Source organism: Apodemus sylvaticus, chromosome 1, assembly GCF_947179515.1.
Source record: "Apodemus sylvaticus chromosome 1, mApoSyl1.1, whole genome shotgun sequence".
NCBI classification, from domain to species: domain Eukaryota; kingdom Metazoa; phylum Chordata; class Mammalia; order Rodentia; family Muridae; genus Apodemus; species Apodemus sylvaticus.
In genome coordinates, this window is record NC_067472.1 from 93,912,141 (window position 1) to 94,056,319 (window position 144,179).

General features: G+C 40.3%; 1 protein-coding gene and 1 non-coding gene across 3 annotated transcripts; both read right to left on the reverse strand.

Moving 5' to 3' along the window:
• Positions 1-2,000: 2,000 nt before the first annotated feature.
• On the reverse strand, positions 2,001-88,709 carry Usp47 (ubiquitin specific peptidase 47). 2 transcript variants are annotated; one of them, XM_052201111.1, is made up of 29 exons: positions 88,612-88,709; positions 56,610-56,813; positions 54,947-55,060; positions 53,226-53,364; positions 50,849-50,945; positions 46,020-46,165; positions 44,766-44,845; positions 43,461-43,610; positions 37,014-37,109; positions 36,774-36,926; positions 33,418-33,585; positions 31,138-31,197; positions 28,855-28,986; positions 28,255-28,331; positions 27,451-27,506; positions 25,103-25,215; positions 24,100-24,204; positions 23,237-23,444; positions 21,396-21,511; positions 19,660-19,779; positions 17,629-18,406; positions 11,124-11,299; positions 10,714-10,794; positions 9,133-9,248; positions 8,740-8,858; positions 6,284-6,414; positions 4,700-4,747; positions 4,479-4,609; positions 2,001-3,424 (listed from the first exon to the last, which is right to left on the reverse strand). In XM_052201111.1, exons 1-29 carry the CDS (start codon positions 88,648-88,650, stop codon positions 3,250-3,252), a joined length of 4,128 nt encoding a protein of 1,375 aa, XP_052057071.1. In that variant the 5' UTR covers positions 88,651-88,709; the 3' UTR covers positions 2,001-3,249. The 2 variants fall into 2 exon arrangements, with proteins under 2 accessions (XP_052057071.1, XP_052057082.1); XM_052201122.1 differs by lacking the exon at positions 31,138-31,197.
• On the reverse strand, positions 71,084-71,190 carry LOC127676450 (U6 spliceosomal RNA). The gene has a single exon (XR_007975928.1). It is a non-coding gene; the product is annotated as a U6 spliceosomal RNA (small nuclear RNA).
• Positions 88,710-144,179: the final 55,470 nt, after the last annotated feature.

Below are 144,179 nucleotides of genomic sequence, written 5' to 3' on the forward strand. Positions count from 1 at the left end.
ACCAACCAACCAAACAAAAAACACCATTCTATTTCCAAAAACTGGCACAAGCAGGCTCTCTGAGCAGTGTAAGATTTTTCAGTATTCTAGTGTGCTTACAGTATGGAAAAGTTTGCAGCACTCAAAAGCAGAAAGAGGTACTATCTTCCAGTAATTTGGGGGTGGGGCACACCAGTTAATTCTCAGTTCCAACCTGTTCCAATCAACTTCTCTGGGGTGGTTGGGTTAGTAGCAGCAGTGGCGGGGGCAGTGCACCTCTCTCAGCTCTCCTCTGCCTTCCTGCCTTGGCCAGGCTGATCCCTGCATTCTCTATGATCACAGACAGCAATGAAGAGTTTATCCAATGGTTGTGGTAGCTTCCAAAAGCCAACTTGTGAAAAGCACAGCTCTAGAAATGGTGACTCCCTCTACATTGGCTGCTCTGAAGGAGCACATTCAGGTGAGGAGCCTAGGAGCCTCTTTTGATCTACAAATGGGACACAGACCACCTACTAGCTTCCTAAAAAATGGCAAGCATACCATTTTGCATTTGATTCCAGGATTCATGGCATTTTAAAAAGACTTAGTGACCAAAGTACTATTTTGTTTTAAAAAAACATATAGAACTGTTTGGACGGAATAAGGATCCACATTACTGGACAGACTATAATTTACAAGCAATAGGTTGAGGAATTGTGAAGTCTTTGTTGCTGAGCAGAGGTGGAATCCAGAGGGAGAATGACAATACCCAACTACCAAGGAAATCCTACAACCCAGCAGGAAGAATCTTACTGCATTCTGAAGTATAGATTTAGCCACTATACTGCTGTGCTGCTGGGCTCAAGTGGCTCAGACCATCAGGCTACCTACTTCCAATCATAGGTGTGCCACTATACGCCACAGCAAGGTTGGCAACCGGTGGCTCTTCTGTCTACTCTCTAGCAAGGGCCTGGGATCATTCATCTTCCTAAAGTATATCACACTTTTCATTACAAGGCATTAACACCCCATGTAGGCTCCTTCACATTGCCACAATTACTATCCCTTACATATATTCCCTTGGTCTGAGAAGTGGGCCTTTAGCAAGCAAGCCTCTGTAGGCCCACTAAATAGGACATAGCTGTGAAATCAGAGCTGTTGATCCTTGACTAAAATGCCCTTCACCTTAGCCAGGGCCTCACAAATACAGCCACATGGTCCTAAAAGTCTGCACCTGGCTGACACAAATTCATCTGACCCGAAAAAAAGCCCTTCAAAACTGTGATCCCTAGAGAAGGGTCACAACTCAACATATGTGGCCCGCCTGAGGCTCAGGAGACAGGTTACCACAGGCTTCAGACTCCACTAGCTCGAGGGGCTGACCCGCAGTAGCCTCCTACTTCTGACGTCACTGTGAGAAGGCCCTTGCTCCTTGCTTTTACCCACTGCCACGTACTGAGAAGTGAGCTCTTAGACTTCCTTTCCTACGAAGCATTTCCTCTGCTCTTTATTGTGCAATCTGCCTGCAGTGACTCACCCAACAGTAGCAGACCCAGAACAGAAGGCACAAGAAGGGGCAGACAAATGGGAAAAAGTCTGTCAGTCACAGAGGGAACTATGCTATACTAGTGTCAAGGCAACCAAGCCCACTCTGCTGGCAAGCTGGCTGCTTCTGCTTGCCAGGAAGCCAGTCTTGGGGAGCAGATTGACGCCCAGGTCCCAAGTAAGAAGGCCTGGACCAGATCCAAGAGACTTTCAAGACAGAAATGATAATTATACTCAAACCGGAGTCAACACTTGCTAATATTCTCATTAAGTATTTCTTAAGAGAAAAAAAAAGGGTAAAAATCTGATTTTGAAACAGTCAGGAAATTAAATACATCTTTTGATCTGAGAACTTCACTGTAAATATATTCTTATTCACCACAGAATAAGATACTTATTCCATACAGGTAACAAAGCACTATATTTAAAGACGAAAAATTCATTCTGTACCCAGTTCCATTGTTGTGCCCCGAGGTTAATGACTAAGATAACACAGCAACATGAACAAATGTTTTATTGGCATGTTCATTGTTGTAAACAGCATCTTGCATGAAAAAGTTTTACCAAAACCTTTTATTGACTTTTATAAATTAGATATTATTTCAAAGTTTAAGTAGAATTGTATTCTTTGAAATTGTACTTAGCAGAGCAGAAGAAGCCTGCTGACTCTAGCACACTCTGCAATGAATCATGTGGCACCAAGTCTACACCAAGGCCCCCGAGAAACTTTATTCCATATGATGGGCAGATGGTTCCCAAAGTTAAAACTACAGAACTACAAATCGACTCTTAAAAATTAAAACGGGACTTTACAAGCATTCTAGAAGACTCAAACTTGAAGCAATTCTTTGAAAATAAATGTACAGAGAAAAGATCTTGAAGATACTGAACAGAGACCCCTCATTAACAAGCAAACACATCCTATGAAGTCTTACCGAGGAGTACACAGACAGACTGCTAAGCTTTAGTGCACACAAATGTACATGACGAACGAGAGGCCAAGAACCTTGGCAGACAGCGGAGCCGCAGCTGGGAGAACTCAACAGGACCGCTGTATACATGCCGAGGGAAGGAGGGAGACATTCTCTACATCCATAGCTTACAGCTCGTTCTAATCACAAACCTGTAGCAGCTGAGCACACCTACTGGGCATGGCCCGAGGAAACAGATGCTGGGCAGTCTCCCTAAGGTTCTTAATACTTCGCAAAAAGTCAAACAAAATAACACACCTTCCTAATTCCTCTGAGGGCTACGCTGGTTCTAAGAACTCCTTCAGCTCCTCTTTGCTGCTTTTTAAAAGTCAACACAGTTGCATTTGCTTCAGAACTGTCAATGAGGTAATGTGTGTATCAATGAAATAAACAGAAGATTCATTCATTCATGGCCTTTGCACAGCTTTTATTATTAAGCTATGAGCATCCTGTTTGAGGCTAGTTTTACTAGCGGCTATGTGCACATTTGTCCGCAATCAATGAATCTACTTGTCCCCCTCCCTTCATAGTAGCAGGCTTTGCTTGTTTCTCTTTGCACATCCTTGGCTTTACAGTACATCTGACCATAGTGCACAACATGATTCCAAGTCAAGACAGTGGCCCACTGGGCACTGAGCTTCTGATTGGTGAAGGGCGGTCCAATCAGTGCTGGTGTCATGGGGTTACCCAAACCATGTCCGGCCAAAATGGCACTACCCAGCAGTAGTGAACCATCTACTTAAACGAGCCCTCAGGGGAAAGGCTACACTGGCAGTCAGTCTTGAGCCACATCTTTATTTGGTGCCCCATCCAGGTAGATCTTGAGTGCTTTCTCTTTGCGAGGGGAGTATGTCACACGATGTCCCGTCTTCTGTAGTCGGCTGCTTTCCTTTTTCATCAATTCATTTCTTTGCTCATCTGTCAGTTCCATCACTTCTTCTGTTTTATCCCTTTTTGTAAAACACAAATGCATTAGTCCAGCTGGCCACTTACCCTGTTCACGTATATCTCATACTATGGTGCTCTTCCTCTTGCTCTGACACACTAGGATGCACTAGGTTGCTAATGGGAACCACGTGTGCACAGAACTCATTTCTTAAAATGGCACAGAATCAACTCCTGTGAGTATTAAAAGTATCCAATCAGCATTACTGACATCTACTTACAACAGATAAGAGCTCCAGGAAATAGCCTGGATTCTCAGCAGAGCCAGCACTGTTACCATTTTACAGATACAAGCCAGGAAAACAACAAGCTAGATCTGACCTCCAGGTTCCACAGACTATTTTCCTTTGTATGTGTGCTGTCCAACACAGTAGCTAGAGAGCATCTGCTGTATGTCTTGTCCACATGGAGCCATCCTGGGAGTGTGCTACACAGTATCTCTTAGACATCTACAAGTGAAGGAAGATAAGCTACCCCATAATCATGTCAGTGGCATGCTATCGTAATATTTTGTATGCACTGGATTAAAAGAATTTCTTGCAATTACAATTCATTTCATTGGTTTCTTTTTCATATTTATTTGTTATGTGTTATTGTGAATGGGTATACATGTGCCATGGCACGCATGTGAAGGTCAGAGGACAATTTGGGGGAGCTGTTTTTCTCTTTCCACTAAGGGAACTCGAGGGTGGCAAGTGCCTTTACCTGCTAGGTCATCTTGTCTGTCTTCACTCACTTCTGAATTTTTTTTTTTTTTTTTTTTTTAGGGGATGGTTTAAGATAGGGTCTCATATAGCCCTGGTGAGTCTCAAATTTATTTAGCTCCTGCTTCTGAACCCTGATCCTCTTGCCTCTACTTCCCTGTTGCTGGGGTCACAGGGTGTGTAGCAGCATATGGTGCTCTTTTTCCTAATTTAACTAAGGTACTCCAAGCTTCAAGCTGTGATGTGCAGCATTCACTGTATTTCTATTGCTCAGTGCTGCTGTGTCAAAGGCACTGTAAAGATACAATACCACAAACACAGCAGCACTAGCAACAACAAAATCGTTGTACTTTACCTATAAAATATGACGGCACCGTCATCACAGATATAAAGAGGCCAAACATTCAGGGTAGAGACTTTAGGATTCCAGTCCAAATCTTGATGAATATCAAGGACAGAAATATCGCAGGGGAAGGTTCCCCTACCCTGAGGAGAGAAGGAAGGACTCCGTGAGTCACACCTTGAAGCACAGCTGTGGCACACCAGCACTGGGATGCAAACATGCTGAGGCCTTACCTTGGCAAATTCAATGTCTTCCAAAGGAATCCCACTGATTTCACTTAGCTAGGAAAAAAAAGTCACATGTAAGCTCTTTACAAATAATTTTCTCAAGAAGGTTATTTTCCTTTTATCCTGAAACAAAATTAGCAGGATTTAAAACTAATATATTTGATATCCAAAAATTAGAAGCAGACAGTGAAATCTAATTCTCTGCCCACCTTGTAAACCCATGCCCCTAGAACATGCTAGCATACTTCTTCCAGACCCAACTCTGTATTTATCACATTCATTTATTTCTAAAAACACAAAGTTCTACTCTATCTCTATACTCACTGCACATAGCCAATGTGGAAATACAGAATCCAGAGTAACCTCATGGATCCACTGAGGTGTATGCAGTTCTGTTCCTCTGAGAAGCTGACAATACCTAGACAACACCTGTCACTCTGAAAACTTACCAGAGAAATACAGTCTTGCCCATCACCCCCAAAGCTCAACAAGTCAATTTTCTAAGTTTTTGATTTTCTAAATCCTCACCACGTGAAGAGCTCACAAGGAGGCTATTTTTTGCCTTTGTTTTCTTCTACAAATTGCCTGCTTACATCCTTTGCCCACCTTAAGATTATGCTGCTTATGCTCTCTTTGTTAAGACAGTGGCTGCTTTTAAACAAGGGGCACTGGCAAGTGTGGCACATGCCTTTGATCTCAATGCTGAGACACAGGCCAGAGATTTCTGAGTTCAAGGCCAGCCTGGTCTACAGAGTAAGACCTCATCTCAACCAAACCAATCCCCTACCACAGGGGCATCATGATCCACACAAGTTTCAAATACTTTCTTGTCTTTCTTGTCTTCCAGCTATATTTGTAAGCTCATGATTATTACTTGGGGTCACATGGTACATTTAAGTTTTCATGGGGTGTATCTTTTTTCTGGTTTTTAGCATCATGTTCATAAGTATTTTTCTCCAAACATTTAAGAAGCACATGTATCATTTTCCTTTATTTCATATATAAATATATTTAGAATTATTTGGGGGAATTAAACCCAGGGCCTTGCACATGCCAGGCAACTGCAACTGTTACTTCTTAAGTGTGGGAACTTCAGGCATGCACTATGGGAATTAAAGGCTTTTAAAAATGCCCACTGAAGTAGTGCCACTAATGGAGAAGGCCTTTCCTCCTCCCCTAGACACCTTAATTACTGTAAAATGCAAACCACCTCTTAATTCTCTCTTCTACCCTCTTTAAGAGCCAACCATGCCCAAGTCTGTGTAGCTTCTGTGATCAGATGCCACAAGGCATGTTCAGAGTAGTCTGGCCCAGGACCTCTAACAATTCTCTTTCTTTTGTTTATTTAGTCATACAGCAGTTTAATAGCTTCTATCTAATCTTAAATACTTAGGACAAAGTTGACAAAATAATGAAAAGTGAAAGTTCTCCTCTAGACAAATGAAACAAAGTAATCTCAAAACATAAGAAGCTCTAAGTGACCGTAGTGGTACAAAGTATGAAAGAGACCAAGGAAGACTCATGTTGTCAGTGGCTGGTACTTACTTCCTATATAACACAGAAAGACAGGTGTATCATAAATGAACTTACCTTCTCTCGAAGCTCATCAACGCTATTGCTCTCCAAAACAAGCTCCTGGAAGGGATCCAGCTTCATCTCTGAAGGCCTCCACCGTCTGGTCAAAATGGCGAGCTGTGACATGGACTTCATCTTCTCCACACCTAAGAACACCCAGGGTTATACCCAGCAGTTTATTTCCTCTAAGGGGTTATACTCTTTTATTTTCCTGTAGTTCCTAACTAGACAAAAAGGATTTAAAAATTGTGTGTGTGTGTGTGTGTGTGTGTGTGTGTGTAGGTGCTCATGGAGGCCAGAAGGTACTGGATTTAATTGAGGATAAAGTTGCAAAAGGCTGTTGAGTTGCCTGATGTGGATGCTGGGAATCAAACACATGTCCTCTGAAAGAGCAGCAAGAGCTTTTAACCACTGAGCTTCAGTCCCTTTAAAAAAATTGTGTATTTATTTTATGTGAATGGGTGTTTTGCCTCCATGTATATCTGTGTACCACATGCATGTTTGGTGTCCTTGGAGATGAGAAGAGAACACTGGCTGGAACTATGGACGGCTCCATAACTGGCGTTCTGGATGGTTAGAGGTACTATGTGAGTGCTCGGAACAGAATGTGGGTCCTCTGCAAGAGCAGCCAGTGCACTTAGCTGCTGAGCCACGCCTGCAGTCCCTGCTCTTTCTTTTAAAGCAGGTGCACACACAACCCTCCAGTCTAAGAAGACAACTCTCCCTAGCTATCATCTGCCCATCAGCGCCCCTAACCGACTGCTTTTCCTTTAGGTCACTCTCTCCTTTAGGTCTTCAAGCTGCTCTCAGTGCCAGTAGCACCGACTCCAATCTAAACTGCTATCAAGCCATCTTCATCTTATTTTCTTTATTGACCCAAACTAATATCAATTCATTTTTCATTGAATCTAAAACCCAGAGGCTCTTCAAAATCTGTCATTCACTTCTCTGGTAGACATACAAGCAATTTCTACTGTGGCTAGTCTCTTAGCAACTAGCAACTTACAAGTCATACACCTGCAGGCCCATTCCTCAGATTCAGCATGTGGGGGACAGTCTCTAGCTATTCATGTTTATAGCACCAGACACTAGCAGCATCTAGTAAATTATAGCTGAAATAAATGCTGCTGGGATTTAATCACATGACTCCTTTCTTACCCATTTATTTTGATGCTAAAATGTATACAGACATGACATAAGGCAGGTATCTACTACGTGATGCTACCTCCTGTGACACTGGCTTATTTCTGTGACCTTCTTGATCCTATCTCCTGTGACCTTCTTGATCCTATCTCAGTCTTCTCAGACAGGGCTGTTACTCTCTCAGACCCGACATCCAAAGAACACCTGCATGCAGCATTTACCTGGTGCCCTGATAGTTCTTTGCTTCACCAGTTAACTTATAAAGTGGAAGTTTACATTAAATTTAAGCTATTTTAGATAAGAAACATTCAGTAAGAAGGAATATTGAATTCTCTAAGAATTATCGTGATCATATTTTCTAGATTGCAGACATGGACAGAGCTAACTGTTTGCTTCAATGTGACCTCCCAGAAGCCAACTCTCCATCCACCACTCATGAAGAGTGTGCAGTTTGGTCCCAGTGCTGAAAGCCAAAGTGGGCTTGTGTTATACACATGTGCTGCTTCAGGTCATTGTCATGGGCCTAGCTGTTTGCTCTAAAAGTCATGGAGTCCAAGTTTCAAATAACTCAGAATGTAATCATATTAGAGTTATGGAATTAAATTAAAATAAGGTCATTAGGGTGGACTTCAATTCAAGATGACTAGTGTACTCTACAAAGGGGACAAGTTAGGGTACAAACAAGCCCACAGGGAGACCACAATGTGGAGATAAAAACAAAGTTGGGGTGTGATATCTAGCTACAAGCCAAAGGTAGCTCACCAAGCAGAAGATACACCTCTTCCATAAGATCAAGAAGAAAGGAAACAGATCCACTCTCTCCTTGACCTCTAACTCAGTATAGACTGAGCTTCTGCCGTTAAACTCTCCTGCTTGCCGTAGGAGAGTGGCAAGCGTCAGCGGCCCAGTCACTAACACAGCTGCTCTCAACATCTTTGACATACTTTCAATAACATCTTCTCAAGGTAAATATGGAACAGTTGTAAAGAAAAAAACAAGAATGTGTCTCAGAAAACACCAAGAGAATTTCCTGAAAAATGAAAAACATCTTACTTTTAAGTTACAATTTTTATGTAAGAGAAAATGAGAGAAAAGAATAAATATTAGAAGGGAAAAGACAGGAAATATCTTCTAAAGGGACAAGGAAAGAAAGAAGAGTCTGAGGGACAGGGCAAGAATCCTGTCAGTCCACAGAGCCAGAGCCTGAGGTGACCAGGATAGCACTACGGCACTGTACAAGGCACTTGTCACAACTTAGCTTGGGATCAGGCTTCCATTAGCTCCATGGTCTTTCTAATTGCTATTTCTCCATAAAACAATGATAATACCATCAAGAACTTCCAGAAAAACTTCCCAGTTGCTGGAAATATTAATATCTTCTTCATAAATATGATAATCCAAAAAGACAGTGCCAGGATTCTTCCATGTTTTCTTCCTTAGACGAAACCTAAAGATACAATAATACACTGAAAACTGCTGTAATTTGGAGTATTTAAAATAGTTACATTAATTGACACCCAAAACCAACTGTGTTCAAGGTACAAAAATAATGGTTAGTCATTAGGTTTAGGGAGTGATGCAGAAGCCCAGCCTCCAGCACATCACATTCTGTATTCTTAGGGGAGGGAGAAGTCCAGTATGGCTGCTTAAGCTCCCAACCCTTGGCTTGCAGTGGGGAAGGCTTAGCGGCAGGAGAGCAGTGGGCACTGAGCCTCACTTACCTGTCGATGCTGAGGTCTAAGCCACACTGCTCCCTGAGTTGAGGAATCAGCTCCTCTTTCGACTGCCGCACGGTCATGCCTTTAGCAAATACAGCGTCTAGCAGAAACTTGCATGGCTAGGAATGTAAACACATGATTAGAGCTTATGCCTCAGTGAAGCAAGGGTTAGGAAGTGCTATTATTTGTGCTGGGTAGTGTGACAGGAAGAGCCTGAGTTTGAGGATTTGTCTCTTTGTTCCCAGTATTATTCCACAACTTATTATTCCATAAGTTCAGTGGATGTGAGCAGCCTTGCTTAATGGCCTATACCTCAGTTTTCTCATCTATAAACTGGGGACAATAGCTTCCTTTCAGAGTTATCATGATGATTAACTAGGATAATGCATTCATATTTGTAATATAACTATGTTTATTTCGAAAGAGGCACAGTTCTGTAGATTACAATAAAAGAATATGCACTCAATCTCCAACATATAATAAAGGGCAGAAGAGGCATGTGAGTGAAAATAGGTGATTGTTATAACACTGTTCAATTAATAGAGGTATTGTACAAAAGGCTCACAGCTTTCATATCTGTTCAGCATTCTATATGGTATGTATAAGCATCTCAGAAATATTTCTCATCCTTTGGGCAATCAAGCCCCACTCTTATCATGAGCTAACTGAACTATTCTGATCACTTCCTAAAGCAGCCTGCTCTGAGCGCCTTTATCCATCATTTGAACTGTGTGAACTGGAGCAGGATACTTAACTTCTCTGTGCTGGTTCTTCATATACAGACTGGAAATACTAAACAGGACTTACACCAGAGATAACTGATGGGGTTTAACTGAGTCTTTACAGGAAGTGATATCACAGAACACACTACAGCGATGCCTCAAAACCCATGATGACCTTGGATGCAGAAGGCACTTACAGTCAGTAGTAGGACAGCTGCTACTGCCTTGTAGTACAGTGCCATTCTTCCCAGAAAGCAACCATGCATTTCCTTTTCAATGCAGCAAAACCCTGCTTACTCCAGCAGTGTGACAACACACCACAGGGCTAACTCATGGTTACCTGTTTTGTAAATATGACCTTACTGGGTATCCTGGCTGGTTTTGTATCAACTTCATACAAGCTAGAGATGGAACCTCAGTTAAGGAAATGCCTCCATGAGATCTAGCTGTAAAGCATTTCCTCAATTAGTAATCAGTGAAGGAGGACTCAGCCCACTGTGGGTGATGCTACCCCTGGGCTGGTGCTCCTGGGTTCTACAAGCAGACTGAGCAAGCTGTGGGGAGAAAGCCAGTAAGTAGTATCCCTCCATGGCCTCCGTATCAGCTCTAGCCTCCAGGTTCCTGCCCTGTTTAAGTTCCTGTCCTGATTTCCTTTGATAATTAACAGCAATGTGGAAGTATAAGTCAAAGAAACCCTTTCCTTCCCAACTTGTTCTCTGGTCAAGGTGTTTCGTCGCTGTAGTAGAAATCCTAACTAAGGCACTGGGATGCAGGTTACTTTTGTACCATCCTAGCAGAAGTGAGTATTGCAGAAGAGATGAATGACTAGAAGCCATCTCTACCCTTAGGTGTTGGCACTCACCTCTTGCTCATTGACTAAGAGCTGGCACACTTTAACTCTGTACTCTCCCTTCTTCAGTGCTCTCCCCAGCCGGATTGTGATCTACAAATCAAGAATAGTCTTTGAGATGAACTGTCTCAGCAAAGCGACCTAGGCTCACTCTGTTGTTAGCTTCTGTTTTCCCCATCCTCTATCTCATGGGCTCCTGGAGAACTGGTGCACCTTCACCCCTGACTCCACAGCACTACAACTGATACATAGTTTGCACTTAACCACGCTTGTTGGATGAACAAGCAAAAGACAATGTAAACACCCAGTAGCTTCCAGCCTCCCATCCTGGGGGGCTTCCTACTTCTACAATGAAAGGACTACAAGGTGCTCTCAAACCCATTCTTAAATGGACTAATTCTACAAGGGTTATTGCAATCAACCTTATTGTCATCTGAAAACGATGAAAGGGTCTCATTCAACCGGACGGTCTCAAACTCTTGATTGCTGGTGTACACTCGAAAAACCTTGAAGTGAGAGGAGAGGACTCCAACAAAGGGCTCTAAATGTTGTTTGAAAGCTGCCAGGGTGATTCTCTTATCAACATGCACCATCAACCCTAAGTATAAAAACCAAACAAAACAGGAACAAAAATGTGAAAGCAGCCCTGAGGGTTAAGTAAAACAGACCATATTGCTTATACTATCAACAAGAAAAAGTCTCTCTTCTTTGGGCTAGATTTTTAGGTAATAAACAACACTGGTAAAACAGCAAAACAAAATATAAACAACCCAGGTGCACACTGAGGATTTGATAGGTGTAATCTACTAAACTTCGAGTAGTGGTTTTCAACCTTCCCAAAGCTGCCACCCTTTGTTACAGTTCCTCATGCTGTGGTGACCCCCAACTATGAAATTATTTCAATGCTACTTCATAACTGTAATTTTGCATGCTGTTATAGATCAGAAAATATAGATCTATATTTTCTAATGGTCTTGGACAACTCCTGCAGGGTCATTTTCTGTATTTCTTCCTGATGCCTACCTTCTGACTACCCCACAGGTTGAGAACTACTGCTCTAGGGTGACTCTTAAAACACAAACGTTTCCACTTCACACAGCACTAGTTCTGGTCCTCTGCTCACTAGCCACAAGAAGCAGGGAGCCACCGGCTTCCATCCCCATCTTGCATTGGGAAAATGGAGACAAAAGCACAGCAGCACAGTGCTGTGGGAATTCAATGAGGTCACACATTTAGGAAGCTTTTTAGCACAGATCTATAGTCAGATCTATAGCAGCTGTTTCAAAATCTGTTAGCAATAGTGTCTGGAATAATTCTGGGATTTCTACTTGGAAAAACCTTTGGACTAGCAAACTGAAATGCATATTTATAATGTGGCTGGACTGTATGTAAATGATGCATTGTCCTCACCTTTCCCAGGCTTAAACTGAAACTTTCTTGGCATTGTGTTAGGATTATCTCTTGCAAACTTTTTTTGGAGACAGGTCTTGGTAGCCCTGGCTGACCTGGGATTCAAGAGCTCTGCTTCAATGTTAAGATTAAAGGTGTGTGCCACCGTGTCTGTCCAGTAAGTTATTTTCTGTATTTCTTCCTGATGCCTACCTCCTTCAGCCCTCTGTGCCTTGTAAGAATGCAGCTACCTATACTGGTCTTCAGTCTGGCACATGTGGTTGCAGGCCTAACTTCTCTGTCTTCTTCTCTCGTAATAAGATAACAAGCCCAAGAGCAGCCTTGCTGACAGGCTGTTCTTCAATAGCACTACGGCTCCCTTGTTAGGCTGGCTTTCAACTTTACAGGAGGCCATAAATACTATGGTTTACACTGTCAGGCCAGCTGAACTGGCTGAATGAAACAATGAGTGTTTTCTCAAGTGAATTAATCTTCATTGACTACTTTCTTGGTCATAACCAGGTATCAGTGAATGTAAGGAGTATAAATCAGGAGAAAATATGGACAGTGACGAGCTTGGCTTTACTATGCAACATCTGAGGCAGTTTTTAAAATGTTTAATTGCCTAGAATTCTAACTTCTAAGTGTTAAGGGATGTCTTCAATTGTTAATCATATGGGAAACAAATTTATATTTGATTAACTCTTCATCTTATCAATTTATATTTGATTAACTCTTCATATATATGATTAACTCTTCATCAAGACACTGAAGATTCTGAAGGAATTGTGTAATGGAAAGTGGCTGGAAATCAAAAGCTGAAGCTTGTAAGCAAGGCTCCACTGAGCCTCAGTCCTCCCATAGGCTCCTAGGAGCCAACAAAGACTTGAATACCATTTGGTTCCTTTCCTAGCTCCCAGGAGACTCCACTGTTGGTTACTGATCCAATCTAGTCTGGAGCTAAGCAGGGTGGTCTGACGGCCGTTTCAATGACCTCCTGGTTCCGTTGTGTAGCTGGAGACTAGAGCTCTCTGTACTTACAGTTTCAGCAAAGACTTGCTGTCATGGTTGAGACTGTTTTAGAGATGACTACCACACACCTTTCTTTCCACTTATAAAAACCACAGAAAGGAAGCTTACAAGAGAAAAAGACAAGCCAGTCTCCTTATAACACAACTTCAAGTATTTTTAGGATACCTAAATTATAGGAAAATATTCAAAGCACATAAACTAAATCCATTATTTGACTTCCTTGTTTATACCTAAGCTCTATAGACTACAACGAAGTCACACCAGGACAAGGTTACACCAGGACGTTGGTTTTGTTTTGTTTTGTTTTATTTTTGTTTTTGTTTTTTTTAGGTTTTTTTTCCAAGACAGGGTTTCTCTGTGTAGCCCTGGCTGTCCAGGAGCTCACTTTGTAGACCAGGCTGGTCTCAAACTCAGAAATCCACCTGCCTCTGCCTCCCAAGTGCTGGCATTAAAGGCATGCGCCACCACTGCCCGGCTTGTATTGTTTTTTAAGAGGTAATGCAGTTCAATCATTCCCTAGGTCAGGACATTCTTAGGATATGAAATTCTTGGTCCACTAGAACTGACTCACTGTGAGCAGGCCAAACTGACAATGGTAACTAGATGGTGGTTAGTAGAATCCTAGAAGCACAACTTACTAGGAATATGACTCCAGACAATCGAACCTATTTAAACTAGGTATTTCACCATAAGAAACAGGGTTTACACAGCTGCTGAGAGGACGATAAGACCTCACTCATGTAAGCTAATGTGCCTTTTGAGGGGGCTCCTGGATAGAGACTTAAGCACTAGTACAACACCCCCTCTGTCACCATTTTGTTCAGTAGTCTACACTTTTACACTTGAGCTAGTTTCCTTCCTTCCTTCCTTTCTTTTAAAAAAAGAACTACTTATTTTATGTATATGAGTACATTGTGGCTGTCTTCAGACACACCAGAAGAGGGCGTCAGATCCTATCACAGATGGTTGTGAGTCACCATGTGGTTGCTGGGAATTGAACTCAGGGCCTCTGGAAGAGCAGTCAGTGCTCTTAACTACTGAGCCATCTCTTGAGCCCTACACTTGAGTTTCTATAAGACAAATAATATGGTGTCAAAGGAGTCTGGTGTTAGTTAGGACTCGTTATTTAAAAAATGTATCTATGCACTTCTATTACTGAGTATTTTCATTTAAAAAAAACAAGAGTTTTCATTTTTAGACTGTCTTTTCTTTCTTTTTAGAAAACACTTTTCCATTTACTGACTTCTCTCTGTATGTATAAAGGGACTTAGAGTGTATGTGGAGGTCAGAGGGCAACTTGTAGGAGTTGGTTCTTTCCTTCTACCATTGGGCCCTGGGGATCAAAAGCAGGTCATCAAGGCTAAGCAGGAAATCATGTTTTCCTGATGAGCTATCTCACTAGAGCAAATCTCCTCTTTGTTTGTTTGTTTGTTTGTTTGTTTGTGTGTGTGTGTGTATGTACACATGTGTTCAAGTCTGCATGCACATGTGTTCTGCCTGCTTGTAGAGGCCAGAGAACACTCAGATGCTGCTCCTTTGGAGCCTGTTCTCTTGCTTTTGAGATAGAACTTCTCATTGGTCTGGAGCTAGCTAAGTAATGTCTGTCTGCTCCAAGAGCCCTAGGGATCTGCCTACTTCTACCTCCCCAGAGCTGGGACTACAAGTGCAAGTATATGCCACTATACCTGTTTGTTTGTTCTTACAGTGTTTGAGAAATAAACTCAGGTCTTCATGTTTGCAAGGCAAGCACTTTACTTTACAGGGTGTCTCTCCTCATTTCTACTTCTAATAGCTATATAGGGCTTGACATCTAGGGGTTCTTTTCCAAAGGTAAAGGAACCATGCACATTCAATTAGAAGCCTTACAGGGAATGGATAGTTGGCTCAACAGCTAAGAGGCTTGCTGCTCTTGCAGAGGATCAGTTCCCATATAGGGCAGCTTATAACCACCTATTAATTCCAGTTTCAGGTGATCCGATTTCCACTTCTGGACTCCTCAGATATCCTGACACATATACATACCTACCCCCATTCCCACAATGTAAGTAAAAAAAAAAAAAAAAAAAAAAAAACTTTAAACAAAGGAAGCCTTATACGTTGTGTCAGTCCTTCTGCTCACTGTACATGTGCTAGACATGTATGCTCCTATGACAGACCTCCATCCTCTGTGAGCTTCAGCCCTCTAATCTGTCAAATGGAGGACACCAAGATTTGCTTATTTAATTTGGAGACACTTGGAGATATAAGATTTTGAAAACTAAAATCATAAGGGGAGTATTAATATATGCTTTGTTTGTGTTTTTTCACAGAGTCTCACTATGTAGCTAAGGATGGCTTATGACTCCTAAAGATCTTCCTGCCTCTGGCCCATCAGTGCTGGGATAGGAGGCCCATGTCACCAAGCTAGGCTAATACATGATTTGTTAAAGAGTAATGCTAATAAGCATTTCACTTTTAGCTACTTCCTTTTCATACTTTGGGAAAGAAGTGTATCCTCATTCTAGCTTTCTCGTTAACTGTCTGGGTGGCTCTAGCCAGTGGCTTTGTAAAAGCTCTTCCTAAAGTTCCTTTTTACATCTCACACAGTTCTACAATGTGGGTATATCTGTTGTTACTGCCTATCTCAAATGCTTACACTGACAAATCTCTCTCTCTTTTTTGGTTTTTCAAGATAGGGTTTCTCTGTGTAACACCCTGGCTGCCCTGAACTTGTTCTGTAGACCAGGCTGGCCTTCAGCTCACAGAGATCCTACCTGCTTCTGTCTCCTGAGTGCTAGGACTAAAGGCTTGTGCCACAATGTCCCAGCTATGAATCTTTTCTTTTTCTTTTTTGAGATCTGTAACATTCAGAACTCTAGTTTGTCTCTTGCCTACTACCAAATTAACAAAATTAAATTAGCAAAGTAAAAGGATTGGAATATGCTGAATGGTAAAGCATTGAGTTCATTCCTAACAGGAAAACAAAAACCAAAACCAAAAGACCCAGGTAACAAGTGAACCCTTACCCTCGAACCTCCCTTCTTTTGCACTGCATATGGATATTTAAAGGGTGTAGGAAAGCTTGCTTTGGGACACAGAAAAGAGATATACATTTTTTTCCCCCTGAAAACTGAGTAATACATTTTTTGAAGCTATTCAAACAACACAGCCTACTGCCACTGCTCTTGGTTACCCTTTAGACCCTACTGCTAAATATACCACATATTTGAGTTATAGGACATGGAGCAATCAAGCTGGCAATGATCTGGAAGTTTCTTCTCTTTTGGCTAACTTTCAAAATGCTGGAAGGTTCTGTGCAAGCTACTGGGGAGAAAAATAATCAGTTGTCTTTCCCAGCTGGTGAACCTGGTGAGCTACAATAAGGACAGGCCTGGCAAGCATTGCCCAGGTGCAGCATATATTAATGGGAATAACTACTTTCTGATTAGACTGCTCCACATAACAGAACTCATGTTTGGGACCATTCATTAACTGGTGCAAAATCCGGTTGCTGACTAAGTCACAGGCCCTAAAGGGTCTATCACTCTACTAAATGGACATAAACTTCCCCCTACATACTTATAACTTTATACTCATAGAGTAATAACATCTCTCAACCTTCATCAGAGAAGATTCTTTTTGCAATAGATGGTAATTAAAAGAGAACCACAGCTGGTTACTGTACAAGAATGAAGGACTATGGAGAGTACTCAGCTTTAAATGGGACAGCTACATTATATACTCTCTCCAAGGCTCAGGAACACTGCAGAAAGGGGGGGGGGGAGCTATTAAAATTCTAAGAGCCAGAGGCAGCAGGTGTCTGTAGTAAAATATAAAACAGTATTTGCCAGATGTGACAAGGCCATTGCACACATGAACTTATAGTGGTTGTGATTGGATGCACAAGATCTGTACAGGATCAAGACAGCCAAAATCCCAGCACAGATGGGCAGAGTTCACAGTCCTAACTCTAGCTGAAGAGCTACTGGTAACTGATATCTGCTAGAGAAAGAAGAATCAAGTTTTCTTATGAGATGTAGCTCCTGAGTGGCTACTCATGCTCCAGCAGATGGCCCTATACCCATGCACGTATAGACAGCACTAAGTGAACTCAATGGGTTTAAACATAGCACATGAAGTTGGTAGGGAAAAGTGGTGGTGAGGATAGGAAATGATTTAGAGGAGAGGGAATAGGGGGTGGATTTGATCAAGACACAATAATATACATACATAAACTTCTCAAACAAAAATAAAATCTTTAAAGTATTTGGCTTCTTAAGTAGTGAGAGTGTATGTTACTTGTAAGTATTCCTTGGCATTCTTAACATAGACTTCCCTAACATTGGATACTCTTCTACCTAACTTAATGCAATTACTGCCTAAAGTACTGGACTGCAAATGAAAGAAAACTCAATTATCTTATAGTCCATGTAAAGTGGTCTTAGAGCTAAGCACTGAATTGCTAATCAACGCTGAAGTGAGAAACACACTGAACTGTTTCAAAGAGCCTTGCTCTCAAGTACATACATTTGTGTCCTTCCCCAGAGCCTTCATCTGCAGTGTAGGGGTCAGCTCTGAAGTACATGTACTGCATTTCCCCCCTGCTCTTGCCACTCTCGTCATATTCACTGTCAGTCCCAGAGTCTTCTTCAGCTGTGTCCCATGTCTCCTTTTTCCCTTCGTTTGCCTTAGTTCTTCTACTACTTGTGATACTGTGAGAGTCAAGTCCATTGGCCAGAGGAATCTGAGCGCTGTCTGCATTGCACAAAGTGTCGCTGCTGTGGCTGGAGCTAAGGATATCACTGTCTACTGAACTTGTACTCCGGTCATTATTCACATCTGAGTCTGAGCGTTCTTCAGACTGAAAGTTTTCTGGGTCAGAAGTCTGAATGTGCTGTTCAAGTTCTCGATTATCCACAGAGGTGGAAGAGCCCCTCTCATTGAGAGGGGATTCAATATTTTCAAGTTCACTTGTCTCAGTGCTTTTGCTGCTGTCTCCATTGTCCCCATCCTGCTGCTGCTGCAGTGATAAGCATTTGAGTTTTTCAGTGCTCTCTTCTAGAATAGCATCCACAGACTTTAAATTCCCTGTAGGTCCTTTGACCCTTTCACAATCATCGTCCACATTACCAGAATCACCTCCAGCTTTCTGGTATGCTGTCCTTTTGGAATAAGATCCTGGAGATTGTTCAGGCAGCAAAACAAATAACCGGATTGTATTTGCATGTCGATCCAGGAGTTTCCACAAGTGGGAGTCTGTGAAGGCTGCCTGGTGATCCACTGTCTCAGAACTTTCAACAAACACCTAAACAGTAAATTAGAGTTACACTCCGTACTATGTTAGTAGCATTCTTATTTTTCATAAGCACATCTTACCAATAAAAGGCAGTATACAGCATGTTATAAAATCTGTGACATTATGCATAAATTTGACCAGGCATGGTAATACATACCCAATCTCAGTAATTGGAGAATAGAGGCAGGATAACTGTCGTAGGCTAGCCTGAACTATGTAATGAGTCCAAGGCCAGCTAAGGACAAATACAAGAGACTGTCTCCAACAAACAAAGCAAAACAAAAATTAATCTAAGATTTGGCAATAATTAACAGTATGTTGTGTTTTGCATAAAAAGCTATTACTATTTAATAAATGTTACAAATTCAAGCTATTAGTTAACCATTTCAGGAAAAAAGTGGGGGAAAGGATCATTCTGGCACTCTTTACCCCAAACTATCATTATTATGGTTTAAACGTTTTATTGTGCACATGAGTGTGTATATGTGTATGGGTGTGTGGCACACATGCAGAGTTCAGAAGAAACTTGAGGGAGTCAATTCTCCTCTCTGCCATATCTGTCCATGGGCTCAAATTTAGGTTGTCATGCTTGGCCACAAGTGTCTCTTTTCTGATGAGTGCTCTTGTCAGTCCATAGATTGCATTTTAATAACACACACACACACACACACACAAACACACACACACACAAGGAAAATACAGAATTAATAAAAAGATATTAAGAAGACTGCATGTGTTAAGTACAGATGCACCAAAATGAAGGACTGGAAAGCGTGCTAACAGAAGACAGTCAGCAGGGAGAGTCTGGATGGAGCACAGCATGAAGCAAACATGGCACATAGAGTGGGTAAAGGGGACAAGGGTGGGAGAGTCTCCTAAGTACATCTTTAATGAGGTGTGAAGGACTGTCTTAGCAGGGAACTCAAAGATGGAAATTAGGGAGACAGTTACTGAGGAGACAGGCTCAATCACAAAGGCTCAGAAAGACGGTCAAACCAGAGTTCGACAGCTAAAGGAAGGTAGGGAAACAGGAAAAAGTGCTCCTGGGCAGAGGTCAAAGGAGCAGCAGAGAGGCTGAGTCAGGCAGAGAAAGGCCGACTGAATGACACAGGAGGAAATTTGGGAAGGCTGTGTGGACTCAAAGGCTACTCTCAGACAGGCAGATGGGGACAGTACTGGCTGCAGCCAGGCTTACAATAAATCCTCAGCTTTTCTCCATTTGTTACCAGCATAGGAGACACGATGAAAAGATAAAGACAGACCTTGTTACTTCTGAAGAAGCCCTCAGCCTTCAGGGTCTTGCTGGGCATGCTGAGAAGGCGCAGGTCATTGTAGCAGCGCTCCAGCACTATCCTCATGGGGTCTGCAGGTAAGTGCGTGGCCTGCAATGAGAGTGTCAGTAGAGAGTGCGTCCCAGAAGAATTCTACCTGGATTTAGATACTTCAGGAGAGAAGACATGCTGAGGAGAGCAGGACCCTAGGTGCTAATCCTAATATCTACCCTGAGCCATCAGAAGAACTGTCAGAGGAAAATAATTTTAAGTGGAGATTTAACAATTTTTGGTTACTCAAAGTTAAAATTCTTAGTCATCTCCATATTATTTATGATAGAAACTAGAACAAAGTTTCAGGTGATTGTATGGCTCTATACATTTAAAATAAGTGCCACATGCACTTATTTTAAATGTATAGAGCCATACAATCACCTGGTATGCGTGTACACAAGTTAGCAATTATGATTTTTCTTTTGATGTTGTAACTGCCAACAGTGATGGAAATCTTTTAGCGGTTATTGCTTAAACACAGTAACAGCCACCAACCCCAACAGACCTCACAAGATCTCTTACAACCAGAACACTTACTAATGGTCACAATAACCCTGGTCCACAGGAATTAAAATCCCTAGATATTGGGTTATAAGATAAGGCAGAGGGCTGACAATAGTACTTCAAACTTTTTAAACTTGCAGTCACTGGGTACTAAGGAAGGCTGACAAACTCTACGTGTGTGTGTGTGTGTGTGTGTAAGTGTGCATGTGTTGTGTGTGTGTGTGTTTAAGGTACTTAGCAGGGGACCCTTGAAAGAGAACAGTCACTTGTCTCACATGGTTCAGTCTATTGTCCAAAGAACTCCGAATGCTTTCACCATCTCATTCCAACTCAAACATTCAGAATCAGCCTATGTTCTGAGCCACTATTTAATCCAACACTTTCTTCTTGTCATGTCTGCTTCCCCCACCTCACTGTTACAGTTAACATGTCACTAAGCTAGAGTGCACACATACCACAAAATAAATAAATGCAATTAAAAACAAACATTTTTGGACTGGTGGTGTATACCTTTAATCCCAGCACCCAGGAGGTAGAGGCAGGTAGGTATTTATGAGTTCAAGACTAGCCTGGTCTACATGAGTTTGAGGCCAGCTAGCAGTATACAGTAAGATCCTGCCTACAAAGTAAACTAATAAACACGAACAACTCACTGTACTTCTGTCTTCCTTTGAGACGTAGCAACTGCAGCCTGGCACTCGCTATGTGCTTCTTGGCCATTTGCCTTCTCTGAGTGATTTAAGCAGCTTCCTCAGAGCCACCCCAAACTCAGCCTCCATGCACCTTCAACACCAGTTTAGTGTCTGGACTTACCATTCTGTAGCACAGATTTGATATACCACTAAACCCAATGGGTCTATTTACTGCTACACTAATGAGAGCCCCATCAGTGTTCAAAGCCCTTGTGTGAAACAAACTGAATTCACAACCCTAGTGTATGCTTCACTGAAACCCAGTTCAAACTATTGTCTGGGTTAATGGTACTGTTCCACGCCCCAAAGCTGCTCACTCTGTTTCTTCTACTTGAAGTGTCCCTTCTACTTCAGTTGTGTTCTGCCTATAAATATTGCCCCTTTAAGGGAAAACTTACAACTTGCAACTACCACAGAGATCTATCTGTACATGCAGCAAGAACTCAAAAATATCCATGGTCTAATTTTACCGCTTACCTTTGAGATCAGCTGTTTGAACTCTGTAACTGTCTGATTTAAATACGCACGCACTGTTACAGGAGCAGCGACAGTCTCTGCCTTCAGATCGACAACATGAACTTTCACCATCACTTCTATCACATTGAAAAACATAAAAATGTAGCTGGAGGTTAATTTTTAAAAACTGTACTTTAAGTGAGTAGTTCATTCTAAATGTGTTTCTAATAGATGGCAAAGAAAGTATGCTCTCATTATTCAATATAGTAGGTTTATATTATATCCATCTAATTTCATTAAAAAGCATTATTTTTGAACTCTGTACTCTTTGTTATATTACACATATTCAAAAATACAATTCAGGTGTTTGTTGGTCTTCTGCTTAGGAGCAAATGTAAAATATATATGCAAAAATTTCCAAATAGAAACTAAACCACAGCACTGAAAGCATACATGGAAGTAGAGGCTGCAAAATAAATGCTAATGGGGAAGACAGGCCCAACTGCTTGCAACCAACCCAGTGAGCCATTCAGGACTTTATTGCTGTCCTTAAAAAACATACTTCAGCCGGGCTGTGGTGGCACACGCCTGTAATCCCAGCACTCTGGGAGGCAGAGGCAGGCGGATTTCTGAGTTCAAGGCCAGCCTGGTCTACAGAGTGAGTTCCAAAACAGCCAGAGCTACACAGAGAAACCATACCTGTCTGGGGGGGGGGGGGGGGAGGAACCAAATCCAAACAAACAAACAAACAAAAAACCATACTTCAAATCCCATGGAGAATTCTTTGCCCAACCTAGTGTAATATATGTTTTTCTTTCATTTTTAGATCATATTTATAACTAAATTTTAGTCACTTGCAGAAAGAAACAGCTGCCAAGCATTCCATTTAGCAGTTATTTTGTTTTACTGTTACTTCTCAATTTTCCCCTTATGCTGCTCACTTAAATGACAAATAGTCTAAAATCTTGATGAATAATGAATAATAGAGATGACTCCTTAAATATTAATATACATCATCATATTTAAAGTCTGTTTAAAACCTTTTTAATATTTATTTATTTATTTGCATTGAGGTGTTATATCTCACACACACACACACACACACACACACACACACGAGAGAGAGAACACTTGTGAGAGTTGGTTCTCTCGTTCTATGAGTCATCTTGATGGCCTTGTCATGTTTTAGAAATTGGTTTTATTACTGATTCATGTAATTCTTTAGTTACTGTATCTTTGTAATACCCCGTTCGGAAAAATCTGTTAAAGGGACTCTATACAAAGTGCAGAGTCTGGCTAATGCAAGCACCACCAAGGGTTCAGAAATGAGAGATAGGCAGGTTTCTTCAGAGATGAGTATACTTAATATACTTTGGACAGCAGAGCTGTACAAAGCAAGGAAGTATATGGCTTCCATAAGGAATAGGAGAGAGAAGGGGGAAAGAGGAGGAGAGGAAAGATGGTGGCAGAGATACTCTTGGGAGCTCAACTGATCACCAAGGCATTTTACATAATCCAACAGGCACTCCACATTAAAGAAGGGAACCTACTGAAGACTGTGAGGTGTTTTCTTGTTGCTATGGTTCATTATTTAAATTTTGTGTATAGGTCTTAAAAACGTTGTTCATGTGAACTTAGGATGTGCCCATCTCAGCCTCTCCCCGCTCTTGGAATCACAGCACGTGCCAACAAGCCCAGCAAAGCTGGACTGGACTTCAAGTTCATTGCTGACTACTTCTCAACCTGTCAAAACTATGCACACTTTAAGAACATATTAAACATTTAAATATTTGCTTTTAGGAACAAAATATTTGATCACAATAATTTAAAGTCCATTATAACTTGAGTATAAAATTGCTTACCTCCAGGTTTGTAAGACTGAAAAATTTGATCAGGCTTTCTGGTCTCCAACAGCAGATCAAACATGTATGTGGACTTGACTCCTCCTAGAAGCAGCCCCATTGGTGTATCTTCTTCTCCCTCATACGAGCGCTCCAGGTAATCATGAAACTCATCATATTTTACCAGGCGACAGCAATCCAGGGGAATCACATCTTCTAAATCCATCAGCTAACAAAACACAATCCCCCACAAAATAAAAACAGATTTTTTTTGGAAAAAGAACCACTTGTAACCCAGGCTGGCCCTGAATTCACTATACAAATGAAAATGACCTTGAATACTTGATCTTTTTGTCTCCACCTTTTAAATGCTAAGATGACAGGGTATGAGCAGCCATGCCTGGCTTAGATATATTTAATTACCACTTTTCATTATTCCTAAAATCACATAAACTATACAATGACACGTTGTGTCCTTATCATGTTTACAGTTGCAGGATTATCTCAATTTACTAATGATTTACACTATGATTACATTTATTCTAAAAAAATAATTGCAAATCATTATAAAAAAATTTCCTAATGGATTATAAATTCCATGAAATCCAGACCATGTCTTCCTTCTGTTATCTCTAATGGCTCATACAGAAGGCATTCAACAGATACCTGCTAAGTAAACAGAAAGCACAAATAAATGTGTTTCTAATCCTAATTTCAGGATTCAGAAGGTTGACTAGTTTTCAAAATCAACTGAGTATAGTCCAAAGAAGAGTTGGAGGATGGAGGAAGGTTAACAGTTAACAGTTGAGGTCCTTTAATCATCTATTTCAACTATAAAGCTTTGGTGCAATCAAAATTAAAGTCCAACCATTCATTAAACATACCTTATAAGCCATTTCTACTGCTTCCTTTAATGTCTTATCCTTATGAACCTCCAATTTGTTTTCCATCATTACTTGTTTCACAGGATGTAAACAGAATAATTTTATCTACAAAACAGAAAATATCACCATCAATTCACTAGGTCAAGTGTCACAGCTGAATCCTTTGGCAGATAGCACTTTTCTTCATTGTCAAAACAATGTAATTAAAAACCAAAAAAACATAGTTGGAAGTATTCTTACTGTCTGTATTTGTAACTAATTGACAATGATTAAGTAGTATGTCTTTAAAAAATTCAAAACATTACTATCAACAACCATATAATTGTATGTAAGCAATTTTTTTGATTTATAATCTTTTTTTCTTTTCTAATTTGGAAAACAATGATTAATATGCTTCTACTCAAAATTTTTATAATATCTGTAAGAATTTCACAAGGTTATCTCTCTAAGAGAAATTATCTCCAAGAATATTAAGTTTTGAATATACTTAAAAAACATTTAATGTGTATAGGTGCTTCGCTTGTGTCCATGTCTGTCTGCACCACGTGTGTGCCTGGTGCCCTTGAAGGCCGGAAAGGATGTTGGACTCCTTGAAACTGGAGTTACAGGTGGTTGTGAGCTGTCATGTGGGTTCTGGGAATTGAACCCAGGTCCTCTAGAGGAGCAGCCAGTGCTTTTTACTTCTGAGCATGTCCCCAGTCCTGTGTAAGGTTTACGAGAGAACAGTGAGGGCAAAAGGATGGTAGCTGAAATGTGCCTCCATTTCTATGTTTCCCAGTCCTTCCCTCCCCAGGACATGGGAACGCCTGCCTCACACAGCTGCAGAAACACTGACCGCCATGTTACACATCACCAGGCTTCAGTATCAAGTCATGCTTCTCCTTGTGGTAAAGCCACACTACCTAGTTGATGACCACCGAACTGACTGAGTTACCACGAGAACAACAGCAGTCAGAAGAGCCAACCTGAGCAGCACTTGCCACTCACAAACATGGACGCAAACCTTGCATGTGTTGCGTTCAATTTCTCGTTGCCTCTTTTCCTGTTCTTCCAATTCTCTCTCCTTCTGCACCAGGTTCTTAATGTGTTCTGGGTACTCGTCTACTTCTAGGAATTCTAGGAACATAAACAGTGTTATTCAGAGCAGTCTCCTGTGCACTTCTTGTTCTACTGTGCTTCCTCTCAATGTGGAGCAGAGATATTCTTCCAGGCAACAGTGAAGAGGTATTGATAGTGAGACCATATTCAGATCTAGTAAATGGCTCAAATCCTAGAACCCAACAAGATGCCAAAATTTTAAAAAAGCCTTGGAAACTTTAAGCCATTTTTTTTTTTTTATTTCAAATTGTGCTATCACCATGGAACTCTGTGGGCTTGGGCAACTTTACTTCAGACCTCAGCTCCTTAAGCTTATTAAAACACCTGGCCTAAAAGTTGTTGCCTAGAATGTAATCCAAATGAGTAAATGTTACTCCTGAAATTGTCACTACACTCTGATAGCATTACTACCTTCCCTCCTTCCTCAATGCAGCCCTTCAGCTGCCTTCTAACCAAAGAAGGCAGAGGCACAGAACTGGTGACTCCACAGTTTCATGTGACTTAAAAGCATATTCAAAACAATATGAAATCAGGACACTAGAATAAGGCCAATGACTATTTGATTTTTAAGGAGAATAATGACTACCAGTATCATCCATCAATAGAACTGGTAAAGAGTAAAAATGCAATGTTTCCAGAACTCAGCTCTAGTTTTACAACAACAACAACAACAACAACAACACACTTCCCTTTTTCCCTCACTGCTGTATGAACACCTTCCTGTAATCAACTAGTTAAAAAGCCTTCCCAATCTGGTGACACAGTGCCCCCTGGTGTTTACAAGAGAACAAGAGTGGACTAGTTAACCAAGAGGAGCTGAAAGTCCACAGGATACATGGATTACAACCCTGGCTTTGCCTCTAAGCCAAACTACTTCAGGTCTTGAAATATAAACTGGCGAGTACACAATCCAACTTTTGTTCATGAAAATGAGAACAAAAAATATATTTGTTATGAAACAGATATATAAGTACATCTGCTACTAAAAATAAATACACTGAGATCAAAGTTAGTGATTACTTTTTTGAATTATAAAAATATGGGATAACTCAACATCTACGTATGTGTCTAGATACAAACATACACACATCCTAGTATGTCTGCAACACTGTGAATCAGTAAGAATTAGCAAGGAACCTCCCTCCCCCCCAGATAAAAAACTTAAAGTAATAACAATCAAAAAATAAAAAAAGGACAAATACTTTACATTAAGAATTATTTTTGGGAGGTCAGTGGGCAGCTCTGAAGCTTCTGGGCATTGAAATCAGGTCATGGGACTTGGCAACAGCATCTCATACCAGTTGAGCCATCTTGATGCCCACCCTGGGTTTCTTTTTTTTTTTTAATATATATTTTTATTTTCTATATTCTTTGTTTACAATCTAAAAGCTTTCCTCTTTCCCAGTTCCCCCCCTCCCCATATGTCCCATAAGTCCTCTTCTCTCCCACCCTGGGTTTCTTAATAAAATATAACAAAATATTTTTTTACTAGAAAAATTTATTTGATCTTTAAATAAAGAGAGCTACTTAACTCTATTAAATAAACAATTTCTGCAGTATTTCAGGCCATCTGGAGGCCTCACAAACTATGTAGATACTAAAAGAACCCCAAAGCTCGAAACTAAAACAAGCATACTGGCTATGCTGCAAGACCCTAAAGTGTGCTTCCATTCATGTATTACAACCCTATAAGGTGTCATCATTTCTAGTCTACAAATCTGCAAAGACTCAGAAAAGTCAAGTGATTTGCTCTAGAACACACAGCTGGTGAACTGTGATGTGGCACAGGGTATAAGTTTCCTTAAAGTAATACCTAATCTTAATGAAGAGAAAGTTTTCCAACCACCTCTGTCTGTGTGTAGATGTGTGTGTGTGTGACTGCATGCCTGCCTGTGTGGAGTACTGGTTATTAGAACTCTGGGACTTTAACTAAGAACTCTATCATTGAGCTATGGCCTCAGGTTCATTAAAATTACTATTTTGAGACAAGGTCCTGTTAAATTATCAGCAGGCCTCAGGATTGTAACCCTCCTGCCTTCTAAGTAACTAAGGTTACAAGCACATATCAATATGCCTAGATCTACAGATTTTTGTACAATGTTTTTATTATCACTTAGTATTACTTCATGAAAGTATTTTTAATTTATTCTCCCAGACATAACAACATTCTTAGGGGTTAACTTTTCTATCACCTAAAAGCAGTTATGTTTTCAAGACCTGAAAAGGAAATAACTTTATCATGGGCTAACATACTTGCATTTCTTGTTGGATCCTTCAGTCTGTATATCAGCATATATGCATTTGTTGAGCTAGGAGAAACATCACAAAAATTATCAGGTCCTTTAAAGTAGTCAGTAGTTTCCATTTATAATCATCAAATCTTTATTTGAAATATAATCATACCACCATTCACAGATACATTAACTTTAAAACATTCCAGAAAGAAAGGAAAATCCCCTTTTGTCATTTCTGGCACTTGTATGAATAGGTTTAAGCATCCCTTTTGGTAACATGATGAAGTTATAAAAAGAAGGTTGGGTGCCACAATGCCTACTAGAGCTAAGGCAGGGCTGGCTGGGCAAACTGTTTTGCTGGAAAGAAGCAAGGAAAAAAAATACCCTTAGTCTTGCTGATTGGTGGTGGCACACACCTTTAATCCCAGCATCCAGGAGGCAGAGGCAGGCAGATCTACATGAGTTCAAGGCCAGGCTGGTCTACAAAGAGAGTTCCAGGATAGCCATGGCTACAGAGAAATCTCAAAAAACAAAACAAAACAAAACAAGCAAAACAAAAAAAACAAAAACAAAAAAAAACCCCAAACCATACCAGACCACACTGCACCACACCTTACACCAAAGCAAACCCTCATTCTCTATAGGCCAGGTGGTCTGTGCTGCAACTCAAGCTGTTACAGTGGGAGAGTGTCAGCCCAAACTTAGGAACAGGTGCCCACAGCTTGTGGTCTGTTGACCCTTGGGTAAGGCGTTCTTAATAAGACCCACAGAGAAGCTAAACTTACTCCAGTGAGTCAACACTGAAGTTCATGCTATAGCTTACCTTGCAAAAGCACTGGAGTAATAGCCTCTGCTTCCTGAAGACCCTCCATGTGTCTTCTTAATGTCTTCTTGTGTTATCTAAAAAGTTGTAATGTTACTTTTTTTGTAAAAACCAGTAACACAATTACACTAATGTCATTATGTTAATACATAACCTAATAGTTCCCCCTGGCCCTAAGACAGGTTCTTAATCTGTAGCCTGAGCTGGGCTTAAACAATCCTCTGTCTCAACCTTCCCAGTACTAGAAACTGTGGGGGTGAACCACTAAGCCCAACTCTAATCCAACCTTTTAGTCTCTGAGTTAGATGTGTCATGATTATTTCCAAGAAGGACCATACTGGTAAGTTTATCAGTGGCTGCTTTGGTGAGTCAGGCTCAAGACTCCTAGCCCCACATTAATCACAAGGAGTACATAAGGAAGGGGAAAGGGCTAGTCTACTTTGGAAACATGTAACAAGCTCCAACAAAGAAGAACAAGGACACTACCAACAATGAAAGGCTGGTCAATGGGACTTGAGACACACCACCACAGGTATCTAGGCTCTGAATACTACCCCGCCCCTCACCACTGAGTTAACTTCTCCACTTCCGGAGCCTTACCCTGCTCACATGTTGGTCATTGAAACTGTACCACTGATCGTCACTGAAAGACTTTATGCAAGCATAATAGTGTCCTCCAGCAGCACTCCCCGAATGCACCATCACTGAGAAGAGCTCATACATCAGGGAGTTCTAAAGAGAAGAAAAAGATTGGAAGAGAAGGCTATAATAAACCCTTATTTGAAACTCTATTTCCTGTGGATGCAGAGTAATGTAACATGACAGCTATCCTTTGTAAGCTAACTTGCCCCTTGGGTAACATTAAAATGATACGTCACCAAAAACCTTATTAGTATGTGACACTTTCATCCTTTCTATTTGTATTATGATATCTTGTGATCTTTGGAACTATATCGGTCTATAAACATGCGCTTGATTATTTATGAAAAATAATAGTTGCAATTTTGTTAAGTACATACTAAATAGAAGGTTGTTTTAATATGCATAGTCAAGATCAAGAAATTATCAGCCAGGCAGTGGTGGTGCACACTGCCTTTCATTCCTGCACTTGGGAGGCAGAGGCAGGAGTTTGAGGTCAGCTTGGTCTACAGAGTGAGTTCCAGGATAGCCAAGGTTAAATAGAGAAACCCTGTCGCAGAAAAACAAAAACAAGAAAAAAATTACCAACACATTTCTTTTTTTCCCCCATTAAATAAAATTCTATTTCTGACACTAATTTGAAGTATTTTCTAATGTATTCATGCAGTATTTTTGATAAGTAACATATTAATTTGGCATCTATTATTTATATTAATAATCAATTCAAGCAAGGCATGGTGGCTTATAGTTTAATTATGGCACCTGGGAGGCAGAAATTGACAACTCTGTGAGTTTAAGGCCAGTCTAGTTCACACACAGTAAATTTTAGGATAGACAAGGCTCCATGCAAGAGACATTGTCTCAACATACCCACTCACACCCACAACTCTCCCTCAAAGGCAGAACTGTTGCTATTTTGGTAATAAATCTTTATGGCTGCTGTGCTCTGAACATTCCTGATGCTGTCCATAATACACTAACAACTTTTTCTCGTTTTCTTTACTCTTTTGTTGGTAGCAGAGACTGAACTCATAGATGCTCAGCAAGTGTCCTAGTGTGTGGCTATATGCCTGCTCTTCTTTGCTATTTTTCATTTTGAGATAGGGTCTAAGTTACCCAGGTAGCTTTGAATCCATTATGTTGCCTAGGAGAGGCCTCAAACTTTTGACTCTTCTAGGCTTGCCTTCCAAGTGCTAGAATTATTAAGACATGTGCCTCCACACTAGCCTGAATTACTTTTTCTTTTACAAGTTTTGGCACTTCACACCCTCTAAAACAATTAGTAGTACTAGAGACACCAGCAACCAGTATTTTAATCTCTAAAATCAATAGGGAACAATCATACACAGTAGCTCAGGTCTGTAATCTTAGCACTCAAGAGGCTACACCAGGACAACAATTGAGACTTCAAGGTTAGTCTGGACTATAGACACTTTCAAAAACCACAAACAAACAAATAAACAAATTATATATAATAGAGAGGAAGATATAACAGCATAGAAGGCTTATATCGAACTCAAAAGAGAGGCTGGAGAGACTGATCTGAGGTGAGGTTACAGAGCACTCGAGGCTCTTGCAGAGGATCCAAGTTTAGTTTTCAGCACCCACACTAAAGCTCACAACCATCCTCTTCTGGGGTTCATAGCTATCAGGCATGCACAAGGTACACATACATACATACACACACACACACACACACACACACACACACACACACACACACACACAGGCACTATTAGGAGGTGTGGCCTTGTTGGAGTAGGTATGACCTTGCTGAAGAAAGTGTGCCACTGGGAGTGGTCTTGGAGGTTGCAAATGCTCAAGCTAGTCCTAGTTTGATAGTCTCTTACTGCAGATCCAGATATAGATAGAACTCTCAGCTCCTTTTCCAGCACTATGCCTGCCTGCACGCTGCCATGCTTCCCAGCATGATGATAATGGACTAAACTTCTGAAACTGTGAGCCAGCCCCAAAGAAATGTTTTCCTCTCTAAGAGTTGCCATGATCATAGTGTCTTTTCACAGCAAGGGAAACTCTAATTAAGACATACATATATTTCTTAAAAACTCTACAACCACTTCCAAACACAAGAATGTTCAGTGGTTCAGGTGATACAAGCAGCAGTAACCAGGTGCTGAGAAGGGAGGCTCTTCTAACTTGCTACCCCATGCTAGAGTGGGTTTTTTTGGTGACAGAGCGACCTAAGAGGCATCATGCTCCATTAAAGAAGTGCAATAAACTCACTGGTTCACCAAGCTGGAATTGGATGGAATCCTTTCTCTGGTCTGTCTCCGCCATCTCTACCTGGAGTGAATAAAAATAAGAGTTCCCAGGGCTGGAGATGGCTCATTGAAAGAGCGAGGGCTGCTTTTCCAGAGGACCTAGATTCAGTTCCCAGCACTCACATAGCAGCTCACAACTGTCTTTAACTCTAGATATCCTCTTCAGTCTTTGAGGGTACCAGGTATATACATGTTGTACAGACATACGAGAAAAATACCCACATACATCAAATAAAATAATTTTTAAAAGAAATATAGTCTCTAAGAAAGATTATGGCACAGAAGGTTGTTAAAAAGACCATTTGTCATAAAGTAGATTCTGCATTTTTTTTTAAATGTTTCTGAGAGGGTTTTGCAACCCTTTCTGGACTGGAACAAGTTATATTAGACCAGGCTAGCCTCAAACTTGCAGCCAGTTCTCTGACTTTTATCCTACATCTGGGATCACACGTGTACACTACTGTATAGGCCTGTTAGATCTCATTCACTTTTTTTTGAAGAAGCTCTTTCTTCATTTTGCAGCACTAGGGAACAAATCAGGGATGCTAGATAAATAAACTTACTTCCTTTATTCTTTACTTAGAAAATTCCAGAAACTTCCAAAATATCAGCACATCTCAGTTTGTCTTAACTTTAAACTTGACTATAATTATTACATAATGAAACTTCTAGAACAAATTCTGAAAACTTGAGCAGTTCAAATTTTATTGCCAAAAAATAAGATTAATCAAAGTAATGACAGGCAGGTTTCAAAATTTACCTACAATCTAGAATTTGTGCTAAGAACATTATTTATTATTTTTTGAAGCTGGGCTTACTCAGTAGCAACTGCTGGTTGGAACTTGTTATTCAAAGAGATACTACTGTCTCTGCCACCAAAGTGCTGGGATTCCAGGCATTTATCAACTGGTTACTAATGATACATTTTTAGGTTTTACTGTAATTAGCAACTCTGCCCCTCAATTATGTTTCTGAAAAATTTTGAGGTTGCAAGTTCTAGAAAAGTATGGTGGTATATTTGTAGACATAAATCACTTTAAAATTAGAATTAAAGTCTCACATTACCAGTAAAAGGCAACTCTGCCTGGACGGGGAAGCAGGGGGTCTCAGGTACAACAGTTTACTAACAGGTGCACTGAAGCGTTTTCCTGGGATAGGGACAAGGCAAGTATACCTACCGCCTGATCCTTCCTATTCAGTACTGAAATGGACATCTTACCTAGGACACCAAGACAGGATGAAGAAAAGGCATCCATATTAGAATGAAGAAACTATGCTGTCTTTCTTAGCAGATAACACGATTATCTACACATAACAATAGGCAAGGTGGTCTACCCTGGGCTCATGACAACTTAATGGTCTCATAATGAGTTGTAATATCTGCTGCATTATTCACTGCACAGCAATCCCCACTCAGCTCTTTTCCCTGAGTGGGGGCGGTAACTTTAAAAAGTCAAGGATGGTGAAGATGGCGGCAAGAAGAGTAGCCCTGATCTTACAATAGATTCACGCTATAATCTTCATTCTTAAATACTGCCCCAAATCTTTATAGTTAATGACTCTGTGACTTGAGCAAAGTTAATGATTTATTACTTATGCTATGCTCAAGATTTTTTAATAAAGCAGGTTACATGACTGTAAAAGAATGGCTTGATTTAAAAAAAAAAAAACCACCTTAAATCACTGATATGGTGTAAGAAAATCCCACCCTAGACATCCAGTTCTTTGGTTTCATAATTTAAAAAAGAGCATCATTTTCTAGAATGTCTAATGCGTGTTATAGAAAGGAAAGGAAAGCCAACCAAGGATTTGGCTTTCCTTAACTCAAGGCCAGCTGGGATATTAAGGGTTTTGGAAGTGCACCACTGTTATAATTCTTAAAATGCAACACATCAAGGCCAACACTCTTACTTTCCTCTATGAGCAAACTCAGTGAAGACGAAGGATTTGGAGACTTGCTCAATCCTAAGGGCAGAGGTAGCACCCATTCTAACATGGTACAATTTCAACACAGTACAGTTTCTTAGGAAGTAGTAAGTAGTGTTTCCCAAAATAGAGTTATGATTATACCCACACAAAAACATTTAAAAGTCTTCATTATCAAAAAGGAAGCCCAAAATAATACACAAGTTTGAAAATGCCTATATTCCACACTTTAGTTAAAGCGTGCAGGAACTAGGATCTGCTCTGGTGGCCTACATGCTTAGCATGCTCAGTACCCAGTAAACACCATAGAAGGTACCTTTTCCAGGCCAGGTTTTGAAATCTTCTCACTCCCACTACTGTTCTCCAGACATATCCCTTCATCAACAGCATCATCCGTGGAGAAATCATTGCTCATCTGGTCGCTGTGACAACTGCCTTCATTTTCTGCTCCACTATCAGTGCAACTTTCAGTTTGAGGAGATTTCTAATAAGACAAAGTTATCTTAACATCTTAAGCCAAATAAAGGAAAAGATATTCCTATGCTTTTTTTTTATCATGTTTAAATAGTGTAACATGCTCTAATTAAGAGATGTATTTATTTCATTTTAAGTAAATTTGTTTTCTTTTAAACTCAGATCTTAAGTTAAACAACTAAAAACATTACAATCTACAACTATTTCTACTGTTCATAAAATTTTAATACTGCAAATACTATTTCTCAGTTATATTAAACCCCATTTATGATTACTGCTACAAAGTAACAATAGAAAATTAATATTTCCCTCAGCAACATTTGAGACAGCAACTACCCTAAGCTCCAAACAGAATCATTTATTCCCAATCTCAACAAAACATTCTCTTGATTACTGTGTTAAGTGTTACAGAAGAAGAGCTAAGCCATCCACTGGTCCCTGAGGACTTGAGTCTGTGGTACTCAGGGCAGGGATATCACGGCTTTCAACTTATAGCCGCTGAGACTTAAGCTGAAGAACTTAATTTGTTAGAAACTCCAAATAACCCTTTCTTCTCTTTTCCTTAATAATTTATTCACATACCTACAGTGTTTTTATTAACATAAATCTAGATTTCTTCAAGATGAAAGCCTTTGATGTACATAAGTAATTTCATAAAACCGCCAAGTAATATACAACAAGCAGAGCTTTTGTTGGTGGTAATAACATTTTTCTAAGTATATCATCTAGTTCCCAGTGCAGTCTTCTTCCTTTGAGGATATTTGATTCAAGACAAAATGAAGGTGAACAATCACCTCCAGAACTGTAAGATGGGCATGGCAGGAGACATCTGTAATCCCAGCATTTGGGATGCAGAGGCATAAGGACTGCTGATTTCAGGCCAGCCATAAATGTATAACAAGACTCTTTTTCAAAGAAGCAAACACAAAAACCAAACAGATTTTTTTAAAAAAAAGTTCCCAAATTCAGAGCAAACAAGCAAAATCTGCATTTCTTTCCCCTGGGATAGGTTTCCTTTCACAACAAATATGTCAAAATATACAAAACACCAATCAGATCTTCATCTACATTTAAGTAAGAATTTGATGAAGAATATCTCCTTTCAAGTTTAACAGAGGTTGGGAAGATTTCCTAACTTTAATTAAGCACAATCCAGTCTTGTTATTCCCTCTCCTTACAGGTGTGTACATCCAGTCTGATCTGTAACTTTATCAGTTCTTTACAAATGCTCACTGGCTGTAGTTGCCATTCAGTGAACATTCACTGCAGTTATAGCAGCTTCTCACAATAGCTAGACAGGAAAATGAGATCCAGAGTTTAGAGATTTACTAGGATGTACCAAATATAAAGGCATATTATCTCCAGTGCTTCCTAGCACTAACTAGTGACAGGTAGGGAACGGCTGGAGGGCGAGTGAAGCAGTTAAAGACTGTCAGCACAAAAACTGGAATCCTCTCCACCAACACTGGCACACAGAGGAGCTGCAGAAAACATTGTTTTCTTATCAAACTCACTGTTTTCATCACATTCACACAAAAACTATGTTGGCTAGTTTTATGTCAATTTAACACATTAGTTATCAGAGAAAATTGAGAAAATGCCTCCATAAGATCAAGCTGTAGGCAAGCCTGTAGGAGAGTCTGGTCCACTGTGGGCGGTGCCATCCCTGGGCTGGTGGTTCTAGGTTCTATAAGAAAGCAGGCTGAGCAAGCCATGATGAGCAAGTCAGTAAGGAGCATTCCTCTCTGCCTCTGTATCAACTCCTGCCTTCGGGTTTCTGCCCTGATTTTCTTCAATAATGAAAAGTTTGTCAAAGCTTAAGCCAAATAAACCCTTTTCTCCCAAACTTGCTTTTGGTGTTTTATCACAACCGTAACCCTAACTAAGACAAATACTAAATGAAACTTGATGACCATGTACACTTATATTTGAGCCCCTGGAAGAAAGGAGATTTTATAATTAGTATTCAGTTTCAATTAGGAAAACAACACACAAAACTCTTACAGCATCAAGGATTTATCACCCTGTAACAATTACCCTTTGTGATGGAAAATAGTTCTCACAATGCAATCAGGAGAGCATCCAAGAAAAGCAGGATAATATATATCTATATCTATATCTACACACACACACACACACACACACACACACACACGAGAGCATCCAACAAAAGAAGCAGGATAATATATATCTTAATATATATCTATACACACACACACACACACACACACACACACACACACACACACACACACGAGAGCATCCAACAAAAGAAGTAGGATAATATATATCTATATCTACACACACACACACACACACACACACACACACACACACACACACCCTTGGAGGTCAAAAAATAGAAACCGATAATCCTTTCCTGCATTCATCAAAATCCCATATTCAAACTATTTAAAGTTCCAAGTTAAAATAAAATAAAATCAAAGAGCAATAGATGAAAGCTTTTGTGTATTTGTTTTTGTAACTTGGTTAATCTAAGAGCTAGCAAACCTTATGTGGTGTAACCAAGTACCTTAATTCTTGAAAAGAGTATTAGCAAAAATAGAAGACAGTAAGGTCTTTCTACTTTGTTCATTCACTCATACATTTACACCATAATCATTAAAGATCAGAAATCCAGCTATAATATAGTTTCAATAATAAAAGAAACTGAAATAAGATTGTTATGCAAATTCAAGAGAGAATCCCAAAGGTGAAACCCTTTTGTTGCTTAAAGAGCTTATGCTATTCCAACCAAACAAAAATACTTGAAATGTACAGTGTCAGGAAAAGCATTTTAGCCACAGCAATAATCTTCTCATGTGATAGGCCAATGGAAAATGAGGAAGGAGAAAGCTTTCATCAGGAGCACACTTCAAATATATGTTTAACTCATCTCACACAACTCTTCTGTTGTGAAGATGGGCTGAAGAGACGGCTCAGTGGTAAGAAAACTGGCTGCTTTCTCAGAGGACAGGGATTGATTCCTAGCCCTGACATAGTGGCTCACAACTGTCTCTAATTCTAATTTCAAAGGATCCAACACCCTCTTCTAGCCTGAGGGCATCATGCACACATGTAACAACACACAGACATACATTCAGGCAAAACACTCATATACTTACAGCAATTTTAAAAAATTAAAATAAAAATATAAAGTGTATAGTGCAAAGCATAACAAGAAAATGTAATATTTACCTCATCTTCAATATCAATAAATGTGCTCATATCCAGCTCCTCTGGAAATGACATTCGATCATTCAGTTTAATTCTATGCATGGTTGTATAATCAAAATCAAACCTTTTCAACTGTAAGGTCAGCAGATAGGGAAAATGCAAAAACCGAAGGCCCTAAAAAGAAGCATGTGTGGTTAGGGGGACAAATGGACAAAATTCTGAATATCACCTCAGACATAGTAATATTTACAAGTCTCTTACCTTACGAGCATCACACTTCTTCTTACAACGTTCACAAAAATATTGATTTGGGCCATCCAAAATCTCTGGTTGAATAAATGCATGCAATGCTTCTTCCTAGTTAGAAAAAAAAGTAACTGTATTACAATTACTTAAAACACTGAATGTTAAAACTGTAACTGAAATCACCAAAACTGCTGTGAATAAAATGATCAGAAGAAAATTAACAGCAAAATATTATTAAAAAGTTATAATGAAATTGTTATAATAAAATTAGTTTATTTTATTCTTCATAAAAGTTGCTTTGGTCAGTATTTTATATTCCAACCACTTCTACTTTATTTATTTATTTATTTTTTTATTTAAAGTTTTTCAAGGCAGGATTTTAAGTATCCCAGGCTGTCCTGGAACTCACAGACAGCTGCCTGCCTCTGCCTCCCAAGTGCTAGCTGGGATTAGAGGCGTGTGCCACCATCACCCCACTTCTACCTAACTTCTTACTGACTTTTACACTGTGGTGTTAGAATGAATGACATAGAAAGGAAAAGCCCTGATCTTTAGAAAGTAGGTAGGTCTTGAGCTATGAAAAGGGACAAAATAGCTGGGTGTGGTGGCACATGCCTTTAATCCCAGCATTTAGGAGGCAGAGGCAGGTGGATTTCTGAGTTCGAGGCCAGCCCAGTCTACAGAGTGAGTTCCAGGACAGCCAGGGCTACACAGAGAAACCCTGTCTCGAAAAACTGAAACAAACAAACAAACAAAGAAAAAAAAGAAAAAAAAGAAAAAGAAAAAAAAAGAAAAGGGACAAAATGTTACCAACACCATGCTGTCATTAGCACACAGAACAGAAAAGGACTTCTTGTAAGCTACAGTTTTATATGTTAAGCTTTTAACAAATTATGCTTCTAAATTAGCTCCAAACTGTGACTTTATCATTCCAGGGTGATTCCCTCTCTCACATAGTATGAACAATTTAACTGCTCATATAGTTGTGGACTGTACTTTTTAGAAGTCAAAGTAGAACAAGGAGATTCTTACATTCTTAGGTTAGCAAATACAAAGCCAGGATCATTACAATTTTATAGCACACAATCTAGGCACAAGTGCAACCAGAAACACAGTACAGCCCCATCTTCTCACCACTGGCCTCTCCATATTCTCCTCTCATGCTCATTGTTGGCTATTCGTATTCTCCACAGATCCATTTTTCTTCACCATTTAACATTTGCTTTGTTTAGAATAGGGAAACCAGTATTTCTAGGCTTTACAAATAATAAGAACTGGAACAATGAATTGAGCACTATCTCCTGCATCTCCGATGCTGTGAGCAATTGCCAGTGACACACAGCAGCCAAGCCACGTGTCTCCTTACAGATTGATATATTCAAGCATCTCTGTGAGACTCTTTGCTCTGAGTTAGGGAAAGCATTAAAGATATCTTTTTCTAAGCCATTCATTCATCTTTTTTTCATTTTCATTTCTAAGATAATTATAAATTTGCACACACTTGCAAGAACTGGTATTACCCAAAGATACTCTGTATACATTGCCCTGTTTCCTAAGAATGATATTTTGCAAACTACAGAACATCATAATGGTGATGGGGACACTAACATGATCCTCCTCCTTCATTCAAACATTCTCAAATCACTGTTTGCCCCAGTCTGTGTATTAAATTAGTTTGGTGTATTTATTATCTATATTGGGTCCTTTATCCCAAGGACAGCAAAGGCATTAAATAGTTTCTCTATAAAGAAAGGAACTGACCAAATTCAGTAACTCTAGTAATGATCAACAGTGGTACAGTTCTAAAATGTAGTCATAAAAAATATTTATATGACTAAGTTTATGCAAATGAAATCAGACAATATGTCAACTTTTGTGACTGGCTTTCTTCCATGCAGGTTCATTTCCTGCATTCATTTGAATTACTACTCATTGGTATCTACAGCTTATACATATTAGAATTTGTTCAATCATTTACTTGTTAAGGCAATTCTCATCTTACTTACTTTTGAATATTAAAAATAAAAATGCAACCAATATTAATGCACAAGTTTTTATAGGAATATGAATTTACTTCTTTTGGATAAATGGCCCATAATACAATTACTGGGACTTGTATCAATTTCATAAAGATAATCTGTAATGTTTACATTTATACAAGAATGTAATCCAGTTTCTCTGCATTGTCAGCAGTTTTAAATTCTATAACTATTTTGTGTGTGTGAATGTATGTGTTTGTGTATGTGTATGGGCATCTATCTGTATACCGAAGTTAAAAGTCAATGTTACAAGTCTTCCTCAATCATTCTTCACCTTATTTTTAGAAACAGGGTCTCTTACTGACCATGAGCCCATCCAGGTTGGCCAGCTAGGAAACCTTAGGAATCTTGCTAGTAAACACAAGGTAACCTCCGTTTTCTCCATCTCCCCAGCACTTTAAGTACTGACATGTGTCTCTATGCTCAACTTCTATGTGAGCTCTGGAATCAAAAATCAGATTCTCATACTCGAATGGCTAACACTTTCCTAGCTCAGCTACTGTAATGATTTGTACTGTTAACTGTTCCAGTGGCAAGAAGGAAGATTGGCACTGTAAAATCTACATTTCCTTAATAGATAGTTGACTAAGAATATCTTTTCTGATTCTGGCATATGAATGCCCACTCTGATGAAATGCTGGTAATATCTTTAGCCAATTTTTTAAATGAACTGTGAGCTTAAAAAATAAAACAAAATTAATGGCTTGAAGTTATATATTTTAAATATTCCTTTGTGAGATATATGATATACAAATATTTATTTCAGGAGTAAATACTTTTAATTTTGTGAGTTATATTTTTGACATTAAATGTTATAGTTCCTATGATGTCTGGATTTATGATTTTGTTGTTAACTAAAGCTTTACATATTTTATATTTAAGTATGTCCTTTCTGAATTACTATTTGAGGGTGTGAGATGAGAGTCAAGGTTGACTGGCATGAGATAGATGCTAATGGCAGCCAGTCAGCACCATTACTTGAATATTCCATTCTACTTTCCCTGAATTATTTCTCTGCCCATTGAACACTCATTGGGCATACTTGTATGAATCTATTTTTGGATTTTCTGTTCCTTCATCCCTTTGCTAATACCAAAGCATCCTGATGATTACAGGAATATGAAAAGGTCTTTTATTGCTAAGTAGCACTCAATCTAATTTAGGTAGATCTGCTCCTTCCATTTGTTTTGTTTGTTTGTTTGTTTGTTTTTAAAGCATTCTGGCTATTCCAGTGCATTTAAATATGTGCTATAAAAGTCTTGGTGGCCTTCAATAAGAACTGCATTACAGCCATGAAACTTTAGAAGAACTAGTGTCTTTACTATGCTGAATTTCCAATCAATGTGTTTATCCACTTAAACACCTTCCCCAGTTTTCTGCTTTCCAGTACAGAAGTCCAACACATTTGGTACTTTGTTATTGCTGCTGCTGTTTTTTCATTTGCATTTGTGCTTTTTCAGGACCGAAAGCAGTCCTATATTTTAAATTTCATTTTCACCTATTCATTGCTAGTACACAGAAATACAATGACTTGAATGTTTTTCTTATGGCTTAAAGTCTTATTACCTTGTTATCTATCTGCTTGCTTGAGGTCTGCCTTAGGATTTTCTATACGATCATGTATATTAGAACCAGGAGCAGGTCAGCTTCGTCCCTGCTACTCCTGCTTAACGGAGTTAGCCAGAACTCACAGTGTACAAACTGCTGAGAGCAAATGTCATTGCTTAAGACAATCTGGACATCAATGCTCTACAAAACAAACAGGGAAGAAGGCTTCTTTCTTTTTAAGAAAAGGCTATTTTGAATTCATATTTTGTTCTTAAAATGTTTAGTACAAGTGCCCTGTGAAACAATTCAGACTTGAAAAGTTCCTTTTCTAAAACTTTTCAGTTGTGGAGTTAAACTGCTCACTGTTTACAGGGTTAACCTAATTTGCACTTGGAGAGCTGTAGTTTGTGTCAAATAACTAGTGAGGGACACCTTTTTCATTCCCAATGCTTGGAATTTTTTGTCATCTCTTTTTCTGTCTTGCTATAAGTATTTTAAAACCTACTGTTTTTAAAGAACAAAATGCTTTACTGATTACCTCTACACTCCTGTTTATTTTTTTCATTGTTTTCTGCTGTTTTATATAATTGTTTTTACCAGGCGTCTTCTGCTTTCCTTTTTCCAAGTTAGGTGAATCCTTAAGATTACTGATTTGAAACTTGCTTTTAAAATGAACTATTCAGTGTTTTAAGTTTTCTTTTCAAAATTGGGTCACCTGTGCCCTCAAATTTGATGTTATAATTTTATTTTTCATTCAGTTACAACAGTTCTTAAAATTCCTATTGAGATTTTCCACTTGATCCATAACCATGCTTATTGTTTATTTCTGAATATCCCCTCTAATGAAATGTTGGTGCTGATGAAGTCTTTTGCTAATTTTCTTCTTTTTCCTTTTCTTTTTTTGAGGCAGGGTTTTACAGTGTAGTCCTGGCTGTCCCTGAACTCACAGAAGTGTCTCTGCCTCTGCCTCCCAAGTAATGTAATTAAAGGTGTATACCACCATTGCCTGGCCTTTTGCTAATTTTCTTAGTGGATTGTGAAATTAAAAAAACAAATCTCCACACTTTAAATTTTTTTTTATATGTTTTAGATGTTCCTTTGTCTCCTTTGTCCTATGTAAATGTTCTTTTAGCCTTTAGTCGCTTCATTTCTTTCATATAGAATTCCAAGTATTTGGTTATTTTCCTATTTTTTCTGCTAGTGGTATCTATGCCAACTTCACCGTGGTTGGAAATCACATAATGTGATTAAAAAATTTAAGAGTACTTTTACAGCCCAAGCTTTGGCCTATCTGGACTACATTTTATGGGCATTTAAATGTCTACTTTGCAGGTGGATGGAACATTTGAGTCAATTAGATTTCTATCAAATGATGGTGGTGTTGAATTCTTCTATAACTTCTTTGCTATTCTGCACAGTTGTTTTACCTATCAATTGGCAAAGGAATAGGGTACTGAAATCTCCAACTATGACTAGAAAAAAATTAATTAATATGTGTTTTTAAAGAAGCTATTTCTTCATACACTTTGCAGCTGTTGGTGCATGTTTGTTTAATATTGTTGTCTTGATGGTATGGAAATGTTCTAAAAGTGGCTGCCTAATATACACAGTCACTTCTGATTTCTTCTGATGAATATTTACATGAAACACCACTTTCCACCATCTCACATAGGCATGCACATAATTCCTTCGAGACAACATATTATTGGATTGTGTTTTTAAAAATCTACTGTTTCTAAGTTGATATATGTAACTGAGATGGTCATATTATTTTCAGATTTTTGTATGTTTTGTGGTTATCATTCCTGTTTACTTTCTTGTACCTTCCAAGGGTAAAAAAAAAATCTACTGCCGTACCCAGAGTATGCTTGAGTCCTTTTCCTTTTTGATCATTGCCCTGGTTATCAGGTTTATCAATACTATCCTTCTATCACTTCTAAATATCCATCCGCTCTATGTTTTTATGCCCTATTCCATGTATAGATCAACTGGCTTAGATGTTTCTTCTACCTGTACAAAAAAAAAATCATACTAGACAGCATTATAATTTTGGCTCAAACGTAATTTAGAAGACTTGGCAAGGAAGGAAAACCTACTACATTTGTCCTAGACCATACGCTATTAAAGATCTTCCAATCTGTGTTCCTCAGAATCTCCATTTCCCTTAAAATATTAGCAAGCGTGCCACAGAGAAAGAAATACAAATAAAATACCTGTAACAAATTTCTCTGCTACAGAAATTTCTGGAACATTTACAGTATGTCTTCTATCTCCCTCCACTCCAAAAAATTACAGGTGCACAATTCCCTGTGTTCCAAGAGGATCTAGTGAGTCTTGTGAAAATGAGTGCCTACAAGCTACAGTGCATAAAACTGCTTGAACACTGGCTACTACGAATACAATGAGGATGAGATACGTATTATCAGCTGTAACAATTAAAAGATAATTCCATAATGAATGAGAAAAGACCTTTCTTTAATTGTGAGCAATCTTAGCATTGATTGTTAAGTCTACAATCATGCTAAAAATTTTACGAGGTAATTAAAAATGCTAACATTAAAAAGATGATTATAGATGTCAAATTTGGGTAACTGTTCACTTCATGTTTTAACCTTAATATTGTTTATTTAAACATGAAACTAATTACTATATCACACATTTTAGATTAAAGGAAAAATACTAAAATTTTAAATAGAACTTCACATACTTGTCTGAAAAACTCCAGGTTAACCTGACTAACATATCCTTGATTCTGTGGTTTAGCAAAAGAACACATAATCATCAATGTTATATGTACAAGTGTATACATAATATGTAAGTATAGATTAGTGTGTGTGTTATCACACTAATCAGTCAGTTGGAAGAAGGTACATACCACACTAGCAAACGCTTGGCTGGACCCATAAGGCCGGATAACCAGTGGAATATCAAGATACGTGTCAATTCTCCAGCCTTCATAACCGCATTCCAGACACCTCACATAGTCTTTCAGCTTGCCTTGGTACAGCTCATTTATAAGATCAGCCTAAAAACAACATCCACATTTTAAAAAATGTTTCTTGTTACAATTTTAAATTGTGTCAATATATAATCCTTGGTATTAGAAGAGACACAAAATGATTTTGATTTTTTCCTACTAGAGTTTTAGAAAGCCAATATAATCAATATCTAAAATTTTAGGGAACAAAATTGACAACTGAAAAAATAATCACCTGAAAAAGAAGTTAATAAAATTAGATTATCACTAATTTAAGACAAAATGTATATAACTAAGTATTTCAATACTCTCAAATCAATAAAACTCTCAAGTAGTAAAATAGATTGTGATGACATCAATTAACAATCACTATGTTTTTTTCCTTAGACTGGATGCTAATCCACACTAATCAGGCAGGTTGTTACCGAGCTAAGGAGCTGTCTGTGTTCTGAATGCCTTACACAAACACCACTAGTCTTAGAGTTTATTCTGATTTATAAAATTCCACTGCTAACTTGGGCAAACAAAAATTTAAATTTTAATAATAAACATAAAACAATGTAAAGAATATAAGATACAAAAATTCAAACAATACCTTAGAATCAATCTCTCTCAAAACACTCTCATCTAAAAGAATGCATCTCTCACCTACTTCTCACAGCCAACCAGGGCTCTCTGACTCAAAGTAGGCAGGTGATTCCCTACATAATGACCCTTCAAATGAATGTCTTGGGGCCCAGCCCGTTATTGGTGGTGCCATCCCTGGGCTGGTGGTCATGCGTTCTATAAGAGAGAAGGCTGAGCAAGCCAGGGGAGCAAGGCAGTACTCCTCCATGGCCTCTGTATCAGCTCCTGCCTCCAGGTTCCTGCCCTGTTTGAGTTACTGTCCTGACTTCCTTCAATGATAGACTATGATGTGGAAGTGTAAATCAAATAAACCCTTTGGTCCCCAAGGTGCTTTTGGTCATGGTGTTTCATCTCAGCAACAGAAACCATAACTAGGACAATGAAGAAATCAAGGTATGGGGTGGTTTGATGAAGATGCTTCAGACTTAGACAACAGATGAGAGTCTAGTAACTTAATTTCCAACTATAGCAGATTGATGCCCAAGTCTTAAAACATTCCAACAAAATAAAAGTCATTTTAAGATAGTCTCTGTCTCCTTAACACATTGTCCCTTCACCTTGAGAGAGAGAATTTACCTGTTCTGTTTGCTTCCATTTCTGTTCCAAAGCATCAAACATAACACGGCACAGTTCTTGTACATCATGCTGTTGCCAAGCTATTTAATATAAAATTTAATTAAAAATAGTGTCAGACAGTATACATTATGTTAGTGTTTCAGCATAAATACAAACTTGGACAAGCTTTAAGAAGTTTTGACAACATAGGAAGATATATTGCAGCCATAAAAGGGCAGTCACAGAAAAATAATCAAACCAGTTTTATATAAGTAGCATTAGCTTTGTGGTACTGCAATACTTGTTAATTTTTATTGTAAAGAAATGTGTTAGGCCAGGTAGTGGTGGTACACGCCTTTAATCCCAGCACTTGGGAGGCAGAGGCAGGTGGATTTCTGAATTCGAGGCCAGCCTGGTCTCCAGGAGAGCCAGGATTACACAGAGAAACCCTGACTCAAAAAAACAAAACAAAACAAAAAAACCCCAACCAAACAGAAACAAAACAAAACAAAAAAAGAAATGTGTCAGACACCCCAGAGAAATATAAGAACATTTCTCTCTGCATCAGACAGAAAACCACAACTAACCAAAATGTAGAGCTATGAAGTCCAGTTCTAATGGATATATCTACAATATGTTTGTAATGACAATTAATGAGAAAAGAAGCCATAATTTCTTGTTTTGTTTTTCAAGACAGAGTCTGTGTGTCCCTGGCTCTCCTGCAACTCACTCTGTAGACCAGGCTGGTCTCAAAATCATAGAGATATACCTCCCTCTGCCTTCCTAGTACTGGGATTAAAGGTGTGTGCTACCACTACACAGCTAAGAAAAGAGGCCACGAGTTTTAAAGAGTGCAAGGAGAAGAATATAAGAGGGTTTGGAGGGAGGAAAGAAGACAGAGAAATGATGTAATTACACTATAATCGCAAAAAACAATAAAAAATATATTTTTTAAAGTTACAAAGTTAAAAAATTGCTCCATTTTAATGAAGTTTTTTTTCCAGTATCTTTATTATATCAAAAATATATTTGGAAAAAAAACTAAAAAATTTTAAACTCATTAAAAATAGAACATCAAATTTAATTATAGGAGAATCTTAATTGTTAAAATTTAACTCCCAGATATAAGTAATTAAAAATAAATTACTTTAACATCCAAACAAAACCCACAATATTTCAGGTAACAATAATTAAGTTATTGATATGTTGCATAGGTGTGACACTGTAGCCCAGAAGTATCTGAACTCTAGAGGTCATTATTAAAAGAATTATTACCCTCACTGCTATCCCATCCAAAGCTCCTTGTAACATCTGTGGTCTCAATTGCTCTCTTTTTGCTGGTTTGTAACAAAACAAAAAGCCTTTGAAGCTGGTATGGGATGCTCGTCACAGGATCTTCTTCAGATTCTTCAAATTCCCACCTAGAAGGATGAGCTCATGTTAATTATATCAAATGATTTCATTCTTTAAAACATATTTAATATCAAAATCATCACATAAAATCTTAATTCTAGGCAATACACAGAACGTGGATATGAACTAAAACTAAGAATGTCTAATCAATCTTTCTCTAATTTACAAATCCAAAACTAAACAAAAGGCACAAGGCAGCTCCAGTCTTGAGAATAAAAGACAAAAAGCTCTGAATCTGATGAAAACTTTGTCCTAATAAGTAATTCACAAAAAATGTAGAATATCCACTGACAAAACATTAAAACCCAAACTCGAAAAAACAAGACAAATTAACACCAGATTTCAATATATACATTTTCAGAGAATTACAAAGGAAAACAGAAGAAATTAATAACAGATTAAATCAAGTAAGAATTATACTGATCAATTATAATGCATAAGTCTTGTGTGGATCTGATTTATACAAAAGTTCAAAAAGTTATGTGGTCATCACAGGAACTCAAAACACTGAGCTGTTCTATTACAGATGAAATGAAGCTATGCTTGCCAAGTCACTGGGATAGAGCTGGTGGTTCTCAATCTTTCTAATGGTGCATCCGTTTAAGACAGTTCCTCATGTTGTGGTGACCTCCAACCATAAAGTTATTTTCATTGCTACTTCATAACTTTAATTTCACTATTATGAATCGTAATGTAACTACCTGATATGTAGGAAATCTGATATGTGACCCCTGTAAAAGGGTTTTGTTCAATCCTGCAACCCCAAGGGGTTGTGACCTACAAGTTAAGAACCACTGATAAAGAAAGATGAGATTACCAATTGGTACCATTCAAAGCTGGGTAATGAGTACACATAGACTTGTGGTACTATTTCCTCATTTTTAAATGTTTAAAATGTTTAACTATAGAACATTTTTTAAAAACTATTAATGGGATTATAGAGATGGATCAGTGGTTAAGAGCATTGGCTATTATTCTAGAGGACCAGGGTTCAATTCCCAGAATCCATATGGTAGCTCCTAACTGTGTATAACTTCTGTTTCAGTGAATCTGACTTCCTCATACAGACATACATGCTGGCCAAACTCCAATGCACATAAAATTTAAAAAGCTATTAAGTAAATAAAGTAATCCCAGAAGAATTTTATTCTCACAAATTTTTAAGTAATCATCTAGGCCTAGCTACAGGGACTCCCAGATAAAAAACAGGATCATATGGCAGAGAAAAGACTGGATAACACCAGTTGGCTACTATACTATGGAGTTTTTTAGAGACAGGGTTTCTCTGTGTAGCCCTGGCTGTCCTGGAACTCACTTTGTAGACCAGGCTGACCTCGAACTCAGAAATCTACTTGCCTCTGCCTCTTAAGGTGATTCTATATTTAAAGAAATAAAATGCAAACTCCCAAACATTAAGGATACTATTAATGGTGCCCTGTTTAAAACCGGCAATGCTAACTAAGATCACTACTCTATTTCTTTTTTAGTTTCAAAAGAGGCTTGACTTTCCAGTTTACAAATGGTTTTGATTTGACTCCATCCCTCTGTTAAGTGTTCAATTTTTCTTATATAAGGACTGAGAGGTTGCACCTGTGTAGCCCTGCTCCCCTTTTACCCATGGGCAAACTCTTCAGCCTCTAATTCACTTTTCTTAAATATCCCATTTCAAGATCACATGTGCTTCAACCTTCCTCTCTACTCTGTCACTAGTTCTCCTGTTAGTTATCCTTATGGAAGGATTTTAGAATTGACATCATAGAATCTCAAAATTTCATGACAACCTTAAAAGGTTATAAATTTTGCTGGGACTTGCGATTTCACAGGTTACCTAGTCAGACACTTTGTTGACACATTCAATTCTTCCCATCCTTTGACTACTAAAAAGATTGCCAGAGTGTCATCTGAAGTTTTCACTCAGAAATACCAGTACTGACCTCCTGCATCCCAGTTCGGATTAATCACAGGCCCTCCAAAGGATTTCTTTCAAATCACTCTTTGAACCTGCAGTACATAAGCTTTCCCAATAATTCCCAGAATGTATCAAGCCTTCAAGTCAACAATGAAGAGTCTATGTGGGCCACGCACAAAGAATGAATGTGCAATTACATCTTTCTTTGTAGTGCTGCTCTTGTGTAGTCCAGTGCGGGGCCCTAGGTCTATCTATACTCAGATATCAGTGCTCTCAGGTTTGGTTCTGCTGTCACCTGCTGTAAACTTCCATCTATAGCCTCAATGTCAAAAGTCGTCCTCATTCAAGCTGTGCTTTAGTCCTCATCCCTACTCATAGTGGATTGATTTCACTGGTCCCCAGATGCTTCTGTACTTAAAGTTCTTGGGTTCCCATGAAGGCTGCTCTGATGGCTGTTTCCCTTCCTCACTGTCTAAAACTGTGACTCCGCTCAACATTTCCTCCAGAAGTTATTACTCTTTCTACTTTGCTTTATTACCTCCCTTGGCATACGTAGTGGCTATTCCTGGTTGTCAACTTGACTATATCTGGAATGAACTACAACCAAGAATTGGAAGGCTCACCTATGACCCTAATCTGGAGGCTCAGAGATAAAATTTCTGACCTGGATCTTGGCATGGAGATCTTGAAGCATAGTGGCTATGAATTCCAGAAGATTAAGACAAGGAGATCTGAGTTCAAGATCATCTGGGATTAAAGGTGCGGTGGTACAGGCCTTTAATCTGAGCTACACCCTCTGCTGGAGACCTATATAAGGACATTGGAAGAAGGAAGACTCACTCTTCCTTGCCTGCTTGCCTTGTGGGACTGAGCAACTGCTAGATCCTTGGATTTCCATCCACAGCTGCTACTGACCATTGTTGGGGAGTTGGACTATAGACTGTAAATCATCGACAAATTCCTTAACTATATAGAGACTGCCCATACGTTCTGTGACTCTAGAGAACCCAGACTAATACAGTATACTGGGCTTGTAAAATGAATGTATTTATACAGACTCTCTATGGAAGCTCTTAAGGGGAAACTCAAGTCTTACACTGTGAACTCTGTGTCTGATAGAACTCATGGTAATGCAGTCAGTGTTCAAGGAATGCTTGCTACCCAATAGCCCGTTCTACAGAGCTGCAAACTCACAGGCTACCTTCAGAGTTTCAGAACACACAGTTAAACAAGCACCTAGGATGCCAGGCAGATTTGTGGCAGCAGGAAATCATCTTAGAGCACTTACATCTTCCCAGCAGGTCCTAGCCTATCCCAGCCATTTCACTCATCTAGGGGCCTCTACAACCCATCTGAATCACTGCCAACAGCTATAGCACAGGAACAACAAACAGCGACTGCATCCTGGCACTTAATAGTGTGGCCTCAGCAATATTTGTGTATTTAGTAACTGATTTTACCAAATGGTGGTAACAACAACAGGCAATTCACAGCTATTCTGAGACGTGGTGAGCATACAAAGGTGCTCCCAACAGTCCTAACACAGTATTTAGAGAGCACTAATTACTATTCACTCTGACATCTAAAAGTTTCCTTATAATGTCCTTTTTCTTGTCAACCTGGCCCAAGCACACTTACTTCATGACCTATTTCAAGCCCTATCTGTCTCACTAAGCCATTCATTTCTATGTGTGTCACTAATCTCTCTCCTCTTTCAGCTCTCATGGCACTTAGCTGACCCTAAATGTTAAATGTGAAATAAATTATTTCACAACACACAGGTGGCTATTATAGACAGATTGTAAATTTTTGAGAACAAAGATCTTACTTTTTCTTCCTTTCTATCTTCCCAAGAACCTAGGGATTTTTTAATAATATTATTATTGCTAGGCAACAAATGATAATGATTAAAAGTGTCTGCTTCTAGAAGCAAATTCAGAGAACAAGCTTACAGGTGAATACATGGGTGAGAGCACGAGCAATACAACCAGTACCGTTACAACTTTAAAGAGAATTCAAATGCATACTTAGATCATTTCAAAGGAAGAGAAGAAGGAAAAAGGATCAGTTTACTTAGACTTTAAAAGTCTTATTTGCTGTGCATAGTGGCGCACGCCTTTAATCCCAGCATTTGGGCAGGTGGATTTCTGAGTTAGAGGCCAGCCTGGTCTATGGCGTACCAGGACAGCCAGGGCTACACAGAAAAACTCTGGAAAACGAAACAAAACAAAACAAAAAACTCCCTAACTTACAGATACTTTAAGTATACTAAGCCAAAGTACATTAACTGTATTATAAGAAAATATTAATAAAAATGGCTGAATTTTACTAGACATGGCCTTCTTCCATAAAGCATTTAAAGTATCTGATCTAGTCTTAGAAATATACATATGCATTTCAAACAAACAAGCTTTGTTTAATTAGAGTTTATGAGTTCAAAAAACAACAGTGAATTCTTACATTTAGAGGGGGAAGAAAATCAATGTATATGTTCTAGATTCCCTCAAAATCAGACACCCCCTTTCCCTATAAAAGGAGTAAAACTATAAATGGAGACATTCACTAATTTGATCCTTTCCTATCTGGTTATTTCTGATTCTCCCTCCCTATTGCTTTTATATGTCAGTTTTTCAGAAGATTCTTGTTCATATATAATATACAAGAAGTCAGCTTATAAAGTAAAAAATACCCCAAATATTACAAGTAAATCTATGAAGGTAAATTTAATTTATTATTTAAAAACTGTACTTTTAAGCATAGAACATTTTTTTCAAATACTCACTTATATAATGCATTCCTAAATTCAGGAGTCATAAAAAGTGTTTGCAAAAGGCTATTCAAATAGCATGTCATCGCCTGGTTTACTAATCCCACATAACCTTTAAAAAGAAAATACAAATATAGATAGATCAGTACTTGGGCTAAAACACTACAAAAAAATAAATAAATAACAGAGGGCAAGACTGCTTAGTTGGAAATTATTTCTGTTTTTTTTTTCAATGCCACTTAAGAAAGTTCTTTTCTGCAGCATGTATTAGGTAAACTTTGTTTCTCAACAAAAGTCAAGATTCTCTGTTACCAAGATACAAATAGATATTATATGGTATTTAGCAAGATATTAACAATAACACATGTACTACACTAGGTTTTATTAGAGTGTAAATAATCTTATTCCCTAAGTCTAAACAATAATTATGATGGAAGTGTATAAGCATTTTCACTTTAAACATCATATATAACACAGGAAGACCCAACTAGCCTAACTGCCCCTCCCTCATCATCAACCTTGTGAATCAATTGTATTTGATTTGCAGTACTAACTCAGAGAGCACACTCAGGTCCCCATGCTTATGTATTTTTTAAAAAGCATTAACCATTTTCTTAAAAGCATATTTTATGAGGAAAGATAAAAATAAGCAAAATAACTGAAAGTGGTTACTACATGGAGTACTGTCAGTGCCTTTTAATTTTATAATGTGACAAATGGCATGTTTTATTTGCACAAAAATAACACTTCTAAAAACTATTGTCTTAATTTCAATGAATTCACAAGATAGGGAGTTGGACCTAATACCCAGCATTCTATAAATGTCTCATATAAAGGACTTAGCTGTCAGAAAGAATATCAAACTCTTGATTTGTTAAAGCTGGAACTTTTTGAAAGTATCTCAATAATCTCAAAACAATCTTCACAGTACTTATTTAAAACAAGATGAAAAGGTTTGTCCTGACTCAGAGCAGTTCCACTAGCATTCTGGGAAGTAAACCTTAAAATCTATATTTTAAGCAATAATTTTTACATGACTTTTGAAGAAATAAATCCTTGTGACTTTACAAGCAATTTTACTACGTACTATATTTTGAAATAATTCTGTATTCTCTTTTTTCCTGAGTGGTATGCAGCCAAAATCCACTAACAGAAGTTATAAACCAAAGACCATACATAGTCCCTTTTGCTATCTCCAGAGCAAATAAACTCCAGTGATTAGCTATGAGAAAAGTCATTCTAACTACAAAATATAATAAATATAATACTATAGGTCATATTAAAACAAAGTCTAGATGTACATCTATGGCTTTACTGTTATCTGAGATAAGTGTTTAATGCAATATTCAAAATCTTTCTTGAAATTTTAAAATGAAAGATTCTAAAACCATGCTTAGCATCAACTAGCTGTACAAAAGACTTCTCTGTCCATGTTTCTATTTCTTTCAACATGGAGAAACACGACCTTATGAAAAGGTTTGTTGTAAGATGAAGACATGGATCTAGATTATATTCATAAGGTAATTAACAAATCATATATATAAGTGAAACCTTCATATAAGCTAGCCTAGTAAGAAATAAATTTTAATCTGGAGCTGGAGAGAGGGCTCAGCAGTTAAGATCACTGGCTGTTCTTCCAGAGGACTCATGTGGAAACTCACAACTGTCTGTAACTCCAGTCCCACGGGATCAGACAACCTCTTCTGCCCCAAGTGGGTAATGTACACACATGGTGTACATACATTATCAGACACCTATACACATTAAAGAGAGAATAAAAAAACTTTAAAATAATCTAGGCCTAATCATATTCAGAAAAATAAACCTAACAGGTTTCAAAAAATGACTTGTTTCTTTTTATTTTATTTGTACCTGAGTCTTGTGTACATATGTATACATACCACATGTGTGCCTGTGGAGGTCAGATGAGGGCATCAGATCTCCTGGATGGAGCCACAGATGATTGTGAGCCCCCACATGGGTGAAAACCTAATTTATTTCAAATATAACAATTAAACTAAAAAACATAATAGGCCCAATAAAGTAAGTGTGGTCTGTCTGCTTCACGGAAGCATATTCCCTCATAGTCCAGCTTAATCTAAAAAAAGAGAAAATAAGATTTCATTTCCAGGGAAGCTGACTTCAGAACTATCAGAATGTACTCTTGAGGGAAAGTAACCAAAATATCTTTCCTTCAGAACACAATATCCATTATTTGCAGTTGAGATAGCAAGTGGATGAGGGAAGAAACAGTACACAGTCTAGCGTGCCAGCTCTGCTGCTGCTGGCCAGTCACCCTGCTCTGGATCTCAGTTCCTACTGATGAAATTCAACTAAGCCTGAACTTGCTGAGATTATGACTGTATGGAAAACAACAATACATAGGTCTTACCAGTTTCTGACTTGTTCAAAATTGATGAATAGGAGTAGCTCTGGCTGACATAATCACTGGTAGAGGCCACAGAACCTTCTCTTGGAAGTGGACCTATGAACCTGTCATGCACGCTGTCATCCACGTTACTGGAGTCCTCCTAAAAAGCAGCATAACCAGTGTTTACTGACTAGCAACACTGAGAAAAAGTTGAAACATGCTGACTGCTTCTAACAGGCACCCAAGGAAAGTGTGTCGTGGGTTTCCTGCAGGCAGCTCTGAGAGATGCCTCACTCAGAGACTAGACAATACTCCTGGCCAAAGAACTCCAAAGAACTTAATTTTGTAGATTTTAAATTTTATGTCAAAGCTCTCCTTCAAATGTTTTAGATGTACCACTATGAAGTCTTCAGTGAGCACTTCATAGTCACTTTTATAGCTTAGGCCTAGAAGCTGAGGGACATTCAGGAGCTACTGGATGAAATGGAGAGCTGCTCAGTCTCTAATGAGAAACTTCCTGTTAATGTGTAATACAATGACAAGGGTTAAAGGGCACAAACCAGCTAAGCACAGAAGATGAGGCAAGGACAGTGAGTAAGCAACTGAAGCTGCACTCTAACCCTGAGAGCCTGGGGCTCCACTGTAATAGCGAACTCCAATTTTCGAGTCACCCCAAACCAATCAACACCCTGTGATGCCACAAAACAAAAGGTGTGCTTCAGGGTGCCCAAGAGTGCTGCTTTAGCACGGACACACTGCTTATTACCACCTCCGGCTCAAAGGGACAGCTCTATTCGCAGCACATTTCTAACCGAAGGCCATTAAATAGAGTAACTTGTCCTAAGAAAATTGTAGTGGAGAGAAAGGCTCTGAAAAAAATCTACATTCTCTGGCCTTAGTTTTTCAGTCTGTAACACCTATGCAAATCGGACCAGGATTTTAAATTTTTTTCATATCTACATCGGCTGGAATTTATAACCATCAAATAAGATGTACTTACCATAGTAGGTTTTTTGTTTTGTGATTTTATTTTTTAATTTTATGTGTATGAGTGTTTGCGGGCATATATATGTCTGTGCACTATATGCATGTAGTACCTGAAAAGGTATTGAATCTTCTGGGACTGGAATCACAGTTGTGGGCTGCTATGTGGGTGCTAGATAGGAACTGAAGCTGCATCCTTTACGAGAGCAGTCAGTGCTCTTAATCTCTGAGCCATCTCTCTAGCCCCCACCGTAGTTTAAAAAGAAATAGTATCTTGAATGTACAGTGCTTTTACTTCTATTTGCACACCTTGTCGAAAGTCAAAATTCTGGAAAAATGACCTTCCAATTGGGAGTCAGTGCCCTCAAGAGTGGGCCTGTTCAAATAAGTGAATTGTGGTAAGTTCTAAATCAGTGGAAACACCTCACTGATATATTAGTCAACCAAAAAGATGGGGGTGGGGTATGCCTACAGAGTGTGAATGGAAATAGTTTCCCAAAAGAACTAATGAGTTTTATACTGAGCCAGAAGAAAGGCCATGGAACTACAAGTCTATGGTATTCTAACCTGAGCATCCCCATCCTTTGCATGGCAGTAGTTCCAGTGAGAAACTACTAAACCTAACAATGGTGCTGTGGAGACCTGAGGCACCCACGGCATCACACATAACTATCATTACCACACAATTGTGCGTCTCTTCTTCCTTTGGAAAACTGCATTCCTAGTGCACAAAAATTAAGTCTTTCTAAATAGCTTACCAACAACATCTGAGGCTGTTCACCATCTCTATCTGTCAAATGCAGAAAGTTCTTCTTCCCTGGCTCAAAATTAGCATCAAGAAGAGACTTGTCACTGGTGTGATCCAGTGGTGCCTATAGGTACAAAATAATGTTAAGAGTATATATAAAAAAAGTGATAATAAAACACCAATACATACATATTTACATGCAAATATTCCAGTAATGATTTGGCTATATTTCTTTTCAGCTAGGTTTGAATGAATCCTCTTTCCTGAGTTGGACTGCTAAGCTCAATTGACAGTGTATGCTGGGTGCATCCCAGAGACTCTCATTCCCCAGCCTCTAAAACCCTACACAAAGAGAAGGCTAAGGGATTAATGTTAAGCATAATGTGTACCAAAAATCAACACAGCTTGTATATAGAGATTTCTTTTTCTAAAATGTATGCAATACAATAGGTTTTCAAAAAATTAAAAAAAGTTTATATAACTAAAGACTATAAAATGTTTGAAACATGAGTCTTAAGAATTCCAAGATAAGCAGTGTACTGAGTCTCTAAACCAAAGCAGCCATGGTAGCTCTCAGTCCTACAAACCCTAATTATGTGTCTACTGAATAATTCTTCAATCTCCAAGAATGTCAAAAGTTTTTTGGCAATAGCACAGGAAAACAGAGTACCAAGGACATACCAGAAATTCTGAGAAATTAAAAATAAGATAGAAAACAGTTATGATTTATGAAAAAAGAATCTAGAAAAACTCTAGAGCTCAAAGTACCTACAGTTCATAAGCCTATAGGAGACTTACGGAGAAAAGGTGGTAGGAAACACTAGGCAAAGGTCAAGAGCTGAGGCCAGGGGCTCAGGTGAACAAATGAGAAAAGGCGTTCGGGTCAGTCCGGCCCCTCATTTTCCTCCTTGGACTAAGCAGTGGACAACTGAACTTATTCTCTCTCTGGATACTACAGCCACCAAGGTAGAAAACAGAGCCATGCACCCAGATGCTGGTCATCTCTCCACCCCAGGTAGATGTGTTAACATCAGCATGCCCTGTCCCTCCAACATGAAAATGGAAACTGAATCTTGCACATTTAATCAGCCTCGATGGTGATCAGTCTTGACTACAAAGACTTCCGAGTAAAACAAGAATCACTAAGCCTTTGGGGAGATGCTTCAGTACAGAAATGAGACAACACAAAAAATGAAGCAGAGACATCACAAAGGAAGCAAGCAGTTACTACAACAGAAACTGAGACATAAAACAAACTCACACCTGTGAGACTATACATCAGAAATACCTTTGAGCTAAAGAGTTAAAATGTACAGTTACACAAATAAAAGGAAATAAAAGTGGTTTTATTTATAATTTTTATTAAAATTTCTAGTAAACATGGAAATTTTTCTTTAGTTGGTATGTATGATAGTCACCTTTTAATAATTACAAAACTGATGACCTGATATTATGCAAATTTTAGGACAACAACTGCTGACTCCATAACAAAGGGAAGAGGGACCGGTCACTGTGTCTACACTTAGCCACTATGGTTTTGATAATCGTATGAAGGGAATTGTATGTTCAAGCTTTCATTCTCTCACCACTAACAACAGCAGTAATCACGGCTATGACATTATTATTATTATTATTATTAGCTTAAGCAAATGCTTTTAAGTCTGAGGGCTTACCGTATCAGCAGTATTGACTCCATTTCCCCATGTCAAATCAAAGGTTCCATTTATGTAGCCTACTTTGTTGGCCACATCTTCAAAGAGCTTTCTGACTGGGGTAGATGCTGGTAAATTTAATGTGATGCGTTCACTCACTGTCTTTGAGTTAGTAGTGTCTTGTATTATACATAAGACTCTAGGTTCTTCAGCAGCATTTTCTATCTGAAATTTTTTAAAAAATGTTATTTTCAATTATTTTTAAAAGAAACACAAGTATAATTAACCATAAAATTTTATAATCAGTGTAAGGAACCCATAAGACAGTATTTTCTCTGTACTGTTTTACTCAGTTTGAAGTACATCCCAATAGATCATGTTAAACATAAGCACCATGATTGCTTTGGGGGAAGCAGCCGTTCCTGTGGGTATCTGCTTTTACCTTTTTTCGGGTTATAAAACAATAGAGCCAAGAAGCCATGAAAACTTTTAAGTTAAAAATTACAAAATTGGGGGCTGAAGCAATGACTCAGAGGTTAAGGGAGCCTGTTGCTTTTCTAAAGGACCTGAATTTAGTTCTCAATACTCATGCTGAGCAGTTCATAACCACGTCTAACTTAGCTCCAGGAGATCCAATGCCCTCTTCTGGCCTCCACAGGCACCAGACATACATGATGGCAATACACTTAACATATACAAAATTTTCAATTAACAAGTTTGACCTTTAAAAATATATCATTACCAAGTCTTTTCAGTTATCAACCTGTTAACTGGATTATAAATTTTCCTTTCTTTTTATCAATAAATGTCAAGACAAAAATTTTTTAAAAATATCTTTCTCAAAAAAAAAATGTCCTATACCCTCTCTTAAACTCTTGAAAATACTGATTTTCTTTTCCATTTCCCAAGGTATTAGCAGTTATATCAACTGTATCTGAACACACCAGATGCTTGAGTAGAAGAATTTCCTTCTTCCTCATCTAATGGCAACCTCAACACGAGCCACTTATCCCTACCTAGTTTCTGAAACCAGAGTCAAGGTAAGCGTCTTCCAGTTCCAGCTCTCTTCTTTACCTGCCCTGCCACTAGCACCACACAGTCTTTAGTCTACCTGGGTATCCCTTGTTGCTATGTTCTCCTGCTACAATCAGAGTATATTCTATCAAAATTATGGCAACATCGTCCCTTCCTGAGAAGTTTAAATCTTTCAATTTCAGATTCCTACAGAACAGTCTTTCGAATCCTAGCTCTGGAGATGCATCTTGTGCTTTCCCTGGGATCTCTGGCATCCTCATGAAAGGCTCTTCAGAAACACACTCTTTACGTCCCAGTGTTTTAGCCAAGCATCTTGTCTTCTCCTCTTCTCTTCTTGTCCCATCCTCTCTTCTCCCTTTCTCACCTCTCCTCACTGTGTGGTACTGCAGACTGAATTTAGAGTCTCTGTATGTTAGCCAATACTCTAGATCTTAGTTATAGCCTCACTTTCAAGAATTCCTTGTCTTTCACAGGATCAACTTCAACATTTTATGGTCTTATTATCCAATTTAAAATTAGTATCAGTGACTAATACTGAAAACAGGATAGCCACAATGTTTCTGTCAGGTGAAATAAAGTAAAATCACTGTAATTTGTTTCTGCAATGTCAATTTTGGACTTGTAAGGGATTGTGTAAATTAAGGTTAATCCTACTAGGCTGGAATAGAAATACATCTCTATAAAACAGACTGGCTAGCACTTCATTTCAGACAAATAATTTTAATTACTAACAGTGACAAAAATGAAAATAAAAAATACCCTCTATATAAAAACTGACCACAACAAAAGGGTATTATTAATATACCCATGAAAAAGAGGAAAAGCCTTTAACTGTGTATTTAAGGTAGACATTAACACAGAGAATGGATTATATTAGACACTTGAAACCAAAATTAATAAACATAAACCAGACCTTTAAGAAATATCTGGTCTGTAGTAAAAGAGTGAACTCAAAATAATTTCAACTTCTGAACTTTTTTTTTTTTTTTTTGGTTTGGTTTATGGTTTTGTGTTCATTTTGAGACAGAATCTGTTAACATCCTAGGTCAGGCTGGTCTTGAACTTTCTTGCCTCCACCTTGCAAGTGCTGGTATTAAAGACATGATCTACTAAGCCCAGCAAGCATCTGCTTTTATAATTCCAATCCACATTAGAAGAATATGGACATAGAAAATGCTGTAGCACAGTATACTAACAGTAGTATGCTGGCAACAGCACAGGACTATGCATCCCCAGCTCCCAACTCCCTTAGCATGTGTGAGAGTAAAGTATAAAAACTCTTAGATGCTTCTCCTTCTCCTTGAATGCACAGAGACATTATTGTAATAGACCTCTTGTGAAGAGTAACTGTAAACTTTATATAAACATAAAATTTAATTTTATCTGTTCCTTTTACTTCTTTTAATGGCAATAATGATTTTTTTCTATATATAACTATGCTGCCCTTTACAAAACAGTAAAGGCTGAGCATAGTGGTGCTTTACTTTAATCCTAGGAATCAACAGGCAGACATGGGCAGGTTTGAGTTTAAGGCCAGCCTGGTCTACAAAGAATGTTCCATTCCAGCCAGAGCTGGACCTTGTCACTAAATAAAATAAGTATATAAATAAATGGAAGAACATAAAGGAAGACAGAAAAATGATTTATAATTCTATATCTTAAAAGAAACCTAGTAACATTTTGTTGAACATCTTTCCAGTATTTTTCCTATGCACATACATAGGCTTCTCAGATACAGACACTGAATCAGAGCAGACAAGCTATTTTACAACTCTTCATTTATAAATACATCATCTAATTCTTTTTCTATCAGGCTTTAATTTATCATTTTAAGCTGGAAAATATTATTTGTGTATGAAATAATAATATTTTATCATTCTCTATTACTGATTCCTATATCAGAATTTTTGGGGGTGAGGAGGGTAGTGCTGAGGACAAAGTCAGAGCATTGGCTACTGAACTACTGAACCCTAGCCCACAAACTTTTAAAAACAATTATGTGATAAAGTTTTGTACCCATTCTGTTTTCTAAAATTTCCATGCCTACCATATTTTACTCTTGAATTTAATTCTAGTATAATTTGAACAAATACAATGTTCTTTAAAGGTATAGACTAGCCCTTTATAAACTTACTTTATTTTATACCCAATTATCTGGTTTTTCGTTACTTCACCTGTAATTAAATTTAACATGTGGCTATCAATCATACATCTCACCTAACTTTAAAATCCCTATAATTTTTTTTTCTTTTCTTCACTTCAAATTTGGAAACTGGTTAAAATAAAATTTCACCATTGGAAGGTATCATAAATAAGCCATTGTAATTTCATAATTGTAATTGCTTTTCAAGAGCAATATCTACAGTATCAACTTAATAATTTTCTAAAACATTAAATTTAGAAATACATCTCAAAGACTTGAGACAAATGGGGTAGACCTATTCTTTGAGGCTCCACTGCAGAATGGTGGTACTTATGTCCAAAGAAAAAGATAGCATCTTCAGGTGAATTACAAATTGCTAAAATTCTTTGCTAGTCTTTTTCCTGTTCCCCACTTCTCATGAATTTGAGTTGGCTATGTGGCTATGTTTAGGTCACCAGATTGTGTGACAGTGTGCTACTTAGAGTTGGGCCTTAAGAAACCACCAGACTCCGCTATGCATCTGAACCTTCCCTTCTATAAATCAGCCCACATATAAGAGGTCCAATTACACCAGCATTAGCTCACTATGTGGAAGCACTGAGGTGAATGTGTGACACATGAGAATACAGCACTCTTGGACTTTCCAATCAAAGCCAAGCACCAGCTAAATGGAGCCAAGATGTGACGCCTCATGGAACAAAGCTCAACAGCGGAGTCTCTGCTCAACAGTGGAGTCTTCAACCCACACAGTCCTGAGTAAATAAATTAATTGCTCTTTTAAGCCACTAAATGTTATGATAGGCTGCTATCAACAGTAGGTAACACAAACATGGCAAGATACAGTCAGGCAAATGCAAACTATTACAGAAAGATGTGATGATGGTGGAGTGTAGTGGGGTGGGAGTGGGAACACACCTAAGCACAGATCATGCTTTCGGGTAGAGAGCAAATGTTTAGTCCAAAGAGTTCTAAGAACTAAGATGAGAGAAAGTTACAAAGTTTTAAAAGCCTACAAAAGGTTCCATTTAGGAAGACAAAGGCACTTAGGTAGTGGGAGAGCAAGGTTTCCCTACATAGAAAAGCTAGCCAAGAACAAGGACAATCAAATCTATTTTACACACACACACACACACACACACACACAGGTCATCCTAAGCACTACATGTGGAAGCTGGCTGCTTGTGTCTAAACTTGCTACACAAGAATTGATTTCCCAGCACAATGGAAAGAAACTCTCAAAAAATAAAAATAAATAATAGAACCTTGATTCTAAAAGTAACCACATTAGGAAAATCACAGAGTACAGTGTTTTCTTGGAAGTACTGACAGGGATCCTAAGTACATCCCAAATGGACACCGTTCTCAAGTCATCTTTTTTAAAAAAAAAAACATTCTTAACAGTCAAATGGCAGGGCGGTGGTGGCACACACCTTTAATCCCAGCACTTGGGAGGCAGGGGCAGGCGGATTTCTGAGTTCGAGGCCAGCCTGGTCTACAGAGTGAGTTCCAGGACAGCCAGGGCTACACAGAAAAACCCTGTCTCGAAAAAACAACAAAAAACAAAAACAAAACAAAAACAGTCAAACGTTGAGGTTACTGCTGTCAACATTGTGATTTTTGTAATGATGATGACAACAACACTGTCCCCAAGCTTAGCTAGGGCTTTCAATACTGTAATTCTAGCAACTCAAGTGGCTGATGCAGGAAGACTCCAAGTTCAAGACCTGTCAGGCAACTTAGTGAGGCTGATTCAGAAAAAAAAAGCTAAAAAGAGACTAGACACAGGCTTAGTGCTGGGCTTGCCAGGCAGGTGGGAGCTGAGAAGCTCTATACTTATCCTCAACACCTCAAAAGCAACGACACAAAACCCTGACAACAAAACAGTTCTTAAGATGTTTTGTATTTAAAAATACAAAGATATATAGTTGATGGCTATGTTCAATGCCATTAGACATAGAAAATAACAAAACTCAAAGCTATCAACATTTAATTTTTTTCTGAGAGAAAAAGTTAAAGAATTCAACCACTGTGAAGGGTCTTCTTTATTCCACACTCACCTGTCAGTCTGTTTTCTCTCCAGACTTTTTTTCCTTCAATGATGTTAGAACTAAGCGAATAAGGTTACAAACTTCTGTACATGCAGAGTCCATTTCTCTATTTCTGGGTAAAAGCTGCCATAAGGTAAGATAACCAGTCTTGGGGCTTTGCTGTAGCTAGTCACTGTTCTAGTGACTATGTAGCTAGTCATAAATACTACACTGCTACAGATTATAATCGAGTATAAATATTTTTCCTAACTGAAATTTATATAATTCTTGGCTTTGTCTAGAGTATTCAATTTAAGTAACAATTCTTGGTCTGCTGACTGATGAAGATCCTGATTTATATAAAAAATTATTTTAACATTTTCTTTATACTCCGTCCAAACCCCTAACATACTCAAGTTATCTGTTTTCTAAGTGGTCATTTACACTTGGGACACACGGAAACACAACTTGAGGGGAAAAGCAGATGTGAAGGAATGAAGGAAGAGAGAGGTATGAACTAATGGTTAGAGTGTGTGCACAGGGAAGCTTGGGCTTATTAGAATCACAGGGGACCAAGAAGCTAACACTTGTATCTAATTCTTTAATACGATTTCTAGATATAGGGCCTGTGAGATGGCTCAGTGTGTAAAGACATTTGCTGTCAAGCTGAAAACTTGAACTTAATTCCTGGGGCCTACATGATGATAGAAGCAGAGAATGGAGTTCCCTAAAAGGCTGTCCTTTGACCTTCACATGCAGTAGCAAGCACCCCTCTGCCCCCATAAATAAATGACTAAATAAATCATATCAAAAGTTTCTAAGCAGTAACTTTATAAGTAATTTATTTAATCCCTAGTACTATTAATAGTGCAGAAAATAAATGTATCTGTAACACTACACAAATACCACATCCAAATACTACATCCAAATGCAAAAGTAAGGGCTCGACCATTTTCTTTCCGTCCTTCCTCCTTATTCACTTGTTAAATACAAAGGACTGTACCCATGTAAAATTCATATAAGATGACTTGTATACTACTAAAACTGCTTAGGAGTAAAATAGCCAGACAAGCAGAAAACTTAAGACATGCTTTGCTACTGAACAAAACACAAGCATGCTGTTACTTGCTTTGCTGACTATCGCACTAAAGCAGTGATACCAGCAAGCTACCTGTAAAAATTTCTTCTTCATTTCATCAAAGATATTTTGTCTGCATCTCCAAAACACATCCTATAGCATATAAAAACAAAATGAATTATTTCCGTAAAATAAAGGCACAAGTGAAATAAAAGCAAAATACATTGTTATAAGATACATACAATCACAGTATCATAGACCATCTAGAATTTCATTCATAATTTATATTGTAATTTTAATCCTGGGTATCAATCTTGTATATATACTGAAAATCTATGGTACAGTGATCAGATGAACTGGCATATTTTAACAAAAGGCACCTTTACGATAAGCTTATTATAAGTACTATTTTCAACAACCATAACAGCAGACACATTTGTATGCAAGAAGAAATGTTATCATGAATTATCAAGAAGCCATTTTCTGAAACCCTGAGTCTACAATGCCCATGCTTCATCTACACACATTTATCTCTTGCCTCCTCCTTTGTTTAATACAGAGAACATATTGAATTAAAGGTCATTTTGCCTTTAGAATAAAAATATAATTCTAGTAGCAGTAATCATTTTTCAAACAGTGACTTTAGGGCAGAAGGATCAGAAGTTCATGGTATCCTCAGCTACATAAAGAGCAGCTTGGACTACAAGCTTTTTTTTTTAAAGGCAATTCTAAAATAATAATCATTAGCAAATCCAATATATAATTTATCAAAACCTTTTCTATTCTCCCTTGACTCAGTTCCTAACATACATGAACATGATCATTCTCTTTGGCACAATTTGAATCGTGCTTCTTATCTTTCAATACCCACTTTCCTGTGCCACAGAAGTTAGTTTGAAAACTTCAGTTTGGTTTGGAATATTGACTCTTATCTTTCACAAAATAATACTGACCTACAAGCAGCTGTTAAAGGTACATTAGTGACCTAGAATATAACAGTGAACAAAGCTCTTAGCCATTGTAGCAGTCATTCATCATACAGTGGAGGGGCCACTAACAAGCCTGCGCAGTCTAGTACCCACCACTCTGTCTTAGCATTCTGTCCATGGTACCCAGACTGCTTTCCCTTAACAGCCTTACCTCTTTGGCCCAAGTTTCACTGTGGCAGTTTCAAAACATGTGCACCAATTCTTTGGCATAACTCTTAACTAACACTGGAATCTAATGCCACACTCTTTACATATATGGATGGTCCTCAGTGATTTCTATGCTACACAACATAACTGCCAAGCCTGGGTTAGAAAGGACTTTAGATTCCTGGCTCACTCAGATACGAGCCTTTATAGTACAGCTTGTAGGTTGGAAGGAAGCTAAATAGCCAAATGAAAAGGCCACATATAGACATGCTACTCCTAGCCTCAGTGAGATCCCATATGACAAGCAGCACTGACATCAGTCTGAGGACTCCTTCAGATACTTCCAGCCCTAATCTTGCCTGGTTGATGCCACTCAGCAGAAAAATAAGTTACTGCTGCTGCCTGTCTTGCCTGGGCTGTTATTCTGTGAGGAAGAAGTAATGGGGACTAGTAGTTACATAGCTGAAGATAATCAGAACAGCTCATCTCTCCCCCTCATAAAATTGTAATCTTCCTGCCACTCATCTCCTCTCAAGTGTCTCCAAAGTTCCTGTAGCTACCTGATCAACAATGAATAAATACTTCCCCTTTTGTCATCTCTAAAAATCTTCTACTTTGAGGTAAGACGAAATACACAGGACTCCCCCCCTACTCCCAACCAATTTAACTAGAAAACTAGATGTTCCATTAAAATTGGTATTCATTGTTTAATCTTGGTTAGAAAGTTCGTTATGAGGAATGAAATACAAAATAAAAAAAATAATTATAAACAAACGTAGCACATGGCATCAAGTTCAAAGTCAGTTTAAACTACACAATGAGTTCTAGGGCAGCCTGGACTTATATAAGACCACCCTGTCTCAAAAAATGTTTTATATTTTAAATGAGCTTAACAGATGGAAAACCAAAATATAAAGACTCTCTAGAATCAGATATATCTGGGAATTTGGCTAGATAAAAGATAAATTTTTCAGCCAATACGGCTGTGTCTTTAATCGCAGTACCCAGGGAAGCTGAGGCAGGTTGATCTTTATGAGTTCTAAGCCAATTTGATCTACATAGAGTTTCAGGCCAAACAGGGCTACATAATAAGCTACTGTCTTAAAAAAATAAAATTAAATTCACTTTTTTGGGGACTGGTTCAAGGATAAGTAGCCATGTAAAGAGGGGGATAATACATAAAAATTTAGAGCATATCTTAAGTTCTATATGAAAACAAGGCCATTTCAGGTATATTAAAGACCTAAATAGCAATGCCAAAGTTCTAAATCCTTAAGCAATCTTATGGAGCATCTTTAAATTTTTAAGCTTGGGAAAAAAAACATAAAAATGAAGAGGAAAAGATAGTTAATAGTAATTAAAATTGAGGACATGTAGAGTTAACAGAAAGGGCAAAAAGATAAGAGTTGGGAAAGTCAACTAAAAAGTCTGCTACCTGAGCCACATCAACAAGAACCCAGCCGAGGACTGGACAGCTTACAGAAAAATGCTGAAAATGTGTAAAATTATTGATCAGCAAAAATGACACTTGAAAAATTAATTTTCTCATTCTTGGTGTGAATGTAAACTGATACCACTTTCAGGAAAGTTTGACATTACATTTCCTATAAAACAAACAAAAAAATGCTTATCCTACAACCTACCACTTTCATCATTAAAAATATCCATATGTCACCCTGTAGTCTGTCTATGGATCTATCCATTCACCTGGCCACCTACTGATCATCTCCTATAGAAGCTTTCAGTTATAGCAGACACAAAGAAATGTGCAATTCCCATTGCTTAAAGTAGCACAAAAACTATAAACATCCCAAATGCAATCCAATGGATAAATCAAGAGTAGGCACCCTTAAAATATGAACGAGCTATGCATTTTTGGTACTACTATAGCCCTTTGGGCTTTTCTAAGCCTGCCCCAACTCCTAAATCAGGACATGGAATGCTTAATGACATTAGTTTAGACTTGCTCCTCAACTAGCTCTTAACTTACATTAATCCGTTTATACTGTTCTATGTCTGCCATGTGGCTGGTTAACTCTCAGTTTCATATGTCCGACTTCTTACCTCGCCTGAGTCTTTCCCAGAGTTTCTCTCTCTTTCTGGAATTTCTGTCTATTTCTCTCTTCCCCTACTATAGGCCATTCAGCTCTTTATTGACAGGTGATATTTTTACACAATGCTTAAGAGTTTATCCCTGTTTACTGTATATGTATTTATTTTTGTATTTAAATCTTAAGAAAACTTGGCAAATTTAACTGACATATATAAAGTAAAAAAATTAAAATACTATCCTCTCATTATTCCTCTCAGTCATATGATAAAAATTGTTACCCCAAGATAAGGGAACAAAAGCAATTTGCCTTGGCATCAGAACCCATAAAAATTATCTAGGAAAATGTGTAGGAATATGTATTTCTAGTGCGAACAAACAGAAAGAACAATATGCCTACAGGAAATATACGTTATGTAATATTAACAAACATAAGAATATAAGCAATTTGGAGATGGTATGTCAGAAAATGCAGGAAGGAACCAAGGACACCCTAACAGAGGTTTCTGATAACCCCCGCACCTCCACCCTCCATTCCCCCATCCCACCCCACCCCCATTTCTAAGATTCACAGATGTATTTTAATCCATTACAAGAAAATGCTCAGAAGGAAGAGAAGCCTCTTAAAGATAAACTGCATTTATTTAGATAGTGGCTAAATACTGTAAGTTTTCAAGTCACACACAATACTTTAATCTTTAAAATATCTTATACTTTTAAATCAGACCAGTAAAATTTTACATAAAAAAAGGGTGGAAGGAAAGGAGGCAGGCATCCTGTGTGAGTGTAAAGACTAAAGAGCTCTGAGAACAGCTCTGGAAAAGGGCAGTCTCACTAAACTGGAAACTTACTGACTGCATCACCACAGCCAATCACCAAAGAACAAAAGGGACCCCCACACCACCATTAACTGCCAACTATTAACTTGGCTATAACAAAGAGTTCACCAGTCCCTAATCAGGGAAATGTCCTTCAGGAGGCCAGCATGGGCAGAATGGAGTACCCTCTTCACTTCTGTATCAACAGAAGCCACGTGGGAAGAAGCAAGTACACTTGTCTTCCAGTCTAGGAAAGAGCTGGCAAGGGAAGGGGAACCTGAACTTAATCACCACCCAACAGTAGAAACAAGGCACTTGACCAACAGCTGAAAGTTATAACAAAGTTTTCCAAAAATGTACTGTCCTATAGTTGGTCAAACTGCCTACAGATTCTCTGGACTCAGCCCAGGTCATGGTGGTGTGTTTTAATGCACCAAGAAGATTGGATCATCAGGAAATCCAAGACCCGCTGTGATGCCACACTCTGGGAAACGCTAAGAAAACTGGAATCAACTAGCACTCCAAGTACAATTGTTCCTGTGAAAGAACCAGGATGAAGGGATGGGCCACTATGGTTCCCACACAAAAACAGCTCCAGGCAGGGCCTGAACCTGAAACTCCACTTGTGCTGTCACAGTCAAATCTGCTATCAGAAGACTGAAGGAATTGACAGGCTGGTAGAAGCACACTATCCTGTGAGATACATAAATAGGTTGGTTTACCTAACAGCCACAAACATACCATAAAACAACAAATCCATCTACAGGACTGGAAATTCTAATTCTAGGTATAGCAACAACAAAAACTGAAGAGCTAACCAATTTGTACATTCACGTTCACAACTGGATAGTAACAACAACTCAAAAGTGGAAGAAGCCCAAGTACTCAGCACTGAGATGGCCTAATGGGAAGGGGCTCGCTGCCAAGCCTAACAATGACTGAGTCTGACCCCTGGAATCCACCTGGGACAGGGAGAGCATAAGCTGTCCTCTGACCTCCACATGCATACTTTGGCATTTTGATGCCCAAACATACATATAAAGAAACAAATCTTTTAAAAGATGTTAAAATGTAACAGTCTGTTTATTAGGGAATCTTTGGGATATAAAATACAGATTTCACTCTTAGAAATGCTTCCTGTATCAGCCGGGTGGTGGTGGCACACGCCTGTAATCCCAGCACTCTGGGAGGCAGAGGCAGGCAGATTTCTGAGTTCGAGGCCAGCCTGGTCTACAGAGTGAGTTCCAGGACAGCCAGGGCTACACAGAGAAACCCTGTCTCGGGGGGGGGGGGGGGGGGGGGGGGCGGGGAAGGAAGAAAAGAAAAGAAAAGAAATGCTTCCTGCATATATTTATTTAGTCAGAAGCAACAAAATGTTTCTAACAACAGATATGTCCAGTGTTTATGGTTTTGGTTTCTAGGTACCATTTTCCACAACATAGGTTCCTTAAAGACTTGGTAGAAATTTCTGAGAAAGTAGAAAAAAACCTAAGTACTTAAAGAAGTACTCAAAATATATCAAGAGAACATAAGAGCACTATGAAAGGTTGTTCTCATTGGTCAGTTCTGGATAATTCAAACTCAAGCAAATGATTCACTCAGTTTAACATTTGTTTATGATACAGAATGGGAAACTAACAAGTAGGAACATATTCTGAAATTTTAAGCAAACATGTGCCACACCAAAATTATATTCAGGTATTGATACTCAGTAATAAGTATATTGAGCAACAATCATTGGACTAGTTAGTATTCCTTGAAAAACCTTTAGAAAAAATTATTTTCAACAGCCAAGTGTGGTGACTCACACCTTTAACTGCAGCACTTAGAAGGTAGAGGCAGGAGGATCTTTGAGTTTGAGGCTGGCCTGGTCTAGAGTTCTAGGACAGCCAGGGTTATGGAGAGAAACCTTGTCTCAAAAGAAAAAAAAAAGTATTGAAAGCTTTAAAAACCAATTTTGAAAAAAAAGTAGTTTAATAAAGGTTTTTACTATTTTTATGATAATTATTCTCCTGCTTTAATTTACTTTCTTCATATATGGAATATTCTTTCTTTTTATTTATTTTTTTTTTTTGCTTTTGTATATTTAGCATCTTTCTTTCTTCTTTTTTCTTGTTTTTTATTTATTTTTTTTATTTACATTGCAAATGATTTCCCCTTTTCTGAGTCCCCACTACCCGCAAGTCCCATAAGCCCTCTTCTGTCCCCCTATTCTTCCATCCACCCCTTCCCACTTCCCTGTTCTGGAATTCCCCTATACTCTTGCACTGAGTCTTTCCAGAACCAGGGGCCACTCCTCCATTCTTTTTGGACATCATTTAATTTGTGGATTATGTCCTGGGTATTCAAAGTTTCTAGGCTAATATCCACTTATCAGTGAGTGCATACCATGACTGATCTTTTGAGACTGGGTTACCTCACTTAGTATGATGTTCTCCAGCTCCATCCATTTGTCTAAGAATTTCATGAATTCATTGTTTCTAATGGCTGAATAGTACTCCATTGTGTAAATATACCACATTTTTTGTATCCATTTCTCCGTTGAAGGACACCTAGGTTCTTTCCAGCTTCTGGCTACTACAAATAGGGCTGCTATGAACATAGTGGAGCATGTGTCCTTATTGCAGGCTGAAGAATCCTCCGGATATATGCCCAGTAGTGGTATAACAGGGTCCTCAGGAAGTGACATGTCCAGTTTTCTGAGGAACTGCCAGACTGATTTCCATAGTGGTTGCACCATCTTGCAATCCCACCAGCAGTGGAGGAGTGTTCCTCTTTCTCCACATCCTCGCCAACACCTGCTGTCTCCTGAGTTTTTGACTAACTTAGCCATTCTGACTGGTGTGAGGTGAAATCTCAGGGTTGTTTTGATTTGCATTTCCCTAATGATTAATGATGTTGAACATTTCTTAAGGTGTTTCTCAGCTCTCCGAAGTTTTTCATGTGAAAATTCTTTGTTTAGCTCCGTACCCCACTTTTTAATGGGGTTATTTGGTTCTCTGGGTTCTACTTTCTTGAGTTCTTTGTATATATTAGATATTAGCCCTCTGTTGGATTTAGGGCTGGTGAAGATCCTTTCCCAGTCTGTTGGTTGACGTTTTGTCCTTTTGATGGTGTCCTTTGCCTTACAGAAACTTTGTAGTTTTATGAGGTCCCATTTGTCAATTCTTGATCTTAGAGAATAAGCTATTGGTGTTCTATTCAGGAACTTTTCCCCTGTGCCCATGTCCTCCAGGGTCTTCCCCAGTTTCTTTTCGATTAGTTTCAGTGTGTCAGGTTTTATGTGGAGGTCCTTGAGCCATTTGGAGTTGAGCTTGGTACAAGGAGATAAGAATGGATCAATTCTTCTGCATGCTGACCTCCAATTGAACCAGCACCATTTGTTGAAAAGATTATCTTTTTTCCACTGGATGCTTTCAGCTCCTTTGTCGAAGACCAAGTGACCATAGGTGTGTTGGTTCATTTCTGGGTCTTCAATCCTATTCCATTGATCCGCTTGCCTGATACTGTACCAATACCATGCAGTTTTTATCACTATTGCTCTGTAGTAGAGTTTAAAGTCTGGGATATTGAATCCCCCTGAAGTTCTTTTACTGTTGAGAATAGTTTTAGCTATCCTGGGTTTTTTGTTATTCCAGATGAATTTGAGAATTGCTCTTTCTAGCTCTATGAAGAACTGGGTTGGGATTTTTATGGGAATAGCACTGAATCTGTAGATTGCCTTTGGCAAGATGGCCATTTTAACTACATTAATCCTGCCAATCCACGAGCATGGAAGGTTTTTCCATTTTCTGAGATCTTCTTCGATTTCCTTCTTCAGAGATCTGAAGTTCTTGTCATATAGGTCTTTCACTTGTTTGGTTAGAGTCACCCCAAGATACTTTATGCTGTTTGTAGCTATTGTGAAGGGGGTCATTTCCCTAATTTCTTTCTCGGTCTGCTTATCCTTTGAATATATAAAGGCTACTGATTTGCTTGCGTTGATTTTGTAGCCAGCCACTTTGCTGAAGTTGTTTATCAGCTGTAGGAGTTCTTTAGTAGAGTTTTTAGGGTCACTTAAGTATACGATCATATCATCTGCAAATAGTAATAGTTTGACTTCTTCCTTTCCAATTTGTATCCCTTTGACTTCTTTATGTTGTCTAATTGCTCTAGCTAGGACTTCAAGAACTATATTGAAAAGATATGGAGAGAAGGGGCAACCTTGTAAAAATATGGAATGCTTCACGAATTTGCATGTCATCCTTGCGCAGGGGCCATGCTAATCTTCTCTGTATCGTTCCAATTTTAGTATATGTGCTGCCGAGGCGAGCACTGGAATATTCTTAAAAACAAATAAAATCTACTTTGTGTCTATTCTAAAGCATATTCAAAGTGTAAAGAAATTATGGGTAGATTGTGATAAATGAACTTTTATTAGTTTATTGAACTTTTATTAGTTTATTGTTCATGTACTATGGTATAGATTTTCTGAATTTAAACTAATAAACATGTTAAAATTATATCACTATATGGCATTTAATTCCAAACTATATAACATAAAAACATTCAAGTAATAAAAAACAGGTTGACTTGGCTAAAGTATGCTTGCAATCTCTTCATGCCTGCTCTCATACTAGTGTATGCATCCCTCAAGCAACTACAGTCCACTGTCTTTGAAAATATTTTTGACATAAACTTACAAAACTCATATTGACCAGAAATGTTTTCACTCTTATGTAGCTAATTTTCAGTTGCTGCAACAAATTATTCAATTCATAGGAAAGTGTAAGAACTTTAAAGACTAGTCACTTAGGGTTTCTACTGCTGTGATGGAACACCCACCAAAGCAAATTGGGAAGCGAAGAGTTGATTTGACTTATGTGTACATATCACTGCTCATCATTGGAAGGAAGCCAGGGCAGACCTTGGCTTCAAACAAGCCTTGAAGGAGTGCTGCTTACTGGCTTGCTTTCAGGGCTTGCTCAGACCACTTTCTTATAGAATCCCAACTCTGCTAGTGGTCTTCCCATTGCTGATAATTCCAGTGTTGGTCATGCTAAAAATACACTACCAAGTATCAAACTTTGCAACTAACATTATATTTAGGAGGTGAAACATTGTCTTTTATTCCTGTTATTTGTGCTTCTGATTTCTGCTTAGATCTCTTTTGCTGATAAGCAGTGACTCAGCTTGTGATACAACTGACCTGTTCACAGGTTTGCAATTTCAATATTGTGGAGGTTTTTCTGCTGCTATATATCGCGTAATGCTAACTTCTGCACCTAAAGGTCTAGTTGTCAACTTACTAGCTTTTGCTGTGCAAACCTTGTTCCTTAATTCAAAACTACTAGTTAAATAAAAAGTGGCTACAGCCACTTATTGAAGGGATTAGAAGTAGGTGGGTTTAGAGTTACCTGACTAGGGGTTGGGGGATCCCCACACACACAAAGAAGAGGAGGGAGGGAGGGGGAGAGTGGAGGAAGCTGTCATGAGAGGAGATAAACCATAAGCAATGGCCCGGAGAAACACCAAGTACTTTGGGTACACCCCTGGGGAAGTAGCCAGGCTAGTAGTTAGAAAATTACATTAGGGGTAACTCCCCAGTAATTGTCAAAGCCATTTTCATTTAACCAATAGTTGTTAATAAGGAACAAGGTTTTCACAACAAAAGCTGGTAAAAGTGAGAATTCACTCAGAGGCAACTAGACCTTGGAGTACAGAATTTAGCATTACAATATACTGCAACAGAGCAAACCTCAACACTCTACTATTATCCCACACTTACTTATTTTGTGGTGATGGAGGTTGAACTCAGGCCCTGGTGCATGTGAGGCAAGCACTTTAAGCTATAACCCTAGCCCATCAAATATTTTACTTAAAAAAAAAAAAAACATGGATAACTTTAATACAAGAGTCTCAACAATGCTCTGATTATAAAGATGTTCCATTTCAGAAATGTTAAAGTTTTCAAACTTAAAAGCTGTTCATTCCTATGTGAAGAATTCCTTTTGCTTAAGTCAAAGCACCTGGCTAGAGTCCTTAGCATAATTACCACATTTGGCTGGGTAATACCTCCACAATTCTACCCTGCTCTGGCTCAGTATTAGAAATGAACCTTCTGACAGCCATATAGATTCTAATAGAGCGTCATAATGCCAAGAGAGTCACGCATCATTGCGGAATGACCAGTTCTCCTCAGGACAGAATAAACACCTAATCCTTGACTATAATAGAACTTACATTATACTATCCCCAAGTGCAAAAGATTATCTGCAAGGAGAACATAGGAATTTTATCATATTGGGAAAAATCTGAAAAGGCCTTGTTTTCATTCATATGACCAGCTCACAAAGGCTAATAACTAATTTGGCAAGCACATTTTGTATAGATATATGTAACTGAATTAGAGAGAACTTTTATTAGTTTATGTCATCACACTCTCTCATGAACCAATTAAAAATGAAGAAAAGACCCAGCAGGGAGTGGAGGCACATCCCTTTAATCCCTGCACTTGGGAGGCAGAGGCAGGAGGATCTCTGTTGAGTTCCATGCAAGTCAGTGAGTTCCAAGACAAAACAAATGGAAAGGACCCAGACAAGTGATGGAAAACTACTGGCTTATTACTTTTTCTTCTGATTCTGTAGCCTTCTCACCAAAGTAGGTACTATGCAAACTCCTTTCTCAAAAAGCTTAGTAAAATTATATTAGTCCATCAAATAGTCACAACTAACTATTAAGAGTAGACAGTCTTTTATTGCCCTATCTCCTGGTATTATCAAGCACATTACTTGCATAAAGTATGCGAGATTAGGTTTACTAGGAAACCTAATCAACCTCACACAAAGTTGCACTGTGCCCCAGTCATCAGAGAGATAAAGTCAAAATCCCAGAGACATTACACTGAGAGCTAAAATATGGACTTAACTGCCAAGTATCGGTGTGCTGAGTACCTGGGCCTCTCACACTTCCCTGAGTAGAAGGCAACATGTCCATGCATTTCAGATGGGTTTGGCAGTGTCTTACAAAGTTAAACAGATACTTTCCAGACAAAAAGTATGTCCTAGTCAATCTCATTTCCTCGGCCCCTAGATCACAATGTGGATGTTTTATTCAGAATCATCAAAACTGCAGCAACAGCCTGGCATGGTGGTGCACACCTGTAATCCCAGCAGTTGGGAGGCAGAGGTAAACTGATCTCTGTGCGTTCAAGGCTAGCCTGGTCTACACAGTAAGTTCCTGGTCAGAGAAAGATACAACACAAGACCCTGTCTCATAAAATGTCCAACAACCAAATGTCCATTAACTGGTAAGTATCTAAACAAATTGCAGCATTCAGCATCAACAAAAACAAAAATAGGAATACAAGCAACAACATAGATCAACCTCCAAAGCTTCACACAGTGTGGTTCCACTAAAATGATATATAAGAAAAACAGCAAAACAGAAGGACAGCAACCAGATTGGCAACTGTTAGCTAGGATCTGGCTGGGACAGGAGGCTAAAATAGGAGATAATTTTCCTAAGGCTGCAGGACCATCCTATATTTGACTTAGTGGTGGCTGTATAACTGTATAAAGCTATTATGTCTCCACAGAATAGATTTTACTCTACACAAAATACACCTCAGACACCTAATACCTACTCAAACTTTCTTTAGCTAGAACATGAAGGGCTGTGACATCCAACTATTGCCCTCCTTACAGAATTAAAATCAGACTATACTTGTAGAAACATGCTGTGTCATGTCTATTTTTTTTTTAGAACTCTTTATTGTATTGTATTTATCTGTATTGTATTACTGGTAAACAATACATTAACAAATATTTTAAGATATATGAATTTAAAATGTCAAAACTAGTATTTCTCAGATGTCTTTTATATTAGAGAAGTGGCTATAGATATCTAATTTCTCACCAATTCCTTTTCATTACCACAAACTACTACAAATATGCAAAGAAATTACACCATATGGTATAAACAATAAAATTAAAACATTATAAACATTTTTATGTTAATAAAACATGACAAGTTGTATATAAGATCATAGACAGCTTATTAGTATTTACTAGAGCAGTGCATTGTATTTTAGAAGAGCCATACAAAACCTTGACTTCTTAACACAACCTGGAACTGGAGCTGCAATCAAAGTTCCCCTAGGTTGTAAAGTCTTAACTTCACTCAGAGCGTTGAGTTATCCTTAGGAATAGTTCATTCATCCCCAAATAAAAACAATCCTGGGGTATGCCCAGTAATTATTCTGCAGCTGCCACTCTAAAGTCAGTCTCTAGTCCAGAAAGAAGTAGCTATTAGCGTTAGCAGGGAGGACTCAATATCAGGCTGTCATATCTCTTGTAGCTGGAGGTACAGGAAGCTAGAGGCCTACATGGGTGCTGAGAACAGAACTCCAGTTCTCTCAAAGAACAGTGCCTGCTCCTAATTCTTGTAGAGAGAATGTCTTGTATGTTGTATGGATGCATCACCTGTCAATTAAAAAGCCTATGACTTAGGTAGGAAATAGAGGTAGGACATCTAGGAGAAAGAATTCTGGGGTAGAGCCAGGCAAGATGCTGGAAAGATGTGACTGACTACTCAGACTCATGGTATCTGAGTCACGTGGTAGAATGTAGGATAGAATAAAGGGGATATTTTAAATTATATCTAGTTAAAGAAGAGTCTAGCTATAAGGACCAGGTATTTGTAAATATACTTTGAGTCTAAGTCTTATTTCTGGGAGCATGTGGCTGAGAGAAAGAATCAAGAACTAATTTCAACAAATTCCTGAGGCACCTATCCAGCCCCAACTTGCCTATATTATATACTAGATCTCTTTATTAATATCAAGGCTTACAAAGAGATTGGAAAAGAGCACTCAGGAAACAACAGCTGCACAGCCTTCATGAGCATGCGCCAACAGAAGGTTAAGGAAAAAGCACACCATCCTGGTTTGTGTTGCTCTTAGTGAAAATCCCAAGCTATTTTTAGAACACTAACTTCTCACTTGTAAACTTCCTTACAGCAATAGGTGAGAAACTGCTGAGGATTTCACAAACATCTCTGGACACACCCCACCACCAGACTGCAACTGGTGGCATTTTCTAAAGGCAAGAGAGGCCTACTTGATGAGCCTACTCAAGATGTTAAGTGTATGATCTATTATCAATCAAATAATTATGTGAAAAGACATTCTGCCAAATAACTCACATGTAGAAAATACTCTAAAATGCACTACTATGAAAAATATTTCATGAAGAAACAAAAAGTATCTAATTATCTTATTTCAAATGAAAAAGAACCAGGTAAAACATTTGCTAAGTATTCCTTTCATTTTCACTTATATGCAAATTTTTAAGAAGTTGAAGGACATAAAATATCTGGGTAAAAAATGTTTCCATAAGTAAGTTTCAGCAACTAAACTGTATAAAAATTAAGGCATTCCGTGAACTTCTAGAAAACACACTTATATTTCTTGATCCTTGATATCTGCACAATAAAATGTGAACTCTTTCTAGATAAACAAAGCCTCTGGAACTTTTGGATTCAGCCTGCCAGAACCAGGTACCTACACTCAATTGGCAAGCCTTGACCACAGAGCAATTGTCTGCCACTTCCTAAAATGTATTCCAGCCCTTTCTGTTTAAAAGTTGCTCCCTCTCACCAAAAGCTCTGCTCTGTCTTTGTACACTCACCATCCTCTGGTCCAGCTCACAGGTTATATCCTCAGAGAATTCCCCCAGAAAAGCCAGCTGTCCCTCTGTTCTAGCCCCACAGAATCTCTGGAGTGCACATTTGTCAGATCACGCCATGCTCTCCTTTAGGCTAGCCTGGCTTTAAAATGAGGCCACTTCTTATCTTTCCAACTCTGTGTTCTTGACAGGTGTTAAGCTCCATATCTGAACCAAATAAATGCCTCAAAATCAAAAGCAACAAAAATCTTCATTAAGAATATATGTATAATTAAGTATCACTTGAAACAAAGAAATTTCTAGGTTAAACTATAATGTTTTGATTATGCTAAAATTTTCTCTTAGGTCATGAACAAGTCTATTACGTTTCTGGATCTGAACTATTCCCCAAGGCTCATAAGTAAAAGACTTTCTCCCCAAGGCAGCATTGGTCAGATGACTGGATCATCAGGGCTCCACCCCATCAGTGGGTTCATCCACCAATTAGATTTTTAGTACTGGCAAGTTTAAGAAACCAGCTTATCGGAACTGGAGACATTTTTGTTTGTTTTGAGACACGTTCTCTCATAACCCAGGATGTCCTGAAACTCTCTATGTAACCAAAGATGATCATGAACCTCTGATCCTGATGCCACTACCTCCCAAGTTCTGAAATTACAGGTGTGTCCGAGCATGCCATCTTGGAGACACACAATAGAATAGTGGTTCTCAACCTTCCTAATACTGTGACCTCTAATACAGTTATTCATGTGAAAGGATTATTCAATTCCCAAAGGGGCCACGACCCACAGGTTGAGAACGGCTGCTCTAGACTCTTAATCTAGTCCCATGTCCCTTGCTCACTGTCTCTGCTGCTCCACTGTAAGGAGGTTAATGGCTCTGCTCCTCACTCCCTCACCACAGGCCAACGGGCACTAACAACCATGGACTCAAACGATAAGCCAAAATAAATGTTTCTTCCTTCTGTTTGTGTCATCAAGTATATTGTTTCAGCAATGGATGCTGAGACTTACAGTTTCCGTAAAGGGAAGCCTATCATTTTACCAAAGGTTTCAGATTCACTGTTTTAAAAAATATTTTTCCTAAAAGCTCTTAAAATCTTTTATTTTATCAAATAGCCATCTTTAGTTACACCACTTAACAGCCTTTGTTTAATTTGTCTCTATAATAAACACTACATGTAATGGTGAAGGCACAGATCCCCAAGTGAAAGCTATAGATCTTACAGCAATTAGCTAAAACACAATCAACAAAACTACTGATACATGTATCTTCTGTTCATGTCAATGAGTCTACCCCAGAGTTAGAGAAGATCAGAACATCAATATAAAGTTCTCAAAGTGGATCATTATTAGCAACAACATTCCACACCAAATCCTTACAAGTGAGCAATCTATGTGGTTGTTTACATGAAAATGGCTCCCACAGGCTCATGTATTTGAATGTCTGATCTCTAGTTGGAACTGTTTGGGAAAGATTAGGATTGGCAGTCTTGTTGAAGGTATGTTACTAGGAATGGGCTTTGAGTTCTCAAAAACCCACACCATTCCCAGCTAGCTCTCTCTGCTTCTTGCTTGTAGATCAGCTCCTGCTCCAGCTGCCATGCTTCCCACCATGATGCATATGGACTCTTACCCTCCTCTCAAGCCCTGAACCTCAAAATTCAATATCTTTTTCTATAAGTTGTTTTGGTCATGGTGTTTAGTCAGGGCAGAAGAAAAGTAACTAAGACACCTGTTAATCAAGTATATTATCTTAACAACTACTTAAATATATCAGACCACATTTTCTCAGGACTTCATAACTTTAAAACTTTTTAATTTTCACTATCTGTATCCTGTTACACATTCCAGCTCTCAAAAGAAGCAATAAAAATAGGTCTTAGTTCATCATCAAGTCTAAAAACTAGAACTATGACTATATAGATATTTATTAATATGAGTAGTAATCAGAATTCTGCCTTTAAATCTAATCAGCAAACACTGCACAGCAGAGGATGCTGTTCTAAGGAGTAAGAATGGGGGAGATAAAAAAGGTAGTAATTGCAATACACTATTTACTGAGTAACTCTTTTCCCACACTAACAGGTTGCTACTCTTGTCCTTACAGAAGTTTAAATAACTTGCCTAAGGTATTTTACAAATATTGGTATTTTGAACTAGGATTCTGTCCTATCTCAGGACAAAAGGATAAACACAAATGATAATTTACAATAAAGGCACAAACTTTCAAAATTTAAAAGGTATAATGCTGGGGCTTCAGAACTAGAAAACAATCAGGTTGAGACAGAAGAATCAAGAAGGGTCCATCTTGCTGGCTGAGGAGGATTTCCACCCCTGCTATACTCTACCAATAGAACATCAAGCAGCCAGGTGGGATAGGGAGTATTTTTAAGAATCTTGATGAGAATGACCACATCATTTCTATCAATCGTTTGCCAACAATGTCAACTGCAATCACTTTGGTGAAAACGTTTCTACAATAAAGAACTGCCTTAGATTTTAACACCACTACTACCCAGAAATACTCTGTGAAATGAACCTCACAGATGAACTCTGCCTCTGTACATGACAGCTAAACTTGCTGACTGAAAATATTTAACAAGGAACTTTTTAAGTGGAAGATGTTTTAGTTTCTTCTAAGTATTTTACTATACTAATGCTGTCTTTTATTTGTTTTGGCAGCTATTTCAATAGAATCTAATGTGGTATCCATGTAGCTCTGAAAATGTTTGAACCTCCCCCTCCCATCCTGTCTTTACTCCTAAATTACAGAGTCTAGACACAAGACATGAAAAGGTTACATTACTAATCCAAATTAGTGAATTAAAAAATCAAGAATTCTAAGAAAACACTTAAAATACCGACTTTCACTCAGGACTGGGCAAAGAATGACACAAATGCAAGGGGCATCTGGGAACAGCAAGCGAGGGAATGGAACAGGATTCAAACAAAACTGGCCCAATACAGTAGACCAAACACAAAGTGAGGAACTTGTGATTAAAGAGTATAGATTGGATGTGTGCAGTTACTTCATGCTTCTCCAACTTTATATCTAAAACAAGAAAAAAAAAAATTCAAGAGTACAAACCCACAAGAAATAGAAAGAGGAGCTTAGGAGTTAGAAAGCAAGGCAAGTGCTATTGACTACAGCAGGAAGCTGTTTCTGTTGATGCTTGAGCAGCAAGCCAGGCACCTCAGATACAGCTTATTTACATTATCACATGAAGTGAAGTCCAGGGCTGGTGTGTGTGTGGGGGGAGGTGGGGTGGGGTGGGGAGAGAAACAGAAGCAGCATTATAGAAGTGCTTGTAGAGTAAGAACACTGAACCGAAAGAGCTCCCCTTGGCCCAAACTAGAACAGTTTAATCACCAAAACAAGTAACTGTACTGAGTTAGAACCAAAGAATAGAAAAATCAATACCTGCAGGTCCATACTGATAACTGTACAAGGAAGGGACAATTCCTTCTCATAGAAGTATAGTGGGAAGTTACTAAAGGAATAGCAGTAATGACTGCTTTCTAAACATCCACAGACAGATGCTAAAATTAATGAGTAAAAATTCAACAATGGGGCCAAAGAGATGGTTCAGTGGTTATGAAGACTGTCTGCTCTTATAGAAGGATACCCTCTTCTGACCAAGAGTACCAGGAACATTTGTTGTGTACAGACATACATGCAGGCCAAACACTCACATAAAATAAATAAATTTAAAAAAAGCCGTCTCATCTTATAAAAATTAACAAAGAAGCAGCTACCTGTGTGGTCTAGGACATCTGGGGAACTGTTAGGGGATAGTAGGAAAGAATACCATCTTATTTGAGGGATCCCACCTAGTTCAAATGACCAGAGGGACATGGTAGCATTATCTTCCTTCCTCATTCAATGCACAAAGGATACAGCATGTCTGTGATATCCTTCTACTTAATACACAAGATCAATATACTGATGAAAAAGCACCAAAGCCAAGAGAAGGCTAATCCATAAAATAACTGGCAGCATTCTTTAATGATTAAGATTACAGAAATGGAAGTAAAGACTAGAAAATTGCCACAAATAAAAACTAAAGAGACATGCAACTAAACACGTTGTAGATTCTAAGGCTGATATCAAATCAAAAAAAAAAAAAAAAAAAAAAAAAAGGACATGAGTGGGAAGTCTGGTAAAAATTTATTTTCTCCAATTCGGCAACTCATTTGTACTAAGGTTGATTCAGAGTTGAGAACTGTTTTACAGTCATGGAAATGCTAAGAGAAAAAGCCAGAGAAAAGGTACACATGAGCTTTATATTCTTACCATGTTTCATAAAGACTTTTAAAAAGAGAAGGCTTGGAAATTGGCCATTTCAGATATCCCAGGAGAACTGACAGCAATCTAAGAGGCAGTTAGAACTCCCTGGTTCCCTCTTCTCCAGAACTCTTCCTGACAAAAAGAACAATCTTTGAAAAGCATAACCAGGTATATATGAAGGATATATGCACCATTGTGAAAACTGAAAATAGAATGAAATCTCATCTGCATACTCCATGAGTAAGATTCATAGGACTTCCCTATTTCCTATTTATAAGCTTGGGAAAAAAAGTTTTCTGTGCAATTCACCAGTTACAAAAGAAAATGATGTGTTCCTAGATGCTATGGTCTAAAGCAGGGGTTCTCAACTTTCCTAATGCTACAACCCTTCAGGGGTTCTCAACTTTCCTAATGCTACAACCCTTTAATACAGTTCTTCATGTTGTGGTAATCCCAACCATAACATTATTTTGTTGCTACTAAGTGTAATTTTGTGACTGCTATGAATCATAATGTAAACATCTGAGATGCAAGATATCTGCATCAACCCAAATGCTGAGAACCCACAGGTTGAGAACCTATGTTCTCAGGGCTTTCCAACCCACACTCTCACATAGCACTAATTTATACACTGAATTCTAACCACTAATATGATGATGTTCGGAGATGAGGCCTTTGGAAGTTTATTAGCTCACAGGGGCACAGACCTCATTAAAGAGAAAATACCTTTATAAAAGACGTCCCAGAATGTGCCTCATTCTTATCCACTATGAGACACAGTGAGTAAGAGACACTGGTTTTGAGCAAGGAAACACCTTGATCTTGGAATTCTTTGCTGAAACTTTGAGAAGCAAATTTCTGTCCTTTACAAGCCACCTAGCTTGCTGTATTTGCCTTAACAGACTAAGCTGTTGGGACTTTGTTAGGAAATCATCCAGACATGTCACCATACAGAGAAAGAATAAACATGGCTGACAGTGTTTGCATTCTGCATAGATCCCCAAAGACCTTTGAAGGAAAGCAAATGTAGGCAAGAAAAAACTCAATAGAAGCAAACAAACAAATTAATTCAGAGGAAAAAATATTCAAAGACAAAAAAAAAAAAAAAAAAAAACCCTACCAGCATTCCCAAAGAGAGATAAGATATTACACACATAAAACAGACATGACATAATTTTTACACATTTGGGGAGGGGTATAACTTGGAAATAATACATATTACAGCAAAATAAAAACAAAAACAAAATCTAAAAATATTTCCCCTTTTATTTTAGAGACTATTTAACAGGGTAGAGAATTATCACCCAGAAAAATTTTGAAGGAATTCCTCTTATGATATTGTTGAACACACCAACCTCATATTTTGAAGCATCCCACCTTGCTCTTGCCACCCCTCCCCCATACCTGGAGGATCCTTGGAATTCCAAAAGGTCTCCATTACATCATCTATTTTACCTGCAGTGCTAGGTTCTGGCCAGTCCTGTTCACTCTGCAATTCACTGCACAGTCCTGGAAACTTTCCTTAAATAACTTAACTTCTTTGACTTCCTTCCTTCTTTTTTCTGTTCTCTCTCTTGAGTTCTAACTATGCAGGTCTTGGCTCTACTAACTTGTTCTAAGTGTGTGTGTGTGTGGGGGGGGAAGGCACATTGTTTCTCATCCATTTTTTCTTTTCCAAGTTTTTCTTTCAGTTCTACTAAAGTTTAAGACAGGGTCCCATGGAGGCCAAAGCCAGCCTGGAACTTGCTATCTATGTAAATCAGGCTGGCCTCCAGTTCACAGAAAAGCTATAGCAGGTAGTTTCTTACAATGACAAAAATGGTAGGTGTAACATGTAAGAGGAAATGTGTACATTCATTAGTGTTTACAAGTCTGGCTTTTCAACACTGGTTCTACTGGAAAAGTTACAGGAATTTGGTTGGTTTTGTTTTGTTTTTTCTTTTCTTTTTCTCCTCCTCCTCCTTTTCAGAGACAGGGTCTCTCTGTGTACCTGTGTCTGTCCCAGAGCTCTCTACATAGACCAGCTCACGGAAATCCACCTGACTGCCTCCCAGAGTGCTGGGATTCAAAGAACGCGCTGCCACACCTGACTGCCACACCTGACTTAGAGGAGTTCTTTGTTGAGGGGCTGCTCTGGCCCTAGAAAGACATTTGGCAGCAGACCTGGGTTCTACCCACTAGATGTCAGCAGCACATCCCCTGCTCTTTTCTGAGTCCCCAAACTGCCAAACACACACCCCCATCACCCATTAAGGACCATCTGCTAAATTGATAATTTAGAAAAAAAATTGAAAAATATGAATTCAACCTCATGGTGAGGGACACTTTTAATGTCAACACTTGGGAGGCAAAGATGGGTCTCTACAACTAAAATGTTTAAAGAATGCTACTAAAATTCTAGTTTAAAATATGGAGGTAATTATCAGAGGTAGTATGCAGAAACTTTTTTTAAAGATGTATTTATTTATTATATGAAGGACACTGTAGCTGTCTTCTGACACTCCAGAAGAGGGCATCAGATCTCGTTATGGATGGTGGTGAGCCACCATGTGGTTGCTGGGATTTGAACTCAGGACCTTTGGAAGAGCAGTCAGTACTCTTAACCGCTGAGCCACCTCTTCAGCACATGCAGAAACTTTTAAGCGCCTAAGTCATATTCTCATCTGTTCAGAAAGTAACTCTGGTGAGTTATAGTGAGGATGGCTAGGGTCAGCCAGCCTGGAAGCAGAACAACCACTTACGACATTTGAGTGATAAAATAATTACAGAGGCAGAGCTACAAGATGATAACCATACAAGAGACTTCCTACATAAAGAACTATACTTAAAAACAAAAAGGAAAAGAGGAAATCAAAACTAAGTTTTGGCTTAAGCAAATAAATAGATGAATTAGAGGTAGAGAATCGCTGAGACACCTACAATGTGCAAATCACAACCAAGAGCTGGAGCTGCACACTCATGCTTACTCAAGAGAAACAGTCAGTGCAGGGACGCAGAAGAAATAAAACCATGATCATAAAATGTGACAGTACAGTATGACATCAGCAACTACCTAAAAACAACAAACTTGCAAAGCTCCAGTCAAACAGCCCGATCATTTAGACGCACAGAAATGTCAACTACCAACGCCAAAGTATCCTCTCCTGCTCCTGCATGTCCACTGTTTTCTCCACAGAACTGGATCATATATAGTCTGCATTCAGTCCCCTTTCACTGCATTAAATGATAAGTTTCAGAATGAGCCGACCTTTATTAATACTCCAGTTTAAGATTTAATGGGTATTATAATAATGGGTATTATCTGGGAAGCCTCTCACAGGCAAGAATCGATGCTCTGCTATAAACAATCAAAAATGACCAATGTGGCACTGCAGCAATTCAAAGTAGTTTAACAAAGAGAGATAAAATTAGAAGAATATCCATTTGATATGGTCTTTAGTAGACAGTGATGAAAAGATTTCTTCTACAAGAAATAAGACAACAGAGAAACCAATAGTCACTGAGGATCTCTCCAACACGGTGCTGTCCTCAAATGAGTTAATGCATACAAAGCATATGTGACCATATCTGGTATCTCAATAAATATCAGTTACTATCATCATTAGATGCCAAAACCCATATCCAAATGCAAGGAGTAGTGACAGCACAGGGGGAAAAAAAAATCAAGGTATGCAATTTACATGTCCACTTATTCTTTTTCTTTTTCTAAATTTATATGCTGTGTGCTGAAAGTATCATTTTAAGAACTTCAGTGCCAGCTGTGATGGCACACAAAGGCAGGAGAAGCTCTGTGGGTTCAGGGGCATTCTGGTCTCTATATACAGGGAGCTCCAGGTCAGCCAGGACTACATAGGGAGACCCAGTCTTGAAAAGAAAAACCTACCAAAACATTAATAAATATGTTACATACTGTTCATACTCGATGACACTCGAGGTGTCTATTCTAACTTTCTCCTACATGGCATAGTACTCATATATGCTATGACCCAAACCCTTATAAGGAAACAGCCAACCACCAGGCAAGAATCAAAACTGGAGGTACTAAAAGCAAGCAATCTCAACATCAAAATCAATATTGCACAATTAAAAGACACATGGCAGAGTAAAGCAGTGATGCTCTCCTCAGTGAAGCCCGCCCCCTCCTTTTGCTCTTTTTGGGGTGCAGTCTAGGAGTACTAGAATGCTGGAATGTGTCTAAATGAACAAGCAAGAAGCATCTGAAGAACGGAGGAAGGCAGACTCCAGAACAGAAAGAGTGAGCTCTGCTGTCCCTCCATCTTCAGCCATGAGAAAAGCTCTGCAACAGAAAGTCTGACCATTGACAACTATCGAAAGATGACACTAGAGATCTACATTTATCTCAATACAAAATCTTCAAATAACAGAGCTCTCCTAGGAAGAAAAAGCTGCTATTAGGATAAGTCATGGATATGGAAACAGCTTGCCAATTATGCTGTGGAAAATCTCCAAGCAGAGGATAGCCAGTTAAGAATTCAAAGCCTCCTTCCGTCCTCACAACCCTAGATTTATAATATATACAGAAAAACAAAAATGAGAAACGCCACCTCTGTCAAGGAATTTCCAATGAACATCATAAAATGTGTACTGTAGTCCAGAACCACAACAGATATTCCAAAATGTTGTTTATGAACTGCTAAAGCCTTCTATAGAGAAAAATCTTAGGTTAAAATGCTCAAGACTCTTTAGACTAAAGAGAGTTTATGGGCTGTGTGTGGAGGATTGAACAGGTGAAGTAAGTAGGAAAGAGGGACATCACAATAAAGCAAGCTGGAGAGAAACCTGTTTGTCCACATTAAAACCTTGTTCCATGGGCAGAGAGATAAGCTGGGACAGGGCCGGCTCAGGCCAGAAGCAAGTGTACTCTGCTTTGAATGCCAGGCTGCACAACCCACACAGCAGCCACTGACACTGCTGCCGCCATTGAAAACTGGGTCCTAATGATGACATTCCCATGTCAACCATGCTTATGCATCACAGAAAACTATTCTTCTTTTAATTTTTTAAATTTAGCAATTTAAAAATCACTCCTAACTCAAACAAAAACAGGCTGGGAGCTGGGCTACAGTCTGTCGATCTGTACACTAAGATGCCACCTCCAGCAGTTCTCCAAGGGATATTTGTCCTGGAGTTTCTGGACCAAAATATTCTTAACTTACTTAACAACTCTATGAATTCACACATAGAATTGAAAGCCGCATCCATAAAGGTCAGAACTTCTCTGAAGCAAAACAAAGTTCTCTAAGGTTGTTAATATAGCTGGAATAGGCACAGGAAACCTTTTAATTCTGCACTTTATTTTCACTTACTAAATACAAGTACCTGAAGAAATATATACTATTCTTAGAGCTCCAAGGTAACATGGACTGAACTTAAGAGGATGCAAAGACCTGATGGAGGACCCAAGTTCTAGTCCCCGACCCAAGTCCTTATTTGAACAAGTCACTTTCAACCTGAGAGCTACACTTCTCACCTTAGTGAGAAGTGAAGTGGTTTAAATTACTAGCTGATCACCATGATTTCCCTTCAGATTTAGCACTGTATGATTCAAATACTATTTGATAACAAAGAAAATAAAACTCATTACTAAAAACATAAACAAGAGAAAGGCTTTGGGTATTTGAATGGGCTGACAGGCCTTGTTTTGAAGTATCTAAAGCTACAGACAAACTAAAGGAAGAGAAGGGGAGAAAGCCCACGTATTTGGTTTCAGAGATCACTGGCTTCCTTTCAGAACACAGTCCTGGTAATTCAGAAGCAAATATGGAAGTAGAAGCAACCTTGTAATGATGAATGAGCGCAGCAGTCAAAAAAACAAAAACAACAACAACAAAAAACCACTATCTGGCTAGCTAAAGAAAGTTTGCATTTCAGGAGCAGTAGTGTGTGTATGTTCCAGAAAGCAGGAACTGTGGATAAAGTACTGAAAGACATAGAACAGGAAATAAAGCATAAAATCCAGAAGGAAAAAAAAGTTAGGCTCATCTGATAAGGGAGATCTCCTCAGATAAGGGAGAGCTCAATCATCCCAGAGGTAAAACTAACATTGCAATATCAGTTTTTAAGACAATAGGTAAGTTTCTGCAAAGCAGGATATGTGCACATCTCTATTAGGACTTCTACAAACCAAATTATTAATATAATTTTATACAGGGTTCTACTTATTGTTCTATTTTCTAACTGTTGGAAATTAAGGGTTAATTTTGTCTCTTAGACTGGAAACCAGCATCAAAGGAAATGAATGTTAGCTTTCTCTTAAAACCTATTACTTCCTTCCTTGTTATTTAGTACAAAGTACAAAACGCCAGACTGGACCATAGGAGGACTCCTGTTCCCCCATTGGCCAACCCTTAGTGGTTGAAACTGTTCCAGAGGCAAGATGCTTATCTATTATACTGAAACTTAGTGATGCCTGACAGATAAATACTGACACACAACTTAGCCTTAAAAAACAAAAAGACAACCCACTGAGTTTGATAGCACACACTTTTAATCCCAGTATAAGGGAAACAGAGGCAGGCAAATCTCTTAAAAATTTCCAGACCAGCTTGCTTACAAGTGAGTTCCAAGCTAGCCAAGTCTGGGTTTCAAAGTCCACATAGTAAGATCCTACCTCAAAACAGCAAAACAAAACCCTAGAAATCAACTTACTATCTAACTAACGAAAGATGGTAAATTTTAACCATGTAGGTACAAAACAATAAAGTCATTTTGCTTTGTGCCAAGGGTTGTCTGTGTAGCAACAAATTGCTACACAATAATAATAATTTAAAAACAAAACCCTAAACATTTAGAAATCCGAAATGATCGTGCATGGATATCAAGATCCTACCATGCTAATTTCAACTTAACACATGGCATCTATTTAAGGTATATGAGATATAAAAGTCCAAAGCATTAAGCCTGACGATCAGCAGTTAAAAATACATGTTTGAATATGCTGGGGATATTTATAAAGCCAACGGACTATTAATATGTCGAAATCCACTGGCCAGTGCAGAATTCTACCTTTAATCTTCTACTACTGACTGTTCAAGGGAAGCCAAGAAGTCCGGGAGTCTTATGTCACTCGCTTTTAAGAATTTAAGTCACTCAAGTTGGCAACACTAGTAAAAGGCCAAAATTCCAAACAAAACAAGGTTTCGCCTCTCCATATGGTAAAATTAACCCGGCTATCTCCTACCTTCCCGTTCAAGCCCCACTTGACTACTTTTTCAACGATCCTGGGTAGGCCCCATTTAGGCTGGCCAATAGTACTACGAAGTAACAGGAGGGGGGAGGGGGGACCGACAACTCTTTAACAGTTAAGTCTACCCTCCCACAGATCTCAACTTAGGTGTAGATTTCACAAGCCCTGTAAGCTATACACTGTCAAACCCCAGAAGCAGCACCGTCACCCGGTCCTGCCCACGGGCAACTGTTCCAGAATGTTTTCTTTGAAATGATCTCTAACTCTCTCGGCTCGACGTGTGTGAAGTCTGGACTTCAAAGGCCACTTTCTCTCCTCAATACTTCCCCCCCACCCCAACCCCAGGGAGCAGGACCCAACTCCTCCGATCCAGTCTTTGATGCGTTCGCCCCTCGCAACCCGGGGTCTCCCGCGGCTACGTGGCCCCGGGAACCAGCGGTCTCCAACTGCCCGCCGCGCCCACCGTCCACCCGGCCGCACGCCTGCCCGGCCCTAGCCTGCCTCCCGTCCCGGGCCTGCACGACTCCGAGCGGACCGCAGGCTTCGGGCCTAGTCTGGCCCGCCAGCCCCTCACCTCCTTCGGGACCAGTTGGTTCTCCTCGCCGGGCACCATCGCTCAGACTCCGACCGCTCGTCTCCGCCCTGCCTGCGGGGGACTGGTGGAGGTGGCGGCGGCTCTGTGTCTCAGGAGAGAATGGCAGTGGCAGTCATCCTCCCAGCCGCCTGCGCTCCAGCAACTGCGGAGGCCTCCGCTCAGGCCTTAGACACCAGCGCGCAGACACGGACCCAGGGCGCCGCCGCCGCTGCTGCCGCCGCCGCTGCCGCCGCCGCCGCCGCCCCTCCCCCGGCCCGCGGCAATCAATGGAAAAATGGCGGCTGCCGCTCTCGCGAGAATTCAGCGCAGTGGGCGCGCGGCCCGGCGCCTGGCGCCTGAGGTACACAGGCGGCCGTCGCGAGCCTGGGATCTTCTCACCTCTTGCTCAGCCCCGGGGTACGCTACGCTACGCTGGTTGCGAGCCGGTGTAGGCGCTTTTCACGACCAGGAAGCCGGTCTTCCCGTCCCCCCGGCTCCCTCTGTCGGCCGAGGGAGGACCAGGCCCCTGCGTCACGGACGGGCTCCAGTTCAAAGCCCCCCTTTTCAGCCCGACAGCCCGAGCGCGGCCACTGCAGCCCCTCTTCCCGAACCTTTGGCCTCTAATTGGTAAACAGCGCGCCTCGTAGAGAAATCACCTTTCTGGCTATCACCCTCAAGGCTCCAGTCCTTGTCTGTCCTGGTTTCGTGGCCGCCAGCCACTCGGCTCTATAGCCCCACTCTCCTTGGGGACCTTGGTGCCCGTCAGCTAGCCCCTGACGAGGAGTCTTACACTTAGAGGTGCTCCCCTGCACCCTTCTGGGTAACTTGCTATCATCCTCCCACAGGGTCAAGTCGAGAGCGGAGCTGAAGTGCGCTTCAACCTGTGCTGTCCTTTTGAATATGTTTTTGGAGAATTTTAATCTCCCCTGACGGTAAATACCATTGTGTTATACTAAACAAATTTCCCATTAGTCATTTTCCTTAACCGCGCTCCTTCCATTATGAAGACCCAGCGAGACGTCTTTCATGAGGTCTTTTGGCAAACTAGTCCTTTTTCAGCCTGCTGAGCTAATTCCATTGTGCCCTGTACCCAACATCCACAGCACCAGTTCCTTTACCTGTGCTCTCCAAACTTGTTTCTATTGTGCACTCTACAACCAAGAAAAGCTCTCCATATAGTTATGTAAGATTTATTAGAAATCTGCTATTTGTGGCACTGTAAAACAACTATAAAATCTAAAAATTATAGCAAAGACAGACATTTAAACGAGATTTTAAGTAGTAATGGTATAAAAAAATCCATTAACCCTACTGAAAATATTTAGTGAACTCACAATGATTGACTAGGTTTCATTAGTTTTTAAAAAGCTAACTCTTTGTAAAACACTTATTAAAATATCTGATTCAGTGTTCAGGTTATTTCTGTACTTGGCTTTAATAGCTGTCATAAGCTGGAAAAGGTAACCCACAAAGATTTTGATTCTAATGCAAGATGTGCATTTTCAACTACTCTTACTAATACAATGCTCATTTTTATCTCTTTCAACTTACAGCCATATAAAGGATTTGTTGAAATTCAGTTACTAATTTTCCATCTTTCCTAACAACTAGAATGTTTATGTTCTAACAGGTGGGCTGCAGTGGTAGAGGACTTTCCAAGCATGCAGGGGGCTCTTAATTCAATCCCTACTACCTTCTCCCAGAATAGTCAAACACCTCCCAAAACAAACAACAAAATAAAAACAAAAATCCAGAGAAACTTAAAATTCTTTAAATACACTACTCAGATTTCTGAAAAAGGCCAAAGAATTCTGCCTTCAAGTTTAAGAGTACATATGATGAGTTTGGGAAGTGTTTAATTTTTATTTTTTATTTTATGTATGTGAGAGTGTACATGAACCACAGTCGTGCAGCTCACAGATGTTGGAAGAGGCACAGGATCCTTTGGAATTGCTGTTATAGGCAATTGTGAGTCACTTGGTCCTCTGCAAGAGCAACAAGTGCTCTAACTACTGAGCCATCTCTCCCCCACCCTTAATATTTAAATGTTTGAAACTTCATTCATCATAGAATTTTAAGAAATACTGCATCAAGATTCTCTTGACTATTGAAATGTTGGTGCTGCTATAAATCTGTTCTAAAGGTGACTAACTCAACTTGCTTCTCCATGGTCGCCTTGGCTGGCACATTTTGGACCAAATCACAAAGTGGGAGTATTTCCAGATGTGTTTCAAGCATGCCACCCCCATTCCTTTCAGAGCTGGTTCTGTGGAAGCCTTGTTAGAGGTTGGTGCCATTTTAGTTATCCTTTTACCTTCATGCCTGTACTGTCATCTCCAACTCATGACCTCTTTCTTGAAATCCTTTCTGGATTCTTTCATCTTGGTAAAAGTTGATTTAACGAAATAATAGTATAGCAAGTATCTTAGTCAGGGTTATTACTGCCATGGTGAAGCACTATGACCAAAACCCACTTGGCAGAATAGGGTTCTATTTGGCTTATACTTACACATCCACATCATAGTCCTTCATTGAAAAATGTCTAGTCAAGAAAAACAGGGCAGGACCCTGAGGTAAGAGCTGACATAGAAGCCCTGGAGGAGTGCTGCCTGTTGGTTGACACCCACGCCTTACTCAGGGTGCCTTATAGAACCAAGACTGCCAGCCCACGAGTGACACGACTCACTGTAGCTGGACCTTCCCCCATTAATCGCCAACTAAGAAAATACCTGGTATGGTGTGTGTGTGTGTGTGTATGTGTGTGTGTTCTAATCTTATAGAGGCATTTTTACACTTGAGGTTCCCTCATCTCAGATGACTGTAGCTTGTGTCAAATTGGCATAAAGCTAGCAAAGACAATGAGAGAATTGACTTAGCTCATATAATATGAACTAAATCTTAATATATCAAGAAGCAATAAAGTAAAGAACCCACATGGCAGAGTATGTACTTTTCACTTAAGAATAGTGGAATACAGCCATGCAGTGGTGGCACACACCTTTAATCCCAGCACTTGGGAGGCAGAGGCAAGCGGGTATTTGAGTTTGAAGGCAGCCTGGTCTACAGAGTGAGTTCCAGGACAGCCAGGACTACACACAGAAATTCTGTCTCAAAAACAAAACAAAACAAAACAAAACAAAATCAAAAACAAAAAAGGGAATAGAGAGATGCTAATGTTGCTCTATGGACTAAATATTGATTTAAGGTTTAATTTTCTTGTTTTATTTATTCATTCATTTACTTATTTAATTGAGATATGGATGTTTCAAGGAGAAGAGAATACAGTATAGGAATACAGTTGAATTCATGGAGAGCAGTGCAGTAGAGGAGAGAGAGAGAGAGAGAGAGAGAGAGAGAGAGAGAGAGAGAGAGAGAGAGAGAGAGAGAGAAAGAAGAGCAACACAGAGAGGGAGGAGGAGGCAGGTTTCCTGGGAGAGTTTCCCAGAGACGGGTTGAAGAGAGAACAAGCTAGACCCAGGTAAAGACAGAATGAGCCAGAGAATGGGAAGGAGCCAGAAGATTAGAAAAGATTGCTAGAGTCAGTCTGAGGCCAAGCAGAACATTTCAGAGGCTGAGAGAAAAGCCGGACTGAAGCAGTCAGCATGGAGAGGAGTTTTGAACACAAAAGGGTGAGCTTATTCAGCAACAAGTCTCAGAGACTGAAAACATTCTAGGCCTAGATAAGATGGTATGGAGGCTGGAAATTTCCAGGACAAGGCCTAGGTTAGCAGACGGAGGCAGTGAGCCTCCCAGACAACAGTTACAATAGAATAAAAGTTCCTTTTACATGTAGCCTTCAAAGTTGTTGGAAGGGAAACCCAACATGACTAGAGAAGAAGAAAGCCCACCAACACTGCAGAAAGCAGAGGACATTTGACAGAAATCTTGCAGAGGCAAATATTGCCTGGATTGGTTCCAGAGGAAGCATCAGTTCTCCAGTTCATCCGGATGCCCAGAGAAACTCAGGAGACTCTAAAGCAGCTGGAGCCCTCAGCCCAGAGCAAGAAATGATTTGGGAACCCCTGAGACAGTACATTGTATGGAAGGAATCACAGCCACCCCAAGTGACAATCTTCATTGTATACACATTTAACAATTAGGTGCACTGCAATACTGAGGCTTGTGCCCTGCAACAGAAAGGGCATTCATGAAGAAAACTAATGAATTTCAGTCCTACTTTCCTTTGATGATTTATTTATTTATTTACCCATTCATTCATTCCTTGGATAATCTTTTGAATCCACTAAATATCTTAACTGTAACGTGGGGATGGTGATAGTCCTATTTTACAAGGCTGTAATAAACAATAATCCCAAAGCTACTGAAGTTAAGATAATATGAAAAATATCTAGCAGGCCTCATCCTAGGAGCTTCACCTCTATAATTTTTCACTTAATTCTTTCAATAGTTATATTTATGAGCACCTCTGTTGTCTCAACCTAAAAATGATAAAATTAATATAAAATGTAGACAGAGTTTGATATGCTACTGAGTACACAAAAAGCAATCAGCATGTGCTGGCCTCAGTTTCTGTATTGGTCAGCTCCAAGAGGGAAGTCACCACCTTGAAACAGCATTAGAGCAGGTGGTCTTAGAAACTTGTTGAATTAGTTGATAATATAGTCACTTCACTAGAACACAAATCTTTTCAATTACCCAACAGCTAAACTGTCTCTGACATACTGTTGACTATGTTCACTTAGGGACTATCTCCATGAACGTGATATGGGAAAGGCCTCACCTAGAGTTTCACAAGCACGAGGGTTTCAAAGTGAAAGAATAAGGAGACATCTAATAAAGTGGGTGGCATGGTGCAAATGTTTCTGAAATGATTTCATAAGAGCTTGGTGAGAGAATAATGGCTATTATAAAAGTTTGGCATTTGAAGATGGATTGCTTGAGGTTGTTAAGGGTGAAGTTATAATAATTACTTGGTAGCATTGTGAGAATTATAGGTAAAAAAATATGTGTGTATATATGTACATACATATATATGTATGTGTATATATATATATAAAGATGACTGACTATTTTATAATAATACTCTGGAACTAAAGAAACAAAAAGTAAAAAGAAAGTATGGTTTATTAATTTTAATTAAAGTATTATTCATATGTTGTATAATATAACATTATATAATATTAATATTAAACATTAATATATTTATTATAATAAAGTTAAAATAGTAAATTAAAAATTTAATTTACATGTAGAAATATATTGATATAAATTGAAAATTAAAATAAAATACCAGTTAAAAATTGGCCACAACAATAACAAATGGTAAATTTCTTATAGAAAAGTTCTTATAATAAGGAAACTATAAATAGCCCAATGAAAAATGTGTAAGATATTTTTTACAGATGAACTACAAGTCATCAAGAGCATCTGAAAAGATGCTCAGCTTCACTCAAGTCAGTGAAATGCAGATGAAAAGGAAGCAGGATCCTCAGATCTAAAACACCTATGGAAACAGGCCCCGCCCACTACAACTGCCCTCTTCCCTCCCATCCCCACCTCTCCTCTTGTCACTTTTACTGCTTAGCAAGTAGAGGATTGTTAGTCTCTGGACCTTCTTTTTAGTTTCAGCTAATAGGCTTTGGTGCTTGGTTTTCTACTTTTTAAAAGTTCACAGGGTTTTTACTTGTGCTTCACATAAAATGGCCTAGTCCTCATCAGTTTTTTATAAATATATTTACTTAATCATTGTGTTCTTTCTAGGAGATAATCATTTCTTTCCCTAAAAGTAAAATTTTTCCTTAAAACAAACCAAAGATTGTTAGTTACTATTTTTTTTCCTCTCTCTGTTTTATGGCTTCATAGTACCATCTAAGGTTGTCACTCAAGGTCATTCACAAAACAATACAAGTCATTGTATCTCACCTAGCAATATAGGTGCTAAATGAATATCAATTTATATAAATTTCCTTGTTGTTAAAATTAAATTTAATAATTAGATGCTAGCCATTGATAGAATTTTATATATTTACAGAAAATTAGGTCACTCCAGAAGCATTGTTCGCTGTTTCTAGGCTGTAGACAGAGTGTGGCCTCTGAACCTTTGCCCTCATCACCATTTGGTGCACAGTGAGCATTTGTGGAAGTCCTGTTTCTATTGCTCCGCAGCCTATGAGGTGTCATAAATCCCACGATGTTTCCTTTGATTCAATTACAGAAGCCTTAAAGTTTATTATGCATTTGAACATAAGGCTCTTGGGAAGATAAAAATACAGTGAATAAAACTTAGAGGGTAGTGGCTTTTCTGGTTTGTGTTGTTTTATGTTTTAGTAATTAAGACTTATTGTAAAGAATTTGCAAATAAGGAACATAACATAGCAGGATTAGGCAAAACCAAAGTCTCCACATGTCAAAGGACTTTAGGAAAGTTAGAACAGCCATTCAAAGCTGGGCTTTATAGTGCATTCTGCATTTGCACTGTAGATTATATTTTTATGCACCTATCTAACACACACACACACACTCCACAACAGAATCAAAACTAGAAAAACAGTCTTATACCTCTCCTGTGACTCATGTGTCCTTTACTTGCATTCTGTCCTTCCTCATCCTCTAGTATTTACCTTTTCACATATTATACTATATACTCACATGTACATTCATATATATACATATATACATACATATATGAATTGAGGGAGGACATTGGTACTTTTCTTTCTGAGATTGTATGACCTCACTTAATACACATTCTAACCATTTTCCTGAAAACTTTGTGACTTCGTTTTTATTCATTTTAGAACTAAATAGTATTTCATTTTATATGTGTACCAGATTGTTATTATCAACAATAAAGTCCTCTGTTGATGGTCAACCAAGTTGGTTCCGCTTCCTTGCTGTTGTGAATAAGTAGTAATGAACATGAAGTACAAGTATCTCTATGGTAGCTTCCTTAGTTACTTTTCCATTGCTGCGATAAAACAGCACAAGCAAGTCACCTGATAAAAGAAAGAGTTTAACATGGTTTATGGTTCCAGGGGTTAGAGTCTATGATGACCCAGGGAGGGAACAACTGAGAATAAACATTTCGACTCACAACCACAAGGCAGAAAGAGATCACCAGGAATTACATGAGCTTTTTGAAACCTCAAAACTTACCTATGACACATATTCTACAGCAAAGCCACACTTCCCAACCCTCCCTGAACAGTTCCACCAACTAGGAATCAAGTATTCCTATATATGAGCCCATGGGGCCATTCTCATCCAAACTGTCCTATCCCATTCTCTAGCCCCCATAAGCTCATGGCTCTGTCAGAATGCAAATGCACCCAGTCCAACTTAAAAGTTCCCATAGTCCTATATTTCTTTAAGTGATTTTTGCAGAAATCAGTCTGGCGCTTCCTAAGAAAACTGGACATGACACTTCCGGAGGACCCTGCTATACCTCTCCTGGGCATATACCCAGAGGATTCCACAGCATTTAATAAGGACACATGCTCCACTATGTTCATAGCAGCCTTATTTATAATAACCAGAAGCGGGAAAGAACCCAGATATCCCTCAATGGAGGAATAGATACAGAAAATGTGGTATATATACACAATGGAGTACTATTCAGCAATTAAAAACAATGAATTCATGAATTTTTTAGGCAAATGGATGGAACTGGAAAATATCATCCTAAGCAAGGTAACACAATCACAAAAGAATACACATGGAATGCAATCATTGACAAGTGGATATTAATTAGCCCTGAAGCTCTGAATACTGAAGATACAATTAGTATATCAAATGATTCCCATGAAGAAGGAAGAAGAGGGCCCTAATCCTGGAAAGGCTTGATCCAGCATTATAATGGAGTACCAGGACAGAGAAAAGGGAGGGGGAAAGATAGGAGAATGGATGGAGAGAAGAGGACTTATGGGATATATGGGGGGGGGGGACTCGAAAAGAGGAAAGCTTTTGGATTGTAAAGAAAGAATATAGAAAATAAAAATATATATTAAAAAAAGTTCCCATAGTCTTTCACACTCTAAGCAATTTAAAAGTCCAAAGTCTCTTCTGAGATTCAAGGCAATCTCTTAATTATAGCCCTGTGTAAAATAAAATAAAAGACAAACAAACAAAACAACAGTTGTTGTGCATGCTGTCACAACTGCCAGGAGTCCATGTGCAGAGTGCAGCTCCCCTGCTCTGTCTAGAAACACTATTTCCTTGTAGTCATCCACTGCCTCTGGCTCTTGCATTCTTTCTTTCCCTACGTCAAGATGAACCCTGAGCCTTGGGAGGAGGTGAGATGTCAATGTCCTATTTAGGGCTCATCATTCCACAGGCTCTGAAAGAAGGTTTTGATTTTGAAGGCAGATTAGAAAATGTGGAGTGTCAGAGAGTTCACTTAGCAGAGTGCCTTCCAAGCACGCATGAATCCCCAGCACTGCTCTAACATGAGCATGGCAGGCACACTGTGATCTCACCACTTGGGAGGTATAAGAGAATCAAAAGTTCAAGGTCACACACAGATACATAGTGAGTTGAGGCCAGTGTGGCTTACAGAAGACACTAAGGGAGGTGGGAGGCGGGGAGGTGGACAAAGTTCATTTATTATATAGTCAGTCTCCACTAAGTATCTCTAAGGAGCTGGTCATTGTGATACAGGCTTAAAAGAGTGTAAAGGAGAGAACTGTCTGGTTCTCTGCATCACTGAATAAAGACAATGAAAAATAATGAAGGGTGTCAGAATCCTGTGAGTGACATCAAATTCAACAGATATTTGTTGAGAGTTTTTTGATGAAGCATGACACTAGGGACTGTGTCAGATAAGTCAATAAGAATGTTCTCCACTCTCAGGCAGCTCACACTAGCTCAGCACTAGACTGTGTTTGAGTCTGGAAACCCACATCAGGACATACAGCTTGGTGAGGGGAGCCTGGTCCAATGCAGGCGTCCACTTGTTCATAGCCAAACCTCTACATGCATAGCATAAGTAACATGACCACACACAGCAGCCCTTGATGTAACTAAAACAAACAACCAAGATGAAAAAGTATAGTTGTGGATGTGAACGTGGAGTCCTAGAATAGGAGGAAAGGATCGATCTGTCAGAGCATGGCCCCAGATGAGAAAAGGGGGCCATTGACATGTGACCTACTTAGTCTGGGTCATGTGTGAAGCAATGGCCAAGATTAAACTTAGTGCTGACAGCTCCAGTATATACACAATAAGGAGGCATCCCTGGATGCCGTAGCTGCTTGGGAGAGCCTAACAAGATCACAGACATTACCCAAAATCTTCATTGCCATGCTGAGGTCTTAGGCACTTTTTGTTCATTAGAATGTTTTTTTTTTTAATGTTCTATAGTAGTTTAGGAAAATTTAACATTAAATCTGCAAGTAGAAAGGGACAATTTTACCACAAAACTCTTAACCACACAGACTCTCATTTCCCTGGAAGAAATGACAACTGATTTGGAGCATAAGATTGTTGACTCTCAGAGAAAGTTAGTTAACCATCTGATCACATCTCAGGCAGCAACAAGTTCCAAATTTATTCCACCTGTTGCATATTCGGGAAAACACCCATATAAGTTAGTTTGTTTGTAAACTCAGTAGCAAGTCCCTATTTAATATCTAATAGTGTTGGTAACAACCCAGGTGCTGCACTTAGCAGTGCTGAGAACATTGCTGCTTCCTAAGATATCTGAGCCAGATAGTGAACTGTTTGCTTACCATTTTTTGGTTTCCTTTTGTTAGCAGGCAGCAGAGTGCTGTGGCGACAGGCTCTGAGTGCCGAGTGAGGACGGAGTGACCCAGTGCAATTACTACTCTGGCGCTAGCTTAAACAGCTGTCCATTTTTCTCATGGCTGAATGGGAATGAAAGTGTCGTGTTTGTGAGGCTAAGCCAGGCAGACAAAGATGGACGCTTGGACAGTGCTTGAGGTCCGCTAATCACCATCCAGCTCCTTGATGCTGGTGGGATTACATTTAGATTGCTTCTTTATAGGTTGCTTTCTTGTTTGCTGAAGAAGAGCCATTCTCTACTTCCCTCAAGAAACCTGGGCACAGTACATGCCAAGGGGCCATTAAACAGATGTGCCAAGTGGGTGTGCTGGTGTTCCATGCCAGCAATTCTTAATGTTTCTTCTTTTTATAAAAAGTAAATATATATATGCATATGTGTTCACATGTATGCATGCATGCATATGTAAATACAGGAGCATATGTATACATGCCCATATGCATGTTTGCACATGTAAGTGTGCATGCATATATAAGTACATGCTTATGAACATGCACATATATGTATAGGCATACAAGCACAGTATTTTTGCATATACATTTATTTGTATATGCACATGCATAGATTTTAATGAATCTAGATGTATATGTGTATATATACAAACATTTGTGATTATATATATATTTACTTGTACAAATGTATATACCGTCATATCTATGTATTCTGTATGTACATAAACATATACAATGTTTGTTTATGTAAATTTTACATATATCTATCTTCAGTAGATTTTCTGTATTTGTGTGTGTGTGTGTGTGTGTGTGTGTGTGATATGCTCAATCACTTTTCTTTTGTTTTGTGACGCAGTTTTACCACGTAGTCTTGGCTGGCCTGCTGGAGAGATTCACCTGCCTTTGACTGCCAGAGCTGGAATTAAAGATGTGTGCCACAACACCTGGCTAATGTGTTTAATCACTTTGGAGGCCCCTGTGCTTAGGAATCTACTGATAACATCTCCACTCTGCCTGTACCTAGAGTAAGAGAAACAGGGACAGGTAGAGCAAAGGGGACCTGGCCGGAGCCCAAGTGTCAGATCGCTGCAGGCAGAGTCCTGCTGTGCTGGCTCTTCCTGCACAAGTCAGTGAGGGCTTGTGTTTCAGATACAGTGTGTTCCAGAAGTACAGCTCCACTTGGCAAGATGTGTTAACTGGGCAACACTCTAGCCCGGCACTCTGCTAAGGATGTTGACTCTAGATGGTTGTTTGTTCAAGGAGTTTATGTTCTGATAGGAATGACTAACACCAACAAATTCCTTCAACCAGAATTATTTTTTATATGTGCAAATATATAAATATACCTATAATTCATGCATAAGCAGCATTGCTCAAAATACAGAGGACTTCAGAGGAAAGGTTTCCACAAAGGAGGTGGTGCTTGGAACTAATATCGAAGAGAAAAATTGTTCAATTGTTGGCTTAGCTGAATGTTAAGCAAACAAGTGCCTTTCCTGAAGTACTTGTTAAGAGGTTAAACTGTAGATGGAGCCCCTGCAGACATGGGTATGTAAGTTCTATGAGGATTTTGTGGGTTCTTGTTTAAGGCCATGTGCCTAATGCCTATAATGGTGATCAATACATAGTAAGTTCTCATTTGTTAACAGAGAGATTAAAGAGACTGCATGTGTAATGTTAGGTGGGAGTCTTTATGTCTTCCTTTCAAGTCAGTGAGCATTGTAGTGACACTGGGCTTAATCTAGTGCCAGTTCCAGAGCTGAAAATCAAGGCCCAGAGAGACTAAGTAACCAACTGGAGACAGAAATCCAGGCTGGAACTGGAATGGGATTCCTGTTTCCTGATTCCTAGCCCAGTGTTGTCGTCATGATCCAATGGCAGCTCCTCAAAAGTACCAGATGGCCACAGTCCATCCTTGGTATTCAGACCTTCCCGAGAGCCAGAAATGAATCTGACTCCAGAAGGTTACAGGAAACAAGACAGCAAGCAATTCTTCGGTTCAGCTGCTGTCTGCACTGAGTTTGGCTGCACTTGAAACCAGTGGTTCTGGTTGCTCTGTGTACCTTTTTTATTTGAAATGAGGAAGAACAAAGGAGCAGTATATCCTCAGGTGCCAGCCATGTAACCTACATGATAGAAACACGAGCTCTAACCACTGCACAAGCAAGCAAACAAGCGAGGATGAGGGTAGCTCAGTCTCAGGCACCAGCATTTAACAGGAAGGTAACTCAAATATCCCAAGAGTTTATCAGGCTCTCTCTCCCTCTCCCCTCCTTCCCCCATCTCCCCTCCCCCTCCCCTTTGCCCTTCTCCCTTTCCCTCTCCCTCTCCCCCCTTCCCCTTCCCCTCCTTCTCCCTCTCCCCCTCCCCTTTCCCCTTCCCCTCCCTCTCTCTCTCCCCCCTCTCCCTCTCCTTCTTCCCCTCTCCCTCTCCCTCTTCCCCTTCCCCTCTCCCTCTTCCCCTCCCCCTCTCTCTCTTCCCCTCCCCCCTCCCCTCCCCTCCCCTTCCCCCTTTCCTTCTCCCTCTCCCTCTTCCTCTCCCCCTCTCCTCTCCCAGTTCCCCTCCCCCTCCCCTCCCCTTCCCCCATTCCCTCTCCCTCTTCCCCTCTCTCTCTTCCTCTTCCCCTCCCCCTTCCCCTCTCCCTCTCTCTCTTCCCCTCTCCCTCCTCCTCTTCCCCTCCCCCTTCCCCTCTCCCTCTTCCTCTTCCCCTCCCCCTTTCCCTCCCCTCTCCTTCCCCCTTTCCTTCTCCCTCTCCCTCTCCCCCTCTCCCTCTCCCAGTTCCCCTCCCCCTCCCCTTCCCCCATTCCCTCTCCCCCCTCCCCTTCCCCCATTCCCTCTCCCTCTTCCCCTCTCCCTCTCCCGTTCCCCCTCCCCCTCCCCCTCCCCCTCTCCCTCTCCCTCTCCCTCTCTCTCTCTCTCTCTCTCTGTATACACGGCTGCAGATGAGGATTAAACCTAGTGCCTTGTGTACTCTGCTACTGAATTATAACTCCAGCTCTGCTATTTATTTTCATGTTGAGGCAGGATCTGTCTAAAATTGCCCAAACTGACCTTAAATTTGCTCTGAAGTCCATACAAACCTCTACCTCTTGCTGCAGCCTCCAGAGTAGCTGGGATTGGAGCTATGTCCAGATGCCATAGTTCTGAAGAACATGCTTTGAATAATCATAGTGAATGTATGTTGGGCCATATGTTTATATTCAGTGTAACTATACATGAAGTGAATGGATATTCTCATAACCATTGTAATTTACATAAAGCTGTTGAGGCTCCAAGAACCTCTATAGTTACATTTATGCATAAACCAGGGGTTTCCCTAACCCCATTTAGTCTCTGCATAAATATTGTCTCAAAATTTACAGTCACCTATTTAAAATAGAGAAATTCTTGAGTTTACCCAGTTGTTTCCACCTTTTAAACTTAAATTTATATCTCACACTGACTTTGCAAGCCTCACTTTTGGCAGTCTGACCTAGAACTCACATTGGAGCAGCTTGCTTTTTCAGTTTTATCAGCATAAATGGCCAGATTGCCACCATCTTTCACAGAGACAGAGAAGTAGTTCCTGCCCTTTAACTATCCACATTACAGTTAGAGTGACTTAAAAAAAAAAACAAAAAAACAAAGAAATTTGGGGGGGGGGTCTGGAAATTTTTGGCTCGGTGGTTAAGAATGTATATTATTCTTTCAGAGAACTCAACTTTGGATCCCAGCACCCATGTTGGGTTGCTCACAGACACTTGTGACTCCAGCTCCCGAGAACACCAACACCTCTGGGCTCTTCAGGTACTTGCACACTTGCACTCACATGCAATACCCATACACAGACACATGCACAGACACATGCACAGACATGCAATACCCATACACAGACACATGCACAGACTTTTTAAAGAAAGAACTAAAAGAAAGACAGATGGGGGAGGGGGATAAGGGGAGGAGGAGAGGAAGGAAGAAAGATCATATTTTAGTTACCTCCCTCAATGCTGTGATCTAATAAAGAAAGAAGGGCTTAGGTGGGCTTACAGTTTGAAGGGCTACAGTCTGCCATGGTGGGGAAGCCAGAGGTTGAGGCAGCTGGTCCCAACTGCAGTCAGGAAGCAGCTAGAGCACAGGAAGTGGGCTAACCTGTACAACCCCAATGCTGGCCCCTAATGACCCACTTCCTCTGCCAATTTTTAATCCTCTCTCTAAAAGGTTACACAACCTCCCCAAACACCGCCCCTCCCCCACCCAAGCTGGAGACAAAGTGTTGAAACCCTTGAGCCTGTAGGAGGCATTTCACATTTCAACCACAGGCAGTCATATCATATTTCCATCTTTCAGAAATTCCTGGTGGAAACCAAGGCCTCCAGTATGGCCACTGGGTCCATGCATGACTTCCCTCCCTGGTGCTCAGCCTCCTCGAGGATACCCATCTCTTTCATCCTTCAGTTCTCTAGGCAGCCAGCCTTTGCCTTCACTAGGTAGGGCTTCCCAAGCTGGTTTCTGCTTCCTGGGATGTTTCTTCTGTGGCACTTAGCTCTGCTCTGCCCCTCCCTTCCATGGTTTTCCTTAGAGTAGTACATATGAGCTATATTACAGTACTTACAAAATAATGGTTTTTTTTTAGGACATTTCCAGACACATACAGTTGTAGTTTGATTGTCTTCACCCCTCCCTCAAGCCCCACCCCCACCCCCATTATCACCTCTGGACTGTACTCCTTCCCACCTGTTGGCCTCATCTTGTTCCCAGCAAATGTCTTCTCAGCTTGGAGGCCTTTCTCCCACTTAAGATGAAGTCAGATGCCTTGTTGCATCCTCTCTTAGGAACCTGTTTTTCTCCTTCAAGACATGTAACACTGCAATCAAATACCTATGTTATTTGTTGTTCAATGTTTGTCAGCCCCCAAAAGAATGAAAGTTTTGTAAGAAAGACCTCACTCACCCCCATTGCTTCATTAACAGGAACACTTACTTGTCTGACGAATAAATGAAAAAGAATGTTTTTAAAGTTCAAAACATTTATTTATTGATTGATTTTGTGTGTGTGTGTGTGTGTGTGTGTGTGTGTATGTGTGTGTGCTGTTTCCATTCATGAGTGCTGTAGTGTACATGTGGAGGTCAGACTGGGACAATTTGTGTGAGTTGTTTTTCTGCCTCCACCATATAAACAATACAAAATCCAACTTAGCAAAAATCTAAAAGCAAGCTCCTTTACTCCCTGAGCACCCTCACCAGGTCCAAATTATAATATTTAGAGACTGAAGAGATGGGTTCATGGTTCAGATCCATTTTGGGTGGCTCACAAAAACTGTAACTTCAGGGGATTTGATGCCCTCTTCTGGCCCCCAAGAGCACAGCACTTACATTTGTATAACCACTCACAGATATACACACTTACACATTAATTTTTAAGTAAAGTAGATTCCTAAAAAAAAGAATAATTTTAAAATAAAAACCTTTACAAATATTAACACATAAAAAGGAACGACTGAGCACCCAAAGGGACGTAATACATACTGTGAAACAGGACTAGACATTGCTTCCTAATATGGTACGTGCACACCATTCACGGACTTCTTGCAAAAGGAGAGAAGAAACATGCAGCTGCAGTTCAAGAAAAAAGAGGCAGAGATGCTTTACCACAGACAATTGGGGCACTTGTGAGTCCTAGGTGTCAATTGTAGAAGACACAGCTCCATCCCAGTCAGGGACACTGGCTTCTCTCCCATGGGGTGGCCTCAACATTGCCTGTCAGGGAGAGAGGAGTAAGAGAGTCTGTGGACATGCATGGGGAAGGGATGGAGAGTGGAAGATGAGCTCCTGAAGTCAGGGTTGGCAGCACTGGATCACGGAGGAGGGGCCTGGGGCCTGCAGGCAGAACAGCACAGAGGATGCTCTGGTGTTCAGTGTCTGGGATAGAGCGAGGGTCAGAGCAGGGGCCTGAGCCCTGCTTCCCGAGTGCTGTGGTCGTTCACCAAGTAGTTGGCTGCATGGGAAAGACCTAGGGTCAAATTCTTCTCATGCTCTTATTTATATTCCTGGTGTTTACAGTGTCACACCTAGGGTGGTGGCTTGTGAGGCTCATTCTGTTCTATGAAAGAGTTACTTGTTGCTGTGTTACAAGCTTTCATTATATATTGAAGTTGATTGTCTAGAGGATATTAGAGATTACATAGCACAGAAGCATATGAACAACTATTACAAATCCACATTAAAGAAAATATCAACTCTCTATCATATTGTGGGCGTAAAGTTACTTCTTTCAAACCTGCAGTAGACAGGAGTGGAAGTCCTATTCAGAAATTAACTTTGGTTGGTAGTGAATACTCATCCTGATGGCTGCTGCAGTCTGAATAATCACAGAAGGAAAGATGGACAACAGAAAAGAAGCTTGACTCAAGACAAGTACTCACAGGATCTGGGTAGGTGGCTTGAAAACTCACTGTGCGTGAATTAAAAGGCCATCCAGGGATGCGCCTCAGCTGATTTACCCTAAGCGGTCCTTATTTTCCTCTCTTAACTATTTTACAGTTTCCATGCATGGAGGCAGCAAGGTGCAGAGCTGCTAGAAGCAGGGAACTGAGAAGCTCTCCCTCGGGCCTCACTCAGTACAGGGAGGTAGAAGGAGATGGAAGCGGACTAGAGGAAGGAGAAGTCAAAGGGATCTGCCCTCTGGTGAGTTGCAAAGTCAGTTGTAAAGGATCTGGTGAGACAGCTAGGACAAACATGGGAAGACTAGATCAAGAAATATATCCTTATGGAATACATAGATTTTTCTTTTCTTTCTATTGAAAAATCTATTTTTTTATTTATTTGCATGTGTGTGTCCTTTATTTTATTTTATTTCTTTTTAGTTTTGAAGCATTGGGTCCCTTGGATGTATTACAGGCAGTTATGAGTCAACCATCATGGATGCTCGAATATACACACAGGTCCTCTGGAAGGGCAGACAATGTTCTTTGAAACACCGAACCATCTCTCCAGCTATGCTTTTATTCATTGTTTTCCATTTCAAACTGAAATAACCCTACAGGGATAATCTAGCTAAATGCAATTTCTCACTAATCATAGGAAGGCTTATAGGATCTCTGTGCATGTTTGTCAGCATGACGTTTCTATCTAGAGTGTTTAATGTATTTAAAATAATAGCTGCAACGGATTGAACTGGACATTGCTTATTATGCTGTTTCTCGCTAAACTAATCCCAGGTGGATGCCTTTAAGTTCAGTCTTTCAACAAAATGATAACCTACAGCTTAGGAGAGCTTAAGTCACTAAGTCACAGCAAAGGAGCGTTAAGAGCCAAACCAGTGATTGTCACCCTCATGGCTGATTCCGTGTTCCTCTACATTACTAAACAGACAGAATGAGCACCGTTTTTCAAAGTTAGATTAATTTGGTTTCCTCATAAATTACCACATACACACTCATGTTCTGTGCTAATGTGTAGATTCTGGGCTGGAGAGAGCCATCTCCTCTTTTTGTGCTCATTGCTTGGCACAGTTCCAGATATTAAGTACATAACAACATAATGCTGAGCCACGGGGATGAAATGACAGTTCTGAGGTGTCTTCAGGATGTTCAAGTTTCCCTGAGTATCTTCTTCACAGGTATGCTGGAGATTCGACTTCCTACCTTCTCAAAGTCAGGTGGCCTTGTGACTAGTGGCAGACAACAAGGCGTGAGGAGAAGTGATGTCTGTGATCAACTGTGGGCTGGGTCACTTCTCCACTGGGGCATTTAACTACTACTATAAGGCTCTCTGGTGCTCAAAAGAGATGAAGTGCATCTGTGGCCACTCCATGGTAGAGTCTCCTCACCCTGGATTCCTGAATAAGTATGTGGAGTAAACTCCATCTTCCACCACGGCAGAGATGCGCGTGACTAGGAACCAAGCTGCACGCGCCAGCCTGGCCGGAGCTATCCTAACCCATCTTGATGAACACACAGAGTCAGGAGGCTACTAGAGATAGCATAACGATTCTCATTTCGATAATTTGGATGAGAAGCCCATGCCTTAAGTCTCTGCCTTATAAATGATAGTGAGTGTTGAGAGGTTGAGGGATGTTAAACAGCCTGAGCCTGTGCTACCCACTCACACGTAGCCGTCTGGATCCGTCTTTGGTGAAGGGCAAATACCTTTCTCTTTCTACGATTATCCACTTATTTTCATCTAAAGCATTACATAATCTTAACTTTTAAAAAGTGTATTATATTTGTAATTATGTACATGTGTATTTATATAGGGGTATGTACACAGGAGTGAGCACAGGCACTTGTGGAGATTAGAAGCATTAGATCTTTCTAGAAATGGAGTTACAGGTGGATTGTGAGATACCTTGACTGGGAGCTGGGAATTGAACAAGTGTCCTCTGCTAGAGCAGCAAGCTCTCTTAAACTGCTGAGCCATCTCTAGCTCTTGAGACAATCTTGATGCTTATAGACAGGTGAGTATATCCAGGCACCGCAATATTCTTGAGCAGTAGTCCTTTGAAGATATGTGGATAAATTAGAGCTTTCAAATTTCATAAAAATTGAAACAGTTAATTGGTTTGATTTGGACATTTTGACTCTGAACATTTAAAATGAAAGTATGAGCAGTTCAATGAAACTTTAATCCAAATTGGAATCTTTAATAACAAATAAAGACACAGTTAGCTTGTAAAAGACAGATCTCTACTGACGATACCCAAAAGTGCTTTGAATTTATTTTAAAAATTTATAAGAAGAAAACCTTATAACACTCAGAAGATAAAAGTTCCAGGAAAGTGATTCATATTTCAGCCATCTATTATAATTATGTTTGATTTACTCTTTAAATTTTTGTCACTTTAATTTGTCACTTAAGAAAATACAAATACGTTTTTGAAATTCCCCAAAGCAGCAATCCACGGTTATGTGACAAAGCACCAACATTTATTAGCCTCCTAGTTTCACATTGAGATTCAAACACAGTTTATTAAGGAAAACTTGACTTTAGTATATCATACTGAAAATCTTATTTACTTCTACTATTTTGTGGTTTATAAGACATGCACAAGTCTGGGATGCTGGTGTGCACCTCTAATTCCAATATTTGTAAAGCATAGGCAGGTGGATCTATGTGAGTTCAAGGCCAGCTTGGTCTACATAATGGGTTCAGGTCAGTCAGGGATACACAGTGAGGCCCTGTTCCCAAGCAACAACAACCACAAATTAAAATGCATCATAAAACACATGAACAAATAATAATTAGATTCTCTTGTCTTCTGTTTTGACAAGCCTTGGAAGAGAATGGGAAGCTGGTGTCATCACGGTTTTCCTTACCCTTCACTGTACTCTGCATCCTCATGTCTTAAAGGTTGTGATGGTTTCTGTCCAGTGTACTAGTTTGTTGTGTTTGCTGCTAGCCACATGTCCCAGACTGAGCAGAGTAAACAACAGACTTACATCCTCACAGTTCAAATTGTCACAGTCCAGCTGGCTGGAATAGTTGTGGGAATAGCTGTAACCTTAATTTCTTCCCTATTGTCATGATTGTACTTTTCTGTTTTAGCCAGTTTTTCTGTCTGTCATCTCTCTCCTTTCCCTTCAACCTGGAGAAGACTAAAACAGAAATAAAAGCAAGCAAGCAAACAAACAAACATCACCTCAACAACAACAATAGCAACAAAAGAAAAACTATCAAACATACAAAAACCAAACAGGCAGCATACACCAGCTGTAACCCTCAAGAGACTGGAGGCCCCAGGTTGTTTAGAGGTCAGGTGGGGTAATGGGTAGGGACATTCTGGTGGAGTCAGGGGGAAGAGAGGAGTTATGGGATGTAGTACAGTCAGAGGGTGGACAGGGGTTGGTGGGTGGGGAATAAAATATGGAGTGTATACAAATAGTTAATAAAAAAAAAGAAACAGTTGGCCGGGCAATGGTGGCACACGCCTTTAATCCCAGCACTTGGGAGGCAGAGGTAGGCAGATTTCTGAGTTCGAGGCCAGCCGGAGCTATATGGAGAAACCCTGTCTCAAAAAACCAAAATAAAAGAAAAAGAAAAAAAGAAAAAGTTGATGAATGACCTTATGTATATATAATCTTAATACACATGCCATTTCTTAAATGAATGTAACTGTTCCCTGTGGGCTAAGAATGATGACAATTACTCAAGTCAAATAACTTTGACCATAGCAGAAAATCTGTATCCAAATAATTGTGCCTACAATTCATTCCTTGGTACAGCATTACTGTCAACTTTTAGCTTAGCTACTATGGAGGTAAAATCCTTTGGTTATGTAAGGGACATTGAAGTACAGCCTTATTACAATGAACTCTAATGTCTAAAAATTCTTATTTTGGGTTTGTACAACAGTGTAAGAGCCAAGATTTTAAGCTCTACTAAAAACAAAACAAAACAAACAAGCAAAAAGACTTTATCTTTTTATGTTCATTAATAACATGTCCATCACTTTTATGATATATATATATGTGTATATGTATATATATTGTGTTGAATATAATAAAAATTAAAATTAAAATTAAAATTAAAAAAACAGATAACGATTCTGGTAGTTATCCACTTGAGGGGCGTTTTCACACAATGTAAGTTTAGGGTGCTTTCTTCTGGATCCTATGCACCTTTAACTAGGGAACTGGCCCAAGTCCCTGTACTCCTGAGTGTGTGTGTGTATTTGGTTTGATTTTTTTCTTGTTGTTGAATATCATCTTCATTTACATTGCCAATGGTAAAAACCTTTCCCGATATCCCCTCCCCTAAACCCCCCAGCCCCTCCCCCTGTCATCACATAAATGCCCCTCCATCCAACACACTTCCACCTCCCCCACCTCAGTTTCCCTTTGTTGGGGCCTCTGTTGAGCCTTTACCTGACCAAGGACCATTCCTCCCACTGATGCCCACCAAGGCCTTCCCCTGCCACATTTTTGGCTGGAACCATGTGTGCCCCTTGGTTGATGGTTCAGTCCCTGGGAGTCTTGGGGTGTCTGGGTGGCCAAAATCATTGTTCTTCCCATGGGGCTGTAAACCCCTTCAACTCCTATTTTTGGTGGGATTGCAAGCTGGTAAAACCACTCTGAAAATCAGTTTGGAGATTCCTCAGAAAATTAGACATAGTACTACCTGAGGACCCAGCTATACCACTCCTGGGCATGTATACCCAGAAGATGCTCCTGCATGTAATAAGGACACATGCTCCACTATGTTCATAGCTGCCTTATTTATAATAGCCAGAAGCTGGAAAGAACCCAGATGTCTTTCAACAGAGGAATGGATATATAAACTGTGGTATATATACACAATGGAGCACTATTCAGCTATTAAAAACAATGAATTCATGAAATTCTTAGGCAAATGGATGGGACTAGAAAGTGTCATCCTGAGTGAGGCAACCCTATTACAAAAGAACGCACATGGTATGCACTCACTAATAAGTGGATATTAGCCCGAAAGCTCAAAATAAACAAGTTACAATTCACCCAGCACAGGAAGCTCAAGAAGAAGGAGGACTTAAGTGAGGGTGCTTTGGTTCCTCTGAGAAAGGGAGCAAAATACTCACAGGAGCAAATAAGGGAGACAATGTGTGGAGCAGAGACTGAAGTAAAGGCCACCAGAGACTGCCCTACCTGGGAATTTACCCTATAAACAGTCAACAAACCCTGACACTACTATGGATGACAAGAAGTGTATAGCAAAAGGAGCATGTCATGGTTGTCTCCGGAGGGGCCCTGTCAGAGTCTTACAAATACAGAGGCAGATGCTAGCAACCAACTATTGGACTGGGTGTGAGGTCCCCAATTGAGGAGTTGGAGGATGGTCCAGAGGAGCCAAGTGTGTTCTTATAAAGGATGTATTTTCTACATAAGAAACTGTGCCGTGTGAGTGATGACTTTAGTAACATTTAAATAATTTTAATGACTGAGTTTTTTAAAGTGTGTTAGAAACGTGTGTGTATAGAATGTAAAATTAGATGATTTAATTTTTATGTCTCACAATTTTTTTAAGATTTATTTATTATCATATGTAAGTACATTGTAGCTGTCTTCAGACACACCAGAAGAGGGCGTCAGATCTCATTACGAATGATTGTGAACCACCATATGGTTGCTGGGATTTGAACTCAGGACCTTTGGAAGAGCAGTCAGTGCTCTTACCTGCTGAGTCATCTCAAGAGCCCCATGAGTTTTTAAAATATTCCCTGAGTAAGAGATCATACTTCCCTGAGTAAGAATGAAAAATAATTAATTTGCCCAAAGATAATGTTGAACCAAGTTAGCTTGTGAAGTCCTGATAAATACTGGATTATAATGGAAATTTCTCCTAAATGTGACTGAATGGCTAAAATTTAAAGCATCATTTCTGGTGAGGTCTGTTGCAGCGAACAGTTTCCGCACTTGCTCAGCAAAGTCTTAGGCTCCTAGCAGAACCTGTATTCACGGAACACATGGCTCAGTTTTTAAATATCCTCAGCATGTAAAAAGGTCATTTGCTCTGTTTTATGTTATTTGTATATTTATCTGTAATCATAACCATGACCTCCAAAGGTTGTTGTTTGCTGGGAGCTAATAATGTGTCTGTTAGATAGTCGAAGCTCACTCAGCAGCTGTTTATCAGCCTACCAGCCCTTAACTTGAGATCAGTATTCTCTCCCATCAGTCACCATGACTCAGGTCCACCAGGCCAGAGTATGAAATCCGGAATGTGTTCGTGGGACATCAGCTTCCCCAAATAACAGCACACTTCATCACATGAGTGCAAACTAGCTCCAGAAACTCTACACTGCAAAAGGTGACTCTCCCATGGCTGCCTCCTTCTAAGACCTCAAAGGAGCCAGGTATGGAATAGATTACCATAAGCTCTTCTGGGAGCTATGGCTCACCACCACAGGTATTTTAAAGTATTTTCATTTAAACCAACTCTATTGAATGAGTTTTGGAAATAATCTGAAAGCTGCAAATTATGAAATTACAAATGAGCAAAATATTCCTCTTTGCTTCATTTTGCTAATAACTACTGTTGTGCTCTTAATGTGAAATGTCTCCCACGGGCTCCTGTATTTGAATGCTTGGTTCCCAGCTGCTGGCACTGTTTGAAAGGCTTTAGAAGGCGGAGTCTTGCTGGGGGAAGTGGGCAGTTAGGTGTAGGCCTTGAGATCTAGTCCAATTTCCTGTCCCCTTGGATTTCAGATGCAATGCAACCAGCTTCCAGTCTCCTGTTGCCCCACCTTTCGTACCATGGTGGACTGTATCTTTTCTTAAACCGGGAAGAAGCCTGGACAAACCTTCAACCTCTATATTTCTCCTTGTCAGGTATTTGGTCATTGTGATGAGAAAAGTCGTTATTAGTACAGCAACTACTCAATCATATCAGGAAAGTTATCTATGAATAGCACCCAGGCCTTCTCTTTATAATCCTGTAACAACTATCCATGTAACATTCACATTTTATTAGGCATTTCAAGTAATGTAGAGAGACTAACTACACAGGAGAAGGTACATGGGTCATTTTATAGAAGGGACCTGTCCTGGCCCCTTCCTATATCTCTTTCCTCAACTTCTATGACATGAGGTTAAAAAAAGGTTTCCTTATAATATGTTCTAATCACCATGATGTTCTGCGCAAGCAGAAAAAGCTTAAGATACCATGGATCAAACCCTCTGAAGCTGTGAACTAAAATAAATTCTTCCTTCCTAAGTGGTTCCTGTCAGGTGTTTTTTCGTAGTGATGAGAAAAGCAACTAATACAACTATGCCCAGACAGTGTTGAACTTTTAAAGACACAGATCCGGGTCAGTGTGCTTCCTGAGGTCCCTCACTCAGTCACCTAAAAAACAATGATTTCTAAAAGCTTAAAAAAAGACATAGTGGTGGAGATTAACAGCTTCTGCTTGTGCATTCATCCCCTCACTCCTGATTGTGTGAGGCATTGAGCGTGGAGCCTTGTGTGTGCTAATCAAATGCTCTGAGCTACATCCTCAACCTTGGTGAGTATATCCCCAGTCACAGGACGGTGGCTCCAGGCTGCTGGTCCCTAGGAAAATAGACTTACGGAGCAAGGTGAATGAGTGCAAGGTGTTGGAGATTCTCTGGTAGACCAGAGTGTCTCTGTGCCTAGGGCCTACTGGGGAGCTGCAAAGAAGAAACCAAAAGAAGGAATTCTAGGTGTGGATTCTAGAAGTAGATGCCTAGGTACAAAAGGAGTTAGCCGTAGTTCTGAGAAACTGGAAGAACTTTCAGATTAGAGAGATGGAGAAGGGATTTGAGAGTATGGTGAGAGGTATGGGGTCAGTGGACATAAAGTACTGAAGTATGAAATATTCCTGTGGGAATAGACTTGCCAAGCTGTTTGGGGGCTAGATTAGACTTACTTTATAGAGCAGTTCAAATGAGCAGGTGTTTGAATACTTGGTCCCCAGTTGGCAGGCAGTATCATTTGGGAACACTGGAATGTTAGGAGATGCAGCCTCACTAGAGCAAGCACTCACTTGTGGGGTAGGCTTTGAGGGCTTATAGCCTCACCTCACTTCCAGTTTGTCCTCTGCTTTCTGTGTGAAGCTGCAATGTAATCTTTCAGCCACTGCTTTTGCCATATACATACATACATACATACATACATACATACATACATACATACATACAAATGTGACTTTGAACTAGACTTTTGAACTTTGGACTAGAAAAATAGTTGAAGGCTATAACAGAGTTTAACATGCTATTGTAGTAGGAGCCTAGGAAACAGTCAGGTTGGAAGTTATGCCAGCTGTAGTGGCCCAGCTCAAGTGGTCTCAGGGGGGAACAGTATTAGGGCCTAGGCTTGAGATCATTTGTGTTAATGTTAGAAAATGAATTTAGCTGTCTTCTGCACAGGTCCTAAGAACTTGCCTGAGGCTAAATTGAAAGATAACAGATTAATTTTTTTTGGTGGAAGAAAATTTCATAGCAGCATAATGTTAAGTCTGTGGCATGGTTGTTACCAATAACAGTAATGAAGGTCTACAATGGAGAAAAAAAGCAATTGGGGCAGAAAGAAATAAAAAAAATGTACAATTTGTAGAAAGAAAGAGCACTACCCCAACTAAACCATGTGCTGAAAGAGAGGATATAATTGTTAGGTGGAGAGACCTTTTGTTCTGCACCAGAAGGATGGGAGGAATACCCACAGCTAAATAAGCTAGTCTGTGACTGGAGGAAGGCTAAGACAGTGCTTCTCAAACTTCCTGATGCTGCAACCCTTTAATACACTTTCTCATGTCATTGTGACCTCAACCATAACATTATTTTTGTTGCTACTTCATAACTATAATTTTGCTTCTGTTATTAATTGTAATGTAAATATCTGATATGCAGATGGTCTTAGGTGGGCCCTGTGAAAGGATTGTTTCACCTCTCAAAGGGATTGATTGCAACCCACAGGTTCAGAACCACAGGCCTAAGGGACACCTGCTCCTAGAAAGCAATTGCTACTCATGTGGTCAAAGGGCAAATGTCTGCCCCAGGTTGGCTGCTGAACTTGGCTATATTGATCATATGGCATTGGTTTTGGAAGCATGAAGGATGCGAGAGTGAAGGGGTTATGAATTCTTCCTCCATGGCTTCAGAGAGCTGCTGGGGCCAGACAATGTGTGGTAGGGGCGTCCTTACAAGGAGGTTGTGAGATGCCATTGCATGAAGTTGTGGAAGTGAAGCCTGGGTAGAGAAATTGGAGATGTCAGGGCCACGAGGCAACTGCCAAGGAAAGCTGTATCCAGGAAGTAGAGCCAGACCATACGAGATCTGTATGTTGTAGACAACAAAGCTAGAGGGGCAAAAACATCTAAAGTATTTAAAACTACAACCCCAGCCACTGGACACAGAGCTACAGGATTTATCATTTTCCCTGCTGAGTTTCAGTCTTGCTTTGGTCTATGCATATTCGGTGCCATTGTATGTTGAAGGGATGCCATCTGTCTTTTGCTTTTACAGGGAGACACAGGTTATCTTGAGGCTGGGTGGTAATAGCATGCGCCATTAATCTCAGTACTTGAGAGACATAGCCAGGCAGATCTCTGAGTTCAAGTCTAGTCTGATCTACAGAGCAGGTTCCTGGACGTCCTTGGATACACAGAGAAAGCTTGTCCTCAAAACCAGAGGTTGGGAGGGAATTACCTTGACTTTCAGAAGAAACTTTGCACTTAGAACTGTGTTGAGACTGTTAAAGACAATGGAGACTTTAGAAGTTTGCATCATGAGATAGCCATGGGCAATGGGTAACAGGGAATAGAATGTGGTAGTTTGACTAAGAAATGTCCTTCATAGTTTTAGATATTTGAACATTTGGTCCCCTGTTGGTGGTGCTATTTGGGAAGGTCTTAGAATCTTTAGGAGGCATGGCCTTGATGGAGTTAAGTACTTTAGTGAGTGTGAGTTTTGAGAGTATAGAGCCTTGTTTCACTTCTAGTTCACTGACTGCTTCATATGTGTGATTGAGATGTGATCTCTCAGCTCCTGACCTGGAAATCAGCAGTTGCCATGCCTCTTCTTCCATTATTGACTTTCTCTCTGGAACTATAAGTCTAAATAAGTTTTTTCTTTTTCTTTCACTTTCTCTTAAAGATTTATTTATTTATTATAGCTCGCTCTGGCCCTGCTTGCTCAGGCCCAAAGATTCATTCATTTATTATATGTAAATATACTGTAGCTGTCTTTGGACACACCCAAAGAGGGTGTCAGATCTCATTACGGATAGTTGTGAGCCACCATGTAGTTGCTGGAATTTGAACTCAGGACCGTAGGAAAAGCAGTCAGCGCTTTTAACCACTGAGCCATCTCTCCAGCCCCAAGCTATTTTTTCATAAGGCAATTTTGTTTGTGTTTTATCATAGCAACAAAAGTAACTAATACATTTTCCCAAGAGTAGCCTGTCCTTTAAAATGCACAGGCTATCAGCCTATTATGTCAAAAGCCCTGTGCAACTTCAAGTTACAGAAGAAGGGATGAGATAAAGGGTTAAAAATAGCATGTGGACTTGGTGTATATGAATGTGTGTGTGTGTGTGTATCTGTGTGTGTGCATGAGCATTTGACATTTAATTACAGAATAACAGAGTGAAAACACAGGCAAGCTCTCTTCTTCATTGCTTCACAAGGGAAAATACTACTCTAATAAAACAAAACAACATGTAGGTGTGGCTCTTGGTGCCTTGGGTTTTTTTTGTTGTTGTTGTTTTTTGTTTTTTGCAGTAGACAGAGGCTTCCTTCCACTCTGGGTTAGGCTTGTCCTGTAGCATTTCACTCCACTCTAGATGATGCATTTGAAGAGAGACTTTGTTGAACTGCAATTTGTTCAAGAAAAAAATGACCAAGATAGTAAGGAGCCTATGCACTTTGTCATATGAGCAGCTGGGCATATTTAGTTCAGGGACATGGTACTGAAGGGAGAGGACAGCTGCCTTCAACAAAGTGAGGCTGCCAGGAGAGAAGGGCTTGCTTGGTATTTCTCACACGAGGGAAGCTACAGGGGGCTAATTTTGGCTAGCACAACAGAACATTTTAATGATTAGAACAATCCAGAAATGGAAGAGGCTGTCCCAGGGGGCCTTGATTTATAATCAGCAGAGGTGTTGAGTCAGAGTCAGAATCCCCTGTGGGCATGGCTGTGGTGCTTTGTCATAGGATAATTGATGCAGAAAGTGGAAAATTAGGAAAAAAAAACCCTCTAAGGTCATTTCTAGAAATTCTAATTCTATGCATTGAATTCTGGTTAAGAACATCTAACCTCTGCTGACTCACACTGAAGAGCTCACGTTTCTAAGGTCTAAGAATGAAGTATGGGGAATGTGAATGTTTAAGGGGCACTAGAGCAATGTGTTTAAGATGTAAAGTGTGCCTATAGTAGGTTCATTAGTTTGCACGCCTCGTCACTGACTGACCATGCTATTTTTGAGAGGTTGTGGGAATTTCAAGAAGACTGACCTAGAGAAGGGCTTGTGAAAATTATGTTTGGTTCCCTTTGCTCGCAGGTCCCCCCCTGTCTCTTTGCGTCCTGCCTGCTCCACCACACCCTCCCCAGCATGATGGAGCAACAACTTTGAAGCTGTGAGCTAAAATAACCCCTCAGGTTGTTTCCACCTGGCATCTTCTGGCAGCGGCAACAGCAGCAAGAACAACCACAACAAAAATCAACAAATATAGGAAGGTGGGTCCAGTAAGTAAGAGTCTAAAAAAGTAGGTTTAGCTCTTCAGTTTCTGGATTTACTGGTGGATAGGTCAGTTTGTTTGCTTTTCTGTTTACCTTTGCACGGAGAGGTTCTAGGTGTCTCAGGGGCTACACTGATGTAAAGCCTTTCTCTTTCTACCTGGTCCTTCTGCAGATTGTGCACAGGATATCTAGTGCCAGCCGTGACAACTCTGAGTACCAGGTTTGAAGATAAAATGAAAAGCAATTGAAATTAGCCAGTGAGATCCAGACTGAAGTTCTATTTTTATTCCTTCCTTATTGAGGGCAGTGGTTGAAAGTTTGATTCAAATGCCTGATGTATTTCTCCTGCCTTGCCTTTAATGGGTTTTGTCGGCTTCATCTGATTTTGTTTTGATTGGAGTCCTGCTGCATAGTCTGGGCTTTCTCTTCACATAATGCAACGTGCCAATGATGGAGCTATCCTGACTGAAGTCACTGAATAATGGGCCAGACATTCCCTCCCTGCCTTGGTTTACATTGTAGCCACATCTGGCAGACTGTATAACACCCCTTTTCACTTACTGCAATGGGGGTGTGAGAACTTTCTGAAAGCAGAAGCAAAACTAAACATGTAAATTGTTGCTATGGATAATAGAGAAAGTTTACAGCACTATTTACTGGAAAGTTAGCAACAGATCTGGGTTTTGTTGTTTTTTTGTGGTGTGTAGTCAGCTCTTGTAAAATGGCACCCAGTTTTGGTGACTTGGTGGGTCTGTAGTTTTAATATGGTTCTCCTTCCTTGGTTCATGGTCCTATGGAGTCCATCTGGAATTTTCTGTTTTCCTACTTAAAACATCCCATGACACTTTAATCAACTCTATGTGGCAGAAATAATGTTTTTTATTTTATTGTGTTTTAAGTGTTACTAAGTTGACGGGCTGGAAACAAACTTTTTTGTGTGTTCTGTTTAAAGACAAAATCTCTGTCCTTGCTGAGGAGCACAGCTTTCTAAAGGCTGCCAGGCCAGTGCTGCTCCAGCTGTGCTCACATGCCCAGGGCAGGGGGAACGCCCTGCTCATATTATATCCAAATTACTGTCCCTCGTGTAATTCCACTAAAAGACTATTTGGGCCATCAAGATGGTTCACTGGGTAAAAGCAACTGGCCGTATAAGGCTGGTGACCTGAATTCAATGCCCAGAACCCCTGGTGGAAGGAGAGAAGTAACTCTGTGAAACTGTTGTTTGGTCTCCACACGCCTTCCTGTGCTGATACACATCATACCCACAGCCAGCAGCATGCATTAATAACTAATAAAATAAGCTTTATTTATTTATTTATTTAACATTTTTAATTGGATATATTCTTTATTTACATTTCAAATGTTCTCCCCTTTCCCAGTTTCCCCACCTCCTGGGTAGTCCCTATCCCATCCTCCCTCCCCCTACTTCTATGAGGGTGTTCCTCCACCCACATTCCTCCTACCTCCCCTCTCTCGATTCCCCTACAATGGGGCATCTATCCAGTCTTCATAGGACCAAGGACCTCTCCTCCCATTGATGCCTGACAAGGCAATCCTCTGCTACATATGCAGCTGGAGCCATGTGTACCCCTTGGTTGATGACTTAGTCCCTGGGAGCTCTGGGGGGGGGGTCTAGTTGGTTGATATTGTTGTTCTTCCTATGAGGTTGCAAACCCCTTCAGCTCCTTCAGTTCTTTCTTTAACTCCTCCATTGGGGGACCCTGTGCTCAGACCGATGGTTGGCTGCAAGCATCTGCCTCTGTATTTGTAAGGCTCTGGCAGGGCCTCTCAGGAGACAGCTATTATCAGGCTCCTTTCAGCAAGTATTTCTTGGCATCCACGATAGTGTTGGGGTTTGGTGACTGTATATGGGATGAATCCCCAGGTGGGACAGTCTCTGGGTGACCTTCCCTTCAGTCTCTTCTCTATACTTTATCTACATATTTGCTCCTGTAACTATTTTGTTTCCCTCCTCAGAAGAACGGAGTCACCACACTTTGGTCTTCACTTTTCTTGAGCTTCATGTGGTCTGTGGATTGTATCTTGGGCATTCAGAGCTTTTGAGCTAATATACAATGAAATAAGCTTTAAGAAGCACATTGCAACTGTACATGTTGATGCAATCCTCGGGTCTGACCATTAATTCGTTAGTTAATTATGCAGTGCTTTTTTGTGGTCAAGGATCTGTTTATTTTCTTCTATTGAATTCCTTAAGATCTGACCATAGGTAATAAATAGGTCATAGCTAACAGGGTAATGGGTGCAGTGATCACTTATTTATCCTAGGAGTGAGCAGAGATTGACTTTGTCTTACGTATCATGAGTGGCAAGCAGGTGAGCACTGCTGTGAGAAGCTCAATGGCCACAAATGAAAACCCTGAGCAAACCGCCAACAAAGGAAGGCTAACGCCAGAAATCACGGCATCAGTAGAGCCTGGAGTCACAGAGGAAAATATGAGGACGGGATATATTCAGAAAGCCCCCCATTTGTGTGAAGTATCTCAAGCATTTCTTCTACCTCTTATTTTACTAAAGCAGCAAAACCTCTAAAATCAAACATATGAAATGCCACAGAAAGGATGAAGAAAAAATCAGAACCACTAAAGGTTTTATTTATCTGGGTTCATTTTTCTTTAATCTTTGTTCTTGTTCATCGTGAGAAGGAAGGAAAGAGGAGAGAAGCACGCTGAATCATCATCAAGCATTTGTCAGATGAAATTATAGATTTCACAGGACCTGGCAATGTAGTTCATTGGTTAGAGTACTTTCCTGGCATGCAAGAGACCCTGGCTTTGGTCCTCAGTAAACCCCTCTTCAACGCCCCCCCCACTCACAACACACACAAATTTTTACAGGAATCTTATTTCCAGTTTCTTCCAAGAAAAGTAAAAACAGATAAAGCCAAAGGAGCAACGTGAGTGTTTGTAGATGCTTATCTATGTGGATGAAGACAGTGTATCCCAGGGAGCTGGTCTCTCCAGAGATAATTGCAACAGAGATCTGGAAACTGCCACCATGGCTCTGGTGGTAAGATCCCAGTGGCTTGAAAAGGCAGGAAAGGGCACACAAGGAGATCATTGTCAGCCTTGTATTTGGAATTTCCATCCTGTGAACAAACAGCTGTCCTCACAGATAGAACGGCCTTTGTTATCCTGTCCATCTGTGCTCCGATTGAAAACATGTAACTCACAAGATGAGTTCTGGGTGCTGAGCCTTAAAGAAGGAAAGGCTTCTTAAGCAGACCCAGTGAGTGCCTGAAAAAATAGACAGTGAGTTCAGTATAATCAAGAGATTTTATAACTCAGATGCCTTAAAGTCAGGAGTTGCCTTCATTCCTCTTAGAAGTCACTACAAATTTCTATCTCTAGCTGCTTTCATGTCTGGTTTGAAAGCAGAGAAGTCCTGTTTCTGCAAGTTTGAAGAAGTTGGAAAGAGACCTCAAATGATTTAGTAATCTAGCTGTCTCTTTAGATCCCCCAACAAAATCTGAAGGCATGCAGACATCCAGGCACCCAAGAAGGTAGACACGATTGCTCTGCTTCTTCATCTACTGCTGCCTCCTGCACACACACACACACACACACACACACACACACACACACACACACACAGCTGAGACAGAGAGAGGAAGGGGAAGAAGGAGAAGAAAAGGGAGAGAGAGACAGATAACATGCACACAGCCTGTGAAAGCATGGATGAATAGCCTGTGGTTATAACTTTGCCTGGAGAAACTAGGTCATGGCTAAAAAGGGGCTGCACATGTATTTTGAAACATGTTGGATGCTGGTAATGGAACTCTTGTCACTCCTGAAAGTATTTTGGAGACTGTGAGTCTTTCAGAGGACAATAATGGAGACTTTACAGATGATTCCCATTCTTTTGTGATGCCAGCTGGGGGGAAAATGTGTCTGTATTAAGCCAGGAAAACAAACAAACAGATGAGATAAAATATATTCAGACAAGATTAATTCTAGAATTAAAAGACATGAAAAAAATATGCTTAGGGAGTCTTTAGTAAAATTAAAAACCTCACAAAGACAAGGGCTTAAGCATAGACATGACTCAGGAGTAGAAGTAAATCCAAATTTTAAGGCAGAGTTCGTCAATTTCTATATTTAAATGCCATTGTGTATTAGAAAGGAAGACATCTTAGCATGATTTTATATATATATATATATATTCTCTAATTTATATATATATATAAATTAGAGAAGATTGAGTAGAGAAACACCAGTTTCTTTCTCTCAACTCTACTTTATTAACGTGTGATTGTCATGAAGGCCTAAACCTTTTTAATGTATATAGCTTAATGAGTGGGAGCTAAATGTCCACATTGACCACCAGCCCTGTTAAGGTCATAGGTATGTCCATCCCTTCCCAAGCTTGCTCACAGACTTTTATTATGTTCGTATTTTATTTTTATGGTAATGTGAATGTTTAACGTAAGCACTCAGGAGTGTAAGTTGTGTTGTGCTATTGTTCGCTTCAAAAGCATGCTGCATGGAATAGAACTTACCCTTCCCCAGAGCTGAGTGACCATCCCTCCATTTGTCACCTTCCTACAGACCCTGGCAGATTCTGCATCTTTTTTTTTTTTTTGAGATGTGATCTTGCTGTGTTGCACAGGATGGCCTTAGACATTGGATTCAACTAATTCTCTTGCCTCAGCCTCCCAATTAGATAAGGACTGCATGTGCATGCCCACTGTATTTGGTTCAAGTTTGATTATTTCAGAGTCTTCATGTACATGGAACCATACAATATTTATCTTTCTGTCTGACATATTTTGCATCATTGAAATTGGCAGGTTTCCCTAAATTTTAAGACCAAATAATATCCCATTGACTCCACATACCACATTTTCTCCTTCCATTCATTTCTAAATGCTCATTTAGACTTTTGTTTTTATAGACATAAAAATAGGAAACAGCTATTTCTTGAGATTGCTAACATTGGATTGTCAGAACACACGGATGAGACAGGGTTAGTTGCAATCTGTTTTAAGTCATAGTAGAAAAGAGAAGCTAGGCCTAATGGCACAGGTCCTCAGTGCTGGGCACTCTGGAGACTGAGGTAGCAGGAGGACTGCAAGTTCAAGGCCATCTTGGACTACTGAGTGAGGTAAAAACCAGCCTAGACAACTTAGTGAGATCTGATCTCAACACATAAAAACTAAAAAGAAGGCTGGCAGTGTAGTTCAGTGGTGAGGAAGTCACTGTTAGCATGAGGCTTTAGGTTCAGCCTTCAACACTGAAACAACAGTGACAGAATTATTTTTAATTTCAGATTAACAACAGTTATAAGGAAATATGGTATTTTCCCCCACCCTCTCTCTAATGATTACCAAACAAATGAATAAAAGAAAAAGAGAAAATAGATAATGCTAGCTGCCCATGTTTTCTGGGCAAAAAGTTGTTTTAAAAATGAGATATTCTCAGTCTGTGTGTATGTCTGAGAAACAGTTAAGGGGCTGAGAAAACACGTGGGTGCTTATTGATGGCTCGCAAAAAGATTGTGTATGTGTCTACCTGAGTCCATGTGTATCACATGGGTACAGGTGCCTGCAGAGGCAAGAACAGGGCATTGCATCCCTGGAACTTGAATTGCAGTCAGTTGTGAGCTGCTTGATCTGGGTGCTGGGAACTGAGCCCAGGTCTATGCTGGAATATCCAGCTCGGTGTGAGAGTGCTTATTTAGCATTCATGAAACCCTGGCTTTGATTGTCCTAATAATCATGAAGTGTGTGAAGTGGAAATTTCTGGTTTCTTTGGCCATTCCAATGTGCCATGTGACGTTTTTCTGGACACTGTCTTATGAGAGGATGTTTTTGCTGAAGCAGACACATGGGAGGAGAGTTTGCTGAGAACAAATGCATTTTCTTTTCTTTCTTTCTTTCTTTTTTTGGAAGCTTCCTGGAAAAGGGGCATGTGATGTTTTGCTAGAGTAGATGCTTGAGAGGGCATGTGATGTTTGGAAAGGATATAAGTATAACACAATAGACAGGGGATAATGGGGTAGCATTGGTTCGCCTTGCAATTCTTTGCTGGTCTTTGTTGGACTTTGCTGATGCTGGTCTTCACTGGCAATGCTGTGGCATTAGTTCACCTTGCCTTCTTTATTGGTCATTGTTTATCGTGACTTCATAGAAAGAAATGCACCAAAGAACTGGTGGTGATCCAGGTGCTATTTGCCTCTTCCATGGACTCAGGCCAATTGACTGAGCCTCTCAGCTTCTGAATTGAACTGCTATTGTTGAATAGTGTTCGTGAGTGGACCAAGCCACCTTTACTGATTTCCATGAACTGAACTGCTGCTATCCTGACAGCAAAGACTTCGGAAATCATCCCAAAGAACTATTTCTAAACAGGTCTAAATCCCCCTTTGGCCCTATTAACATTTCATTTCCACTACCTCTGGTGGGTGGTGGCCTAGAAGGGAGGTTAAAGCATTTTAAGAACACTTATTAAAGTAGGTTTTGAAAAAGCTTACACGTGTGTGCATGTGCATGCATGTACACCCACCCCCCACACAAGATACTTCCTAATGACAAGGTTCCTCCCCCTTCCATTGTGTGTGTGTGCACACATATACACTCCTGGATGCATATGTTCATGCAGGTGCATATGCATTTTTGTGAATGTTTATGCACACATATATAAGCCAAAGGTCAACTTTGAGTGTTCCTCAAGCTATACAGACAGGCTTTCTTTCTGGCCTGTAGCTCTGTTGAGTAGACTACACATCTTTGTCTCTCTAGTATTAGGAGTCCAAGAGTACAATACCACCTCAGCCTTTTATACAGGAACTAGGGGCCAACTCAGGTCCTAATGCTTGTAAAGCACACATGTTAGCTACTACTTGGCTTCCAGTGCCCCTCCCACCTCCCAACAAGTCCACCCTGAGGACTGAACATTTGTCATATGGGCCAGGAGGGTTCATACAAACCAACTTAGTGCACCTAGGAGCCAGCCAAGGACATAGCACACCTCTTATCTATATTTCTCCCCCAAGCCTACAATGCACTTGGTGCGGAAGAGTCTCATATTGAGATGGTGTTTCCTCCCTTTAGGGGCCAGTTGTGTCTGGCCACATAGAGAGGTACAGGCCTGTGTGTGGTTTGTTGATCTATGCTAAAGAATGAGAGAAGCTGTCTTTCTAAACATAGAGGATTTGGGTAAAAACACCAGCAACTTCTGTTGAAGGAAAGAGAATTTCTGGACTCATATTTTCCTTAGATTATTTGTCAACCCAAACTTAACATGTCTGCGAAACATTGGAAGCACAAGGTGACATTGCTTTGGAAGAGTGTCACAGGATGGTTTTCTGATGGCTAGGAAGAGGTCACCTACCTCTGCCTTTGTTTTGTTTTTTGGTTTTTTTTTTGGGAGGGAGCGAGTTGAGACAGGGTTTCTCTGTGTAGCCCTGGCTGTCCTGGAGCTCACTCTGTAGAACAGGCTGGCCTCGAACTCAGAAATCTGCCTGCCTCTGCCTCCCAAGTCCTGGGATTACAGCGTATACCACCAGGCCCGGCTGACCTACCTCTGCCTTAACAGGCATATTCTTACCTCAAATGTGCTCACATTAGGGCTGTGGCAAAGCTAAACTCAGCTCAGTCTCCAAAGCTAGTCTATGTCTCCCTATCTATGTCTCTCTTTTTCTCTTTCTCCCTCTTACCCTCCTCCCCCCTGCTTCCTCATTTGAGTGTGAGTGTGTGCCTGTGTGTGAGTATGCGTGCACACACACACACACACACACACACACACACACACAGGCAAGCATGTTTGTATATAGAGAGGCCAGAGGTCTGTCAGGTGTCTTCCTCTGTCACTCTCTGCCTTAGTTTTTGACATAGTGTCTTTCATTGGACCTGGATCTTATTTCAGTTAGAGTCACTGGTTAGCGAGCTTAAGACCTACCTGTCTTATTACTACCAGCTCTAGGTCTACAGACTCATGCCACCATATTTGGTTTTCGTGTGTATTCTAGGGAACTAATGCTTACATAACAAGCACTTTACCTACCACACACTGAAACATCTTCCCAGTCTTGTTGACAGTGTCCACAAGCAGTGGCTAGCACAGCTTCTTTCTGGTAACTAGTCCTACTGGCCATCAACATCCTTTGACAAGAATGGAGTATGACTAGTGTGGTTGTAGGACTGATTTCTCAGTCACCTCAGGACCGCTGGTCTTCCTTTCTGACAAGCTTCTTATTGGCTCCCTGTGACCTCATTCCTCCCCTGCCTGTCTGTCCATCCACACTGCTTTTCTGGTCCCAGTCCACACACACACTGCCACAGGGAGTTCTTTCTTAGAACTTACAGGTTTGGCTCAGTGGTCTGAGTAACACTATAGTCAGTACTTTAGATTTTATCATTCTTTTTGCTAGACTCAGATCCACCCTTCAGCACTATGTGGATTCTGCCTTCTGTGCTTCTAGCTCTGAGGTGTCAATGCAGCTGGAACAAGTCACAAAACTCCAGATTGAGCCACCGCTCTGGTGACCTCTGGCCTCCTGACTCATCTGAGGAAGAGTGTGTGTTTCCGCTCAATGATCTCCTCAGGCCCTGTACACTCCCCTGACCTCTTACCTTTTACAAGAACATTTTCTTCTTGAGGATATTGAGGCCTTGCTATAGTTGAATCTGGAGTGTTCCCAAAGTCTCTATGTTGAAGGTTTGGTCAAAATCCTGTGGTGCTGTTGGGAAGTGATAGAAGCATAAGGAGATAGAGGTAGACTGGGGAGGAGCTGGATCACTGGGAGGGTGTGTCCTTGAAGAATACATTGGGACCTTAGCCCTTTACCTTGCTCTGTTTCCTTGGTGACCATGATGTGAGCAGCTTTCTTCTGCTGTGTGTTGCTTCCATGGTGAGCTGCCTTACTACAGGCCCAGATGAAGCAGGATTATGTGACCATGGACAAAAAGCTTTGAAACAGAACAAAATAAATCATTTCCCCTTTCAGCTGTTCAAGCTGTATTTCATCATCTCACTCTGGATATTTTCTTATCTCACCTCTCCCTTCAACTTACTGTAACTGAACTTTGTCCCTGTTATTGCCCTGAGATCAAATGTGTCAATGGCCTTAGAATTGTGAAACTCAGTGGGCACTGATCTATCCTCTTACGGTATTACCTTTCAAATGCATCTGTCACAGTTGGTCTCTGAGCCTTCCCTACTATTTTCTTCACCACACAGGCCTGCATCTTCCTGCCAAATGGCAGCATTAAGTCAAAGTTCTTCCCTAGCTTCTCCCATTTTGTTTCTTTTTCTTCCTGACTTCCAAATGTATGAATGTGTCATAACTCTGTCCTTAGCTCCATCTTATTCACAAAGAATATTACCTGTTCTTTTGGCTATAAGTCCCACCTATCAATTGGACATTGTGAAATGTTCATCTCTATCTTAGTGCCACTCCTAAATCCCACAATCGTGTCTCTCACTTTTTGGTTGGCATAGTTCCTTGTTCAGGTGTGGGGAATATTCCAGAGTGTCTGAGGTGGTTGGAGTGACCTTGTTCTTGTAGGGAGTCTACAGTTTGGAAGAGTGAGTGCTGATGTGGAGGAGGTTCCTGTCCATTTCTCTCCTTTGAAGATGGCGAAACAGAGAAAGAAGGTAAGGCAGATGAGCAGAGTGGACCCATTGGCTGTCAGCTAGCACAACCCCAACACTAAGGCCGGTGAGCCTCATTTTTCTGCATCAGTATAAGCTGCTGCTGCTGGCAGTCCTCTGAGGTTTTCTTAAATTCTTACCCATTGAGTTCTGATAACAATATTTTGAGATTTTTTTGAGGCGTCGGCTTGTGTAATAATGAGTGTAATAGTGGACAGTGTACCAGAAGAGATTGGAGTGAGTGAGCTGTGTGTGGATATGGATTCTGTAGGGAAAATCCTGGGTTAGCCTATGATGTGTATTGAAGATAGCAAGCAAATCACTTGTGGGCATGTGTAAACTGAGCTGCTACTGTTGCATGACTCTGCTGGGCCCTGAGGAGATCAGTGAGACTCGGTGCAGACAAGGAAGTAGCTTCTCACTCACAAGCTAACAGATAACAGCAAGAGTTGAGGTCAGAAACAGTGCCAGGTTGGCACAAACTGACAACCAGTATGGTCAGGCAGAACTACAGCTAGTAGACACACACCTGAAGGTTACTTCTGGTTGTGACGTCAGACTGCAGGAGCACAGAGCACCTGATGTGAGAATGTGCTCTATGGCTGCTAGTGGGAAGTGGGATTCGCCAGATGTGGGAGCTGGAGTGATTCTGAGATTGACATAAGGGTTGAGATGAAATCATTGGACTTGCCCATTGTGCTGTGAAAGATCCTGAGGAATACCTAGACAGGATGGATAGAACAATATGGCAGATCTGGGAGGTGGGGCAGAAAGAATGAGTCAAAGACAAGGTGCATTCAACACAAACTGGTCAGGACAAAGGACGCTCAAAGCAGTTGTGAGCTGGTTGGTAAAGACAGGAACAGATACCTCAAAGCCAGACAGCCAAATGCTTTACTAACAAAACTTTGGAAGTCTTGCTCTAAGGAAAGGACATAATTACTCCTACCAAGGAAAAAAGGAGTAAGCCTGCCATTAGAAGTCTGAAACATGGCAGAGTAGGGGGGAACCCCAGAAAAGTTCACCACAGTGTGGGGTGGCCTGACCAACTTGGCAGCCATCTGGGTCCAGATCCAGTGCTTGGACTTGGTCAGCCCCATCACCTACTCCATCTATGAGCTGTGGGAGCAGAAGGAGGAGCCAGTGTTGCAGAGCCAGGTCTGGGAGCATGGCATCGCCATTGGAGATGAAAACCTGAAGCATGGTTGTGAGGGAAGAAATCTCAGCAATGGTCCAATATTTACGGTGCTTTAGAGATCAGTTCAGAGCCCCTGAGCGAGTCCAGTGACTCATGGGAATGAGTATCTGCATGTAGAGCTGAGTGGGCAAAAAATATATAATGATGAAATGCTGTTTACAATGCCACTGTGATGAATGGATTTTTGATGGGGTAAGAAGGATGGAGGAATGGGGCAGTCTGTATGCAGCAGAGAGAGACTGAACCATCTTCATTCCAAGACACAAGCTACCTCTGGAGGCCATGTTGATGTGCACGGCCTGCACTTCCACCTGAGGCTATGTTGATGTCTGTGGTCCCTGCTGCTGCAGGGTGGGTGGGACAGTAAGGGATGGGGGAGGGGGATGGAGGTGGGCATCATGTCTGAGTCCATGATTCTGCTACAGTGTCTGTGGCCCAAGTTACCACAGAGGCCATGTATAGTCTGTGGACTATACTGCTGCCCAGGCCATGTTTGGGTCCATGGTTCTGTAGCAGCTGTGGGCCACATTGTTGTCCACGGTGACCCATGTAGCCACAGAGGGCCATGTGGATGATTGTCCATGGCTGTGATGCTGAGGACCATGTTGGAGTCTGGGGTCCTGTTGTAGATGGGGCAGAGTTGGTTTGTATTATCATCAAAAGCGATGCAGATGTCTGTGATCTGGGCTGCCACCAGAAGCAGTGTTGATATTCATGGGCTGGTGATCTTATTGGTGCCCATGGCCTATACTTCCACTGGAGACCATGCTGGGGTCTGTGACACATGCTGCCACCAGAGACCAGGTGGATGTTCATGGTCCATGTTGTCATCATGCACCACATGGAAGTCCATGAGCCGTGCTCCTGCTGACTGTAAAGGACAAGGAAGCATCTGCAGGAGTATCGCAGTACAGTAGTATTGCAGTAGCTGAGAGAGAGGGACATGAAAGGCTTTGGTGACCCCTCTCTCCCCACAAAGTAACAATCTAGACAGGAAACCATCAAAGACTATATGGATAACACAAATCTAGTGACTATATGGATAACACAAATTAGGCTTTTTTTCTTTTTTCTTTCCTTTCCTTTCCTTTTACTTTCTTTTCTTTTCTTTTTTTTTTTTTTGCAGGGGAGGCCACAGGGCATGTGTTGAGGCAGATCTGGAAGGACTAGGAAATAAGAGTGATTGGAGTATATTTTGTAAAATTCCCAAAAAATCAATAAAAATATGTCAAAAAAGAAGTCTGAACAGACGCCTACCAAGGCTGAATAAAGAAACCTAGGTCCAGCTTCCAGATGGATGCCATAGAAAATATCCTTCCCTGTGCAGCCTGTTGGAGACAGTCTGATAGCTGCTTGGCTCTGGAGAAACAAGGGATAGGGAACTGGTCAAGATTTGGGGGTTTAGATCACATTCATGGACTAGAGACATTATGTACAGCTGACTATATGATAGTTCTCCTTAGCACACACAGAGTTGTTGTGCTAGCAGACTCTGAGGCGGAAGGTGCATGAATATATGACAACACAGACGCACTTCAGGACCTTTAAATAGGAACAGATGGCCACGGTGGACAGACCATCCAGAAGAGAGGGTTAGTGTGATGGTTTATTTTTACTTGGCCCAGGGAGTGGCACTATTTGGAAGTGTGGCCTTGTTGGGGCAGGTGTGTCACTGTGGGTGTGGGCTTTAAGACCCTACTCCTAGATGCCAAGAAGTCTTTCACTAGCAGCCTTCAGATGAAGATGTAGAACTCTTAGCTCCTCCTACACCAGGTCTGCTAGATGCTGTCATGCTCCCACCTTGATGATAATGGACTGAACCTGTAAGCCAGCCCCAATTAAATGCTCATTTATTAGACTTGCCTTGGTCATGATGTCTGTTCACAGCAGTAAAACCCTAACTAAGGTAGTTAGTATTCATTTTTTGGACTGTGACTTCTGCCTCTGAAGTTCTACCTGGAGTACTTTGCCCTAGTCCTCAAATTTACCATAGGGGTAGACACTTGTCGGGGAAGTACCTGCAAAAGTCTGTGGAGGTATTTCAGTTAAGACACAAGGGAACCAAAGATGTTACACCTATGAAACTGATCTTGAGGGCTTATGGCAAACACCCTAAGAGGTTCTACTACCTACCCCCAAGGTCAATGTGTGGCCAGAGCCTATCTTGAGGCAAAGGCACTCAGAAATCATTGAAACAGTTCATGAACTGGGCAAGGTAAACTTCATCGGGCTAGTGTAGAGTCCTCTTATCTCACTGGCATGGCCTTTCCACCAACCTGAAGGGATCTGGTGCATGAGAGTGGATTATAGGAAAATAAATAAGGTAGTGTCCTCCATGCACAAGCTGTGTATAAAACTTCTGTGGTGTTGGGAGGCTTAGGAACACAGCTGGGACATTATCTTTGTGTGCTGGATTTGGTCCATGCTTTATTCAGCATTGATATACACCTAAAACAAAACAAAACAAACAAAAAATATCACACGACAAGGTCCCATGGACTGTTACTGTGTTAGCTCAGGGTGTTTGAACAGCCCCACTATAGTGTTATCTGACCTAGTGCAATGGATAAAATCCATAATTGTTTAGATATTCCATTCCATTGATGATATTCTGCTAACCTCTATCTTCCAGATAGTCTAGCTTAGAAAGCTTGCTGGCTCACTTGAAGGAGAGGTGACTGGTCATAAATCCAAACAAGGTCAGTAAAACCCTAACTAAGGTAGTTAGTACTCATTTTTTGGGCTGTGACTTCTGCCTCTGAAGTTCTACCTGGAGTACTTTGCCCTAGTCCTCAAATTTACTATAGGGGTAGACACTTGTTGGGGAAGTACCTGCAAAAGTCTGTGGAGGCATTTCAGTTAAGACACAAGGGAACCAAAGATGTTACACCTATGTCATATGGATAGCATTTTTGAGTTCTTTGGTTAGGTGTGCTGGCTAGTTTTATGTCAATTTGACACAAGTTAGAGTCATCAAAGAGGAGGGAACCTCACCTGAGAAAATGCCTTTCTAAGATCTAGCTGTAGACAGGCTTTTAGGACATTTTCTTAATTAGTGATTCAAGGTGGGGTGGGCATCCCCTTGTGGGTGGGGCCATGTGGGGCTGATGGTCCTGGGTTCTATAAGTGAGCTGGATGAGCAAACTATGAGAAGCAAGCCACTAAGTAGCACTCCTCCATGGCCTCTGCATCAGCCCCTGCCTTCAGGTTCCTGCCCTGCTTTGAGTTCCTGCTTTTGATGATGAACTGTTATATGAAACTGTGAGTGAAATAAACCCTTTCTTTCCCAAGTTGCTTTTGGTCATGGTGTTTCATTAAAGCAATAGTAACCCCTAACTAAGACATTAGATAACATGGAAGTACTGCCAAGTAGGTGGTAATAGACAGGGTGTAAGATCCTTTGCTTTCCTATATAGTGAAGAAAACTGGAGGAGTTTGTGGGACTACTGGACTACTGGTCTCCATCAACAACTTGGGTAGAAAGGAAGCAGCATGAGACTCAACAGAAGCTTGAATCCAAAGAAATAGGCACAGAAAAGTAGCCATTTGATAGGACTCATTCTGCAGAATGAGCTCTGTGTTGATCAAGGATTCAACTGGGGCCTTTGGCAAAAGGCACATGGTCTCCCTTAGCCCACAGGCTTCTAGTCTTGGCAGTGGAAGGGTTTTGAGGATCATTATAGCAAAAATGCTGCTAACAAGGTATTGGCTACTTACTCTATTGGAGGTTAGATAAGCCAAATATAAACTCATCCACTACTAGGTTGGCCTTAAGGATGGACTTTCCTACTCTCTGAGGGTGGACCTTAAAGCTTTGCGAATTCTCAGTGTAAAACCTGCATGACAACCAGTCTCTGGCAGTGGTTAAGGTTATTTAAATTGGCCTAGCATTAGGACTGTATGTCTAAGTGGATGGGATAGTCAAGACAAACCAGGAGGACATGACAACGACTTCTTGCTCCCAGCATCAACTGACATCACACCAGCCTTGTAGCTGTTGTGATCCAATATAGGGTTAGGGGAGGGAACACTACTAAATGCAACTGTAATGCCTTCTACCATATTGAGAAAATGCTGTAATGATTCTGAAGTAGGACTCTTAGAGGGGGTTATTTCCAGAGGGATGTTTATAGAAACCCATGGAAGTTGCACCTTGCTATAGTATCTTAGTCCTGTCTTTCTCCAAGTCTCTGCCTAATGACTCTGATCTCAGAAATCCAACCATTCAAGTGACACTTCCTGTACAATGATGCACCCTCGTATGTGTCTTGCCATACAGTACAGATTTTTTTCTTTGCTACCCACTAAATATCTGTGTTGCTTTTCTTTGGTGGGCAGATGGTATTCATTTGGGTTAATGTCCGACCATCCTAGTGTTAGTGATTGCCAGACTCTGAATTCCACAAAGGGACTGTAAGGGCTGTCCTGGTGACTTATTCAGCCAATGTGATGGATTAGCACTCTTCTTCAGAAACTGTCTCCTTGGTTTATTTATTATTTTTAGCCAAGCTTTCACTATGTAGCCCTGGCTGGCTTAGAACTCACTATGTATGCCAATCTGCCTCAAATATATAAAAACCCAGTTGCTTCAACCCTCTAAATGCTGGGATTAAAGGCATGTGCCACCATGCATGGCTCCACCTCAGATTTATTCTTGAGATAGGTCTCTCAATGGGACTAATGTCTTTTTGGTTCAGGTAGGCTGTCTGGCTGGTGAGTCCTAAGGAACATTTTGTTTTTTCTTCCCCTGGAATGACAATGATGTACCCCCATACCTATCTTTTTATGTGGATGCTGGGTATCAAATTCAAAGTGCTAAGCACTCTTCTGACCTCACCAGGCCCTTATAATAACCTTTTAGCCTTACTTTACTTGTGTGTGGGTCATATGGAAACTATAGAAACTATAACATGTGAAGTGGAAACTTACGGGTTCTTTGGAAAGTCAGTTGGACTGTGTTTTGCTGGGGCAAACACACAAAAGTGGACAAAGGTGTGAAAGGCTAAGACAGACCTGCGAAGGAATGTTTTGCTGAAGCAGACACAGGAGAGAAGGAATTCTCCTAAGGCAAGCACACGAAAGGATGTGATGAAGGACTTTTTGCTAACAATATGCATGCCTTGGTCCGCCTTGCATTCCATAGTTGAGCTGCATTTGTCAGGACAGAGAATCACCCCAAAAAACTTTTGGTGGTGTGCTGCAGTTTCTTGCAGCTTCTGTGGACTCCAGTGGATTGCATACACATGCTTAGGCAAGACCTGTGCTGAGGCGAAACATGTGGAGGACAGGTGATGTTTAGAGGGTATAAATAGGACTCCATGCATGGAGTGTCGGAGACAGAGCTTGGTTTGCTGGTACAGCTAGCTGTGCAACACTTGTGGGTCTCAGGTCTTCACTGATCTCTGCTTCCCTGAAAGAGGCACAGCTAGAACACAGCCAGGTGGTCCTGCTGGAGCTGAGGGTGAGGCCTGGCTGTCTCTGCTAGGCCATGTCACTACTGTTGCTAACCCATTTCTACCAAACTGGACTGCTGGTGTCTCTATGAAGTGTTTACAAGTGATCAAGCTGCCGATACCTGCTAACCTGTGAAGCGAACTGCTGATTTCAAGACAACACAGATGGGAGTTGCTCCAAAGAACCTTTCTAAACAGGTCCACTTCCCATGTATTCTTTCTTTTCCACTCTCTCTGGTGAATGGTGGGATACAAGGGAGATTGAAGTATTTAAGTACCGTAATTAAAAATAAGGTTTGAAAAAGTTAAAGTTACAAACATGTGTTTGATGTCTCATTTCAAGGGACATGCACCAGAAACTGGAGCAAAGGAAATATTTCAGTGCCTGAGGTGATCATAACACCCTTGTCCTTGCAGGGGTCTGCAGGTTGGAAGAGTAAATGCTGGTCTGTGTGTGTGTGTGTGTGTGTGTGTATGTGTGTGTGTGTGTGTGTGTGTGTGTGAGAGAGAGAGAGAGAGAGAGAGAGAGACAGTAGATGACAAGTGGCATATGCCCCAGCAGCCCTGAGGCCTGGGCTTGTCTCTCTTTGTTCTTCATGTACATACACATGCTGTTTGGATACACTACCTGGTACCACATCTCCTGGTTGATTGTTGCCAAGGATTGCATGAGTAATATAATATTCAAACCTCTGTAGAACCCACTCAGTTCTCTCTTAGTATCTGGACACAGTGCCATAAAGCTTTGGGGACCTTGGGTTTTCAGGACAAGAGACATTGTAACGACGTTCTTGATTTCTCTATCTTCTCCACCCTCTTTACCCCAGGTCCAAGCAGTCACGCTTGATTCTTTTCTGGCTTACCCTCTGCATTTACTCTGGTAAAATGGTTCCCAATCTGTCCCTCTTCTCAAAGCTACTAAATAAACTTTTTTAACATATATTTTTTAATTGTGTGTGTGTAGAGTTTCAGGAGGTTGTGAGCTACCTGATGTGGGTGTTGGGAACTGGATTTGGGTCCTCTGAAAGAGCAGTAAGTGTTTAGCTCTGAGCCATCTCTCCAGCTCCTATTACATTTTCTTGATGGAACACCTACAAAAAAATTCCTGGTTTTTGCCCATGCTATATTTCCCACGCAGCAGCTACAGTGATCGCCTAGCAACTTAAATTAGAAGAAGACACTTCTTTCTCCCAGCAGCTTCCTATAAAATCTAGCTTCCTCACCTTCTTTACAAATTACAAATGATCTGTCCATTGATTCTTGCTGACCTTACTTTGCCCCTTTATGTTCTGGCTGCCCTGGAAAGTTCTGGATTCTTCTAATCTAACATGCCACTCGTCTCTGACGTTCATGTGGCTTTAGCAAATCCAAATGGCATCTCCTTAGAGAGCTTTCCAGATCACTCAGTTTTACAGGAGCCCAAACCCTGGCTACATTACCTTTTCATGGTCAATAACACAAACCTTTCCATTTTCTTATGTATTTGATATCATCTTTCCAGACTAAAAGGCCTTCAGTTGTGCTTGTATCTTCTGCACAGTTTGATATAACACCATTGTATCACTCACATGACTATTGTATGTGGGAACCTAAGGCATGGGAGAAGAGACTGGGGATGCGGTCAGCGAAGGCCTTATGTGATGTAAGATCCATGATTTTATCTGCTGAGTGTTTCCAGAGTATCTTTGTATTCCAAGGCTTTCTCTCTTTCATCCGAGAGTTGGGGTGGCACAGGGTCATCATTATGACTTCCATGGTAACATCTATAGTGTCCCAACTCCTCTCCTTACCTTTGATTTTTGTCCCCTCTAGATCATATTTTCATTTTTAAAACACAAGTGTCCTGTGACACTTCCTGCTTAAAAAATATTTGAAAAGTTCCCAGACATTTGCAAGATAAAGCCAATCACTTAATATGGCTCCCGGGGTAGCTTGCGTCTACATTAGCTTCTTGTCTCATTATCCAGGAATGTACAGCTGCCATGGGCCTCTAGGAATATCTCATTTCCCTTAAAACTAGCTATTCTCTTACTTTCCCTGGTGCCTAAGAATGACTAGCACTTAGAAGCTGTGTGACCTTGGGATATTACTGTTTCTTCTGAAACTTTGTTTCCTAATAATCGTAATTTATCACTGAGCAGAATAAAGGTTCAATACTTTATATATAAGGACTTTGATGACCACATTTCCAGTCTTCTCTCCCATGCCTTAGGCCCCCACATACAATTGCCATGTGAGTGATATATATAAACTCTACCTACTTTATCAGCAATGTTAATGCTTATAACAACATTGTTGGGTAGAATAGATGGTGGGCATAATGAATTCCTGCTAGTTTTTAGACTTGCTTGCTTTAATGGGAAGTAACCAGATCTGATGAAAAATTCCAACTTCTGGCTTTTGATCATTTGGCCTTTTAGTTTATTCTCTGTGCTATCAAGAAGCCTTGAGAATGGCACTTTTCCTATCCCGGGACTCTCAAGTCTACAGACACGAGATAGCAACTTCTTCCCAGACCCCCATCCTGCCTATGCTCTGCATGAAGGACTAGTGGGGACTGCCCAGCACTCTCATGATTTAAGACTTTGGAGGTTCCCTCTGTCTTTCATACGATCTTGAACTTTCCCTGAACTCAGGTTCCAGGGACAAGTTGGAGCCTCCTGATGGTGGCCTCTGGGCACAGGAGTAGCCCAAGCCACAGAGACAAATGGAGTCTGACAAGCGAGTAATTTGGCATCAGTTATCGTTTTTATCATGGTAGAGAGGTTCAGCCTCCACCTAGTAGCCTGGACTGTGAAGATGGATGATGGCATGTTCTAACCTTCCAGGGTGTGGCTGGAAACACTAGAAAAGGGGTTTGGTGCCAGTGGAGTGACTTAGCCTAGAGTGCTCCCCACAAGGAGTGCATCATGACAGCCCTTGGCTAGACCATCAAGGGACCTGGGTGAGCCAGGTCACCTGGTGCGTGTGGTTATTTGAATGCACTTTAAAGGTTTAGTTGCTCTGACCTCTGTGAATTTTAAGTAGTTTGGCAGTCAGATTGGCTAATATATCAATAGAGTTCTTAAAAATTAAGCTAAGAGCCAGGCAGGAGGCACACACCTTTAATCCTAGCATTCGGGAGATGGAGTTCCAGCACAGTGGGAGAAACCCTGTCTTCCCAAAATACAAAACAAAACAGAAAAATTAACCTGAGAAGCAGCTGCCCCACACTAGGGTCTGTATTAAGTGCTTTGACAAATGCCAAGGTGAATCATGGTCCAGCAGAATCTCACATCTAATGGGGATTATAAAATGCACAGACAAATAGCTGAATCACGGCACAGAGCCACATAGACTCACATGACATCACGCGCAGGAAGTTCGAAGGAGGGAGAAACACCCACGACTGACTCAGCACCTGAGGTAAAGTTTTGGAGAGAAACATCTGAACAAAGCTTGATAGGATTAGAGGTACAGGAGGGATAGTCTGGGGACCATTAGTAGGAAAGCCCGAGTGTATGCAGAACTTCTGGAAGTTTTGTTTCATAGACATCAGGAAGGTGGACTGGGATAAATCTTTGCCTGTGTAAGGAGTTTAAACTGGATTTTTTGTGTCTGTGGTGAATGTGTTATGCTAGTGTGTGTGTGTGTGTGTGTGTGCTTGCATGCATGTGCATGTATATTTGTTTATATGTGCATGTGTGTTCATGTGTGGGTATGTGTGTGCATGTACATGTGTGTGTGTGTGAACGAGAGAGAGAGAGAGAGAGAGAGAGAGAGAGAGAGAGAGAGAGAGAGAGAGAGGGAAGGATGGAGATGGAGGGGGAGAGAGAGGGGGGAGACAGAAGAAGAGAGAGACAGAGACAGACAGAAAGAGTGAGAGAGAGAGAGAGAGAGAGAGAGAGAGAGAGAGAGAGAGAGAGAGAACAACCTCCCCAGGGACCTGCTTCTCTTCCCCACCCCCACCCCAGCATTAGGAGTACAAGTACATTCCACAGTCTTGCTTTTTCACATAGGTTCTGGAGATCAAACTCAAGTCTCCAAGAGAGCTGTTTCCAAGTCCTGGACTTGACCTCAGCAACCTGAGCAGATGAATGTCATAGAAAGGGTGGGTTATAGGATGGGGTGGGGAGGATGGATGTTTAGCATCCATGAATGTCATAGAAAGGGTGGGTTATAGGATGGGGTGGGGAGGATGGATGTTTAGCATCCATGAATGTCATAGAAAGGGTGGGTTATAGGATGGGGTGGGGAGGATGGATGTTTAGCATCCATGAATGTCATAGAAAGGGTGGGTTATAGGATGGGGTGGGGAGGATGGATGTTTAGCATCCATGAATGTCATAGAAAGGGTGGGTTATAGGATGGGGTGGGGAGGATGGGATGTTTAGCATCCATGAATGTCATAGAAAGGGTGGGTTATAGGATGGGGTGGGGAGGATGGGATGTTTAGCATCCATGAATGTCATAGAAAGGGTGGGTTATAGGATGGGGTGGGGAGGATGGGATGTTTAGCATCCATGAATGTCATAGAAAGGGTGGGTTATAGGATGGGGTGGGGAGGATGGATGTTTAGCATCCATGAATGTCATAGAAAGGGTGGGTTATAGGATGGGGTGGGGAGGATGGGATGTTTAGCATCCATGAATGTCATAGAAAGGGTGGGTTATAGGATGGGGTGGGGAGGATGGATGTTTAGCATCCATGAATGTCATAGAAAGGGTGGGTTATAGGATGGGGTGGGGAGGATGGGATGTTTAGCATCCATGAATGTCATAGAAAGGGTGGGTTATAGGATGGGGTGGGGAGGATGGGATGTTTAGCATCCATGAATGTCATAGAAAGGGTGGGTTATAGGATGGGGTGGGGAGGATGGATGTTTAGCATCCATGAATGTCATAGAAAGGGTGGGTTATAGGATGGGGTGGGGAGGATGGGATGTTTAGCATCCATGAATGTCATAGAAAGGGTGGGTTATAGGATGGGGTGGGGAGGATGGATGTTTAGCATCCATGAATGTCATAGAAAGGGTGGGTTATAGGATGGGGTGGGGAGGATGGGATGTTTAGCATCCATGAATGTCATAGAAAGGGTGGGTTATAGGATGGGGTGGGGAGGATGGGATGTTTAGCATCCATGAATGTCATAGAAAGGGTGGGTTATAGGATGGGGTGGGGAGGATGGATGTTTAGCATCCATGAATGTCATAGAAAGGGTGGGTTATAGGATGGGGTGGGGAGGATGGGATGTTTAGCATCCATGAATGTCATAGAAAGGGTGGGTTATAGGATGGGGTGGGGAGGATGGATGTTTAGCATCCATGAATGTCATAGAAAGGGTGGGTTATAGGATGGGGGTGGGGAGGATGGGATGTTTAGCATCCATGAATGTTGTAGAGAGGGTGGGTTATAGGATGGGATGGGGAGGATGGGATGTTTAGCATCCATGAATGTCATAGAAAGGGTGGGTTATAGGATGGGGTGGGGAGGATGGGATGTTTAGCATCCATGAATGTCATAGAAAGGGTGGGTTATAGGATGGGGTGGGGAGGATGGGATGTTTAGCATCCATGAATGTCATAGAAAGGGTGGGTTATAGGATGGGGTGGGGAGGATGGGATGTTTAGCATCCATGAATGTCATAGAAAGGGTGGGTTATAGGATGGGGTGGGGAGGATGGATGTTTAGCATCCATGAATGTCATAGAAAGGGTGGGTTATAGGATGGGGTGGGGAGGATGGGATGTTTAGCATCCATGAATGTCATAGAAAGGGTGGGTTATAGGATGGGGTGGGGAGGATGGATGTTTAGCATCCATGAATGTCATAGAAAGGGTGGGTTATAGGATGGGGTGGGGAGGATGGGATGTTTAGCATCCATGAATGTCATAGAAAGGGTGGGTTATAGGATGGGGTGGGGAGGATGGGATGTTTAGCATCCATGAATGTCATAGAAAGGGTGGGTTATAGGATGGGGTGGGGAGGATGGATGTTTAGCATCCATGAATGTCATAGAAAGGGTGGGTTATAGGATGGGGTGGGGAGGATGGGATGTTTAGCATCCATGAATGTCATAGAAAGGGTGGGTTATAGGATGGGGTGGGGAGGATGGATGTTTAGCATCCATGAATGTCATAGAAAGGGTGGGTTATAGGATGGGGGTGGGGAGGATGGGATGTTTAGCATCCATGAATGTTGTAGAGAGGGTGGGTTATAGGATGGGATGGGGAGGATGGGATGTTTAGCATCCATGAATGTCATAGAGAGGGTGGGTTATAGGATGGGGGTGGGGAGGATGGGATATTTGGCATCCATGAATGTCGTAGAGAGGGTGGGTTATAGGATGGGGGTGGGGAGGATAGGATATTTAGCATCCAGTAGTACTGCTGAGTCAGGATGACCAGTGAGAAGAAAACCTAGAGAAATGTCTTGGAGTAAAATTAATAAGCTGGCTATTAAAAGGGACAAAAGGCATAGATTAATGAAGTGCATGAAGTTTTCTAGATAGACTCAGGATGCTTGAGCAGAACAGAGGCAAAGCATATTTGGAAGGAGAAATCCCATTTTGGACAGAAGTCTGAGGAACATGACGTTTGGGTAGGGAGGGCCTGTTGGGAGGGAGAGGCCACAGGATCATTTGACTGGGCTGAGAGAAAGTAGTGCACCTCAGTAAGACGTCAGAGGGGAAGACACGTGAGTTGGTTGTAGAGCAGTAGTAAAAGGCAACAGTGACTTAGTAATTGGGACCCGAGAGACCAGCTTAATTTCTGGTTCTGCCATTTACCTTTTGTGTGTGGCCTTGAACAAGTTACTTAACCTTGGAAAACCTCAGTTTTCTCATCTGTAAGGTGGGGTAGAAAACACTTTGTTCCAAGGGGGTTGTGAATGTTGAATTAGATGCTATTTGAAGGATGCTTGGTCTAGAAACATTAATAAAAACTAGTTATTCAAAAATGTTACCACTAGTAATGGAAAAATGTTGGACATAAAGGTTGAGGCATTGACCTTTTCAGGAAGTGGAGGAAGAGGAGTGAGGGGGTGACAGGAGGAAGCCTAGAAGAGGCTTCTGGGTTGTGATGGTGCAGCAGTTGGAGTCCAGGTAGCTTCTGTTGTCTTCTGCCCTAAGAAGATGACGTGGCCGAGGTTAGAGGAGACATCTTTAACTTTGGAATGGGAATCTGTCAGCTGGCTAGGCTGATAACAATACCACAAACTAGATGACTTTAAGGAAAGTTGATTTTCCTGAAGTTCTGGAAGCTAGAAATCGAGGTTTAAGGCGCCCCTCAAATCAGAGGGGACAGTATCTACTCCACAGCACTCTCCTTGCTTGAGAGGCTCTGCTGCGCATCCTGGGCCATCTTCGGCTTCTAGCTGCATTATCTTAGCATCTGACTCCAGTCACTTGGCATTTCCACCAGCGTCACGTCTGTTCACGCTCTCCTTTCTGTAAGGTCACCAGTCCTATTAGAGCAGGGCCCAGCCTTTCCACTATGACTTCATCTTCAGTAATTATAACAAAAACTGTTCTGTTTCTGAATGAGGTTGCATGCTGAAGGACACAGGTCAACACAGGATCTTCCTCGCTTGCTTTCCTCCTGCTTTTGAGACAAGAGTTTCTCATTGAATGTGGCACTCACTAGTGGGTCTAGGCTTCCTTGCCGGTGAGTTCCAGTGATCTTCCCATCTCTGCCCTTTCCCTCACCACGGTTACCTCAGAGTTGGGGCCACAGGCATGTTACTGGCCATGCTTTTATGTGGGTGTGAGGGCTTTTCATGCCTATACTGAAAGCACTTTACCAGATAGGCCATCTCTCTAGCACCTTTTGATTTTTTTTTATTTTGTCTGAATTATATGAGAAATTAGTTTATTTACCCAATTCACTTGTGAGAAAGTATTGTCACAGATTTGCCACAAAGAAAAGGGACTATGTACAATGGCTGAGGTTATGTCACAGCATAGAAAGATGATAAGACGTGAAGGAAGTCTTCCCTAGACCACCATTGGAACCTATATTCTTGAACAGCCTCAAGGTTTCTTTTAAAGTATTTTTTCCAGAGAAGATGTGTAGCTTAGAATGAAGAACATTTCCTATGAGAAAATGCTTTAAAGATAGCAATAATCTTAATTAAACAGTCTTTCACATTCAGAAGGGACCAAAATTATAAATGCATATGCAACTTTCAAGCATATGTTCTTTTTAATGATATTAATACATCTCTAGAGATAGTAGGAGCGCTTCTTCCTAATTAGGTAGTATTTTATTAAACTCGGTGAAATCTCATGCTAGTTTGAGTGCCATTTTCAAGAGTTAAATAACACCCAGAGTCTCAAATAAAGGGGATTTTCTTTTTTCTCTCTCTGAAGTTCTCGATGTTTATCAAAGCCCAGCTTTTGGCTGAGGGGAGTGCTGAATCTGTCTCTTAAAAGAGGAGAGTCCAAATTCCCCCAAGGTTTGCTCAGCATGAATACATTATTGCTGATCCTACTTATGCCAAGACAGCTATTTTAAAATAAAAGTTAGAATAGTTTTAATTACATGAAAATTAATTTTCCTCAGTTGACCCATCTTTGAAACCAAGCCATATTTACAAGCTATGTAATTTAAAAATTCAGCTTTAATCGCTCTGGGGTCATGGTGTGGGAGTTTGAGGGTTGGGCCGGGAACGGAAGACTGAAGTTGAAATTCTGTGTTTAAAGGATGAAGGAGAATAAAGCCCACGGCACTAGAAAGGACAGGGGTTGAAGCAATTTTAGGGAACATTATGTTCACCTCTATGGAAAAACACTAGAAAACAGTTGGCTTCCTAGCAAACTGTAACCCTCTCCAAAGGACAAGCTGTGGTGGAAACTGTGAATGGGCCGGTTGCACTTTGGGGTGTTAAAATGTGATTACAAAGCTGTGATTAAGGAGACGACAGGGCCAGGCAGACTTGTGTTTAAGAATAGTAATTCCAATGCCCATAAAATAGTCTAGTCGCAGACAGTAGATGTGCACATAGATGTGAACTCTAAACACGAGGCGAACAAGATGATTCCAGAAAGGCCCCGTGGGAGTAGGTGAGCAAGGGTGGGTTTCCCACGGGTGCTCATAGAGGTCAATCATAGGGAATCTATCAACACACTGAAAGACAGTTGATTAAACCTAGCAACTGCTCCTAATGAAACAAGGAGACAGAGCGAATGGCACATGGTATGTCAAATGGTGATGCAGTGAAGCCATTTCAGCGTAAACCACACTCACACGGGAAGGCTGGCTCCTGTCCTCACTCTCTATATTGTCTTGGGGGTTCTTGCAAATAAAAGAAATAAACATAAAAAGTATCTGGAAAAGAAAAAAAATCACTTCTTTTAATCTCTCCTCTCCTTGTCCCCCCTCCCTCATCTCATATAGAGACAACCCAGCAGGGTATGTTGTTATATGAATACAATTCCCACAATGGGGGGTGGCTAGGAATGTCAGGAGGATCATTCATTCAAGGCTGGAGGGAGGGAGAAACTAAAGGAAGGAGGATGGAGGGATGGAGGGAAGGAGAGTGTCCGCAATGTTTAGAGTCCTAAGAGAGTTTGGTTGGGTGTCTGGATGGAGGGCACATGGATAAAAATTAGCAATTTAAAAATCTATCAGAAAAGAAAATGGCTGCACATGGGGATACCACTGAGGATTCACTTAGTGACAACCAACAAAATCAGAGGAAATTAGACAACAGAGGTAAGGGCTTCAACAAAGTAAATAATAACGGATAATGCACTAACGGTTGCGTATTTAAAAAAACAAAGTCACTCTTTTATAAAAATATTTATTTTATGTCTATGAGTTTTTGTTTTCATGTATGCCTCCATATCACATAAATGCCTGGAGCTGAGGAGAACTGGAGTTATGGATGGTTATGTGAGCTGCTGCATGGGTTCAGGGAAGCGAACCTGACTCCTCTGCAAGAACCCTGAGCTCTTAAATCCCGAGCCACCCCTCTAGCCCTATATGTCATTTAAAGGAACATAAAAAAAAAAAATACGTACAAGTTTGCAATGCCACATCTTGGGGTTGTTTTATGGTTTGAATGTGAAATGTTTCTTTTCTCATGTGTTTGAACATTTAGCTGCCAACCAAGCTTGGGGAGCCTTCAGCAAGGGGTTTCTAGCTGGAGGGGGTGGGCTCTGTCTGGTCTTAGGAGAGTGGGCCTTCTATGCTAACGCTAGCCCTCATTCCAGTCATGCATCATGTCTTCTGGTTTGCACCATGGAACAAGTCTTAGCTAGATACGCTCCCTACCATGAACTCTGTGATGGCTTCCCTGCCATCAAAGGACTGTACTCTCATGGCTCAACATGATGAGAATCCCACCCCTTTTTCCTTGGGTTGTTTCTGTTAGGTGTTTGGTTGCAGCAATGAGAAAAGTAGTTTATACAGGTAGGAGTACAATATTAAAAATCTACAGTTGTTTGAAAATTAACATATAAATTTCATGTAACTCTTACAATAAAATTTCATGTAACTCTTACTCGCTTTGGGATTTGGTAAAATGAACTTAATAAGCACCAAAATGATAGTCTAGAAAAATATAAAAAGACTAGTGTTACAAGATAACAGAATTGCTATAACTGTCAGATTGGAGATCAGAAAATTGGTAGTTTAGTTCAGTAGGAAAAGGATGCATTCAAAAACAAATTAAACATAGCTACAAAATGAAATATAAAACTCTAAGATAATCTAGGAGCCTGTGTCCCAGATCTTATAAAATTGCATGGTGGTCTGGAAAGATTGTGTCAACCCAATAATCCTTCTCATGGACTTTCTAGTATACAAATCAACCCTTCTTGTTTAGAGATTCTATAAGATGTTCAGTGAGAAATATACGATGCCAGGAACTGTCACAGTTCATTTAGATTTCATATGTGTCTGTGCATATTTGATAATGTGTGCACATGTGGATGGGGGTCAGAGGGCAACCCCGGGTGTCATTCTTTAGGTGCTTTCAACCTTTCAGTTGAGCACCTCCCCTCCTTAGCATGGAGCGTTAGTTAAGTAGCCAGGGGCCAGTGAGCTTCCGGGGATCTGCTGTGTCTGTCTCTGATCTTACATTGCTGGGATCTTTTTAATGCAGGTTCCTGGGGGTTGAATTTAGGTCTTCAGGCATGTGAGACAATCACTTTGTGAACTAAGTCATCTCCACTCCCATTGAAAACTGTACACGACAAACAATGAAAAGCTTGCCTCAATGTGCACCTGAGAACACGAGCTAGGATACTAAGTAGGTGAAGCATCTGCTAGGGCACATTCCAGAGGGGTGATGCAGATTCCTTGAGGTATTGGAAAGGAGAGGGCTGATTAGTAAACCAGATATAATCTCTTGAACAAATTTCTATATGATGTACTTAAATAATTTTATTACAATTTAAAAATTTATCTTATTAAAGTTTACATTTTGTGAGATAATTTTTCTGTGAATATTTTTGACAATTTCAACAAGTAGG

What these genes read in the sequence shown, in the direction of transcription:
- Usp47 (XM_052201111.1), bottom strand. Translation starts at nt 88,650, where the DNA reads ATGGTGCCCGGCGAGGAGAACCAACTGGTCCCGAAGGAG. An exon ending in GGATCCAACAAGAAATGCAA is followed by an intron (nt 25,216 to 27,450) that starts GTATGTTAGCCC and finishes TTATGTTCCTAG; the next exon opens with AATTCCTAGAAGTAGACGAG. An exon ending in TCAGTCTTACAAACCTGGAG is followed by an intron (nt 21,512 to 23,236) that starts GTAAGCAATTTT and finishes TCAATGTGATAG; the next exon opens with AAGTGATGGTGAAAGTTCAT.